The sequence below is a fragment of the Zootoca vivipara genome, chromosome 16 (genome assembly GCF_965207765.1).
Source record: "Zootoca vivipara chromosome 16, rZooViv2.hap1.1, whole genome shotgun sequence".
NCBI classification, from domain to species: Eukaryota; Metazoa; Chordata; class Lepidosauria; order Squamata; family Lacertidae; genus Zootoca; species Zootoca vivipara.
In genome coordinates, this window is record NC_142599.1 from 12,386,114 (window position 1) to 12,518,026 (window position 131,913).

General features: G+C 45.4%; 1 protein-coding gene across 23 annotated transcripts; it reads left to right on the top strand.

Annotated features, from left to right (window-relative positions):
- The first annotated feature begins 19,831 nt into the window (after positions 1-19,831).
- GNB1L (G protein subunit beta 1 like) lies at positions 19,832-100,503 on the top strand. Of its 23 annotated transcripts, none has more exons than XM_088660087.1 (10): positions 19,931-19,981; positions 22,801-22,883; positions 28,289-28,467; positions 29,258-29,311; positions 67,621-67,761; positions 69,752-69,880; positions 73,315-73,477; positions 79,872-79,970; positions 88,261-88,476; positions 99,751-100,503. In XM_088660087.1, the coding sequence occupies exons 5-10, from the start codon at positions 67,646-67,648 to the stop codon at positions 100,015-100,017; spliced, it is 990 nt and encodes a 329-aa protein (XP_088516213.1). In that variant the 5' UTR covers positions 19,931-19,981; positions 22,801-22,883; positions 28,289-28,467; positions 29,258-29,311; positions 67,621-67,645; the 3' UTR covers positions 100,018-100,503. The 23 variants fall into 23 exon arrangements, with proteins under 23 accessions (XP_088516221.1, XP_088516215.1, XP_060125259.1 ...); XM_088660085.1 differs by lacking the exon at positions 29,258-29,311 and adding an exon at positions 38,208-38,364; XM_088660082.1 differs by lacking the exon at positions 29,258-29,311 and adding an exon at positions 25,267-25,407 and having other exon boundaries at positions 19,956-19,981; positions 67,665-67,761.
- Positions 100,504-131,913: the final 31,410 nt, after the last annotated feature.

A 131,913-nucleotide genomic window follows, 5' to 3' on the forward strand; every position in this document is an offset into this window, starting at 1 on the left:
AGAAGATTTGCAATTCAAAAGGATCCCTCAAAGGCATCAAAGAGAATCTCCCCTTTGATGCAGGGTGAAAGGGGAGAGAGACTGTGGTTGTGAGTGCCCTGCAGCAAGAGGTAAAGACTAAGAAAAACCTTTCTTTTCCTCGGGAGCCGGCAGTCCAGACAACCCAGTGAGTTGATCAGGATTTATAAGTCAATTTTTATTTCACTTTGTATTTCTGGACTTTGTGGAATTTCTTTTTTGGTCTAAATGTTTGTGAAATGTGAGTTCGAACTTTATTGTTAATAAGACTTGAAGAATGCAGCCAGTTTGTTAAAATGGAGTCGAGAAAATAAACTGTGATCATATTCCACCCCACGTGACAAGTTTTGACCTTGGCAGGATTGAACTATGTCAACAAAAAAGTGTTCCCCTGAGTTCCAGCGGTCTGTTTTGACCTTAATGTGGGAAACAAGAATAGAATTATGTCAAGAGGAGACACGACGGCAAGAGTTACAGCAACAATTTCAGATGGTGATGGCAGAATATGATTTTTTAGAAGATGAAGCTTTTGACACTGAAAAAGATGAATGTGAGAATGACAATGATGGTGACTGTGATTTGGAAGGAAAAGAGGAAGATGAGGACTGTGATGATTCAACACAAAATGAAGCACACCACGAAAAAAATGATGACTTTACTCTACAAAAAGTTGGATGGAGTGCCCTGCTTTTGAGGGGGGCACGATTGGTATTACTGGAACTCCAGAACGCCCACAGGGAAGAAGGAAAAAATATGCAGAGAAGAGAAGAAATTCAGGGGTCCCGTATGGTGGCCTGGATGGCAAAAGACTGTAAACAGGGGGTGGGGTGAAGGGAAAGTGATGTTGTGATTATAAGGATGGATTAACAGGTTTATAACTGGTCTGCTGATTATGGAATTTGCTGGATTGGGGGGGTGGAGCCGGTAATCGGGGATGTAAGGTTAAATTGAGAATAGTTATAGTTTTAAAAGTGAATGGATTTTGGAAAAATGTGAAAATATGGAGGCTTATAGAGGGAGTAAAAATTAGGCACGGGAAGATAAAATGGGAGTTTGATTTTTCAGTGATTTGAATATTAGATGAAAATGTTAACAATTGATTTATAAGTTGTATAAGATACAAAGGTGTATTTTTATAAAGTAAGAAACTGTTGCAGATGATAAAAAAGGGATGAAAACCGGGGAAGGGGGGGGGAGGGGAAGCCCACAAAATATGGTTTTACAATTATGAATGTAAGAAATTTTTTCTGTTTTGTATTGTTTTTTTCTCTTTTTTTGCCCTTTCTTTTTTCTCTTTTTTCCTATTTCTATTTTTCTCTTTTTTTGGTATGACAATAGATGGTTGGATGGATGGCCTCCTGCGTACTGCCCTGGTTTGCTGGAGCTCCCTGGTGGCAGGGGGGGGGGCTTTGGGGTCAGGGGAGGGGGAGGAGGACAGAAATCCAAGCATAAAATGGACCATCTCTGACTGTTCACATACATGGGATACTTCTGTGGCAGGGGAGGACCCATGTGGGTGGGTAGGAAGGAGGTGGAAAAGGTGTTTATGTATGTACCGTGTTTTTTTTTTTTGTATTTTGTAAAATTAATAAAAAGTATGTTTTAAAAAAACAAAAACAAAATCCTTAGTCCGGACTCAAGCTCAGGCAAACACAGACCACTGAATACACAACAGCCTCTTCCAACTCTACATTTCTATGAATATGTCATCCTAGCCTGAGAATATCTCCTGGAGTATGTGAGTGTGTGTTTAAACTAGCCTATTATACAAAGGTGAAATTTTGCATTCATTCTTCCACCCCCTTTTCTCCTGGGACCCAGGCGCTTTTGCATGCGGCCCCTGAAAACTTGCCAAGCAGGGAATGTGGCCCTTGGGCTGAAGAGGTTTTCCCCGCCTAAATGGTTTCCAGAGCAAGGATGATAAGTGCAGGAGGGTAAAAGTACAAGAAACACTCTCGTCCTTCTCTAATGGCAAATAAAATAAAATAAAAATCACTCTCAGACAGACGGACGGGGATAGCCTTCCCCCACTTCGTTAGCACAGGAAGAAAAATAAGGAGAGTTTGGTTCCATTTCGGTATCCAAGTTTTGTTTCCCTGCCACTTCTCAGGAATCTTTTTCTTCCCCTGTCAGCTGTTTGCATGAAGGAACTGACTGCACAAGCGAAAACATTTCCACGGCCCTGACATTTCATTGTTCAAAAGGCAAGAGGGTCACTCAAAGCAAACTCCCTCCAGAGCTAGACCAAGGGTTTCTGAACGCTATCCTGTGCGGAATGTAGGAAGGTAATATATACCCGGTTGAGACCTGCTGTTACTCACATGGGAGGATCATGGCTCAATGATACAGCTTCTGCTTTGCATGCAGAAGGTCCGAGGTTCAATCCCTGGCGTCTCCAACAGACAATCCCTGCCTGAAACCCTGGAGAGCCTCTGCCAGTTTGGACTGGGAAACACTGGCCTGCGAACACTCCAATTGGAGAACAGCCTTTACCAAAGGTGTCATGGGCTTTGAAGACGCTCGAACTCAGGGTGAAAGGGAGAAACGTGCTAAGAGGAAGGCATGCTTGGCAAACCCTCACCGTGATCGACTCCCACCTGGAAACCAATGTCTCCACTGTGGAAGGACACGTGGATCCAGGATTGGCCTCCACAGTCACTTACGGACTCACTGTTAAGACCGTGTTCATGGAAGACAATCTTACTCGGCTACGAGTGGTCGCCAAAGAAGAAGAAGATGGACAAATGGTGTTGTCTCCACCAGGGGTGGCAAACATGGCACCCTCCAGATGTTGGACTACAATTCCCATCATTCCTGACCATCGACTCTGGGGCTGATGGGTCCTGTAGTCCAGCAACACCTGAAAAGACCATGTAGGCCACCCACAGTCTACATCAGGGGTGGCCAATTCCCAAGAGACTGCGATCTACTCACAGAGTTAAAAACTGGCAGTGATCTACCCCCCCTTTTTGGGGGTTCAGGTCAAAGTTGTTATGCTTCTTTAGGGAAGAGGAAAGCAACATTGAACTCTTTTTTTAGGAAGGAAAGCCCTGTTTTTGGTGGTTCAGGTCATTTTATGGGTGCAGGGCAAAGATGTTGAGCTTTTTTAGGAGAGCCAAACTTTTTTTGGCTTCTTTGTGGGGAGCCACTGATCTACCGGTGATCTACCACAGACGTCCAGTGATCTACCGGTAGATCACGATCTACCTGTTGGACATGCCTGGTCTACATCATTGGTTCTCAAAGGTGTCATCACCTTGGCACATCACCTTGGTATGGCAGAAAAGAGTGGCAAGTGTGGTGGGGAGATTAAAGGACAATCAAAGAAACATTTAAGCATTTCAGTGTCGTGTAGCATACTATAGTATGAAAATATTATTATTTTTATTTGCAGAATATGGATTGATTCCCCTCCCCCCCAATGAGAGCAAGAGCATCGAGTGATGCAGAATCGCTGTTCGGACAAAGGGCTAGGGAAGACTCGTTTACTAATTATATTTTGGGAATGAGTCCTGCTTTTATGCAGCTCCATTGTTTTATACTTTCCGGGTGTCCCGTGATCATATTATAAAGTGGTTGTGTTCTGTGTTATAAATCAAGCACCACTCGGAGTTGTTTCTTTTTGTTTTCCAACGCATTTTCTTATCAATAAAAAAAATTCGGTGTGGTGAGAGCAAATTCTTATTCCCGGTCCAGTATACCTGAAGGAGCGTCTCCACCCCATTCGTTCTGTCCAGACACTGAGGTCCAGCTCTGACGGCCTTCTGGCGGTTCCCTCATTGCGAGAATTGAAGTTACAGGGAACCAGGCAGAGGGCCTTCTCGGTGGTGGCGCCCGCCCTGTGGAACGCCCTCCCATCAGATGTCAAAGAGAAAAACAGCTACCAGATTTTTACATCTGGAGACATCTGAAGGCAGCCCTGTTTGGGGAGGCTTTTAATGTTTAATGGATTGTTTTATTTCGTTTTTCTGTTGGAAGCCGCCCAGAGTGGCTGGGGAGACCCAGCCAGATGGGTGGGGTATAAATTATTTATTTATTTATTTATTTATTTATTATTTATTTATTTATTATTCTAAACACGTGGCTCTGAGGGAAAAGTTTGAGTACTACTGGTCTACACACACTTAGCTAAAATGCTGCATTTTTCATGAGGACTTTTTTAAAAAAATAATAATTAAAAACCGATGTGGATATGCGGAGAACTGAACTTAAAATGGGAAAAATGAGAAACTGAAATTGAGCATGCACATCTCCATAGTTACTATCTAGCTGGGGGTGATGGGTGTTGCAATCTAACAATTCCTGGAGACCCAAGGTCGGAGCACACTGTTTTAGAACGCTTCTGTTAGCTTGCATGAAACCCAAGCAAGACATAGCTGAACACTCAAAAAGTAAACACTTTGATTTTATTTCCTAGTCAATCAAAGGCACCCCCCAGGGGAAGGGTGTCTGATTTTGGCAACTGATTTGAAGCCCAAAGCAGGTTTTTAATTGTTACATCAGAAAACGTGCCAAATAATAAAGAATGTTGCTTTTTTTAAGAGAGAGAGAGAGAGAAAAGGGGAGGCAAAAACAGCCCTTGGTTCTACAGAACTTCTCAACAACTTGACTAATACAGTAATTGCTGCACTGAGATTGCACTGCCTGGTGGCAAAGGTGTGTGTGTGTGTGTGAGCACACACACATCTTTTATTAAGAGCGTTTGTTCTCTCTACAAAATTAAGACCGAAAATCAGCAGTGCACTTTCCATTTTTTAATCATTATTACCAGCCGTCAGCAGCAAGGAAGGCGATCAACAATATCTAGACGGAGAAACAAAGCACGTGTTCTTTACTTTTCCCTACGACAAAGATCTACGAAACTAGGGGCTGTTAATCTTTATTTTAAGATTAAAACTAAGATGAGACATATACTAGGTTTAAGTTCAGTTCAGAGGCCCTGGTAAACATTTTGCTTAGATTTTGCTGATCTTGGCTAAATTTTAATAGTACTGTTTATTGGCCAATGGCCAAAGTATTTGTGTGCTTATATCATATGTTGGCAGCTTTTTTAACAGGCTGCAATTATGAAGGCTTTGTGTTACCTGCACCAGGACAAAATCTGGCAACTGGTGCCAAATTAGTCACCCTGAGAACACCAACGTTCTTTTATTCTCTTTTGAAATTGGCTTCCTAGTTCTCATGGTTGTTAACAAAATCTGGATGCATTGGGGCAATTGCTCAGATCCAGGGAACCCTCATCAAAGGCAGTGTGTTGCAATGGTTAGAATTTGGGAACTAAGGCTGCGTACACACTGCAAGCTTAAAATGCAGCTAAATTGTTTCCTCCCCCCACTCAGTTTGGATTCAAGCTGGTTTGGGGAAAACAGCACCAAAATACGGACAGCAATAAATTGTGACTTACCGTTTCCCCAACCGGCAGTGGGTGTGAACTCAAATGGGAGTGTTACATGATCTACGCGGGTGGCGCTGCGGGTTAAACCGCAGAGACTAGGGCTTGCTGATCAGAAGGTCGGCGGTTCGAATCCCTGCAATGGGGTGAGCTCCCGTTGCTCGGTCCCAGCTCCTGCCAACCTAGCAGTTCGAAAGCACATCAAAGTGCAAGTAGATAAATAGGGACCACTCTGGCGGGAAGGTAAACAGCGTTTCCGTGCGCTGCTCTGGTTCGCCAGAAGCAGCTTTGTCACATGACCCGGAAGCTGTCTGCGGACAAACGCCGGCTCCCTCGGCCTATAGAGCGAGATGAGCGCCGCAACCCCAGAGTCGGACACGACTGGACCTGATGGTCAGGGGGCCCTTTACCTTTTACAGCGGGAAGGTAAACGGCGTTTCCGTGTGCTGCTCTGGTTCACCAGAAGCGGCTTTGTCATGCTGGCCACATGACCTGGAAGCTGTACGCCGGATCCCTCTGGCCAATAAGGCAAGATGAGCGCCGCAACCCCAGAGTTGGTCACGACTGGACCTAATGGTCAGGGGTCCCTTTACCTTTACATGATCTAGGGTTGACATGAAGCTGGATGAAGACTGAAGTCACATGGAAGGTGCACAGCACATTGTACATAGCTAAACTCCCACAAGAAGCAGAGATGGCCAGCAACTTGGATGGCTTTGAAAGAGAATTAGACAAATTCATGGCCGACAAAACTATCAATGGCTGCTAGCCTCTGTATACCAATTGCTGATAACTGCAGGTACTCGTTTCCCCCCCCCATTCTTTTGTATCCGTGGAAGAAAGGATAAAAAAAACTTATGGAATATGCAGAAATAGCGAAACTTACCGGAAGAATGAGAAATCAAGATAACAAACTTTTTAAAAATAAAATAATGGAAATTGTTTATTGAATATTTACAAATAAATTGTAAACAGTTAGAACATTGGCAAGATTATTGTAATAACCTGCAGTTCCACAAGAGTATATATTTAAAGTAGATGAACCAATGAGCAAATTGGGTTAATTTGGATATGCAGAGGATATTAAAAATAAATTTAAGGAACCGCAGAAAGAGGGGGAAGGAAGTCAAGTTTTGAAATGTTAAAATTATTGTAAAATTAGTGAAATGCATTTTTTTTTAAAAAAAAGAGTTACAGATGCTGCTTATGGGCTTCCCATTGGCACCTGGTTGGCCACTGTGAGAACAGGATACTGGATAGGAAGGGCCTCTGGTCTGATCCAGCAGGCCTCCTCTCATGTTCTTAAATCCTTGGTCTGCAATTATGTTAACTCTGTGACGGCAGCGTGAGCAGCCACTGCGCCGCTGCAGCTGCATGTAGAAGACCCTCCATTCGCGGCTGCAGCCCCAAGCAGAGGATCCCGCCCCTCCCAGCTTCCCCGGCTCGCCGTAAGCGGCTCCTGCTTTGCCACTTTACAGCAAGCCAGGGAGGGGCAGACGGGAGCCATGGCTCCCCCTCCCTCCCTCCCTCCCTCCCCAGTTTGCTGTAAAGCGGCAAAGCGGGAGCCGCTTACGGCGAGCCAGGGCCCCCCTCCCAGCCTCCCTCCCACCCTGGCTCGCTGTAAGCGGCTCCTGCTTTGCTGCTTTACAGCAAGCCGGGGTGGGAGGGAGGGAGGGTGACGGACGGGAGCAGTGGCTCCCAAGAGGGCGCAGCTTTGCCAGCGCCCTGGCAAAGCGGCGTTGGGGGGGGGGGGTGCAAAAAAAATTCCGCACCGGGTACCACCTGGGCTTGCTACGCCTCTGCTTCCAGCCATCACAGATAATACCAAGCAACATGAACACACTGCCTTCCTTTGACATTTACATTTCTCTGAATTTTGCCATTCAGTTCTTCAGCAGTCTTTTTTTTTATTAAAAAAAATGTAGAGATGGGAGTCAGGCGGTGAAATTTTTTGGGGGTAAAGTGTGCATAAAAATGCACATATTAGTGAAAATAGCAGGGGGGGGATACATGGAAACAGCATGGAATGGTACATTGGGGTAAGAAATGTGCATAGCAGGCAAGATCGAATAATACAAACAGTTGTATATTGGGATAAATTTTCCATTAAAAGCTGGTGAATTTTCATGGGGACTTTCTTAAACTGTAAGGGAAATGTGTACAACTGAATTTACAAGAGACGAAGAAATAAGAAATGGAGAAAAACCAAAATGAACAGATTCACCTGCCCCTATCCTTGGATAAGGTCGCAGCCCATCCGTTGCGAAGATCCAGAATACAGAATCTAATAATTGTACATGAAGAGCAATGGGCTCTCTGTTCTGAGACTGATCTTGTCTAGATCTCGAGAAGGGACTTGGACTCAGAAAAATGATGTCAAGCAACTTGCACTCGGCACTTTAAAATGACATCTCCACAAGGGCACAGTGATTTACTAGGGGCAGAGATGGGTATACAGGACACCTGTGTATAAATAAACTACAATAAATACATCCCCTTGATTTTAGGCACGCAAACGACTCTCTGAGCCTCGAGAAGCTTTCTTACTCTGTCTCATCCGGCGTTCCTGAAGAAAAGGGACTCTCGTCTGTCTGTTGGGAACTGTTTTGGGAACAAATAAATAGGCGAGAGCGACAGGAGCATTAGCAAAATTTCTCAGAGGGTTGTGTTGCAGAACTTAATGAAGCTTACTCAAGTCACATGTATAGATTTTATGAGACCGTTAAATGGCATTAAGTAAAAAACGAGACTTCGATATAACGACAGCAACAGCCTGTGCTGAGAAAATATATGCTTCTTTGATACAGATCCTGCTTTTTGGAACCTGAGGTTGCAATTCAATATACAGTGGTACCTCTACTTACGAATTTAATGCGTTCCGAACGCACATTCGTAAGTCGAAAAAAATTGTAAGTCGAATCCCATAGGAATGCATTGGGAGAAAAAATTCGTAATTCGAAGCAACCCTATCTAAAAATTCGTAAGTAGAAAAAATCCTATCTAAACTGCATCCAAGATGGCGGATGGAGCTCCATTCGTAAGTAGAAACATTCATAAGTAGAGTTATTCATAAGTAGAGGTACCACTGTACTTTTATCCCGGGAGTAAGCATCCTTAGAAACAATGAAGCTTAATTCTGGGTAAGCATGTGTAGCAGGAGTGGTCCTTGAAATGTCATTGGGCTCCAACTGCCATCAACCTCCATTAGCCCAGCCAATGGGCAGGGATGATGAGAGCTGTAGTCCTGCAACATCTGGAGGTCACTTATCCTTGATGTCTCTCTACAGAGCTTGTCTACACCACCACCAGTGCCTTTGGAGATAGCTATCATACTCCCCAAAGGAAGCAGACTCTGCTGGACTTGCTAGCTTTGGGGCGATTGGATGTCTGCCTTTATTCAACTTCTTGATGTAATCGTAAACTCTGGTTTCATTAAACCAGGACCTTAAGTGCTAACAAAGGTAGGAGGCGTGGGGAGGGAGTGGGGAGATAAGGAGAGTGGGGAGATAAGGAGAACCTTGTTGGATCATGTCAGGGGTTGTTGTGGCTACTCTTGAGTAACGACCCTCCACATCTGCTTGTCTTTCAGATGTTTTTATTGGTCCATATTATTTACAGTGTAAAGCGTCCAAAAACATGTCTGCCTCAGTCTGAGTCAGAATCTCGCAATGCTGGCTTTCTGTTTCGCGCCCAACATAACAGCCTGGGAACTGTGAAGCGCCTCCCCTTTCTCCGACAGGGAGCCATCTGCCTCAATTCCGGCGTGGGGAGGGGGGGGGGGAATGGCCTTCCGACCGACTGTCGGCCCCTTCCCTTTCTCCCTCCCCTTGGAGCAAGGGCTGTCTGATGCTGCCAGAGACTTGGCTCTCCCTTTCTGTTTCCTGGCTCTTGTAATCTGATCCTGTGCTTGACTTACTGCTTGGGGAGGAACTCGCCCTGATGAGGGGGGGGGGTTGTTCCCTATAAGCCTTCCCCCTTACAGATCAGGCCAGAGGAGTTCCTCTAGCACTCCATTCTCACAGTGGCCAACTGGGCCTCTTTGGCTTGCCAATCGGAAGGTCAGCAGTTCGAATCCCCTTGACGGAGTGAGCTTCCATTGCTCTGTCCCAGCTCCTGCCAACCTAACAGTTCGAAAGCACGCCAGTGCAAGTAGATAAATAGGTACTGCTGCGGCGGGAAGGTAAACGGTGTTTCCATGCACCCTGGTTTCCGTCACAGTGTTCCATTGCACCAGAAGCAGTTTAGTCATGTTGGCCACATGACCTGGAAAGCTGCCTGCACACAAACACCAGCTTCCTCAGCCTGAAAGGGAGATGAGCGCCTCAACCCAATAGTTGCTTTTGACTGGACTTAACTGTCCAGGGGTCCTTTACCTTTACCTATAGGAAGCCCGCAACAGAGCTCTCCTCGCCTGTGATTCTCAGCATCTGTTATTATGAGGGAAACTGCCACCAACAGTGAAGGGAGAACAAAACCACATCATGGACTTTGATAGCCTTATCACCTACAGATTTGTCTGACGGACCTGCTTTATCCAAGTTGGCTTCCATCACTACCACTTGTGGGACTGAATCCCATAATTTAACCTTAGGCTGTGTGAAGAAATATTTTCTTTCGTCTGCCCTAGATGTCTCCGAGTAACGAGAATGGGGAAACAATTTTTCGCTATCCGCTTTCTCCACGCTCTCTGCTTTCTGCCTAACAGTAGGGCCGGCCCTGGATAGAACATAGTTTAGCAACTGGGAACGAACAATAAATTCAGAAAAAAAAGGCAAATCAGAGGTGGCATTATAGAGTAGAAAATTATGCATCCATGCCACCTCTGACTTGCCTTTTCTCTGAATTTATTGCTTGTTCCCAGCTGCTAAACTATGGTCTAGCCAGGGCCGGCCCTATCGTTAGGCAGAAGGAGGTTGTCCCCTGGCCTTAGATTTCCATTGAGGATACAGTTGCATGTGCCACAGAGCCTGTCCTGCGCCCCCATAACTAGCCTGCCGCCCTCCAGTGTCATGGAGGATACTGTTATTATTTAAATAATTTATAATGCCCCTCTATGCCAAAATGGGCTTCTTCACAATTAAAATGTGCAATGAAACAATCAATTTAAAACAACACAGCACTTAAAACAGCAGAGTCAGGTTCAGCAATCAAGGAAACACCTACGGTAACAGGTGTATACTCAAAAGCCGGCAGAAGGCCAATGCAGATGGGACTTCTTGTATTTCAGCAGTGGGGCAATTTTGTAATGCCAGTGCCATCAGTGAAAAAGCTCACCTCTGCATCGATACAAGTTGATTTTCAGTTGGTTGTCCAGAAATAAACAGAAAATTGCAAGAACTCGGGCCAGGAGGAAGATGAATTTCAAATATAGAGGGATTCTACGTCCAGAGTCAGTAAGCATGCTGATATCACTTTATTTTCAATTATTCTGATAAATGTCTTAGTGTCCTCTATGTAGGACAAGGTGTCACCTGCAAGAGGGTGAAGAAATTGTTCAATATATTTACCAAGGGGTTCCAATAATGAATCGTTACCTGAAACGATAGGTTTGCCTGGTGGTTTCTCTAAAGATTTCTGGATCTTAGGAAGTATGTATTATGTATTAAGTATTATGGTGCTGGAGGAGACTCTTGAGAGTTCCATGGACTGCAAGAAGATCAAACCTATCCATTCTGAAGGAAATCAGCCCTGAGTGTGCACTGGAAGGACAGATCAAGAAGCTGAGGCTCCAATACTTTGGCCACCGCATGAGAAGAGAAGACTCCCTGGAAAAGACCCTGATGTTGGGAAAGATGGAGGGCACAAGGAGAAGGGGACGACAGAGGACGAGATGGTTGAACAGTGTTCTCGAGGCTACGAACATGAGTTTGACCAAACTGTGGGAGGCAGTGCAAGACAGAAGTGTCTGGCGTGCTATGGTCCATGGGGTCATGAAGAGTCGGACACGACTAAACGACTAAACAACAACAAAGGAAGTATGTAAAATACTGGGGTGCGCGGAAAAGGATTGAGTAAGAACTTTGCCGTTTTCGAATCAATGTAATGCAGCGTGACAGCTTCGGATAAAACCATACGAATTATCCGTGATATGGCATCAGTTGGATCCTTGTTTAAAGGTTTGTAGAAAGAGGTATTGTGTAATTGTCCATCGATTTCATTTAAGTACCGGTAATCCTGTGAGTTAAGAATTACTATCGCGCCTCCTTTATCAGCGGGTTTTATGACAATGTTGGTGTCATTGCCCAGATTGTGTATTAATTTCAGTAGGTTGTGGCAAGACTAACCAGGTTTCATTTGTTGATCTTAATGGCCATACTGGGCAATATAAAAGTACTGACATAATTTTCAACTGTCCCTCCAGCTGAATAATGTATGTGAAATGGAGGGAACTACCGGTAGAATACTGTCCGCCATATGCAGCAAAAAGTCTTTGGCTGGCCTTGAGGTTAGCAAACTGAGAAGCGGAGTGTGGAAACCAAGCCACTGACTCCATTTGCAGGCTGGCCTCATATTAGATTGAAGGCGTATCCGTTGATGGATTTGCTCTTTAAGCTCCACCATTTAATTTCCAGTTCAGAGTGCTTGTTCTGTTTTCTTTTCATAAGCAGAACAGTCATGTATGAAAGGAAACTCCCACTTAGGCTCTCAAATATTTCCATCCTTTTATGAAGATGGCCTTGACTGGGTAGCTGATAGCATTGTCTGTGTTTTTCTTTGCCCACTAAGGGAGTAGGAAAATCCTCCTCTCCTTTTTTTTTTAAAAAAACCATTTGGACAAGTTCCACTATAATATCAAGTCACCTGCATCTCCTATGCTATAAATCAACTGTACTCTAGTTATCATATCTTGCAGTGTCCTTCTAATAGATCCTCCTAGCTCACATATTAAGGGGTTTTTTTTAAAGAAAAAAAGATCGTTAATGCATTTCAGCTGGCAACAATGATTAATTTCCCCCTCGCCCTCACTGCTCTACTCTTCTGCAAGATTTCCCACCAGTTCTTTTTTTAAAAAGCATTGTATTATTGAATTAATCAGCCATGTAATGCAGGGAGGGGGAACCTGTGCCCCCCAGATGTGTTGGACTCCCATCAGCCAATCGTCAGAGGTGCATATTTCGGCAACATCTGGAGGCCCAATTTCCCCACTCCATAGTAGTCTCATCCACATATCACAGAAAACCAGGCATGGCCAAACTTGGCCCTCCAGATGTTTTGGGACTACAACTCCCACCATTCCTAGCTAACAGGACCAGTGGTCAGGGATGATGGGAATTGTAGTCCCAAAACAGCTGGAGGGCCAAGTTTGGCATTTAGGGTGGGTCATAAAAAACTTTTTTGGAAAATGTTTCCTCCCTTAATTACTTAATGCCTAAGTAATTAAGTATAATGTGATGTTTTGATGCAACACATAATATGAGTGGTGTTTTATTGTTTAATGTTTATGTTTACTTGTTTAGTACACCGTTTGCTTAATTGTTCCATATAATTTGTTCAAAACCATTGGTTTTTCATGTAAATTATTAACATGTTTTATCTTAAATAAATAAATATTGCAGAAAATAATAGTATGCAACTATTATTGCGCTACATAAAGTCTAAAATTTTTGTTTATTCACAATTTAACATACTGAGAATAAATGAGTCAAATTCCTATGTTTTCATCACTCGTAGTGAGGCAAAATTTCAATCTGTAGGAGCAGGGTCTAAATATTAACCGATTTGTCCCAAATTTGAAATTTGACTATGTTTATAGCATACGCCTGATATAAGATCAAGGGAGGAAACATTTTCCAAAAAAAGTTTTTTTATGACCCACCCTATTGGCCATGCCTGCAGTAAACCATGAATGTGCTGGTCTTGGGCATGATTCTTGGCTTAGCGTTAGGTCCAAATCCAGGGTCCTGGCTTATTTCACTCCAAACAAACAATGATCTGTAGCTAAGGATTCCGTTTACGTTTAAAGATTAAAATACCCAATTTGCTCTTTCCGAAACAATATGCAAACTGGAATACAGACACCGTTCCAAATTTGCACTTCTCCCAATTCTGCAATGCCATCCTCCAGCTGGGGAATGTGTCAGTTCCAAAAGTCAGTTGGTTTATTGTGTTTAGCAAGCATTGTGTTTATACAACAACAACAACAACAACAACAACAACAACAACAACAACAACAGGAATACTGCTACTAATAATGGTTTACATTTCCACTTGCTGAGCCCTAGTGGATGAATTACTGTATTTTTCCGTGTATAAGACGCCCCCATGTATAAGACGACGCCTATTTTTGGAGCCCCAAATCAAGAAATACTGTAAATAATTGCAACATTCCGTGTATAAGATGACCCCCAATTTTAAACTTTAAAATTTTGGGGGGTGAAACATAGCCTAATGCATGGAAAAATACAGTATTTCCGGTCCCCACCTGAAGTTTTGTTACATGAATCTGTAAAGCCTTAACAAGAAATTTAGATGTTCTAAATCTAAACAATCTCTCTCTCTCTCTCTCTCTCTCTCTCTCTCTCTCTCTCTCTCTCTCTCTCTCAATTTATTTATTTGGTTTTTCAAATTAAAGTTTTACAATCATATATCCAACATCCATAATAAAAACAAGATTCCAAAGAATCTCCTGGGCTTCCCTCCTCCCCTTTGTGGGTCCTATTATTAATCATTTCCTCCTGCATCTTTTATAACAATCCAAATCTTTTGCATCTCCATTATATCCAAAATTCACCATGAAACTACAAGTGTAGGATATATATCTCTCAACATCGGACAGCGAAAGACAGGTCTTTGCAAGAGACGACCTTCCCTTCTGCGATCTTAGCAATGGGTGGATGTGATTGTTTCTGAGATTGTCACAGAAAGGGCACTCAAGGAGTACATGAGTTATGTCTTCTCCTGATAACAGAGCTGCAGCCACAAACTCTATCCTTCTTAGGAACTCCTTTATGTCGGCCCATCCAGTTGCTAATGGAAGGACGTTTAGTCTTGCCTGTGTAAAGGCTATCCTCATTTTAACCTTTGGTAAATCTACCCAGGTGGCGCTGTGGGTTAAACCCCAGAGTCTAGGGCTTGCTGATCAGAAGGTCGGCGGTTCGAATCCCTGCAATGGGATGAGCTCCCGTTGCCCGGTCCCAGCTCCTGCCCACCTAGCAGTTTGAAAGCACATCAAAGTGCAAGTAGATAAATAGGGACCACTCCGGCGGGAAGGTAAACGGCATTTCTGTGCGCTGCTCTGGTTCGCCAGAAGCAGCTTTGTCATGCTGGCCACATAACCCGGAAGCTGTCTGCGGACAAACGCCGGCTCCCTCGGCCTATAGAGCAAGATGAGCGCCGCAACCCCAGAGTCGGACACGACTGGACCTGATGGTCAGCTGTCTGCGGACAAACGCCGGCTCCCTCAGCCTATAGAGCGAGATGAGCGCCGCAACCCCAGAGTCGGGCACGACTGGACCTGATGATCAGGGGCCCCTTTACCTTTAAATCTACCAGATATCTTGGCAGGGAATGGATACAATGGGATAAAAGAAGCATACAATTTATTAGATTGACAGATTGCACCTGTGATTGCATCTTGGTGACTCTGTGGGTATCGTGTACAAAAAAGGCATAGGTAAAGGTAAAGGGATCCCTGACCATTAGGTCCAGTTGCGGACGACTCTGGGGTTGCGGCCCTCATCTCGCTTTATTGGCCGTGGGAGCCGGCGTACAGCTTCCGGGTAATGTGGCCAGCCATACATTTAAAGCGCTGTGAAAATACTTTAAACAGTTGTGGTTTCCCCTCAAATAATTCTGGGAGCTGCAGTTTGTTAAGCGTGCTAAGAGTTGCTAGGAGGCAACTAGTCAGAGCTACAATTCCCAGTGTACCCTATGAAGAGGGACTGATTGTTAGACCATTCTGGGAACTGTAGTTCTGGGAGGGGAATGGGGATTCTAACAACTCTCAGCACCCTTAAACCCACTATAAACCCACCACTAATGTGCTATTGTTGCGATGAATACCTGCAGAATACCTGCAAAAAAAAACCCAAACTCTTCAGAGTGCCTGCAGAATTCTCGGATGCCTCCTTTCCCTGCGAAGTTCTAACCCAACCTTATTTTTTTTAAAAAAGCACATTAAATTGCCTGTCAGCAGGGGTCCCCCTTTACTATTCTGCAAAACAATAGGTCCATATCGCCAATTACCAGCCCAATTGTGCTTCAATCTACTGCTTTTAGGGCAAGCTGCCAGGAACTCCCTTTCTGCTTGTTTAGTAGCCCTCGTATTTAGCATTATGAGGAATCAGGCTTAAAGGCTCAAATGTGGCGTTTTGGACAGATTGAACGATCTATAAAATAAGAAACCAGCTCAGGGTGGGTTTTTTTTTTTTTTGTAAGCTTGCAATGTCTAGACATGCTCCTTCTTTCGTTTTCTTCGACATGCCCAACCACCACACAGCGATATTACCACTTTTTCTTTCTTCTCTCGCTCTTCCCCCACCCACCCACCCACCCACCCACCCAAGCAATCAGACACGGCATAATAAACCGTCAGCGAGCCCACCACCCTGTTGTCTGCAAAATAAACATTCTTATTGTGGCCGCGGCCAAGCTCCTTAGGGAGAGCTTTAAGTCTGAAAATCCAAAAGACACACTGTGTCCCTTCTAATAATTTAATAGTCGGGTGCCCCTTTATTTGCTCATTCCGTGGTGTCATGGAAGTTTTCAAAGATGCTGGCTTAGGTTTCGGGATTAGGTGAAACCAGAGCGCTTTAAACCTCTTTAGAGGGCCGGGATTAGGCCTACATCAGGCCTAATGCAGCCTTTTCTGCGCAAAGCTAAATTAAACAGCAAGAATATTTGTTGCACTCTTCGCTGCACAGGTGTTTGGCAGCTTCCCAGAAAGACTAAAGGAACCACTGGGGGGAATCATGGAGAGGGAGGGGGGTGGGTGGGTGCTGTTGAAACCTGAGCGTTCGCTAAGTACTGCCATATCGCTTGCAAACGTGGGGTCCCTTCTCCTTGCCCCCCGAGGAACTTCTGAGTGGTTTAAAGCACGGGTATCGTTTTTATGACTCTCCCCCCACCCCACCCTCAACACGAACGCGAGTACATTGAATATCTACGGCACAAACGGACCAAGGGCTCGGTATGGCGTGTGGATAAAAAAAATATCACATATTGCTTTGCAGCAAATGAATACGCACCGGATGGCCAAACAGCTGCGCTGTGCTACAAGAACACAAGTGGGACCTATGTGACTAAAAAAGCAAAATGCGGCAGCGAGGACTCTTGATCAGAATCCGCCAGCCAGCCATGCCCATTTCTGGGACACTCCATTCCATCCCGATTTTCTGTGGGTGGTGTTGCACTCTAGGACAATTGAGACCCTATTAGTACAGTATTTATGGTGCCATTTGGCAGCTCATATTGGGCTGGAGAAGAAAAATGGTATGGAGGGTTTAGTTGTCATGGGCCGTAGTCCAAGTGATTTCTGTCAGATGCGGAATGGACCTCAGCCTCTGGTGCTCAGGTGACTGGCAACCCGGACTAGCCCTACACAAGCTACTTCCATAGGTGTGTATCAGGGATGGGTAACTTGGTGTTGGGACTTCAATTCCTATCATCCCTCTGACCTTTGGGCGCACACATCTCTGGTGTACCTAAACCTTCCAGACTTCTTGTTTGGAATAGTGGATTGATGATGAACATTGTTGGGCAGCGTGAATGTAGTGGTTAGGTTGGTGTCACTGGTCCTGAAAGCCCTGCACAGGTTGCCCGTGAGCTGCTGAGTCCAATTCAAGGTGTTAGTACTAGCATAAAGGTAAAGGGACCCCTGACCGTTAGGTCCAGTCGCGGACAACTCTGGGTTGCGGCGCTCATCTCGCTTTACTGGCCGAGGGAGCCGGTGTACAGCTTCCAGGTCATGTGGCCAGCATGACTAAGCCGCTTCTGGCGAACCAGAGCAGCGCATGGAAATGCTGTTTACCTCCCCGCTGTAGCGGTACCTATTTATCTACTTACACTTGACGTGCTTTCGAACTGCTAGGTTGGCAGGAGCTGGGATGGAGCAATGGGAGCTCACCCCGTCGCGGGGATTCAAACCACCGACCTTCTGATCGGCAAGCCCTAGACTCTGTGTTTAACCCACAGCGCCACCCACATCCCATAGCACCACCCGCGTCCCATAGTACTAGCATACAAAGCCCCAAATGGCTTGGGACCCAAGTACCTAACCTTCACAGGCCCTCTGATAGGCAGGGAAGACCCCATTACTGATGCCACCTCTGGCTGTTGCCCGTTTGGCACTGACCCATGACAGGGTCGTCATGGTGGTGGCTCCTCATCTGTGGAAAGCCCTCCCTAGTGAGACTCATCTCTCCCTCTGTCACGACTGGCCTACAGCAGAAATTTTTAAACATTCCCATTTACCCAGGCATTTGATGGCTGAAAGACCCTAGTCATGGCAACGATTAGTAACAGTGAGTTATGTGATTGCTTTTCAATGCTTTAAAAATGTTTTAATTCCTTTTTTTTAAGAAAAAAAGTTGTATATTAAATTGTACTGTTTTGCCATTTTAATGTTTGCTGCCCTGGGCTCCTTTGTGAGGAAGGGTGGGATAGAGTTAATTATTATTATTAATAATAATAATCAATGCTTTTTTTCTGGGGGTACCCCTGAACATTTTGTGAATCTAAGTTGGGCCTCATTGACGGACAGTATTTCAATATGAGTGGGAAAATGAGAGTACCCCTAAACCAGGCATCCCCAAACTTCGGCCCTCCAGATGTTTTGGACTACAATTCCCATCATCCCTGACCACTGGTCCTGTTAGCTAGGGATCATGGGAGTTGTAGGCCAAAACATCTGGAGGGCCGCAGTTTGGGGATGCCTGCCCTAAACATTTTTAAAGGGGGAAATAGCACTGATGATGATGATGATAATAATAATAATAATAATAATGGTAATTAGATTACTGGGAACAGATCTGCTCACCTCATATCAGAAAGAATCAAGAATCAAAGAGCTGGAGCAACTCTCCTATGAAGAAAGGTAACAACATTTTGGGACTTTTTAGGTTTAGAAAAGAAAGAATGGGATAGATAGATGATAGAGGTATGCAAAATAATGTACGGTGTGGAGAAAGTTGTTCAAGAGAACTCAGGGCCATCCAAAGAAGCTGAACATAGAAGATTCAGGAAATGCAAAAGGTCAGTCCTTCACACAGCCCATAGTTCAGTGTGAAATTTGTGACTACAGGATGTTGTGATGGTCGCTAACTTAAGATGGCTTGAAGGGGTTTAGATAACTTCAGGACTCATCTACACTATACATTTAAAGCAGTATTGTGCCACTTTAAACAGTCACGGCTTCCCCCAAAGAATCCTGGGAAGTGGTTTGTTAAAAGTGGTTAGGAGACTTTCCCCCCCTCTCCGAGCTTTCTAAGGGGCATTGTGGGAAATTAAATGGGCTCCCAACCACCAAGGATCACTGCCTGGTGAACCCACAGCCGGGGGGGGGGGGGGCAGGCAGCAGGCCTTCAGTAGCTATCTTAGGGTAGCCAAGGGCTCTGTAGACATTTTTGTCTTGCACCTTTCTTGGAGGAAAGGTGGAATGGAAACATAATCAATCAATCAATCAATCAAAAAACCAATCAATCAATCAATCAATCAATCGTGTACCCTTTTCTATGGCCTTTGACCTGATCCAACAGGGCTCATCTTAGATTTAACTATGGTCCTTCTCCTTAAAAAAGGTGTCTTCGACATTAGTCATTAGACCCACTGAAGTCAATGGATGTGACTTAATGTGTCAATGAATCCACTCACAACTCCGCTGGCTACAACCCCATGATTCCAGACATCGTGGTTTTTGCTGAAAGGGCTGATTCACATAGGAAGCTCTCTTCTAGAGTCAGACCAGTGGTCTCTATCTAGCTGAGATATGTACTGCAAACTGGCAGCGACGCCCTGGGTTTGAGACTTAAAAGAATGAACATTGAGCCCCTTTTTTTTGCGTGCAAAGTAGGACCTCTACCTTTTAGCGTGACCAAATGCAAAAGAATGCAAAGGCTACTGGACCTTTACCAGTTGTGCAAAACAGTGCGGAGAAGAGGGAGATTCTACAGGGGCAGGGGCAGCTTGTCCTCCAATCTACACCTGGTGATTGATTGATTGATTGATCGATCTAACACAACTATTAAAAGCGCAGTGTGCCCCCCTTTTCCTTTTTCAACCGGCCACCTCCACCAACCGCTAAATACCCCCCTCCCACACGCACCCCTTTGCTAGCGCCCCCATTAACACCTGCCCTCCCTCCATCCCAAACTCCCCGGGCGCCCAGATTTGCAACATTCCTCAACGTTCCACCGCGCCGGGCTGCAGCCCAGCCGAAGAATCAAGCCCGCGCATGCGCCGCGGAGCAGGGAAAGCCTTGCCGCAGAGGCGGTCGAGCCGCCTCGGAGTCCCTGTCACGTGACGGTGTTGTCGGCGCTCTCTCTCTCTGTGCTCCATGCTTAGCCCTGCGCTCTGCGTGCTATGCAGCCGGGCAGACATCGCCTGCAGATCGCCGATCGATCGTCTTCCTCATGGGTGAGGAATGTAATGTACAGTTAGCGGGTGAGGGGGAATATTTGTGGGGAGGGACGAATGGGGGCTCTGTGCTTCAGTTAATATGGGGGGGTGGCCTGTTGTAGAGGAGGCCACTCTCCTATCCAGTAAGGCCTTCTTTGGATTCCCCCCCCCACGCTCCCTAGTTATGGTTTTAACAGCTGCAGAGCAGGTTGAAATTCAACAGGTCTAAACTTGCCTGTGGTGATGGGGGTGGGTTTTGACACCTCCAATAATGCGACACTTTGAATTCTCCGCGCACCCCCCCGGGGGGGAGGCCTAAGTTAGCAGCTGTGAGGCAGGCAGGAACCCAACAGGTCAAGCCTTTAACCTTACTTGGTGAGGCATGCTTTGTGTTGCATGGTGGTCCTCTGTTTAGCCCCCCCCCCCTGGCGTGGCCTTTATTTTATTTATTTTTTATTAATTTTCCATTTAAACATAGAATCACATCGTTTTTATCCACTTTACTTCTTTGGCTGTTTAGAGCCTGTTGACTTCCCTTCCACCTCTTGGCTTTCAAAACTAACCTTTATATCATAGCATTTTATATATTTTCCAATTCTAATATAGGTAAAGGTAAAGGGGCCCCTGACCATCAGGTCCAGTCGTGTCCGACTCTGGGGTTGCGGTGCTCATCTCGCTCTATAGGCCGAGGGAGCCAGCGTTTGTCCGCAGACAGATTCCGGGTCATGTGGTCAGCATGGCAAAGCTGCTTCTGGCAAACCAGAGCAGCGCACGGAAACGCTGTTTACCTTCCCGCCGGAGCAGTCCCTATTTATCTACTTGCACTTTGATGTGCTTTCGAACTGCTAGGTTGGCAGGAGCTGGGACCGAGCAACGGGAGCTCACCCCATTGCAGGGATTCGAACCGCCGACCTTCTGATCAGCAAGCCCTAGACTCTGTGGTTTAACCCACAGCGCCACCTGGGCCCCTAATTCTAATATAAAGGTAAAGGTAAAGGGACCCCTGACCATTAGGTCCAGTCGTGACCGACTCTGGGGTTGCGCGCTCATCTCGCATTATTGGCCAAGGGAGCCGGCGTATAGCTTCCAGGTCATGTGGCCAGCATGACAAAGCCGCTTCTGGCAAACCAGAGCAGCACATGGAAACGCCGTTTACCTTCCCGCTGTAGTGGTTCCTATTTATCTACTTGCATTCTGACGTGCTTTCGAACTGCTAGGTTGGCAGGAGCTGGGACCAAGCAACGGGAGCTCACCCCGTCACAGGGATTCGAACCGCCGACCTTCTGATCAGCAAGCCCTAGGCTCAGTGGTTTAACCACAGCGCCACCTGGGTCCCTGGAATTCTAATATAACTCATTACTAAATACCTCAAAATTTAAATAAATATAGAAAGGTTAAAAAAATCCTCATTACAAGTCTTCAGGTAACCCTACTAGTGTTGTTAATTGCTTACAATGATCTTTCAAATATTGTATAAATTTACTCCAGTCTTTTTGGAATACTTGATCGTGCTGGTTTCGGATTTTTCCTGTCAACTTTGCCAGTTCCGCAAAGTCCATCATTTTCATCTGCCACTCTTCTTTCGTTGGTTCTTTGGTGTGGCCTTTAACAGCTGGAATGCAGGGAGAAATTCAACAGGTGCAACTTCCTATAGAAAGGTTGCAGTATTATAGGGTGGAAAGGGTCTTGATGCAGGGAATTCAACAGGTGTTACCTTGCCTGCAGGGGCAAGAGCTATTGAGCCTCTTGCAGCTGTGGATCAGGAATCCAACAGGTGTGGTCGTCCCTTTACTTAATATGGCACGGCGCTCTTTGGGCTGCATGCTGCCCCCTCCCCACCCGCCCAGTGATACAGGATGTGAATACCAGGGAATGGAATGGAATAGAAAAGGTAATAAAAGCAGCTAAGCAACTCATAACATAAGCAAAAACACATAACACAACACACCATCAAACAAACAGGACAGCTAAAAACAACAGAGCGGGTTGAACAATGATCAGCTTACAAAACTTAAAATGCCTGCGCAGATAAATATGTCTTAGCCTGGCATTGGAAAACTAACAATGGTGGCGCCAGGCATACCTGAAAAGGGAGGGGTGTTCAACAGATGGGACACCACAGTGGCTTTAACAACAGGTTAAAAACTCAACAGGCATTACTTCCCTTCTAGATATTCTGGGTAAGGGCTTTCCAGCATAAAATGAGACGGATTTCTCCATCTAAGTACAATAACATTAATACAATGATAAAGAAGCTTAAACCCAATAGTGAACTGGTGGTAACCTTCTGCACATTGATGCTTGTGACTCTCATGCTTTCACAGTGTCGGACAAAAGCCTTTTCATTTTCCCAGGCTTTTAAAATGTTAGATCATTTGTTGCATTGACCATTTTTAATATTTTTCTATTGTTTTGTTTTATTGCTGTCTAGTGTGTGTGTGTGTGTGTAAAGTAAGCTTATATGGTGGGTGGGGTATAAATTTTCTTAAATAGCGAATTAAAGATATGCCTTTTGAAGTTAAAGCTGTGTTTCTAACAGGAGTGAGCAAGGCAGGAATCCAAAAGGTGTGGTCTTTCCTTGTGAATATAGGGTATGAGGCAGGATTTGTTGCTGAACCTGTCCCTCCTCCCAGCATTTCCCCCTTGCCTTACCAACTGAACGCTGGGCAAAAATCCAACAGGTGTCATCTTCTTCATTGGCATACAGTGAATTTCTGCCTGTCCCTTGATGCCAGTTAAGAAACAGGAGCAGTTGCAGAAAGTGAATCTGGCAATCAGGAGTGATAGAGATTATAGTGAATGGTTCAATAGCTAATAGATAACTTTCCTTCTTTTAGACAATGCATGTTTTTTCAAGTGTGTGAGAGAAGGGAGGTTGCCTCTTCAAGGACTAGTACTGTACCTGCCAACTACAGTTTCTGTAAGTATTTGGGTTTAAAATAATGAACACATTTTAAAAAATATCTTCTAGTCTATAAGAACACAAGAGCCTGTTGAGCCAGGGGCCCATATAGTCCATCATCCTGTTCTCACAGTGGCCAAGTAGATGCTTCTGGGAAATTCTCAAGCAGGACCCAGGCACAAGAGCCCTCTCCCCTCCTGTCGTTTCCAGCAATACTTATTCACAACCATTACTGCCTCCAACCGTGGAGGCAGAGCATAGCCATTGTTAGCCTTGTCCCCCATGAATTTGTCTAATCCTCTGTTTAAGTAATTAAGTTGGTGGCCTTGTTTTAGGCCACTAAGAGATTGGTTGATTCGAAATATTGTTTATTTATAAAAATGTTGATAGCTTGCTATTTCATAAACTATTTCAAAGCAGCTCACAGCAAAAATACGTAAGACCATACAATAAAAACCACATAAGAAAGTCGAAAACAGGCATCAATTAACCATTCTGGGAATATTTATTTTTAATTTCTTGCGTAGGCCTGGCAGGACGGAAATGTTTTCAGCACGTGTAGAAAGAGAAGGTGCCGTACCACCCTTCATCAATATGATCAAGGATCAATAAAAAAATCTTTAAATTTTTATTAAAATATATAAATATATATCCAATGAAACAGAGAATTGAAATAGTAAAAATTATCTCAAATTCCATCTATAGCAGCCTCTTAAATTGTAACCTTAAGCTCGGTATTAATAACCAACAAATAAGTGCATGAGCAAATAAGTCTTGCTTGGGCACAAGTGAGGGGCCACCACTAAAAAGGCCTGTCCTTGTGTCGCAACCCTATGCAACTGCATCAGAATGGGACACACAGAGAAGGGGTTCAGATGAATGCAGGTTCTGTGTACTCTCTGATTTGCTACATGCACTTCCCTGCCTGGTCATGTAAAGATGATTTCTTACTTGCTCCAGGCGAGTGGTTGTTTTCAAGCTTACAAGTAGGGATGCAATAATATTCCTGTAGTTTTATCTGTTCATCAATTCTTGTAGTAGGCTTTAAAAAAAAAAGCAAATTGCCCATGACCTGGAGCATTTCCTTTGTAGGTCAATCAGTTTGCTGATTTTTTTGCCTCGCTTACCTGAGCTTATAATATTGCTCGGTGCACCTCATTTTAGGCAGCGAGCCAAGATAATAAGCGCATCCAAATGTGTAATTTTGCACAAAGCAGCCTCTGGTGCCTTTGGGTCCTTTGCAAATAAGCAGGAACAATTTTTAAGGGATGTATGGACATGCTGGGGACCAGCAAGGTAACTTAAATCAGGAGCAGTACATCAAAAGGACATCAGAATAGGCGTGCACACATGTGATCAGTAGTGGCTGGGGCCCATTTGGACAGGCAGGGAACCCAGACAGTAGGTGGAGCCAGAGGCAACGGCAGGCAGAGCCAACTAATTCTACTTTCAACACCACCCTCTTCCCTCCTGAGTTCTAGAAGGGCAACACTGAGACTTAGGAGGTGAAAGCTGACAGGCAGGGCCACCCCAAAGACCGTTTTTCAATTAAGAAGGTAGGCAGGTGGGGCATTCACCTTAATGGACCAGCCTCCACTGGGTGCAATGAAGATTTTCGTTTCAGGCAGCATTCTCGTACCAGTTCGGAATTATCATCTTAAGAGCACTCCAAACCCCTGTGCAGAGGGTCAGGGGAAGAAGGGGGGGGGAAACCTCCTCTTTTGCTATGCCAGCTTCCAGGTTAAAACGCCCTTTTCAGGGATTTCTGCTATTGCCATTGACAATGCTGCTGGCAGCACATGTACCGGGAAGATCCTCTGAACTCTGCATTTCTAAGCAAGCGTGCATGGGACCCGGCTGCTAATGTCACTTAGTTCTCAGTAGTCTTCACAGTAGGAGAGTTTGGGCAATTGTACCTTGACTGGTTTGTTCGCTTGCACTGCAAAGGGAGGAACAAAGAGTTTACTTGGGCAGGCAAAAGGCTCATTCATATTTCTGCTTATTAAGCCGAGATAAGGATCATTCGGATGTAGTTAACAGGTTACACTGATGCAAGCATTTTGTGCCAAGGGGAGAAAAAACCAGTGTTTTGGAGGGTAGTAGTGTAAGCAGGTACAGCGATGATTTTTTTTTGGGGGGGGGGGGTAGCAGAGCCCAATCGTATGTCCATTTTAGTTGGAGGTAAGTCCCACTGGGTTCAACGAGGCCTTATCCTCTGTAAGATGTACCCCTGCACTTCCACTGTGCAAATATCCTGTGCATGTTTTTAAATGTTTTGCTCAATGCAGTTTACTCCCTAGTCAGTGTACTTGGGTTTTAGTTTAAATATCTTTGATCAATAGGGTCAAAAGTCTATGAAATGCTGATGGATATGCAAATCAATTTTATTCCTGATTAAAAGCAGCTGCTTTTGACTATTACAAATGCAATTTTTGGAGACGTCTTGAACTGGCATCATTAGGGCTCCAGAGGGCAACATGCTCTGCTAGCAGCTGGTGCTTGGGATCTTTGTACCATGAGAGCATATCAAACCACCTCCCAGGTATTTAATCTCAGTGACCTATAAATGCCCAAACAGGTGACCCACACCTTATAATTTTGTGCAGTTTGAATTTGATGGTCTCTCTCTCTCTCTCTTTTATGACACTTGAATGCTAACCACGAACCCTGTGATTCAAGATCTTGCTGAAAAGGGTGGAGTTAAAGAGCAATATCCAGGCAAGAAAGGCCCTTCTAAATTCCATTGATCTCAATGGGAGGATTAAATATGGGCTTTGAAATTGGTGGGACTCAAAAGGCTTGGTTCTCAGTATGTGTTTTCATGGTGAAATGGTCAAATACTTAAAGAGTATTGTAGTTTAGGAGGAGATGAGAACTAGAGCAGGGGTTCCCAACAAAATTTTCTTGAGGACCCCTCATCGAGCCGCTATTGTGACAAGGACCCCCATTAATTCCTAATCCTAAATCTAATTCCTAATTCCTAATCTAATTTTTCCAGTAAGCTTAACACTGATCTTGGAAGGGTTAGGTTCAAGGGACGCCGACGATTTAGGTTTAGTGGACACTTACAAGATCGGTTCGAGAGTCACTGACTTACTTGCTTGAACATCAAATGCATTATCTTCCTCTTCACCTGTAGGCCTTTGTCGTTTTAACGAACCACTTTTTAACCAACGGTCCATTTTTAACTACGCGAACTGTAGCTTCCGCGAAAAACAATGCTTTGTTTACAAACACTACTGTTTTGCAAAGAGGCAGCGCGCGCCAGGGAGGAGGGAGGGGAATGGAGAAGACAGGGTACAAATGAAGCAGACGTGCGCAAAGCATCTTGGGGAGGTGAGCGTTAGTAGAATGCGTGCGCTGCCTCTTTGCAAAACAGTAGTGTTTGTAAAGCGCCACCTAACGGCATACGGCAGAACTTCTGCCTCTATCTAATTCTAGTTTTGCGCTAGACTCTGCTCATGCAGGAAGCGGCCAAAACAAAAAAATCTGTTATCATACGAAATATATTTAATCTATTTTTTATTCTAATAGCATCTTGCGGATCCCTCTGGCATAGCTTGCAGACCCCTGGGGGTCCGCGGACCACCTGTTGGGAACCACTGAACTAGAGTATCGCTGCTGTAGTAAGCAATTAATTTATTGGTGATTTAGAGAACAAACTTCAGATTACGTTTTTGAACCTAAGAAGAGCCTGCTGGATCAGACCAATAGCCGTGTAGTCTAAAATCCTGTTCCCAGAAGCCTGCGGGAAGCCTGCAAGCTGGACATGAGTGCAACAGCACTCTGCCCACCTGCGATTCCCGGGAACTGACATTCAGAGGCGTGCTGCCTCTGACAGATGCAGGTAGAACCTTGCTTCCCGCTGACCAGAGACCTTGGTCTGGAACCCCCGAGAGCTGCTGCTGAGAACTATAGGCCAAAACATCTTAAAGGTACCAGATTGTGGGATCTAATTCTAAGTAGACTTGTCTAGGTAAAGGTAAAGGGTAAAGGGACCCCTGACCATTAGGTCCAGTCGTGACCGACTCTGGGGTTGCGGCGCTCATCTCGCATTATTGGCCGAGGGAGCCGGCGTATAGCTTCCAGGTCATGTGGCCAGCATGACAAAGCCGCTTCTGGCAAACCAGAGCAGCACATGGAAACGCCGTTTACCTTCCCGCTGTAGCGGTTCCTATTTATCTACTTGCATTTTGACGTGCTTTCGAACTGCTAGGTGGGCAGGAGCTGGGACCGAGCAACGGGAGCTCACCCCGTCACAGGGATTCGAACCGCCGACCTTCTGATCAGCAAGCCCTAGGCTCAGTGGTTTAACCACAGCGCCACCTGGGTCCCTAGACTTGTCTAGGATAGTGCTGTAAATACTGCAGCCTGCCTTTGTGATTTGGTGTTCAAAATTTTGTAGGCTGGCCATAGCTCACAAACCTTATCAATTGCTTTTCATCTTTGGACAATCTCTCTCTCTCTCTCTTTTTATCTTTTAATGTTTAGGTTTAAGCAATGAAAACAGCATAGCTTGTTCTTGCTAATACAGTAGTTGAATGGGTTGCTGAACATACAGAAAGACTGGCTCTGTTTATTATCTAGGAACATACCATACTTTTCCGTGTATAAGACTTACGTTTTTTCCTTTAAAAATCATGCTATAAAGTGGGGGTCGTCTTGATTGTTTGCTGCCGCGGCTATCAGCAGCTGTTGTGCATGTTATTGGTTGCTGCATCAATGGGTGGTGTTGACTGGCTGACGCTCCGGCAGTTGGGTGGGCGATTGGCAGCTTCTGCCGGCGATGGGACAGATGGGAGGCGGATTTTGCGACTCGTGCGGGTGAGCGATTTTCGGCAATCCCCCCTGAAAAAAAGCTCAACAACCCTGGGTAATCCCCCCCAATAAAAGCTCAACAACTCTGTGCCATCTTCCTCCATTTTCTTAAATTTGAGTCCCCCAGAATATACATGGGGGCGTCTTATAGATGGAAAAGTATGGTGTGTATATATATACCGAGTCAGATTGCGGCTTCATCTTGCTCAGTATTGCCTACCTACTCTAACTAGGATTTTCAACAGGGGTTGCTTCCAGCCTTACCTGAAGATGCCAGGTATTGAACCTGGGACCTTCTGCATGCCCTCCCACCGAGCTATGGCCCCTTCCCTACAAAGTCTATAAAGTTATTGTACTCCTCACACACACACACTCAGCATTTGCGGGCATTTGTCTGAACACAGTTTTTTTATTTATTTAAACGTAACAGCATTATTCAGTCTCTGTAATATTTTCTTCATAACCTTAAATCATTGTCCCTCACATGTTGTTAAGGTTCCTAGCCAGACATTTTCCTGTTCTTTCTGTATAAACCATGAATTGCAGACACTATTGTATTGTGTATTCTCGCGTCTTTTTATAGAATTTTTTTTTTTGTCCCACAGGGTGAAGATTTTCCATAAGCTTATCCATAAAAAACAGACATAGATCTGTTTAATTGGCAACCTAAAAACTGTGAACCAGTCAGCTGTAACGAGTTGGCTTTTGTCAAGAAAAAACAACTAATTCTCAGGATTCCCTTTTCCAAGATAGATGAATGTGCTCTGCCCCTATTGGAGGAGGGGTAAGTTCTGAGTGGTGAAAAAGTCAACACTCAAACTTTCCCCCTTTCTCTCTTTTTTGCTTATATACCGTATATATATAAAAGGCACCATCGAGTGGAAATTTGCATAAATGTCCAATCTAACCCAAGTCTTGTGTGTGTTTGTGTGTGTGTGTGTGTGTAGGATCTGAAAAGGAGGGAATATTACTTTGATCCAACACACCCAGGTGGATGGATTTACTGCTTCTTTAATATTAAAACGTTGACGTATCAAGAAAAAAAAAGAGGTTGGCAGGATGAGCCAAGGGTTTCGAATTAACACAGGCTCAACATCCATTGTTTAAACTCCTGAGCCGTTACAAAATTATGAGCCCCTCTGGAGCAGTTAAAGTGATCCCCCTAAAATGAGAATAAAATGAACCTATGAAAACACTTTTTAGCTCTCGATCTTCCTGAGACTTGAGGACAAATTTCTCTCCCAGGAACTTTGTTTAAACATGCACAAAAGTGGGGTCTGAGGGCTTTGGTTTGGCCGTACACAGTGGCTGCATTTTGATGGTTCTTAACGCTGGCTCTGTTAGTATTGATGTTGCGGAGGTAGTTGGGGAATGTTCCTCAGGGGTAGAAGGGTTGGCGCACCCATAGGTGTTAGAGGGAAGCACACAGCAAAGTGGGAGAGTACAGATAGTGGGACTAGAGGCAAAGGTGGATGGGGCAACATGTGCAATTCTTAGCTGCTGTATTGCAGATACAAAAAAAACCTGCCAGATGTTTCTACACCATTGTCCCCCATCTCTCTGTTCTCATCCAGGCAAGCAAGAGTCAGAAGGGTTATGATGCCAAGACTAGTCAGAAGTGCAAGATGGTAAGGCCCAAGGCTAATCCAGTTGCAGGTAGTTCCAAGCGTGGAACGGGTGATACAGAGGTATACTGTGTGTATGACATCTGTATGTTTGTTGCAGTTACAGTGATGACTGCAACACGGTTCATGAATCAGGGGAGGTGGTTGGAGATTCATTCCCCGTGTCTGATGTCATGGGATTGTTGTCTATCACATGATGGTATATGTTTTCATTCCACAGTGGGAAGTGACGGAAACAGGATGTTTGTGTTACTGTACTGTGTTTCCTGCAGTGGGACTATTGTTCATTCTCTCTGCTGCTTGATGCTAGAGAGAGAGGGAGCCATGTTGCAGTGCTCTGTGTGTGTTTATATGCAAATAAACGTAGATTAGCGAAATGCTGAGGTCTGTTACGCAGTTGTGCAAACTCTGCAGATCCCTGAGTGTGCTGATGTCAGTTGGCAGCAGTCACTGTGATGTTTGGGCTAAAGAAAGCTTTTGAAGCTCCTGAACGATCGTCTGGAGGGAGGGAACATCCCAATCGAGCATGTGTTCTGCCCGGGTCCTACTTGAGAGTAGGAGATCTTAACAGTTATCACAATTCAAAGACACACTCAAGCCTGGCAAAAGCACTTGAGGCAGGCTTCCACAACCTCGGCTCTCCAGATGTTTTGACCTACAAGTCCCATGATCCCTAGCTAGCAGGACCAGTGGTCAGGGATGATGGGAATTGTAGTCTCAAAACATCCGGAGGGTCGAGGTTGAAGAAGCCTGACTTAAGGAGAGCATGGAACAGGTTCACTAAGGGGAGTTTTGTGGGGATAGGAAGCATCGCCTGAGGTGAATCCCAAGGCCCAGGAGGGCCACATCTCTATTCTAGACAGAGCAGGTTTAAGGTAGCTTGGTGGACCCGGGACTGGGCATAAAGATCTCTGGATGAATCGCATGATGATGTTTGAATGGGTGGTGTTGAGGGCTGTCAGTCATTCCCTGTCTCCTCCAGAAGGGTGAATTACCCAGCCTCTGCTGGCTCCTTTCCAGACATCCGCCCCCACCAAAGTCAGGCAGTCCCGACCTGACTGCCTTCTTTCTTAGAACTAGTCCAGAAGGTGGCACTTGGCTGTCAACTTACTGCTGCTTAGCCTCAGTGTTAAATAACTCAGCAGGGAGGAAGATGGTGACAGAACTAGAATTGACTCTGCCTGTCATTTGTTATTATGGCTTCCCCTGTTGTTGGCTTTTCACCCAACCAGTCCCAATGAATACCAACAACCGCGACTCACAGGTTTTCTGTCCCAGGCCAAACGTTTTCTGGGAAGATTGAGCACCCTCCCTGTTGCATCTTGTTCGGTACTTCAAGTGAAGGATACTGCCTTTAAAAATTAGGCAAGACTTTCCAAACCCACACAGCTGGAGCAGTTTCCCCAGGGAAGCAGTCTGTTCTGCAAGGCTGATAGTAGAAAGAGTAACCAGAGTATTAAGTGGAAGGCCAAAGTTTGGCTCTGTGTTGATTAGAAAGAAAATCCTGGTTGTAAAACTAAATGAGTTTGATGCATTATTTTCCTAAAAATTCTTTCCCCCAACCTGGGCCATAAATCTATTTTATGGTTCGCATGAGAGAGGGTGGAGAAACTCCTTTTTTATGTAATCTTCCCAGAAATTAAAAGGCACATGAGTTGAAATGCTCATCCAAAAATGCACAGCCAGATTAGGCTTTTCATTATTTTCCTTAGCCCAACAATATTTCACTTCATTTAGCCACTGGCTGACAAAGCTTGAGCTTGCTCCATGTTTTTCTATATCACAGTTGGGGGACCCATAAGCCTTCCAGATGTTGTCGGCCTCCATCTCCCATCAGTCGTTGGCTCCACATGCAGTTGGACTTCATCTGTTCTGGTCATCATGGTTGGGGATGTGGGGAGTTTCAGTCCCGCAACATCTGGAGAACCACAGGTCCCCCATCCTTGGTCTTCCATTGATTCTCAGCCAGTGAGTCACAAGCTACACTGGGGTTGCAGGCTGACTTAAGGTGACTGACACCAGTGGAACTCGCTCCCACAGGAGACAGTAATTCCCACCAGCCTAGGTGGCTTTAAAAGAGGATTAGATGAATTCATGGAGGAAAAGGCTTTCAATGGCTACTAGCCATGATGGAGGCAACATTTTTTTTCCGAATACCAGTTGCTGGAAACTGCAGACAGGGAGAGTGCTCTTGTACCCAGGTCCTGCTTGTGAATTTTTCATTGGCATCTGGTTGGCCTCTGAAAACAGGATGCTGGACTAGATGGGCCATTGATCTTCTTACATTATGTAACCTTAGTTATTTCTTTCTTAAATAACTTTTGGTGAGGAGGACGAGGAGGAGGAGACAGTGAGAGAGGGGACATATGCACTAAAATGCTTAAAAGGGGGTCCCATGATGAAGATGGACCCCTGGTCTTAGAAAGTCAAAAGCTATTCATCCAAGCTTGTTGCTTTCAGAGTTTGAAGTAGCTGCTGGATGGAAACACGAGGCCTTTCCTAATCGCTCTTTGAATGTGTGCATTCATTAATACAAGTGTCTCCTTGTCCTAATGAATCATCCTGATGCTGTGTGTTGTGATGGATTGTCTTGGGATAATCGCCTACTTCTTAATATTATAGGTGTTTCGTTACACTTTGGGCCCAAGTGACTGCCAGTTTTTACACCTGGGCGAAGGTGTTGCCAGCTGAGCGGTTCATCCTTGTCATGCCATTAATTATCCTTGGAGAAGCTCAGGAGTGTGCTTCTCCCCTCACCCTTTTCACTTTGGGAACTTTTTTGGGACAACTTTTGAGAAGCCAGGCTCATTGCTCTTTTTCAGGTGTCTCTGCTTGCTTTATCAGATGTTCAGAAATCAGAAATCCAACCATAGAATTTACAATGCCAGCATAAGTTGGTTGAGTATAGAGGCGGGAAGGCTTAAAAAGACCTTGTTCGGTGATTGGAACAACTTTTGCAACTACTTTGAAGTAACTGAGTATTTCAGCTACATATACAGTGGTACCTCTGGTTGTGGACAGGATCTGTTCCAGAGCTCCGGTCGGATCCCGAGGTTTCCGCAACCGAAGGTGCTTGTTCTGCGCATGCGCACGACGAAACCCGGAAATATACTTCCGGGTTTGCCGCATGCGTATGCCAAAGGATATGTAACAAGAGGGGCACATAAGTAGAGGTACCACTGTATGTCACTGAGTGCCTTGGTGGCAGGCTGGCTTAAACAAATGAATAAAGCACATGTTACGAGGCAAACACAGGTTTCCTTATGTAAGGGCCTGGGAAGGCTGGACCAAGAGATTTTGCTGTCTGAGGCAGAAGAACAAATGTCACAACTCCCCGCAAAAGTGCATAGTAAGTCCCCAGGTTTTGGCACCTGAGGCCACCCACCCCTACCCTCAGAAGTAAAAACATAGTGGTAATAAATTTGCCCTTTCAGGATGCCAAAAACCAGTTGCCCAAGGCGGCCTCTTGACTCTGTCTAATAGTTGGGCCGGCTCAAGCCAAGGCATTTGAAAGAGATAATTGGTAGAGAGGAAGAGGATATTTAGTCTTCTTCCCCCACCCCTAGCCACCAAGTCTCCCCTGCAGATTTGCTCTCCTGCCCCTGCCCAATTTAGCCTGTTCTTCCTATGGCGGCTTGGCGATCAGAAGTAAGCCCAGTTGAGGGGAAAGTGTGTTTGAGGCTGGAGCATATGTGCCCACCCGCCCGTTCTCACTGACAAATGCCCCGCCCCCACATGGGCGCTCCCTTGGCAAGTGCAGGTTTGGAAATGCAAGCCGTTCCGCCTGAAGAGCTTAAGCCAAAGGCTTATTACATGCATATTTCCCAAGATCATCCTTTCAGATACTTGAAGCAATTTATTTTTATGAGTCAAGAGATGTGATGATGAGGGATCCGGTCTCTGCATAGGACAAACCTTCCAACATCTTGAATTGCGTCCGAACAACATCAGATGGATGTATTTCAGAATCCCTTTTGTTTTTTTTAAAACATATATGATACCCATCAAGTTGTACAATTAATGGAAATCGAAAGCAATGGACCAATAACAAAACAGGGTTGTAAACTGGTGATATGTTTACCATCTCCAAATATCTGAAGGGCTGTCACATGGAAGATGGAAAAAAACTTGGGTATTCTTGTTGCTTCAGAGCAGGGGTCAGCAAACGTTTTCAGCACCTTGTGGGGGGCCGGACTGTATTTTTTTTTGGGGGGGGGGAATGAACGAATTCCTATGCCCCACAAATAACCCAGAGATGCATTTTAAATAAAAGGACACATTCTACTCATGTAAAAACATTCTGATTCCCGGACCGTCCACGGGCCGGATTTAGGAGGTGATTGGGCCGGATTCGGCCCCCAGGCCTTAGTTTGTGCCTACCCTTGCTTCAGAGGATAGAAACTATAACAATGGATACTTATTGCAAGAAAGGAGATTCCGACTTAACATTAGGAAGACAATACTGACAGTGAGAGCTGTGGGGTGGTTTACCTGGGAAGATGGTGGACTTACCTTCATGGGGGTTTTTAAACAGAGGTTAGAAGGCCACCTGCCAGGGATTCTTAAGCTGTGATTCCTGCATGGCAAGTGGTTGGACTAGACTCCCAACTCTTCACTTAGATGAGTCTTTAAATATAGTTATTATATATTCTGCTTCTTGGGAGAAAAGCAATGACAAACCTAGACAGCATCTTAAAAAGCAGAGACATCACCTTGCCTACAAAGGTCCGTATAGTTAAAGCTATGGTTTTCCCAGTAGTGATGTATGGAAGTGAGAGCTGGACCATATAGAAGGCTGATTGTCGAAGAATGGATGCTTTTGAATTATGGTGCTGGAGGAGACTCTTGAGAGTCCCATGGACTGCAAGAAGATCAAACCTATCCATTCTTAAGGAAATCAGCCCTGAGTGCTCACTGGAAGGACAGATCTTGAAGCTGAGGCTCCAATACTTTGGCCACCTCATGAGAAGAGAAGAATCCTTGGAAAAGACCTTGATGTTGGGAAAGATGGAGGGCACAAGGAGAAGGGGACGACAGAGGACGAGATGGTTGGACAGTGTTCTCGAAGCTACGAACATGAGCTTGACCAAACTGTGGGAGGCAGTGGAAGACAGGAGTGCCTGGCGTGCTATGGTCCATGGGGTCACGAAGAGTCGGACACGACTAAACAACAACATATTCTGCTAGAAAACAGAGGTTAGGTGTCAGGGTGGAGAAGCATCTCCAGCCAACAAGGTAGAACATGTAAACGGATCAATAAATCATCAATCAACACCCAAGCCTCCATCCTGCCTGCGGAATTGAATGAAGCGAGGAAGAATGGAAAACTTGGGCAAAATGCAAATGCTGACATTGTGGACGTACACGAGCATTTGAAATCTTGTTTCTCCCAACTAGTTTTTGGTGCTGTTCCAATAGCGGGTGTAGGCAGAATTAATTGTTCTTTAATTGCAGTGGGGTGATAGGGCTTGGCTTCTTATGCACACCCTGCCATGCTTATCCCGCGGCTAACCTCTCTGAGGATTGAAGATAAGCTTCCGAGTTTGTTCCTAAGAAAGGAACATATGCAAGGCCTGTGCCACAAAGCAGTCAATCAGGACTAGTTGGATTTGGTCCTGCTCTGCTGCCTCCAGTGGAGCTAAGTCCAGGGCCTAATATGTCCTACTTTTGTATTCAAATCCATCTTTGTTCTATGCTGGCACTCAACCCTTGATGGCACAGGAACCTAACATATCCCAGGTCAGATGGGCTATCTAGCCCAGCAGTGTTGACCCTGGATGGCTGCTGCTCTCCAGGGTTTCTGGCAGAAGCCTTTCCCATTTCCTGCTACTGGGTCCTCCTTTTTTTTTAACTGTAGAAGTCTGTGATTGAACCTGGGACTTTCTTCCGGCTTCTCGCCACATAGATCTGTTGGCTCTTAGCAATCTTCTCCTTTTTGTTTTCATTTAAGAAGTGTTGGATAGGATGAAAGCATTCTCTGCAAATCCAAGTGAATCCCTTAGACACATTTTATTTTCTCATGACCGTATAACAAGCTTCCCAGGATAACAAATCATTTTGTTTTAAGTGAGAAAAATAATCCTTTTTTGAAAGAGAGAGGGAGAGAGGGAATCCAGGAATTGGCATGTCTATGGAACATCCAGGTTGGCTGTTCATCCAAGATTAAAAGGAAATGGCTGGGTTTGTTATCTCAGAAGGCTTTCATTCATCCTTCTAATTGTCTTCCTCCTTGGCATATGACACCTCCTTCGCTCTTGCGTTTGGCAGTGAGTTCATGGATTTGGACTCTAAAACTTCAAAATGTCAGGGGGGCATTGTGGAAAAAGTGGCCTACTTCGGGCCGATTTGTGCTTTTCTTTTGTATGTGTTCTCTGTTTTCGTTTCTTTATAAAGTTGACATTGGAGAAGCCTCTTTTCTCAATTTAACAATTAAAGGACTCGGTTGTTTCCTCTTCCATTCATGGAAGAAAAGCTTTTTATAGCAAGTTTTTCCATTTGCGATCACACTTCCTTGCAAGACCTCCATCCTCCCCAAACAAAACGATCGGAATCAAAACTCTCTTGCATTCCTAAATGTTGGGTCTCCTCATAAAAATGACTCCCTTTCCAGCTTGGAGACTTATCTTCTGGTGTGTTACTTGTTGCTTATTTCCCTGTAGCTGATCCCCCCCCCAAATGTAGAGGTTTAATGAGTTTACAGATTGGAATGGGAAGACTTGTACAAACCCATGTTCAGTTGATCTTCTGAATATCCAAGATTTATTAGCAGAGTGGGTGGGGGTGAAAATTAATTGGTTTGCCTTTCAAAAAAAAAAGGTACCGGTATTTGTCTTACATAACCCCATTAAATTTACTGTAATTAGTAATTATTAAAATTAGTTGATAGGTTAATTAGGATTCTCCCTGTAGGGATGAACAGCTAGGCACGTTGCCTTGGCACCCATGAGCGAGTTCAGTTAAAAGGCAGCACTTAAATCACATAATTTGTAGGCTCTTCTCCCATCTGTGAACCAGGGAAGTGCCAGATGCAACAAGGCAGGGATGTGGGCACCTGTGATCCTCCAGATGTTGTTGGACTCCCAACTCCCATCAGCCTCAGCCAACATTGCAGCAACGTCTGTGTTGGGAAACCAGGCAAGGGATGATGGGAGCTGTAGTCCAGGAACATTTGGAGCAGGGTCTCCAGCTGGTTTTTGGACTGCAGCGCCCATCATCCTGAGCTAGCAGGACCAGTGGTCAGGGATGATGGGAATTGTAGTCCGAAAACAGCTGGAGACCCAGGTTTGGGAAACCCTGATCTAGAGGGCCACAGGTGTCCATCTCTGCCATAAGGGTTTGAGTGAGAAGTCAGGGCCTGGCTCTATACATGTAGCAGAATGAGGTGTGGCATACATTGCACCATGGCAAGTGAGAGACCTTGATGGACTTCCTGATCCCTTGTGTCCCTGCCTGATCCCAGATAAATAAGAGCAAAGCATTTTCCACTTGCATAATGGAGATGTTTCTGCTGAGGCTCCATAAAACTGCTGTTGGGAAGGTTACTTAGGTAGCGCCCTTAATTGCAAGTAGCAAAACCGCGGTGGAAACTTTGAATCTATCATTAAGAGTTTAATCGCGCTTCCTCCTGCTCCAGATCCAGGAGATCAAATGTTTACATCTTCATCTGTCAGCTAGCTGCATGGCGAGTTATTGCAGCATGTTTCTTAACTGTCACTTTCTTTTAAGTAACATTTCAGTTTGGTTCACCAGTTGTTTGTAGCTCTGGCGTAGCTATGTGGTGGGTGTGGAACCTTTAACACAACCTAGGTTGAAATTTTGTGTTTCTGCATAGAGGGGTGTTGGTCTGGCACTGGGGCAGGATTTCTGGCAGAGGGAGCTAGCAGTCTAATCTGTGCTGCAGTGCCTCCCCTAGGGTGGCCAGAAGTGGTACTGCGGCTCATCTCCCTTGACTCACCTCCCCTTGTTTGCCAGCCTGCCTTTGCACTAGGGTGGCCACTCAATGCATCGCCCAAAAAAGAGGAGAAAAGCGGGTGCAGATTTGCATATGCAAATTGGTATATGCAGGTGCAAACAGAGAAGCTTAAAAAGAGAAGTGAGAAGTTGAAAAAGAAATCTCACCATAGTGGGAAAAGACAGTGATCGGGTGAGCTACAGGCTTGCTTAGTCTGTTGCCCGGGGCTGCTCACTGTTGATGAACAACTTTATTTATTAAATTTAAATACAACACATAAAAAGTGCTTTTGAAAGAAAGTGAAGAAAGAGGAGGGAGGAAGTGTTGATAAAGACCGCTGCTCTCCCTTTGTAGAGTTCTTCATCTTTAAGCCGGTGGAGACAGCTCTTCAAATGAAAGACTCCTTCAGAGTCTTCATAATTTAGGTCAGATAGCCACCAGGAATGAATGGCCAACGTGCCAAGATGGGGTGGCACAGGGGTCAGCAAACTTTTTCAGCAGGGGGCCGGTCCACTGTCCCTCAGACTTTGTGGGGGGCCGGAGTATATTTTGGAAAAAATATATGAATGAATTCCTATGCCCAAAAATAAGCCAGAGATGCATTTTAAATAAAAGGACACATTCTACTCATGTAAAAACACCAGGCAGGCCCCACAAATAACCCAGAGATGCATTTTAAATTAAAGAACACATTCTACTCATGTAAAAACATGCTGATTCACGGACCGTCCGTGGGCTGGATTTAGAAGGCGATTGGGCCGCATCTGGCCCCCGGGCCTTAGTTTGGGGACCCCTGTGGCATTTCTTGCCTGGCTTCCCAACACAGACGTTGCTGCAAATAACAGAGAAGGGCAGGCTGGGCGAGAGTGTCACATTGGCTTTGCCACTGCACCATTGCCCATTCTAGCCTCTCCACTGCCTCACCCTCTCTCTCTTGGTTACCAGCAGGAACGTTGGGAAACCAGCTAAACAACACCCCTCCACCCCCCACTCTGCCCTGCTGGTCTCTACTAATGACCGAAATTCTGCTTTGACCATGTCATTGTCTCCAATCCTGCTGTGTCCTCCGTGTTGGGTCTGCACCAGTGCCGGATTTACGTATAAGGTAGGCAAGCTATAGCTTAGGGCCTCACTCTCTTGGCCCCCCTCTTGGCCCCCCCAAAAACCTGGATGTACATTTCCAAAATATAAGATAAAAAACAAATAAAATAAAACCTACATTCAGCAACAGTGTTTTGTGTTGTGTTGGCTTCTGAGATGTAAGTAATGGGACCCGTCTGCTCCCTAAAATATCACTGGTTTGCTCATTTCTATATATAGGGTGCCTACATTCTGCATAGACTGGTTGCATGGCAACAGGTGCAAATGGCTTTAGATACCTATTAGGTCCATAAATTACCTTATAGCATATATTCAACACAAAAAACATTGACCATTTGTTGTTGACAAAGGACAGCTGGATATATAAAGGGCCCCTTGCCTTCAGTAGCTTAGGGGCTCATCAAATCTAAATCCAGCCCTGGTCTGCACGGCCATTCCTTTTTTCCCTCCCAGAGTAACAACAAAACAAGTGATTGCTAGATTTTTCTTAATGGACTGACTAATCAAGGCGCGAACAAGGCACATTTTGTGGCTTCCGCATTTGCACCTTTTCCTGGAGCTCTGTGCAGCTGCATGCTGCCGCATTGCCCCTCTACGCCTTAAAGCAGAGGTCAGTAAAGTTTTTCAGCAGGAGGCCAGTCCACTGTCCCTCAGACCTTGTGGGGGAGCGGACTATATTTAGAAAAGGAAAAAAAAAATGAACGAATTCCTACGCCCCACAAATAACCCAGAGATGCATTTTAAATAGAATCACACATTCTGCTCATGTAAAAACACCAGGCAGGCCCCACAAATAACCCAGAGATGCATTTTAAATAAAATCACACATTAAATAAAAAACACTCATGTAAAAACATGCTGATTCCCGGACCATCCACTGGCCGGATTTAGAAGGTGATTGGGCCGGATCCAGTCCCCGGGCCTTTGTTTGCCTGCTCATGCCTTTAAGTCTTGATCTAGGGCTAGGCCAATCACATTTTTTTCCAGAGAAAATCATGCTTTCTGATGATCATTACTTTTTAAATAAATTTAATAGGGCATTTAGAAGGATCTTCTCGAAAGTGGCGTCCTCCCTGTGGAAGTGCTCCCATCAGATATCAAGGAGATAAAACAACTACAAAGTTTTAGATGACCTTGGAAGGCAGCCCTGTATTGGGAGGTTTTTAATGCTTGATGTTTTATTATGTTTCTATACATGCTGGAAGCTGCTCGGAGTGGCTGGGGAAACCCAGCCACATGGGCGGGGTATACATATTATTATTATTATTATTATTATTATTATTATTATTATTATTATTATATCCTGTTGCTCAGTCCATTGCCTCTTGTAGCAGTTTCAGGAAACGGTGTTCTCACAAACAGAGGGTGGGATGATTGTTGCTTCTTTGTATACAAAGGAGGTTGCAATTAGTGAGCTTGAAGTTGGTTTGCCTGTCGCTGAAATGTTTTTGGTACCACTGCGGCTTAATGAATTACAGAGAATGTTTCATTTTTCTTTTATCGTGCCAAAAAGCATAACAAATCCAAGAGCCCCAAACGCATCTAGGAGCACTAGCTGCAAACTTTGGGGTGTTTGAGTAGGTGTAATAAGATCACACAGACACATTCCATACCAAGACCCTCCAGGACTAGCAAAATACCTAAAAGGTTCAGCCCCCATAAACCAGCCAAGTTCCATAAAGATTATATAAGTGTGTGTGTGTGTGTGTGTGTGTGTGTGTGTGTGTGTGTGTGTGTAGTGGTGGCTTCTACAAAGGCAATTAAATGCATAGTTTATAGCTAATGCCCAAAATATCCAATTTACTTTTATAAAGGAGTCGTGTTGCCAAATCATAAATGTAGACCAATAAGCAAACAGAGCCAAAGTTTGCTTTATCTCTAATCATCCCCCCAAACCCTATAAGACAGAGAGGTCTATAGAAGAAACCGATAGGGCAGGAGTGGGGGAACCTATGGCCCTCCAGATGTTTTGCGGGAGAATATTCAGACTGATGATTGAGAGTGCCAGCATGCGCTACATCAGCCTTCCTCAATGTGGTGCCCTCTAGAGGCTGTTGAATTATAAATCCCTTCATCCCTGATCATTGGCCATGCTGTCTGGGACTGATAAAGAGTTTGGTACTCTGTCCACAGGGTACCAAATTGGGGAAAGACTGATGTAGAAGAGCACTTTGAACTAGGGCATGGCAGGCTTGGGTTCCGCACTCAACCATGAAATGCAACGAGAGTTGCCTTAGGACAGTCACACACACACACACACACACACACACACACACACACACACACACACACACAGCCTAACCTTCCTCACAGGGTTGTTGTGAGAATAAAACAGGGTGGTATATATACACTGATATAAAATTCATGAAGGAAGCTTAGGATATACAGCTGTACCTCAGAAGTCGAACGGAATCCGTTCGACTTCCAAAACGTTCAGAAACCAAAGCGCGGCTTCTGATTGGCTGCAGGAAGCTCCTGCAACCAATCGGAAGCCCCGCCAGACATTCGGCTTCCAAAAATATTTTGTAAAACTGGAACAGTCACTTCTGGGTTTGCGACTTTGGGAGCCAAAACGTTCGAGAACTAAGCTGTTCGAAAACCAAGGTATGACTGTAAATGCAGACAATAAATAAATATAGGTAAAAATAAGTAAAGGTAAAGGATCCCTGGAGAGTTAAGTCCAGTCAAAGGCGACTATGGGGTTGCGTCGCTCATCTCACTTTCAGGCTGAGGGAACCGGCGTTTGTCCACAGACAGCTTTCTGGGTCATGTGGCCAGCAGGACTAAACCGCTTCTGGCGCAACAGAACATCGTGACGGAAAACAGAGCGCATGGAAACACCATTTTACCTTCCTGACACAGGGGTACCTATTTATCTACGTGCACTGACGTGCTTTCAAACTGCTAGGTTGGCAGGAGCTGGGACAGAAGAAAGGGAGTTCATCCTGTCGTGGGGATTCGAACCACCGACCTTCTGATCAGCAAGCCCAAGAGGCTCAGTGGTTTAGACCACAGCGCCACCCACATCCATGAATTACCTATAAATAAATATAGCCTGCACTGTCAGGTTTTCCGTTTCATTCTTTAGTCTGGTCAGGTTAAAAGCAAATACTTGCCTAATTATTAGTTTTAGGGGGTTATCTGCATATCTGTCTTTTTACCTGTGCATTTTGCTGGTATAATTATTGAGCATTATTTTTTGGGGGAGGTGGGAAAATCTCTTATCATTGTTAAATGCATTTTTGTTTCAGAATTATTATTATTATTCATCCTCCCTTCACCCTAAGATCACAGGGCAGGTTACAACATAAGAACACAATATTAAATTATGTCTCATGTAATTTAATGGGAATAGTGTTGGAGTCAGACCAGGTAAATGAGCATAGGGTTGCAGCCTCAGATCTCATTGAAAAATCAGTGAGGCTTAAGTCATGACTAGTTTTTTGCGCTGATTTGAAATGGCAAGAAAGCATAAGTAACGTAGACTGAGTTCAGTCCATTCATAGGGTGGGGTGGCGTGGGGGAGCAGTTTGCAGCATAAACTCCATACATTGATGTGTGGGGAAAACTTCCCCTAACCTCACTCAGAAAGAATGTATTACAATAACTAATGTGCTTGGCACAAAGTACAACCATAAACCCTGTACATGAAGAATTTACATGTCCATAAGATTTTGCAAGAGAGCTCCAGTTATTCAGTATATAATTATTTGTCTCAAGACTTTTTAATATTTGAGGGCACTAAACATTTTTTAAAAGGCCTCTCCTGCAAAGCACGTGAATAACTTAATCACACATAGTTCCAGTTCTGCAGTAGCAGGAGTCCATTTATGCACTACATTTATATTTTACCTACAAGGAAATAGCCGTTATGTAGAAAAATACACAGGTCATAATGTAAGAAGGGTGGTATTGTTCTGTGAATGAGCTTTGCGCTCATCCCCTCTGCCCTCCCCTCTTTGCAGAGGAGTTTGGAGGCTTTTGCTTCTGTTTTAAACTACGGTAACTGTAGTTGGGCGTGATGTCTGAACCCAGACAAGCTGCGGGTCAGTCTTCATTAAGATTTTCTGTAACAAACCAACTTCAAACCTGAGTTAGTTAGGCTGGCTTGTTTCAATAAAACTATACAGTCATAATTTGGTTTTCAAACAGCTTAGTTCTCAAACGTTTTGGCTTCCAAACGCTGCAAACCAGAAGTGAGTGTTCCAGTTTGTGAACTATTTCTGGACGCCAAACGTTCAGCAGGGCTTCTGCGGCTTCTGATTGGCTGCAGGAGCTTCCTGTAGCCAATCAGAAGCTGCACTTTGGTTTCCAAATGTTTTGGAAGTCAAATGGACTTCCGAGGTACGATTGTAGTTGAGTTCAATCATAATTTAGGGTGTGAGCATAACAGTAAACTATGGTTAATCAAAAATGGAAGTGAAAACCTCCAATCCCCTCCACGCTCATAAGGAGGAGGGAGTTTGTGAATTAGAGGCATTTAATGATATTTTATTCTTATGTTTGAATGCAGCCAGTGGTGGGCTAATCTATGGGCGTGGGGCAGAAGGAAAACAAACCCAGAAAACACTTCCTCCTAGACAGGAAGAGCCATAAAGAGTTTCCTGTTTGTTCCTCGGGCAAACATCCCATCGCAGGGTGGTACTCATGCCTCTGGTATGTTTCACTGTGGCATCAGCTCTGGCTCCTGGCTTCTTTTCTTGGATTGGACCTCCCCCCACCCCCTGGAATACCTTCTGGATTTTGACACCCTTGACTGATGCCTACAGCTCAGCTTGGGTGATTCAAAACTCCTGCCTAAGAGCCTGGCTCTCCACTGCCAGTCAGATTGGACAATACTGGGCTGGATGGACAAATTAATCTAACTTTTGTAAGGCAACTGTGCTGTAGGATTCAGATTCTGCACACGATTTGTTCTGCCTGTTGCTGTCAAAAGGCTCCTTTGCTCTCATCCAGCTGGTTTCTCTCATCTAGAGCAGAGCCATGTCCTTACCTGGTGTCTTTCAAGGGAGTTCCAGCCTTGCCGACTCTAGGGGAGTTCTGCAAACTTTTTTGTAATGGACCTTTTGGGGAGGACAGAAAGATAAGCAGAGGGAAAGGGAAAGGACAGTAATATCACTGGAGAAGGGAGAACATCAGAAAAGGGTTTTCTCATATCTTCCATGGGTCCACACCTGGCTTTAAGGGGGTAAAAGAAGGCAATGACTCACATCTGGCCTGCAGCAATTTGGCTTTAATGAAGACAACATTAAAATGTGTTATGAAAAATTGTTTGTCAAAAGCAGGTACGCTAGGCAAATTTGAGTACCAAATGTATATATCGGTTAAGAAATGCACACTGAAATGCTGATTGGTTTTCATAAGGGCTTTGTTTTGTTTTTTAATGCAAACAGGCAGCGAAATGCATGGAACTGAACTTATAATTTGCAGAATGAGAAACTTGACGACGAGCCCATTCCCAGTAATCATGCTACTTATTGCCTTTTGAAGGACACATTTGCTTTTTGCTTACTGGTTTTATTTGCCAGCAGTTGACATGGAGTTTATTTATTTATTTATTTATTTATTTATTTTATTGCCTTTAGATCCTATCTCTTATCCAAAGAGCTCAAGATAGTTCTCCCTGCTCCTCATTTAATCCTCACAACAACCCTGTGAGGTAGTTAAGGCTGAGAGGCAGTGACCACAGCCAAAGGTCACCCAGTGAGCTACATAGCCAAGTAGGGATTCGAACCCTGATCTCCCAGGCCCCCTAGTCCAAGACTTTAACCCCTGCGCCACACTGGCTGTGAAGGAGTTGCAATTTACTTCAATTTTGTGGTGAAAATATTGGCTACGGTCCAGCGTGCAGTTAAGCACGCTTTAGCTTATAGATTTAAATAGGCTGAAGAAGACCTAGCCTCTTGCTGAATTATGCTTCTCACACTGCCTTAAAGTTTTCGCCTGCGTGCTCCAAGCCCCGCTTGAAGGTATTTTGATTAAGTGTGTATCATACAATAACCACAGCAAAAATTCTTCTCAGTTGTTCTTTAAAAAAAACAAACTTCAGCCTCTTTGCCAGCTCCTAATCAGTTGTCTGATCATCTCTTCCTGCACATGAATGTCTAATTTACATGAGATGGTGAAATATGAAAGACAAAAGTTCTAAGAGCTACAAAGCCACCTTTATGCATTCTAAGCAGACACATCCAGGCCCCTTCTTAAGAAAGGAAGAGGGGTGTGTGTGTGTGTGTGTGCCGGGGTTGGAGGAGAGAGGAAATAGGACTCTGGTTGTATGCAGCATCATAAAAAAAAACCCAGAAAGATTAAATTTCTGGCCTTCCATTGTCTTCTGCCATAACTTTCATGCTGATGGGAATATTTGAACCCCCATGGGGAAAAAAATGCTTCTTGCAAAAAATGAAGGGTTTTGGGTTGTGTGTTTCTGGGCAGAGCACAATGCAAAGGTCAGGTTGTGATACTTTTTGCCTTTCCTTTTCGCATGAAGTTTGTGTGTACATGAATGCATCCCTGGAATTCCACCGTGGGATCTGCCATCTTTTGAAGCCGCTGCTAAAATTACGGCCTCGGTTCTTCCAAAGGCGGATACTGATAGAAGATTCAATGAAATCGAAGGCCACTGGTCTGGGCAGTGTTGAAAGATACCTGGCTATGATACTATTTCTGATTTAATAATGCGGAGGAGAGGCTAGCCCTTTGTAATAATTAGGACTAATTACTGAAGAGGTGTTGACAGATGGGCTAAGAGGAAACAAACTGCCTTTATCCAGTAGCTTAGAGTCGGATTACTAGGCTTGTGTTATCTGTTTCTCAGAAAGTAGACGGTTCAATCATTCACTAAGTCTTCAAAGGGGGGGAAAGGGATCCTAACAATATACAGGATTTGGGGTGAAGCTATGAAATAAGTCTTTGATTCAAAAATGGCTAAATTAATCCCCTTTCCGTAAATTGTCGTAGGGTTTGTTTTTTTTTTTAAGTTTGAATTACAGATGGAGAATCTGATTCGGAGTACTTGGAATGAAGTCAACCAAGTATCAATGCCTTGTCTTAGTAGCAACTGTGGCAGTATGTGGATTAAGCAGTGGCTCCCCCCTCTCCCTTTCCTGTTATGGTGACAATAGCAATTCCCCTCCCCAAGTCCTGCTCACTGTCGCCTTTGAAAAATCAAAGCTACTTTTAGAATTTTCGGCTCTTCCTTTGGCATTCTGGCAAGTAACAATTTGGGTGCTGACAATGGAATTGGCAAAGAAATAAGGAAAGTGTCCTAAAGAGCCACATACCAAAATAAACAATTTAGAAAGGGGGGGGGGTGTAATCCCAGTGCAGAGAGAATAAATTTTAGCAATAATGATAATTATCTATATACTAGTCTCATTCAGCCCGTTAAGAAAACGGGCGCTAGAGGTGCGACGGGGCTGCGGCCTTCCCTACCTTTCTGCGCTCGGCCGTGGGGCGCGCCGGGAACGCAATTAAACAAAGCACTTAATTAAACATTTAAAAACATTAGACAACCTGGGCACTGCTCTTTCAGATCTAGGAGCCATATGGTTTATTTCACAATCCAATGTCAAGGCTGGGGAAATTCTGATCTGGAGATACCATGATCACAAAAAGTGATGTTCCCAGGGTGAAACTCATCCATTGTATTCCAGGTGTGCTGACCCTTGCGATTTCCCCAAATGCAGGAAACTTGACTGCATAATTTGTCATAGTTGCTGGACTACAACTCCCATCATTCCTGACTGAACTCCATGCTGGCTGGGGCTGATGGGAGTTGGAGTCCAGCAACTATGACAAATTATGCAGTCGAGTTTCCTGCATTTGGGGAAATCGCAAGGGTCAGCACACCTGGAATACAATGGATGAGTCTCATACTGGGAAAACCACTGGAGGGCCACTATGGCTATACTGTATGTGTTTACTTGGAAAAGTACCTCCAGATTGCTTCTGGACCACTCTAGTGACACTGCTTTTGTCCCACCTTCTCAGTATTTGTCCATATAACAATAATTGTCTTAATCATATAGAAAATAGTTCAGTAAGATACCTACAGGTTAAAGGTAAAGGGGCCCCTGACCATCAGGTCCAGTCGTGTCCGACTCTGGGGTTGCGGCGCTCATATCACTCTATAGGCCGAGGGAGCTGGCGTTTGTCCACAGACAGCTTCCAGGTCATGTGGCCAGCATGACAAAGCTGCTTCTGGCGAACCAGAGCAGCGCACGGAACGGAAACGCCGTTTACCTTCCCGCCGGAGCGGCCCCTATTTATCTACTTGCACCTTGATGTGCTTTCGAACTGCTAGGTTGGCAGGAGCTAGGACTGAGCAATACCTACAGGTTACCAGTTGACAGAAGGAACGCAAACTTCCACGTATTATTTCAGATAAATGTCTTGGGCTACAATCCTATGCCCACTTACCTAGGAGTAAGCCCCTTAGAACTCAAAAGGGACTTCCATTTGAGAAGGCATGTATAAACTGGTAAGCAGCTCTCCAGGATTTCAAATGATGACCCTCTTAACAGATGCCATTTTCCAGCCGCCAACCAATCTTGACCCCGTTAGCTGCAGATAAATCCCCTCATGTTGGATATTAGAGACGTGGATTTCAATTATTAATATCTTGAAACAATGGAGGCATTTAAACTAGCTTTTTAAACATTTATAGCTGTTTCATTGTGCGGTAAACTTGGTCATACTTTGATCTAGATGTTCTGGGTTTGAGCTTATAGCGCTGGTAAAAGTCCTTAATAAATTTGGTTGGAACACAACATGATCTGATTATCTGATGAAAGATTGACACTTCAGTTCCTGCCAGCTTGACAGTGCAGTACAATAAGGGGGCTATTCAGAATGCATTTGGAGGCTGTTGGTTCAAGTTCAGGTACCGGAGGAGGATTTGAAATTCAGGTGATGCAAACACTTTTAATTTCACAGTGACTTTTTGTACCCGGTGTAGAACTAACATTTCCCAGTCTCTTAATGATGGTTTGGAGAACTCTGGAACTTACAGGCTTCCTCCTTCTCCTCCCCTCCCCTCTTCTCCAATGCAAATGTTTCCCATCCCTTTCAAACTCAACCATGGTGCAGCGATTGCTCTCTGCCTTGGTGTCTCAGTCAGTAGAGCAGGAGACACTTAGAGTAGTGGGTTCGAGCCCCATGTTGAGCAAACGATTCCTGCATTGCAGGGGGTTGGACTGGAAGACCCATGTATTCCCATCCAACTCTGATTCTATTATTCTAACACTAACCATGGTTCACTTGAAACCAGGGTCATAACCCACTGATGAAAACTGGTCTTCCTTGTAATTTTGTTTTGCCTTGGTTTTATCATATCTGCATCCTTCTATATACCATCAGTTGAAGGTGGATACCCCTCTCTGTTGCAATAGTGTGCACTAGAAGCAAGATGCATTTAGTAAACATACCAAGACAGGAGGCGTGTTTTTTATATATAAAAAAAAATCCTTGGGGGGGGGTGTTCATTATATTTCTAAGCAAATACCTTAACAGATCTCAAGGCACTTTTTAAAAAATTGTGTGTGCAGGTGTATTTGTGTTGGTGTTTACACACACACACACACACACACACACACACACACACACCTGCACACACAGTAATTCCTTAAAGGAAAGGCAGAAACAGTGAAATGCGTGTAACCTATAAATAGCTCAGCAAATAGCAGGAAGCTTCCTTGTACAAAACCAGAACACTGGTCCATCTAACAGTATTGCCCACTCTGGCTGGTAGCTGCAGTCCAGGATTTTTGGCAGGAGCTTTTCCCTTGCCCTATCTGCAGGTGTCAAAGATTGAACCTACCGTATGCATTCAAGGATTTGTAAAGAATGGCCATACGGTAGCTCAGTCGGATCTCAATTTTATCTTGTATGCAGAAGGTCCCAGGTATCTAGGGACTATCCCTTCTTTGCCGGAGTTCTGATAATACTAAGCGAGATGGACCCAGTGGTCTGCCTCTGTGTGAGGCAAAGTTCCCATGTACCTTATCAATCCTTACGTTCCTAAGGAAGGTTTGGTGTGGTCTTTTTGGCCAAGACACAATTACATTGAAACGTTGCAAACAAGCAGTATAAGGTCTTCATGTCCGAACCTCCTGCCTCATTAAAAGTGGAAGAGGACATGACAAAGTCAGTCACAGTAAAATGTACGGCACTGTGTGCCTTTTGGAATAAATAAAAAGTGTTTGAAACCTTTCGTTTATTTATCTTAAGTGCAAAATCATCACAGAGACAGGTATGACAATGACAAAAAAAGCGGCTAGAAACATTCCAGACTTTTGATATTAAAGAAATTATAATAAAAATAAAAATAAACCCGTTTAACATGTTACAGGTAGGTAGCCGTGTTGGTCTGACGTATACCAATGACAAACATAGTTGGTCTCTAATGTGCTACTGGAAGGAATTTTTTTATTTTGTTCTGTTTAACATGGATACCCCCTTTTTCCCAAGGGGATTAGCTTCATTTCTAGCACACTTTAATCTCTGAAGTACCTCGGAAGTCAAATGGAATCCGTTCCGGAAGTCCGTTCGACTTCCAAAACCTTTGGAAACCAAAGTGCAGCTTCTGATTGGCTGCAGGAAGCTCCCGCAGCCAATTGGAAGCCCCTCCAGATGCAAACCAGAACAGTCACTTCTGGGTTTGCAGCATTCGGGAGCCAAAACATTCGAGGGCTAAGCTCTTCGAAAACCAAGGTACGACTATAAATCCACAGCATAGGTTCCAACTTGAACAAAATATTGGGGGACCTAGCTGCCCCCGCTTGTCCCAACTCCCCCCACCTTTTGCACAGCCCAACTTCTTCCACTGGGCACAGGCCTCACCCACCCACCCGCCTCTTGCCTGCAAGAAGTTTCTGTTCGCTCGCCCACCTCCCCCCTCACCTGCCCGCCTCTCCTACTGGCCTTCCTGCCTCTCCCCAGCTGGCATGGCTCAGACATGCTCTGAAATGTTGCCGAAAACCAGGAGCCAAGGTGGGAAAAGAGGGTGGAACCAGTGATGTGCGGTGCAGTTTTTCGTAAGGGAACAGTTAGGGTCCGAGGCACCAGCTTGCGAGGGCGATTCTGGGGAGGGGGGGGCGGGGACGTCCTGGCGTCCCTTTTGTGAGCATCGTGCCTCCCTCCCTAAAATGGGCAGAGGCTTCTCCGGCTTTGGGAAGAAGGCACCATGGTTTAATACTCTTTATTTACCAGGAACATTTAGGGGACTAGCCTCATCCACCTATTCCACTGACTGCACACCACTGGGCGGCACCCGGCTGGAGTGGAGACAGCTGCCCAAGGGAGAGAGGGAGGCGCCAACTTGCAGAAAATGTTGGAGGGAGTGGCCTTCCTAAATACTTTATTGGGGATGCCAAAGGGGCCAGCACCCCAATAGAGTTTGGTGCCTGTGATCCACAGCCATTTATAGGCTGGGTATTGGGGGGAGAGCGGACGCGGGTGGCGCTGTGGGTTAAACCATAGAGCCTAGGCCTGCCAGTCAGAAGGTCGGCGGTTCAAATCCCTGTGACAGGGTGAGCTCCCATTGTTTGGTCCCTGCTACTGCTAACCTAGTGGTTCGAAAGCACGTCAAAGTAGATAAATAGGTACTGCTACAGCGGGAAGGTAAACAGTGTTTCCGTGTGCTGCTCTGGTTTGCCAGAAGCGGCTTTGTCTTGCTGGCCACATGACCTGGAAGCTATACACCGGCTCCCTTGGCCAATAACGCGAGATGAGCGCCGCAACCCCAGAATCGGTCACGACTGGACCTAATGGTCAGGGGTTGCTTTATTTGGGGAGAGAGATTGGTTATGTTCAGCATAGATGTTTGGGACTACAATTCCCATCATCCCTGACCATTGGTCCTGTTAGCTAGGGATGGTGGGAATTGTAGTCCCAAACATCTGGAGGGCTGGAGTTTGCCTATGCCCGACGTAAACAATAACCTCATGCTGAGCAGAAAGCAATTTCTCCTTACTTTTTGGACTTTTAGAGATTCCAAAACCTTTCCTTGCTTATAAGAAAATGTTGCCTACATCCTTGCTTGAGCCAAAGCTGGCGCTAGTAAGACCCATTAAGCACCTATTAAAAGGATTTGTGTTTTTCCCCCCTGCCTGGATTGCAAATAGGCAGCTTAGGTAAGTGGTGTGCATTGTTAAAGGAGTTAGGATTTTGGTACGGGGCCCATTGTTCTCCTTCAGGTTAGAAATGTGTTTTCTTTCTTTAAGGATGTGCTTCACCGTTTTGAGAGGAAGAGAGCGGTGCGAGGTTGTCTATCATGTCTCATGTTCTTATGCCCCGTGGGTGGGAAAGCAAAGTAACAGAACAGACAAATAAATAAATGGGGTGTTGAAAGTGGCGTTCTGTGAATCGAGGGGTGTTGCGCAACCGCATTGCAATCAGCTTAACGTCTTCCACTGGTGTAGTGCCAAAAGTTACGATAATGTTATACCAAGGCTGGATTAATTAAAAGGTAATTAGAAGGGAATAAATCGGGCGTTCGTAAAAAAAAGTTTGTCATGGGAAAAATATTTGTCTAGGATTAATTAGGTTGCAAACGAAATGTAGCTTTAAATTGCTGAAAATTATAGTGTCCTTAATTGCAGTGCAGGCTCGATTAATTTCAGATATTGTAACAACATGATATACTACTTTTGCTGTCATTTCTCCCTCTTTTTATTGTTTTTCATTGTGTGCGTGTGTGTTTTTTAAAAAAAATCCTGCTCTCTCAAATGAGATTATTTCAGGAAACGTCTGCTAAAATGACTGGAAGGTGTTTAATTAAACCTGTGCTGTCTAAGGACATTCTTAGCTAGATCTTGCTGTTGGATACATGAGGCTTTGTGCTTGCTGCTGCTGCACCCCTAATTAAGGGGGCTGGGCCGACTGATCGCTAGCTGACAGATGACTCTGCGTGGCTGAACGGGAAAGCCTCTCAAAAATAACCTTTGCAGTGGTCCTTGGCTTATCAATTTTCTGCTAGATTGCCATGGTTTATCAAGTGTGCAGGGCCCAAATGCACTTCTAAGCTGTGAACGCCAAGGGACAGATCCACCCGCAACCATTCCCCCCCCCCCCACTTAACATTGCACATTTTTGCATTCTTTTGATTTTCCAAGGAGATTGGCCATTTTCCTGTGAACTTCTTTTAGCTCCCATCCACACGGTTCTCATTTAAGGGATTAGATGTGCTTGTTTTGGGCAGTTCTGATCCCCACAGGTTGGTTCTGTGAATGAGTGTGGGGGAGGCATCCTTTTCTATTATTATTATTATTATTAATAATAATAATAATAATAGCTTTTTAAAAAATGAATTTTCCACAAAGAAGCAAAAACAAAAATTGTTGTTGTCATTATTTATTATTTGTATCCTGCCTATCTGACTGGGTTGCCCCACATGTGGGAAACCGTTTGTAGACTCCCAAGGGCTCCAAAATGGCGCACAGGAGCTCTCATTGCTGCCACGCTACCCCACTCAACAGCTGTTGGGTGGGAAGCTGCAGCGGGCTCCCTATGTATGCACATTTCGCTCATGCGAACATAAAACCCATGTAATTGAGGCGCCGCCTGTATAAAAATACAAGGAAACTAAAATATAGCCAAAACAATACATTCTATGCATACATTTAAGGGGAGGAAACAACTGGAGGTCGAGACCAGACTAGCGCTCAAACATTCAGGCAAATAAATCTGTATATGGCGTATACATAGCTGAGAACTTCCCATCTTCATTGTATTTAAGGACGTCCGCCATCTCATAAGCTGCCAGCTGAGTTTTGTCTTTTGTCCATTGAGCATTGGGCGGGAAAGAGTGGGACAGACATCTCCTTCCATTATTAAGGTGCTTGAGTGCCCTTAATAACCAGTTAAATTGCCCCACTCTCAGGCTCCAGAGGAACAGTACATAATGCGGTAGAACAGTGCAGAGGGCACCATAGAATCATAGAGTTGGAAGAGACCACAAGGGCCACCCAGTCCAACCCCCTGCCAAGCAGGAAACGCCATCAAAGCATTCTTGACATATGCCTGTCAAGCCTCTGCTTAAAGACCTCCAAAGAAGGAGACTCCACCACACTTCCTGGCAGCAAATTCCACTGCCGAACAGCTCTTACTGCCAGGAAGATCTTCCTAATGTTTAAGTGGAATCTTCTTTCTTGTAGTTTGAATCCATTGCTCCGTGTCCGCTTCTTTTCACACATTTGTACATTGGATTTACTTGCCTAGTTTTATATGCTAAAGCTTAGAGGCACCAAGCATGAAATCAGCTGAGAAGATAGAAGGTAATTTCAATGGGGAAAGTATTTTTAAAAACCCACAAAAAGCAATCAAATGTCCTTAAAGACTCATGGAACCGGGGCAGATTTTGCCAAGTGCCTGAAAAAAGTTTGAGGGTTCCAGGTGGAGTTCCACGCTTCAGGTTAGGAGTTGGGAGTGAGGGGAGCCAATAGCCTTCAAAATGTTCCTGGACTGCGACTGCCATCATCCCAGGCCATTGGCAACATTGCCAGGAGCTGCTGGGTGTTGGGAGCTGAGCAACATCTGGAGGTCCAGAGGTTCTCCGGCTTTGCTTTGGGGGGCTACCTCGTCATGGTGGTTCCATAATGAACGTGATGTAGCCACTGATAGACTTCTCCATAAATTTTGTCAAGTCCAGGCATCCCCAAACTGTGGCCCTCCAGATGTTTTGGACTACAATTCCCATCTTCCCCGACCACTGGTCCTGTTAACTAGGGATCATGGGAGTTGTAGGCCAAAACATCTGGAGGGCCACAGTTTGGGGATGCCTGGTCTAGTCTGCTTTGAGCCATGCAAGCTAGGGGCCATCCCACTTCTTTACATGCACTTTGTGAAGAAGTACTTTTATTTTTTCACCTGCTCTGAACCTCCCACCAGTCAATTTCATGGAGAACCCCAACTTCTTAGAGAGGAGAAACCATCCAATTACAAGCGCAGGACCCAGCGGCTAATGCATTGTTTTTCTGCCTTGCTTGTGTTTGACTCCCGTCTGCTGGACCATTTCCCAGCTGCGGCTTGTGAAGCTATGCCTTTACATGCGTTAACATTCACATTAAATAGAGATCCATCCTTGGGAAGAAAGTGGTGCAAAAGCAAGCCCTGTGCCTTTTGGAATTAAATTATGGTGGGGTTTGTTTTAGTCTTTCTTCAATTTCATCCTTGCATTTTATCAGGGAATTTATGGCTTCGTAAAACAGAACAGCTGCATTTCTCTCTCTCTCTCTCCTTCCCTTGCCCCCCCCCCAAATAAGCTAATCTACAAAGTTGAACCTGTGTAGGAAAAATAAAGTCTCCTTAACTTCAGCTGTTTTTCATGCTGCATTTTAATGTTACGTATTTCAAAGCATACGCCAAATGTGAAACTCTACTATGTTTCAATCTCTCCCTCCTCCCCACCCCCACCCCCGCCACAGTTTTTTTGGGGGACATTTCCATCTTGCTGTGCTATTTGGCTGTCTTAGAAGACTTTGCTTTCAGTGCCCAAAATGTTTTACTGTGTTCGGAAAGGTCAACCAGCTGATAGCTGAAGGCAAATGTGTCAGAATGAAAGACTGGAAAAAAATTATCACTGTGACACACCGGGAGTATTAGAATGATGAATGTTTATGTTAATATATGGGGTGTACATATTGATTAATAGCACTTTTTTGTTTCACTGACTAAAATATATAAATGGCAATGAGATCCATATGCTAACTCGGTGTCCTAAAAATAATTACCATCACTCTTAGTTTTGCTCCCATGCTGAATACGTGTTTTCATATGGAAAATAGTTATAGTTGAAATTTCACAACACACAGATGGAAGCATTTGGAAGTGATCCTCAAGGCACCAGCTCAGATTCCAATTTTTCTGAAAGTCACATTTGATACAGCGTGATTTTCCTTATAGGACATTAGTTACCCAAAGTAAAATACTCTATTTTTTATTTTATTTTTTTTTATTTGCCTGTTTGTGGTCAGTGAGAGAGGTGACTGAAAAAAGTAACTTGGTCTCATATCTTGCTGTTTTAAACTCATAGTTTATTTGATGTCTTAGGTTAATGCAGACAATCCTTCAAACCATGGTTTAGAGGAGGCTTCCTTCAGATGTTTTGGATTACAGCTCCCATCATGCCTGACTGTTAGCCATGCTGACTGGGGCTGATGGAAACATCTGCAGGGCACCAAGTGAAGTAGGATCAGGCATGTGATATAGGTTCATATACATCCTCTAGCATGTCGATTTCTCATTTCCTTTAACCATAGTTTGCTGTGGCATACTAATTTGGCAAACAATGGTTAACACTCAGCATGGTTTGGAAGCAACGCCAGTTAGTGCTAACCATGGTTTCCCCAGATTGGCCCTGCTGAAGTGGGGTGTGGTTTTAACTTTTACTCTGGTTTGCATAAATAAATGTGTTTAATTGCTTCCTGCCCCTGGTCTTCCATATAGGGTGGAGCTGCTGATGGATGTTTAAATGAACAGAAGATGTGGTCATTACAGCCTGTCTAGTGTCTGTTTTAAAATGCAGGGTGCTGGCAGCATTTATTGTTTCTAGGCTGTTTAGAAAAATACATTTGGTCAATCAAGACAGAGGTGATGACAAGTACAGAGTAGCAGCTATTATCGTACAGACGGATGATAAAAATCGGCAATCTCTTGATGACATTCTTAATGTCTGCTTAAAACTTCCAAAGGCAACAGTGTCATGTCCTTTCATATGACTCCTGAACCAAGACTAGTAGTGTTTATAAAACAAAGTAATCCTTATCGCAGCATGTTTTCCAATTACAGACTTTTTAATGGGCTAAGGTAACTTCACCGAGTCTCGTTTGATGCATAGTAGGCATCATTACCTGCAAAGGAGTCAGGTGTTGGGTTAGAACAAGGGTGGGTGAACATCTGTGACCCTCTGGAAGTTATTGGACTCCAACTCCCATCAGTCCCTGCCAGCATGGGGCAACAGTCAAGGGTGATGGGAATGGGAGTCCAACAACATCCAGAGGGCCACAGGTTTCCCAGCCCTGGGCTAAAACATAGACAATCTATTTGATGCTGCAAACTTTCTGGAACAAAGGAGAACTGAGTTTGGTCTGTGCCTGGAAGGGGAGACTTCCTTGAAACACTCACTCATGTGTGCCGGAAAGGTAAGGCATAATTGTAATGCACTGGAGCTCGCAAACAAGTCCCACTGCTGTAAATAATGGTTTTTAAGAATACACATCATTTTTGGAATGTGTGTGTGTGTGTCTTCTTAGGAGCTGAATCATTCCCACTGTACTGTGCCATCAGAATTGTGTGTGTGTATGTGTGTGTTTGTCAGGCTTAAGTTAAGAATATTATTTCCGCAGCGAGACTAATGTGGCCAATGTCCTTCTCTTATGCCAAATGCCATTCACAAACAGTTTTTACATGTTTCTGGAGTGTGTGTGTTGTTGGGTTTTTTTTGGGGGGGGGGAGAGAATACAAGTTAGAATTTGAATTAAAAGAAGCTTGGTCAGCAGAATTCAAAGCAGAAATGTCTACAGTAGGTGTATGGTGGGATTTCTGTATTGATCATTGAAAAGCTGCCTGTGGACAAACGCTGCCTCCCTCGGCCTGAAACCAGAGATGAGCACTGCACCCCATATTGAATTCAACTGGACTTAACCGTTCAGGGGTCCTGTAGCCAGTGTGGTGTAGTGGTTAAGAGCAGTGGACTCGTAATCTGGTGAATCGGTTTCGCGTCCCCGCTCCTCCACATGCAGCTGCTGGGTGACCTTGGGCTAGTCACACTTCTCTGAAGTCTCTCAGCCTCACTCATCTCACAGAGTGTTTGTCGTGGGAGAGGAAGGGAAAGGAGAATGTTAGCCGCTTGGAGACTCCTTAGGGTAGTGATAAAGTGGGATATCAAATCCAAACTCTTCTTCTTCTTCTTTATCTTATTTTAAAATACCTTCACAAAAATTTAGTTTGCAGACATTTTAAAAATGCAATGCATTTTATGAATGATGTGGCAGATTAAAATGATGTGGCATCATTTAAAAAAAAACCACAGTTCAGCAATTTTAAAACATGGGATTAATCATTTTTATCCTGCCTTTCAATTTTCTGAATACTAGGTTATGGGTACATGCAAAAAGATAGAGGCCATAAGTTTAACTCACTCTCTGGCCACTCATGAGTGAAGGTTGCCGGACTTGGTGGTTTCTGCATTTATTTGAAAGGGTTGGCCATGTTTAGCCTGGAGAAGGGACTTTCACGGGGAGATGGGGCAGAAGCCTTTGAATATCTGGATGCCTGTAGTGCAGAAGGTGGAGCAGACTTCACCTGGGTTGCTGCACTAGAGCCAGTGGGTGGAAATTTCAATTTCCTAATCTTTAGATTTCAGCTAAAGATTACAAGGAACTTCCTTATGGGAAGAGCTGTTTTGACAATGGAATACGCTGCCTTGAAAGGCTTGCCCACACTGGAGATAAACTCATTGTGAATGGCCACCTGTTTGGGGATGTTGTGGATCCTAAATCCTGCATTGAGCAGTGGGTTGTAGATGACCTCCAGGATCCTGTCCAACTCAGATTAAATGGATTGTGTACATTTACATCCTATTTAGAGTGGACCCACTGAAATTAAGGAACCAAAGCTAGTCATGGCCATTAACCAGTGGATCTAAGTACAGTGGTACCTTGGTTCTCAAACTTAATCCGTTCCAGAACTCCGTTCCAAAACCAAGGCGTTCCAAAACCAAGGCGCACTTTCCCATAGAAACTAATGTATTAATCCATTCCAGACTTTTAAAAACAACCCCTAAAACAGCAATTTAATATGAATGTTACTATCTAACGAGGCCATTGATCCATAAAATGAAAGCAATAATCAACGTACTGTACTATAAAATAAATAAGACAATTTTGTAGACGATAAAAATAAATTTATTTATTTTTTTCTCACCTGCACCGATGATTGTCATTGTTTGGATTTCCGCCGTCACACAATCAATCAATCAATCAATCAGTAGCTGAACTGAGTTCCACACGGTCACAAAAACAAATTAAACTAAAAGGCCTCAAAAACAAAAATGCAAAATAAATAATAAATAATAAAATAAATAATAGGCGCCAAACTTAATCCGTTCCGGAAGTCCATTTGACTTCCGAAATGTTCAAGAAACAAGGCACAGCTTCTGATTGGTGCAGGTGCCCCAGAAACAATAGCTGACAGCTGCATCAGATGTTCGGCTTCCAATTTCCCCCCGAAAACCAGAACATTTACTTCCGGGTTTTCGGCGTTTGAGAACCAAGGCGTTTGAGGACCAAGGTACCACTGTAGAGCCATTGGAGACACCCCTATGATTCATTTGTAGCCCACCTTCCATCATGGGATGCCAGGTTTAGGGTTCTCAGGCACCCATCCAGCCACTGGCCGGATCTGGACCTGCTGAGTAGTCAGCAAAACTGCTGTACCATATGCCTTCAGAGCAGGCACATTTTTACATCCAGAAACACAAGTCGGAGCAGGGAAGAAAAAAGATCTAATTGCCGTACCTTGGTTGCTGTTCTTCAAATCCCAGACCAACCCAGAAACTACCATTTGTTATTGTATTTATGGAACTCCAAAGCTCTCATTTCGCCACGTAATCACAAAATTTCCTAATTGTTAATAGTTTTTTAAAATAAAAAAATATGCAAATGTTAGAAAGATTATCTTTGGGCGGGTGGGGTCAGACCAGAAAAAAAGAACAACTTAAAAAACATCAACCCACATTAACTGTTTCCCACAGGAAAAATTCCAGCAGAATTCAGCAACTCTCCTGCTCCCACTCCTGTCACTTGCATTTCCATCGCACATTCAAGCAAAAACAAAATTGCTGGTAAAATATCATGCGATCCCCTCCGTCTTGGCTGCCTCCAGCCCAATAATCCCGATGTCTAGAGCCAAGACCCAAAAGTATGGTTTTTCTAATCACTTTTAGAATAGTCATGAGATGGTGCCCAAGGAAAAACAAACAAACCGATTGTCAGGTATACCAGAAATAAATCTCTCCAAGGTACATCTGGCAAACCAATTGGGGGGACTCAAACCAGCAGGTGTGCAGCCATAATTATGGCCGCAAAAGTATTTGAAACATCCAGGTGTGCTACTGATCAAATATATGAAATCCCTGTTATTCTCTGGAAATTCCAAGCCCACCAGGTGCCCCTCCTTACAAAGGAAAGCAAGATTAAAGAATTAGCAGGCTGATCTTCAAAGTGCTGGCACAACACACACACACACAATATCTCTTTTATAGTGCAATCCTGTACCCATCTACTCAAAAGTAAGACCTGTTGAGTTCAATACTGCCAGGTTAGGTGGACACAGGATTGTGTGTAGCATGGATGTTTCTCGACAGATACAGAACAGATTGTCTCAAGGAATCCACAAAAGTGGGTGGAGAAGGGAGGAGAATGACAGCTCCAGCCTCCAGCCTTCTGGAGCAAGTCTTATTAAACCTAACCTCACTTCTGTCCAGGTCTTTGCACTCTCTGAATGGTCCTTATCTTTGAATTTCTCTTCCTCCTGAAATTGGTTCCACTGGTATGCAGACCATTTCTGAAGACTCTTTGCTTAGACTCTTATTTTCCTTTCCGTTGATCTTGGAAGAGCTTTTTAAAAGAAATATGCCCACCCCTACGAATTTTAGACATTGGCATAGTTTGATTGCCATGCTGAGCCATGTACTCCTAAGTACTCTCTCTCTCTCTCTCTCTCTCTCTCTCTCTCTCTCTCTCTCTCTGTGTGTGTGTGTGTGTGTGTGTGTGTAGGCTTGCTACCAAAGCACCTATTTCCCCCCCACCTCACCCAACTCCCCTGCTTTTTTGCTATTTTTCAAGTTACGCAAACCATTTCTAGCAGAATGGGAATGAAGAATGGGTCGTTTCGAGGCACAGATGTTGAGCATTAAGGAGAACAGTCATTAAACAGCACCAGTGTGAATTTTGAGGTTCTTGGTTTTGCAATAATCCTTTTCTGTGCAAATCCCGGGTGTTTAGTTAGCCCATTACAGTATCTTACAAAGGGGGGGGGAAGGTTTTAGCTTACTTTCAAGTCTGCCTGATGGAGGGGTTCAGTGCCACCAGAAAAATGACGTGTTCCTACACTACCCGAGGCTTAAGAAGCTACTCAGTATGTAGTGCTTTGCCGGTTTTGTATATCCAGGACTTGCATGACTCCTTAAAGAGTCATCTCCAATGACAATGGGTAGATCACTGCTAGTTTTTTTATACTGGGAGTAAATCTCAGTCTCTTGGGAGTTGTACATGCCTGCTGCATACTGAAGGTGCCAGATACAAATATGCGAGGAGCAGAGGCTCCAAGTTCCATGCAACATTGGGGGGGGGGGGCTCGCCGCATGTGTGTGTTGAGAGGAGGCCATGAGGCTTGGGGAGGCCCTCTGCCGCTGTGGGGAGCCCCAGTGACGACCTCTGCTGGTGCGGGTAGTCTTGGCAGAGTCCAGCCCCTCAAGATTACGGGGGCTCAGCCTCATCCCCACATACGCTGTGGGGGCTGAGCTGTCCTCAACCCGATAGAGTTGGTGCCAATGGCAGGGAGGGAGTTCAACAGCTATGGGGCTGCCACAGAAAATAGCTAAATAGAAATTCAGCCCATCTCACCACAGTGAGGAAGTCTGTGGCCAGTTGACCTGTTGATGGGAAACTGTGAGGCCTCTGCTGCCTTTCTCGGCTTACCTTTATCTTTAAACCAAACTTGGCGAGACAGCACATCGTGTAGAGGGCTTCTTCCAGGAAAAGGCTGTCATCTGTGAGTTAAAGCACATGGCGCCCAGAATTCAGTTGCCCAGAGCCTAATCCTGCCAAGGCTTGAAATGTACACCATTTCCTGGTGCGTATATGGTGTGTGCCCTATTTCACTTAGGGGCAGAGACTGGCTTCTGAACAACAATGGGAAGGTTGCAAATAAAATGAAACAATGGAAAACAAGGCTTTCACAACACACCTTAGTAGCTCTTTGCATCGGTAAGAGCTCTCTGGCAAGAAAAAGGAAATTCAGCTTTATTTATGAATGGATTTGGCGTATGTTTGAGATTAACTCCCCACTCCCTCCCTCCCCATGTGCTGTGTGTCTAAGAATCTTCCATGATGCTCCCCGTGTAGAGACATGCATTTGGAGCGCCAGCTTCATGCCAGCTTAATAACCCTCCCCAGATTCACACACACAAACCTTACTTCTGTCAGCAAAACGCTTGTGTGTCGGTAATTAGAAGTGTGAAAAAGAAAAAAGAAAAACCTGGTATTAAATCCTTCCTCGTAATTCCAGATAGCCTCTGGGGTGACTCTCTCCTCCATTCTGCCTCCGTCTTCCTCCTGTAAAACTTCAGAGCTGTGTGTTTTTGCTTCAAGGACAACACCCTTTTGGGTGTGTTTTTGCAAAGTTGCCGTCTTTCGAGCAAACAGAACACTGCATGCACGTGCCCCTGTTTTGAAGGTGTTCGCGAGGGTATTGACGCGACTGTGGAAGAAATCACAACATGGTTCCTTTTGGAAAGGCATCCGAATAAAGAGAAAGTTTGCTATAAGCATTGAGGGAAGCGATCTTGTTCAAACGGTGTCGTTTTGTGCCGGTCGTTTCGGACCTGGAAGAGGGAGCAATGGTCTCTCCACTGACGCACGTGAGGGCCAGGAGCAAAACCCCTGCGCAAAATGGTCGCCGCCTGTATATAAAAATAATACAATACAGTGGTACCTTGGTTCTCAAACGTAATCCATTCCATAAGTCTGTTCCAAAACCAAAAAGGTTCTAAAACCAAGGCGTGCTTTCCCATAGAAAGTAATGCAGAGCAGATTAATCCGTTCCAGACTTTTAAAAACAACACCTAAAACAGCAGTTTAACATGAATTTTGCTATCTTACAAGACCATTGATCCATAAAATGAAAGCAATAAACAATGTACTGTACTATAAATAAAACAGTATTGTAGATGATAAAAAAAATAAAATTAATTATTTTCTTACCTGTACTAATGATAGTCACTGTTTGGATGGGGGGGGGGGCTTTTATCCATTTCTGAAGTCACACAATCAGTCAGTCAGTCAATCAATCAATCAATCAATCAGTAGCTGAACTGGGATCAACACAGTCACAAAAACAAATTAACCGAAAAAGCCTCAAAACAATAAACGCAAAATAAATAGCAAAAACAAAAGCTCCAAATATCACCTCAGAACACTGCAATCGGAAACGGAAGGCTTGATTTACAATGGGGGGTACACAAGTTAACAGCAGAACAGGAAACATAGGGGCAACTCAAAACGGAGCACGTTCGGCTTCCAAAAAAAAGTTCGAAAACCGGAACACCTATTTCTGGTTTTGCAGGGTTTGGGTTCCAAGTTGTTCACGAACTAAGCTGTTCGAAAACCGAGGTACCACTGCACAGATTCTGTATCCAAAACTAAACCGCTACGACTAGAGAACAGCAATAATAATAATTCCACATTTTAAGGGACATAATGAAGCAACAATAAATATCTCAGAGCAATGTACCGAAGTAAAATAAACAAGAACCACAAAAGCAAATAATTCTATGATTCTATGAAATCTTACACGAAACACATCAAGATACAGCATCCAAGCTGCCAGGATTTATGCCACATAAAAACCCCTGACAGAAATCGATCTTTTCCCTTCAAATGTAACTCAATGCAGCAATGAAACGACGAAAGAGAGAGAGAGAGAAAATCCAAACTCTAAACTAGGATTTGGGATGAAAATCACCTTAATTTCCCATGACACACTAAAGTCGTGATCCTAAGCATGCTTATCTTCAAATAAATCCTGCCGCAATCAGCGGGACTCGCATCTCGGTTGACATGTTTCTGTTGGGTTGAAAGTTTCGTCGGTGTGATATGGTTCTTTTTGGGGATACTTGATTGCAACTGGCAGAGAGAGAAAAGGAACCCTTGGCTGCTTTCTTCTTCTTTTTTAAAGAAGTCTCCATCTCAGGGAACATTAAAAACAAACTCTTTTGACAGATTCATAGTAGTTGACATCCATCATGATGATATCTCCTACCTTTTATTTTTTAAAGGAAAGCAGTATACAGGAAATAAAAACACATGATGCTATGAGGTTGTTGTTTTTTTCATACGAAAAGCAATATCTGTCTTAAGTCCTTGAGAATGCTCAGAAAATATAATTTTGAAATACCCAGAGGAAAAAAACATCCCAGATCAAATCATGGATATATGGATACAGTGGTACCTCTACTTACGAATTTAATGCGTTCCGAACGCACATTTGTAAGTCGAACAAATTTGTAAGTCGAATCCCATAGGAATGCATTGGGAGAAAAAATTCGTAAGTCGAAGCAACCCTATCTAAAAATCCGTAACTAGAAAAAATCCTATCTAAACCGCATCCAAGATGGCGGACGGAGCTCCATTCGTAAGTAGAAACATTCGTAAGTAGAGTTATTCGTAAGTAGAGGTACCAGTGTATATTTATTTTAAATGAAACATACTCCGCAGCAAAACCTTAGGCATGTCTTCTCAAAAGTCAAGCCCACTGAGGCTTGAGGGCAGAGGAATCCTACTGGTGGGTTGTGGGGATCCAAAACAGGGGTGCCAATTTTAATAAAATATGGGGGGAGAGGCAAGTGACCTCCGACCCATATAATTGATCACGTGATTTCTTGCACACTTAATACAGTCATACCTCGGTTTAAGTCCGCTGCGGTTTGAGTACTTTCAGTTTAAGTACTCCGCGGACTCGCGCTATCGTCGCTCGGATTAAGTACTTTTCGGGGAGCGAATGGCACCTGGAACCAATTAAGTACTTAAACCGAGGTACCACTGTATTTGAATGGCAATGCCCAACATCTTGGGGGGGCCTAGCCCCCTCAAATATTTTATGGGGGCAGAAAGGGACCTCAGCTCCTCGGAGCTGGCTCATATGATCCGAAATTTCGAAAGCTCTTCTGGGCAAGCATAGCGAAAAAGAAGGAGTGGCCTTTTCCCCAATCCCTTGGAGGAGGGCACTTTTTAAACTTCATATTTCCTTCCCATTGTCCCTCCCTTATAAAGAACAGAAAGGCTTTAGCATGGAAAGATGTTGGGCCCTTTGGTTCAAAGCCTACACCCAGTCAGCCCCAAGCATACCCTTCTTCTTTTTTTGCCTCTATTAATATTGGAGCTCCAATGTCGGTAATGTAAGGGCAGTGGAGGGTTCTGCAAGAAGCGTTCTGAGGTCAGATCTGTGGAATCTACCGTGTTTCCCCTTTTTTAAGACACCGTCTTATAACTTTTTTTCCTCAAAAAACCACACGGTGGCTTATTTTCAGGTGGTGTCTTATTTTTTTATTACCACATAAGTACCGGTATGGTAAAGCAATCTACAGCACATTTATCCAGGGCTGTCTTAAGGGTGCTGCCGGCGGGGCTGGAGCTGTTGCTCGGAGGCGCAGTGTCCAGCCTCGCCTCTTCCTTGGTGCCCTCCAGAACTGCGCCTATCACTATATCTTATTGCCAAGTCTTGCGGGGGGCGGTGCGGAAGTGACACCACCCGCTTGGCCACCTCCTGTGATGCCAGAATGTTCCCAATCGGAGGGGAGGCAAAGCGTGGTGTCCAAAAGCCCCCCCCCCAAGAGCTGGGTCTCTGAAGGTTTGTAAGTCCTACACACCAGATCCTCCTCCAGGAGAAAGGGAGAGAGAGATTATTCAGAGCCCGCCAAAGCCACTCCTCCTCCAGATTTGCAGTGGGTCTCTTGGCAAAACTAGACGGGGAGGGGACGTCAGTTTTTTAAAAAGCCAGACGGTGCTTTTTAGATATGAAAACAAGCAGAAAATGAAATGAAGCTATTCTGAACCACCCTATGGCCATAGAACATCTGTAAGCAGCATTGCCCAGGAAGATACCATTACCTTCCCCATTGGGCAAATGTACACCCGACTGGAGCCACTTTATGCTTCCAAAAGCATCAGATTACATGCCATGACAGTTCACAGAAGAGTTTGCCAAGTCTGCCTCTACAATCTTCACATTTGAACTGTCAGTTCCTTTACTACTTTATTGGAAGTTTCATGTTGTGTATGTCACACCACCTGCCCTGCCTACTCTAGCCCTCAGCTGCAGTGCAGGATACTACGGTATATTGTAAACATCAGTGTTGAAGCAAGATTCAACTGTGAATTCACTCAGCTCCTGAACAGGGAATTGTGGAGTGGGGGGGGGGGGAAGAGAGAGACGCATGCACACAGAGAGAGATGTGCACACGGGGGGGAGAGAGAGACGCGCGCGCAAACACAGAGAGACAGACGTGCACACGGGGGGGGGGAGACAGACGCGCACACACACAGAGAGAGACAGAGACAGACACGCACGGGGAGAGAGAGACGCGCATTCACTCAGCTCCTGAACAGGGAATTGTGGAGTGGGGGGGGGGAGAGAGAGAGAGACGCATGCACACAGAGAGAGATATGCACACGGGGGGGGAGAGAGAGGGACGCGCGCGCAAACACAGAGAGACAGACGTGCACACGGGGGGGAAGACAGACGCGCGCACACACAGAGAGAGACAGAGACAGACACGCACGGGGAGAGAGAGACGCGCATTCACTCAGCTCCTGAACAGGGAATTGTGGAGTGGGGGGGGGGAGAGAGAGAGACGCATGCACACAGAGAGAGATGTGCACACGGGGGGGGGAGAGAGAGACGCGCGCGCAAACACAGAGAGACAGACGTGCACACGGGGGGGGGAAGACAGACGCGCGCACACACAGAGAGAGACAGAGACAGACACGCACGGGGAGAGAGAGACACGCATTCACTCAGCTCCTGAACAGGGAATTGTGGAGTGGGGGGGGGGAGAGAGAGACGCGCATTCACTCAGCTCCTGAACAGGGAATTGTGGAGTGGGGGGGGGAGAGAGAGAGACGCATGCACACAGAGAGAGATGTGCACACGGGGGGGGAGAGAGAGACGCGCGCGCAAACACAGAGAGACAGACGTGCACACGGGGGGGAAGACAGACGCGCGCACACACAGAGAGAGACAGAGACAGACACGCACGGGGAGAGAGAGACGCGCATTCACTCAGCTCCTGAACAGGGAATTGTGGAGTGGGGGGGGGAGAGAGAGAGACGCATGCACACAGAGAGAGATGTGCACACGGGGGGGGGGGAGAGACGCGCGCGCAAACACAGAGAGACAGGCGTGCACACGGGGGGGAGACAGACGCGCACACAGAGAGAGACAGGCACGCACGGGGAGAGACGCACGCGCACACACAGAGACGGACGGACGCGCACACACAGAGAGAGTGCGGCGCTGCTTTGCGCTTTGTTGGAAGCGGCGGTTGCTGCAGCGTTGACAAAGCACGAAGCAGCACCGCACTTAGGGGAAGATGGCCAGGGAGGGGTCTGTGGGGCCGAGGCAACATTTGAAAGGGAGGGATGGCGATGAGGAAGCGGGGAGTGAACCGACTGGGGCTTTAACACGCATGCACGCGCAAAAGGGAAGCTCGGAATGTGGAGATCGTTTCTCTTAAAGTGCCGCAAGTAACGAGCCTCTCTTTCCTCCTGCCGCTCGTGCCCTTGGTGCTCCGTGCGGCGCTGCTTCGCGCTTTGTTAGCGCTGCAGTCGCCGCCGCTTCCGGGCGCCGACCCGACCCGGCAGGCTTCCTCCTCCTGCCGCAGCCGGCATTGCAGGAACTGGGTCCTGCTGGCTTGTGCCCTCGGTGCTCCGTGCGGCTGCTGCATGCTTTATCGGCTGCTGCGCAGCCGCTTCCGGGCACTGTCCCAACCCGGCAGGCTTCCTCCTCCTGTAGCGGCCGGCGTGCTGGGTCCCACTAGCTGGCTGGGGCACTTGGTGGTCTTGCGCCGCGCGGCACTTAAGTATGGCTTATTTTCAGGGTATGTCTTATATGTCTCAAATGCTTAAAAACCCTGCCCTGGCTTACTTTTTGACTATGTATTAAAAAAGGGGAAACACGGTATAAAATGCAGTCAAAGCAGCCTAAAACTAGCCTGTATGAGCTCCTCTTTAAGCTGCAAAGGGGTAGCACTCTGCTGAACTCACAAACATGGGGAAGGAGGCATAATGTCTAATAAATATATCCACTCCTAGCATCTATTCACATCCCAACAAGATCTCGCCCTCTGCCCTCCATGAAGGAGACCTAAAACACCCTGTGACCTCTGGGATGCCATACGATTGTACCCTTAATTATTCTCACAAAGATCTACCGTGTTTTCCCGAAAATAAGGCACTGTCTTATATTTATTTTCCTCAAGAAGACACACTATGGCTTATTTTCGGGGGGTGTCTTATTCCAGTGGGAAGGGCTCCGGGCGCGGGGCGGCATGACAGAGGGCAGCGAGCTGTTGTCTTATTGTCTTATTTTCGGGGTATGGCTTACATTTGCGGAAATGCTTAGAAATCTTGCTACGGCTTATTTTATGGGTCTTATTTTCGGGGAAACACGGTAGTTGGCCTGTGTTTTGAATATACCGTACAGCGGTTTGTGGGCCACAGTTTGACAATTTTCTCATGAAATGGTGCTGTACCAACAGTGAGCCCCGGAAACATCGTGGTGGTGGTGGGGTGTTTCAACATTTAGCAATAGGTGTTGGGGCGTAATTTGGCTAGGAGTATTCATTCTCCTATCCCCGAGCCCAAATATCAGTTTTGGTTTATTACTTCTGTTAAACTGAGGTGTTTGAATTCACCAAAGCTTTGGGGATGTAGTAAAAGTATGGGTATCAGAGTTTTCCATCTATGGCAGGGGTGGGGGACCTCTGACCCATGGGCAAGATGTGCCAGGCAGGGGTTCAAATTTGGTCTGCGGGGCCATTTCCCACAAGCCACGTCCATCTGCCCCACATCCCGACACCTGGAGCAGGTAGAGACCCATGTGCGAATGCAGGCTTTGGGAAAGCAGGCTTTGGCTTTCAGCTGATGGGCACCAGAGATGCTTTATTTTAAAGCACTGCACAGGGCTGTTTGGAAATCGATGAGGCTCTTTGAATTCCCAGCTTTGGGACTTGGGAGCATGAAATCATGCTCTCAATCATGAAAGCATGATTGACAGGTGGCTGGCCCCACCCACCCATCAGATTTTGCCCGCCAGGCTAGGATCTTCTCAGGATCTGACCCATGGAGCCAAGAAAGGTTCCACGCCCCTGATCAATGACATATGTATGATGATGTATGTCAATAGCTGGTTGTTTCTCCATTCAGTAACTGTGTGTGTGTGTGTGCCTTGTGCTTCCTGTTGACTCCCCCCCCCCCTCTTACAGGAGCTTCTAATACATTATTGCCTTAATGGCTCTGCCGTCTCCAGATCCGCAGTACGTTCTGCGGGGAACAACTGATGCAGTCAATGCTCTGTGCTTTCACTGTTCATATCCAGAACCGGAAGTTCCCATTCTTTTCTCTGGGTGAGTATGGGAGTGTCAGGATCAGAGATCAAATTATATTAGAAAAAAAGTCTTAAACAAGCATAGTCTTACGATCTGCTTGGCAGTTTGTTTGCTTTTAATGTACCGTACTTTTCCGTATACAGTGGTACCTCGCAAGATGAATGCCTCACGCAGCGAAAAACTCGCAAGACGAAAGGGTTTTGCGATTTTTTTTTGTGCCTCGCAAGACGATTTTTTCTATGGCCGTGCTTCGCAATACGACCTTTTTCATTTTTCATTTTTATTTTTTCTGTTTCGGTTTCCTTGGTTTTCGTCACGCTTTGCAAGACGACATTTTTGCAATGCGAAGCGACTTGCGGAACGAATTAATTTCGTCTTGCGAGACACCACTGTATAAGGTTAGGGTTTTTTACTTTAAAATTATGTGGGAAAACTCTGGGTCGTCTTACACACGGGGCAAACTTCCCCCTACTTTCTTAAATTGGAGTCCCTAAAAATAGGGGATGTCTTATACATGGGGGCGTCTTATACACGGAAAAATACAGTATTTTATGAGCCATGAATGTATGCATTGAACTCTGTTTGTTGGGTCTTTGGACCGCAATGAAGAATTGAATTGAAATTGGATGTTTGGTATTAAGCTCTGTATTCTTTTTCAAACTTTTTTAAAAAAAATGGTTAAAATTTCAGATATACATTTTCCGCCATTAAATATACAACAGTACTTACAACGACTTCCCTTCTTCTCCTTTCATGGTTCCTTGTACTTCGAAAATTAGCTGCATATTTTATTCCTGCCATGTAGTTTCCCCCTTTCCATTATATCTTAATCAGGCAGAGGGCCTTCTCGGTAGTGGCGCCCTCCCTGCAGAACGCCCTCCCATCAGATGTCAAGGAAATAAAACAACTATCTGACTTTAGAAGACATCTAGGGAAATTTTTAATGTCTGACATTTTATTGTTTTCATTACTATTATTAGCATTAATTCTGTTGGGCGCTGACCAGAGTGGCTGTGGAAACGTAGCCAGATGGGCGGGGTATAAATTATTATTATTATTATTATTATTATTATTATTATTATTATTATTACTGTTGTTGTTGTTGAATTTACAAGAATCCTGCTAGCGTTTTCATTTGCTTGCAATTGTTTTCCAGTTACTCCAAAAACATTTTCCATTCCTCTTTATATACCCAGTCTTCTTGCTCTCTTACCGTGCTGGCTAGACCTGCTAACTCTGCGTATTCCATTATTTTTAGCTGCCATTCCTCCTTCTTTGAAACCTGTATTCTTTTTAATAATAATAATAATAATAATAATAATAATAATAATAATAATAATAATAATTTATTATTTATACCCCGCCCATCTGGCTGGGTTTCCCCAGCCACTTTGGGCGGCTTCCAACAGAAAAATAAAACACAGTAATCTATTAAACATTTAAAGCCTCCCTGAACAGGGCTGCCTTCAGATGTCTTCTAAAAGTCTGGTAGTTATTTTCCTCTTTGACCTTGGGTGGGAGGGCGTTCCACAGGGCAGGCGCCACCACCGAGAAGACCCTCTGCCTAGTTCCCTGCAACTTGGCTTCTCGCAACGAGAGAACCGCCAGAAGGCCCTCGGTGTTGGACCTCAGTGTCCGGGCAGAACTTTCTAATTTTAATAACATCTTTTTAAAAAAGCAAAATGTGTGTGACTGTGTAAGACAAGCAAAGCAAGCATATTCAGATTCTCTCTGTATGCAGAAGTTTTTTGGGGGTGTGCGACTGCTTAGGCATCCCTGCCATAAAATTTAACTTTTCAAGAAACATCCCGACATTTTACTGATGTGTCCCCCCCCCCCCCAAGGGAAAGTAATGATCAAATCAACAAGCTGGTAGTGATTTCTGCAGTGTAGAAAGTCTGTAGGCAACTTAGATAAGTCTGGAAGTACCACCACACTGCTCATACTTTGAAACGTTTGCTTATGAAATTAGCATTTGTCTCCCACCCACCTTTTTTTTCTTGTTTAGATCTTCTAATGGGCTGGTCCATATCTGGAATCTGAAAACCCGCAGGGTGGATAGGACACTGGATGGCCATGGTGGGAAATCAGTGTACTGGGTGAAAGCTTTACGCAACAGGAAAAATGCACTTCTTAGGTGAGTGATGCAATTCAGAAGGAGCACACTTAGAAGGTTGCGGAATTAACGATGTCTCTATAAAACGGCATCAGATTAAAAAGCTAAAGCAGTGGAGCGGGGAATTCTGTTTCAGCCCAGGAGCCCACATTCCCTTCTGGGCAACCCTTTTGGGGAAACATGGTAGCGGGGGGGGGGGGGCGCAGAGGTCAATGTGGGCGGAGCAACAGTTTGCATGCCATCTTTCTATGGTAGGCCAGTCTCTGCAACATCTGGAGGGGGGCCCGGGCTCCCCATCTCTGGACTTCCTTGACTGGCAACAGCTCTGCAGGGTTTGAGACAGGAGTCTTTCCCAGCTGCAACCTGGAGGTGCCGCCAAGAATTAAAGCTGGGACAATTTGCACGCAATTTGCACGCTCTGCCACTAAGTTATGGCCCTTGTTTGTTATTTTGCCCTGCCCCAGAGCCTTATGGATGCTATAAGGCAGTCTTTGCTACCCTGCTGCATATTCAGGCTTCCTCTGTCCATGTAAGCGGAGAAGCTGTCTGCATGGACTTGTATATGTGTGCATGTGCCCATGCCTCTTCCAGTGTGGAGTAGTGGTTAGAGTGGTAGACTTCGACCCAGGAGACCAGGGTTCAAATCCCCGCTTGACCATTGAAGCCCACTGGGTGGAGAAGTGGGTATAAAACCTTGAACTTTGGGGGTAAAAGGCTGGATATGAATGAAATAATAAAATAATATTTTTTAAATGTCCTGTTCCCCTCACAGAGATACAATTCCCAGAGTTCCCTGGGAAGAAGGATTGGCTGTCAAACCGCTTATGAGCATTATAGCTCTGTGTGGGGAATTGGGGTTGCCTCTCAGCACCCTTAACCAAATACAGTTCCCAGGATTCTTTGGGAGAAACCGCGACTGTTCAAAGCACTATGATACTGCTTTAATGTATAGTGCAGGTGGGACCTGTGTCTAATGTGCTATCCCCTGAAACTGACAATGACATCAGGCGACCCATTTTTGCCCAAAGTGTTTGAGAGTCAAATTGCGTTGGCAAAGGTGCTGAAGTTCCAAACTCCGACAGTCAACTGGTCTTCACATTTGCACATAGGATTGTGAAGGATTGTTACAAGACCCTGTTCCCTTCACAGAACTACGATTCCCAGAGTTCTTTAACAATCAGTCCCTCTGCTGGGGAATTCTGGGAACTGAAGCTCTGTGAAGGGAATAGGGGTTTCCTAACAACTCTCACTATCCTTAGCATACTACGGTTCCCAAGATTATTTTTTGGGTGGGAGGAAGCCATGCCTTTTTAAAGCGGTATGATACTGGTTTAAAGGTATAGTGCAAATGGGGCCTTAGTATAATTAACGTTGGATACAGGCCATTTAATACACACACGCTGAACTTTTCCTGCGTCTGGATGAACAGGCTGTCGTCCACACAAGCTTCTGCCACAATAAATCTGCTAGGTGCCACAAGGCCTTCGGTTGTTTTGACTGACAGAACGCTCCACCTTCTGCTGGAGCGGATTGCCAAAGCGTCAGGGTAATTTGGAGATGTTTTGACATGTTTATCAAGAAAAGACATCTTCCGTAGCAGACCTTATTAGCATTTATATTTGTTGTCGTCTGCATAACCACAATTAACAACCCAGAATTAAATCTGAGCTGTTAACATAATTACATGGTTTTCATTTCGCATGCACTCTGTGCTCAGAAGCATCGACACAGAAATATTTCAGGGCTACAGTTATTTCTGGGTAGTGTTACTTAATTCTCAATCTCCATAAGAGAATGTCTGTATAGGTTGGTCTCTGCAACTAGCTGGGGTTGATTGAAGAAGCAATTCGGTCAGGATACCAAGGGAAACCTCACTTGTGTTGATGGACTTCTGAATCCATCTTAACACCCAGATTTCAAAGTGTCTATTACTGTACTTAATATGAGGTTTGGTTCTCATAATTTTAAGTATCTCAACTTAAGTATCTCTTCTGTAATGTTAATTGTACTGCAGATCAATATAGTTGTTTTGTTTATTTTTCAAATTCATTGTAGCAACACAATGCAAATGTTTTGTTTGTTGCAGTTATTAATACTATCTTTGTCTGTGGCATGCCATTGTTGTCGTTTACTAGCAGCCTCATACCTGACGTGGCTCTGGAATTCTAAGAAACAAAACAAAACAAATCAGTGCTATTGTGAAAGGTTTAATCTTGATGCAAAACAGTGTCCAGTTGTATCCAGACGTGGTCAAAACGTGCTTGTTGATCTCAGATATCATCGTGCAAAACCTAGTTGCAATATCTTAAGAGGTGCCCCAATGCACAGCAAATAACTTTCCAAAATGTATATATTAGATTTTTGTAAGTGGGGGGAGTTGGTGCATTTTATGTACTTCCACCTTTCGTCCAAAACTGACAGGCGGCAATGTTCTTTTGGCTGGAATAGGGGAAAGCCATCCAGACTTCTTGCAAACTTGTTTCCCCGTGGCCTGAAGCAAGGGTGGCTCGTCCCGTTTCAAAGCTTGAGGCGATATGGAAAGTGCCGACCTGCTCTGCCACTGCTGCACTTCCTTCTCCACGGCCACTGGCATCCATGCTGATTTCTGGCAAGATCTCGCCAAAATCTCACGAGATTTTGTGTACCATATCTCTCGAGATTTCAGCGAATCTCACTGGAAATGGGCACCAATGCTTCAGCTGCTTCATCGTGGATGGACTGGGCCATACCTGCCAAGTTCCTGCCGGAAAAATAAGGGATCGGCAGACCGGAAGTAGCACTGCCGCCATTTTGGAACTGGGCAGAGCAGCATCAAAAGTCGCTGTTCCTCTCGGCCCACTGGGCCCCTTCCCAGGATCCAGTTCTTCCAGTTCCCAACTCTCATTCCTTTCCTCCTCCCACTCTAGCAATTCCCACCATGATTTCTTCATGGGACTCATGGCTCCATAGAGCTAAACCCAAGGATGTTTGGCGCCTTCTATATCCGAAGGGCCTTGTATTGCAGATTAGATATTTGATGAGTACTACCACGTTCATCGCCATCCCAGCCTGGTCTCCCCTTCTCCAGACCGAACATACCCAACTGCTTCCTTTAACATTAGACTAGTTAGACCTAGGCCTGATTCAGGATAAAACAGCTTCATACATGCATGGCTCCTGAGCCTGGAGGCTTGAGCACAAAACACGCAAGATTAGTAGTGAGAGCATTCAACAATGATATTAATGTGCTGTGTATTGTTTTCTTTAATTTGATGGGCAAATAAAGGAAACAGAGACCAGCTTCCCTCCTCTCGGTAGCCAGGAAGTTGACAGCTCAGGGTGGCTTATGCGAGGGCTGAGTATACAGGAGTGTTAGATACATATTGTTGAGGATCCATGTTGAAGCTGCTTGGCAAAGAGACGCTCAGAATCTGCAAATTCTGCCGTATGACAAAGAATGTTTCTGATTGTAAAAGCCAGGGCCGTGACCAAAACATCTGCCTGTGGGACTTGGCCGAAGGAAGGAGTGCTGTCACAGACTCTGTTTCCACGGAGAATATTGGGTTCTGCAAATGCTCCCTCTTGGAGGTTGAAGAGAGACGGTGGCTACTAGCCATGCCATGGAAAGGCCTGGAAGAGGTAGGTAATGTCTTTTTGCCACCCTCCATCATAAGGTTCTGGAACAGATTACCATAATATAAAACAACATTAAAATCCAATAAAAGACTGTACTTCGGAATAGGCCCTAAAAAGTATACATCCTGGCTGGGAAAGGCCAATGGCAATGTCCATAGAGTGAAGGAGCCAGTTGCATCTCTCTGGGGAGGGACTTCTGCATCGTAGAGACTGCCCAGATCATCTCCCACTAAAATGTCCAAGGCCAGCAGAACAATCGAGAGTGCTCCCTTGGTCTATATCTTAACACCCAAGAGGGTCTGTAGGCAAGGAGGTGGTCTTTGAGATGCTAGTTGGAGCATGAACAATATTTGGCATGCTCTAGTTCGGTGTTTCTCAACCTTTTTTGGGCCACGGCACACTTGTTCCGTGAAAAAAATCACGAGGCACACCACCATTAAAAAAGTTTAAAAAATTAACTCTGTGCCGCCCTATATTATAATTATGACTGTAAGAAACACTTGCCAAATATTGCTTTCCGGCGGGTCAGCGCTGCCGAGTTCTTAAAAGATCCGGGTTTCTGATCCACCCCACCCGACCCCGCCGTCCCGTATCTTACCCTGTGCGTGTTCTCGGACTTGTGAGAGGACGATTTGGTCTTCATGCCTCCGTGAATTAGCAACAAACTACCTTTTGAATGATGGAGATTGAATATTTTAAAAGTAGCTACTTGAAGTCCGCTCGATTTTCCAAAAAAGAGACACACGTGCGGCACTATTAGCTGCTGGGGGCTGCCATCTTGGCTAAAGGATTCTGGGATGATCCTGTCATGTGAGGCATGGGGAAAATGGAAGTAATGAAAGCTGATTGGTCTGTGGAAACTAGAAGGGGCAAAGAAATAGGACGCCCAGGGAGGTGGAGTTTGCAGCTGCAAAATCGCCCTTCTCGTCGCGTGCCGCGGAACAGCGGTTGAGAAACGCTGCTCTAGTTTTTCACGAGTTGGATGATCCAAAATGTGGAGATGCACATTATCTATGTAAAATAACTTTTCTCAGAAGGTGGCGCAATGAATTCTTTGTGTTGGTTAATGAGATTTGCTAAGAACACAATGGTGCTTGAATGCCACTAATGGAATATTCCAAGCTTGACTTTAGCTGATGTTTGAAAATGTGTGGCTGATGACCTTCTTTATGTGTGCTCTGTGGGATCTGGGATGGGGATCCTGACTGGCAGTAAATTCCCCTCATTCTCATCCTTCTATCTGGAAATTCCAAGGCCACCTTCTACATTCAAAGCAGTTGTTCTGTTTTGAGCTTGGCTTGGCTTTGCTGTTTGCAGTCACGGTCTTGCCAGATTTTTTTTTTTAAGTGTCCAAGTCAAAAATTCCACAAAATTCATATGTAAGCGCTCTCTCTCTCTCTCTCTCTCTCTCTCTCTCTCTCTCTCTCCTATCCTCAAACAGGTAACACCATGAGCCAAAGTACTTTTGAGGCTTATGATTAACATGAAGACTTAATATGTGTTTATGCTTGGCTGGGACCCAAAGGGGGTAATTTTGTCTTGAAGCAGATTCCATCTATGAATAATAAGACCTGAACAGACATTTATTTGTTCCTGATTGCATTTAAATCACCAATTATGAGTTACATGCACTTCTCTTGCCAATTTGCCAGAAACATGCTAAAAAGCATTATAAATGTGCAAAAGGAGAAGGGTGTGTTTTCTCGTGGCCACCTATAGCCACCCAGGAACACTATTAGCCTCAGGCAAAGACAAAACTCTCCTAGTAAGCACAAAAAAGAAGGAGAGAAGATCTTCTGGTTTAAGCTGCAGTCGACAAAATACACGAGACCCAGGATTTATTTCTGAGGCTCGGTGGCAACCATTGCAGGCTTCTTGTTGGGCCTTCCATTCTAGCAGACCTAACCCTTTTGCATGCTGCAGGAAGTGCCCCAAACTCGCTACCTTTTGGTCTTCAGCAATAGCAGCCAACAACCCACAGGTCTTCCCTTGTCTTTCCTGAGCCACGATGAATGCAACAGATATTCAGATGCAGAAATATTTCCTTCCCTGCCTAGATTGTGGATGGGGAAGCATGTGGCTAACCGTATGTTGTTGGACTCTCAGTCCCTTCAGCTCCAACCACCATGGGCAATGGGCAGAGATGAGGGGAGTTGGAGCTCAACAGAATCTGGAAGATTCACCATCCATATTCTAGGCCAGGAGTCAGCAAACTTTTTCAGCAGGGGGCCGGTCCACTGTCCCTCAGACCTTATGGGGGGCCAGACTATATTTGGGGGGGGGGGAATGAACGAATTCCTATGCCCCACAAATAACCCAGAGGTGCATTTTTAATAACAGGGCACATTCTACTCATATAAAAACACGCTGATTCCCGGACTGTTCACGGGCCGGATTTAGAAGGCGATTGGGCCTGATCCAGCCCCCGGGCCTTAGTTTACCTACCCACGTTCTAGGCTTTTCCACTCCTTTGCAGATTTAGCGACAAAGTAGACCTGACGGGGGTGATCTGATCACGGGTTTCCTCTTTTTTTAAAAAAGGCAGTTATGGAGTTGAAGTGGGGGAAGTGTGCACTGGGGGGAGGTTAACACACCATTTAAATTGCCCTCCTGAATCTGCTCCATGCCTCATGGGGAGGAAACCTACAAGTAGCACTTTTGGAAGCATGTGCTTTTGAGTCGGCGGTGGGGGGGAAAGGGCCATTGCCCCAATCCAAATTATCTCAGATACACACACATGTCTGTAGCTGTTTTTAACTGAAGGAAGTTGGGAAATCTGATGGAGGCTCTTTCACAACTTGTTTAACCTTGGCACTGGGACGGCAATCCTGAACACACTTCCTATGGATCTCAGAGGGACTTCTTTCTGAGTAAATGTGCATGGTTCTGCTCTATGCTGAGAAATGCAAAGAATCTTTAGGAACGCAAGCGCTCCTAGCTCTTTGCTGTCCTTTAAAATGAGAATAGAGGCTCAAGCTGCTTTTCCTCCACACACTTTCCTGGGAAGCTACCATGGCAGGTGATAAGAGCAAATAGCAAACTTGTGGCCTCCTAGGTATTTGGTGAGACACAAGAGAGGGCCTTCTTGGTGGCTGCTCCCAAATAATGGTATTTACTCCCACTCAAGGCTCGCCTGGTCCCCCATTCTGCTTTCCTTTTGCTAGCAGGCAAAGAGATTTTTTTTTGTTCCAACAGGCCTCTGGCCAGTCACTGGCTGTTATGAAGGTTTAAAGTGATTCCAATGCTATTTTAAACAAGGTTGCTTATTTAACGGGTGTGTGTGAATTTTTAGCTGTGTTGGTTTGTGTTGGGAGATGCATTGAGTTTTCACTGGGAGAAAGGTGGCATATAAAAGAAATAGACAGTGCTGGCCTATAGAGATCAATGATTCAGTATAATACTGCTTTGTGTACAATGAAGGAACCAAAACTCAGCTGTAAAGCATGTGTTTTGCATGCAGAAGCTGCCCAGCATGGCCAAAGCCAACATATGGAGGACCACGGGTTCCCCACCCATTTTGAGGACAATGCAGAGCTCAATGGACAGACTACAAGGCACCTTCCTACATTTCTTGGTGGGATTTACTTCCAAGTCAACGTGAATAGGATTGGGCAGCAAGTTAGATAGCTGGCTTCCCCTAGTTAGAGCACTAGCAGTACCTTCTCCTCCCTCAGCAAACGCCCTGATGTTCTCAGCACTATGCACGCTCCTGAGATGGTTTAATAAATTGGAGGCACAATTCATTGGGTACTTTATTGAAATTGTAGGTGCTTAGCAAGAGCCTTGAGCAAGTCCTGTTCATTTCAGTGCAACTTGGCGAGCTGAGCTTCCTACTGGATCACAGGGGCGAAACTAGGCTTCGTTTCACCTGGGTCAGACCCAGTTTGGCACACACCGCAACGCGCATTTGCGTACAAATGGACAGTCTGGGAGCCTCATTGGTGCCCCTCTGGAGGTTTTACCTGGGGCAAAAAACCTGGCTAGACCCCCCCCCCCAAGCAGCTACAGCTCTTCTGGATTGTGTCCTTCAAACCCGCCATGCTCTCTCTCTCGTTCATCAGCAGTCAGTCATTGACGTCGTTGTGCCTTCCACCTCTTGGGCACTTGCGATTTAAACCACAGACTGCGCAAAGCAGAGCACATGCTCTCAAAGCAGCTTGGCCCCCTTTGATTTTTGCTCCCAGGTCTAAAGCAAGTTTTCAGCATGAGAGTGCCAGTAAATTGTAAGTGCTGTGTACTGAATTCAACTCGTCATGCTGGTAAGGCTGCCTTCCGGCCCTTCTGCATGCCGAGAGTCTTAATGTGCACTGAATGAGTTTCATGCAAATGGTTTGCCATGGAAATGATTCATACAGGAAGAGGGAAGAAGATCAAGGGGAGAGAAGGGGTAGGAGGAACATCTAAAGAAGTTGGCTCCATGGAGCACTTCATGCTCTTGGGGCTCCTGCTATTGGCCCAGGATGCTACATAGAAAGCTGCCTTATACCATTGCTCCATCTAACTCGGTGTTGCCTACACGAGGGATAGACTACATGAGTCCTCTAGATCTGGTTGGACTGCATCAACCCAAGCCAACACGGCCAGCAGTCAAGGATGGAGGGAATTGTAATCCAGAAACATCTGGAGGGCACTGCATTGACTGCCTTTGATCTAGACCGGACAGCAGGTTGCTGAGATATCAGGACAATGACCTTTCCCAGTCTTAGCTGGACATGCCAGGGTTTGAATCTGGGACTTTCTGCATGCAATCCCTGTGTTCCACTACTGAGCTACGATCTCTTCTCTTTTGCCATTGGGGAAATTCTACTAGTGTGGGCTCTATTGCTGGATTGTGGTAGAGGCTACAATCCCATGTCCTGCCTTTGGGAGTCACCCCACCGAGTAGAGCGAGAATTGTTTCTGCGCTGCACGCCCATGGGATCAGGCTGCCCCACTCTTAATTTTGATGCAGCTATTACTGCAAAAGGGGAATGCAAGCAGGTACGAAACTGTACAGATCTAAATGACATAGGGCAGCAGTTCAGTTGGCTAGAGCATGGTGCTGATAATGCCAAGGTTGCAGGGTCGAGCCCCGTATGGAACGGCTGCATATTCCTTTTTTATTATTTTTATTTTTATTCACTTTTGAATTTAACAGTTAGCTTCACAAATAAGTCATACACATAGGATTCTCTGAATCCCTGGACTTCCCTCCACCCTTCCATGGTTTCCATAATTATTCTTTTCCAACTGCATCATATAATACTCTCCATATTTTCTTAACACTCAATTCTCACCATAGTTCTCGTTAATTGCAAGTGGTGTTTTTTTTAAAATAAAAATAAAAATCCTGCCAATGTTTTTACTTTTTTACAGTGTTCTTTTAAGTAACTTGTAAATTTTCTCCATTCTTTATTAAATTTGTTCTCTTCTTGATTTCTCATCTTCTTGGTCATTTTCGCCATTTCGGCATAGCCCATCATCTTTATCAGCCATTCTTCTATTTTGGGTACTTTATCTTCCATCTTTGGGCTAACAGTGGGACAGCTGCGTATTCCTGCATTGCAGGGGGTTGGACTAAATAATCCTCCCTTCCAGCTCTACAATTCTATGATTCAGCAATGAAGCTCAGATACCTTTCTCTGAGGTTCAGAGAAAACTTTTTATCCAAGTACCCGACAGCCAATAACTTTTCAAAAGCTCATGCAAAAACACCGTCGCTCTGTGAAACCGCATGTGTTCAGAATACAGAAGGACCCAAGTTGGACATTCCCCCCCCCCAACATCTCCTGGAACCCTGGAGAACTACTGCCAGCCAGTGGCAGAGGAAGGGGGTGCGGGGGTTGCGGTCCGTCCCGGGTGTCATCACTGGGGTGTGTGTGTGACAAAATGAGAGGGTTTTTTTGTTTTATATTGGGCTCACAAAACTTTTTAGGAGTGATGTGGTGGCTTAGGTGCCTGCAGGTTCCGTGCTGCCTGAAATGGCAGCGTGGGACTTACACCTGCCTACCGCCTCTCCCTCAGCTGCCCTACAGCTGAGGGGAAGACTATGGAAAGGCTGCAAGCTTCGGAGAGGCTCACCCTGCCCCCACGGCCGGATCGCCCTGCCCCCACAGGCACAGATCGCCCCATCCCGGCTGCAGGACACGCCCCCGCGCCAGGCACCCGAGCGGCTAGCTACGCCGCTGCTGCCAGCCCGTGTAGGCAGTACTGAACTAGATGGGCCGCTGTTCTGACTCAATATAAGGCAGCTTCCTTTGCCCTTTCTTAGCAGTTATGATTTCTGAGTCTTCCTCTGGGTTGATTTCTTTTCTCCCACCATCCCCGAGCTTGCACCACCTTCTTTTTGCAAATCACCTTAGGAGACTCATCTTTGTGCCTGGCGCCGGGCCAACTAAACTTGTTTTCCTGATGTCAGGTTCGGGTTTTGGAGCTGCCATCCAAGATTTCAGTCTGTACCTTGAAGCCAGAGGCCAATGCCAAGTTGGGCATGCCCATGTGTCTGAAGATATGGCAGGTAAGCCAACGGGAGCTTGCTAATTACAAAACGCTTCCCTCGCTGTGATTCATTTTTCTATATACGGAGCCCATGAATCATTCTTCACTCTGAGGTTTTTATATTTATTTATTTTTGATTGATTGTCAAAAGCAAATCAACTAATTATGCTATTAAAGGTGGGAGGGAAACAGAAACATCCTTCACATAACCGCTGGAGCTTTCCACACTTCACCAGATGATGTGGGTTGTGAGTTTTGTAAATACTCCCTGCAAAGTTTAGCTGGGGAAGTTGGGTTGTTGTTGTTTTTTGAAGTATCCAGTTTGGGGGGGCAGGGGGGTGATCATGGAACTTGGATTTGGCAAGACATTTGGTAGCCTGGCATTAATAAAACACTTGAGCTTTAATCAACATGCCTGTATTTTGATTTGCTTGTCTCTAGTCTGGTGTGAAGCAGGGACCCATGTGGTACTGTGGGTTAAACCACTGAGCCTAGGGCTTGCTGATCAGAAGGTCAGCGGTTCGAATCCCTGTGACGGGGTGAGCTCCCGTTGCTCGGTCCTAGCTCCTGCCAACCTAGCAGTTCGAAAGCATGTCAAAATGCAAGTAGATAAATAGGAACCGCTACAGCGGGAAGGTAAACGGCATTTCCATGTGCTGCTCTGGTTTTCCAGAAGCGGCTTTGTCATGCTGGCCACATGACCTGGAAGCTACACGCCGGCTCCCTTGGCCAATAATGCAAGATGAGCGTGCAACCCCAGAGTCGCTCACGACGGGACCTAATGGTCAGGGGTCCCTTTACCTTTACCTTTAGTCTGGTGTGAACCAACCATGTTACTACCTACTTTGCCTCTTCAGATTTGGAGAGGTTAATGCCTCATACTCAGCATTGCTTGGGGATTCTGAGAAACAACCAACGACAAAATTGGCGTGGTTTTTAAATCGGTGGTTCAAATCGGTTTTGAAAGGTCCACTGCACCATCTTGATTCAAAGTGGTGTCCAGTATCCAAACGCAAGATGAAAACCTGCTCTTGGATCTTGGGGGCCATCACGCAAAAATTGGCTGAAATCGTGGCGTTTTGAAAGGTTCGGCGCGCCATCTTGACTCAAAGTGGCATCCGGCATCCAAAACCTATACGAAATGGGTCCACACATGGAGGCAAACCTGCTCCTTAGTCTTGGGAAACATCATGCAAAATGTAATTGCTATATGTCAAGAGGTGTCGAAATGCATAGCAAATAACTTTCCAAAATATTTAATATATGTTTGGAATGGACTTTCGTCTTTGCAATTAAAGAAAGGGGTTCGAGCCAGGGTAGCCATCTGTGTTGGGTGCTCCTCAGCCCCTGCAATAAGCAAGAGGGACTATGATTCTGAGGGTTCAAACATAATTATAAGCACTGGGCCTTATTTAGAGAAGTCTTAAGGTTCATGCACTTTGTCATATCCACAGAAGACATGAGGGCCCAGTTCATACTTTTAGCATAGCACCTATATCCAAGTGGTTGCATCAGTAGTATTTAATGGAGGATCTACTTGGGTGGCTCAGCTGATGGTTGTCTAAACTAATAGTTTAGATGATTGGGAATTAGTTGCAGAGGGCTCTCTCCCTCTCTCCTCTTTTGCACACAAGAGGAGGAGAGTGAAACCTTCATGCTTTCCATTTTGCCTCAACCAATAGTGCCCTGGTGGTTTACAAACTTGAGGAACTGTGATTCCTTCTATCGCTCTCTGATTTAATAAACCAGAATATCAAAATACAGATGGACCCTGCTTTAACCAACTAGCATTAGGGGGGTGGGGAATGTTTCCTCTGACCACAGTTTGGTCAAAAACGAAAGTGGGAGTGGGCCTTGCAAGATTTTCATAGAATCAAAGAATTGTAAAGTTGGAAGGGACCCCTTTCATCTAGTCCAACCCCCTGCAATGCAGGAATAATAAGATTTTGCTAGACTCCCAACTCCCAGCAGCTCCAGTTAGCATGACCTTTGGTCAAGGATGATAGAAGTTGCAGTCCAACAACATCTGGAAGACTTCAGATGCCCTGTCCATGTTTTACTTACTTTCCCCAGAGGGCAAGAGTGGTAGGGAAGCATATAACAATTATAACATTTAGTCTTCTAGAGAGACAGAAACATTTACACACCAGAAAAGTTGTCAAAGCTTTTATATTGCACTTCATACACGCTTGTGCTAGATCCTGGTAGAATACAGTTAATCACAAAAATCGTAAATGAATTACAGCGACTAAAAAAAAACAGATTGATTTTATTTTTTTATATAGCAAAGCATTTCAGCTTCTGCCTTCATCGACTACTCAGTGTGAATCAAAAGGTGCTGTAGTCAAGGTGGTAGTTATAGAACATTAGAATATTCAGAAGTGTTACACTTAACTGCACAGACAGACAGAGGTTTGTTGCTATTTCATTTGGAAGCCTGTTCAGGAAGGAAGGAAGGAAGCAAAGGAGAATCACTGTCAACTTGTCAGGAATATGCATTAATGGAGTTTATATAATAAAGTACTTATTGCATTTCCAGTTTCTACATGCATTCTTGTTAGTTAGTTTTTTTAAAAAAAATGCTCACCATTGCACAACATAGCACCTTTCCTGCTGGGAAAATTAAGGGAAGGCAATCCTTGGGTTTGCAGATTCAACCCTTTCCAGTTGGCTATGATTTGTGTGAGCCCAGTGGATACATATCGGATTACAGTTGTACCTCTGGTTACGAACTTAATTCGTTCCGGAGGTTCGTTCTTAACCAGAAATCGTTCTTAACCTGAGGTACCACTTTAGCTAATGGGGCCTCTTGCCGCCGCCGCGCTGCTAGTTCGTGATTTCTGTTCTCATCCTGAGGTAAAGTTCTTAACCCGAGGTACTACTTTCGGGTTAGCGGATTCTGTAACCCGAAGTGTTTGTAACCCGAGGTGTTTGTAACCCGAGGTACCACTGTATAAGACATATTCCTTCACAGGAGGGAGGAATGTTCCATCCGACCTCAAGCTGCTGTTTGGACCTTCCTTTCTACTCTTCCAAAGATTACAGCACTTTTAATTTATGAAACATACGGCTCACATTCTCCATTAAAAAAAAATATGGCACCCAGGTTGCTGCACAATTCATCAACCATCATGAAAAGACACCAAAACAGACTGATAAATAGCATTAAAACAAACCAACAATCAAGTAATGGCACGTAAATTAAAATAGGCCAGGGAATGCCTTCCAAAACAAGCTAACCAGTATACTTATGAATACCCATCACCGGGGAACAGCAAGAGAGAACTGTTGCCGTCATGTACTACCTGTGAGAGTCCCACAAGTATCTGGTTGGAATACAGGATTCTAGATCAGGCAGGCCTTTGGCCACCCTCCCCATATGAACAAGCCAAGACCCTGCAGTTTTCGGCAGAGGCCCAGCCAAAGGAGATGCGAGATGCAGAGGGTGGCTACATCAGAACGGGCCTTTTCAGTGGTGGTTCCCCATCTATGGAATGCTCTCCCCAGGGTGACCTGCCTGGCCCCCGTCAGTCTTTAGGCACCAGGCTAAGACCTTTTCCTTTACTCAGACTTGATAAGAAAGTTGCCTCCATCGGTGGACCTCATCTTTTAGTGGGGCAGGTTGGGACCTGTCCTTAATCATACGTTACAGAATCACCCTTTTATCTATTTTGTATTGCCCCTTGCTTTGATCATAGAATCATAGAATCATAGAGTTGGAAGAGACCACAAGGGTCATCCAGTCCAACCCCCTGCCAAGCAGGAAACACCATCAAAGAATTCTTGACATATGCCTGTCAAGCCTCTGCTTAAAGACCTCCAAAGAAGGAGACTCCACCACACTCCTTGGTAGCAAATTCCACTGCCGAACAGCTCTTACTGTCAGGAAGTTCTTCCTAATGTTTAGGTGGAATCTTCTTTCTTGTAGTTTGAATCCATTGCTTCGTGTCCGCTTCTCTGGAGCAGCAGAAAACAATCTTTCTCCCTCCTCCATATGACATCCTTTCATATATTTGAACATGGTTATCATATCACCCCTTAACCTTCTCTTCTCCAGGCTAAACATACCCAGCTCCCTAAGCCGTTCCTCATAAGGCATTGTTTCCAGGCCTTTGACCATTTTGGTTGCCCTCCTCTGGACACGTTCCAGCTTGTCAGTATCCTTCTTGAACTGAGGTGCCCAGAACTGGACACAGTACTCCAGGTGAGGTCTGACCAGAGCAGAATATAGTGGTACTATTACTTCCCTTGATCTAGATGCTATACTCCTATTGATGCAGCCCAGAATTGCATTGGCTTTTTTAGCTGCTGCATCACACTGCTGACTCATGTCAAGTTTGTGGTCTACCAAGACTCCTAGATCCTTTTCACATGTACTGCTCTCAAGCCAGGTGTCACCCATCCTGTATTTGTGCCTTTCATTTTTTCTGCCCAAGTGTAGTACCTTACATTTCTCCTTGTTAAAATTCATCTTGTTTGCTTTGGCCCAGTTGTCTAATCTGTTAAGGTCATTTTGAAGTGTGATCCTGTCCTCTGGGGTATTAGCCACCGCTCCCAATTTGGTGTCGTCTGCAAACTTGCTCAGGATGCCCTCAAGCCCATCATCCAAGTCATTGATAAAGATGTTGAATAAGACTGGGCCCAAGACAGAACCCTGTGGCACCCCACAGGGTTGATTCCCCCCCCCCCCCGGTTCTGAATTGCTTTTATTCATTGCATTTTACCTTGTCAAGTCACCCCGAAACCTTTTCCCTCTGTGCAAAGCGACGGACAAAGGTAACTCATGACCTTCGCCATTATCATCCAACCCGGATTCTTACGGCATTCTTAAAAATCTTCCCCTTACAATGAAGAATGGAGGAGGGATCGATCACAGAGCAGGCTTTAACAGGAAGGACTGCTGCGAGGCTATTTTCACTAGCAGGATTATCCATTGTAGCTAGCCTAGTGATTCTTAAAACAATTTTAGTATTATAACATGGTTCTTGATACCGGTCTGAAGGGGTAATGGGGGAGGGGGAGGGTCAATGCACGGTTGTCTTGAGCATTTAAAGCTTCAAAAGTGACTTCTAAATGGCCTCGGTCCAGTATACCTGAAGGAGCGTCTCCTCCCCCATCGTTCTGCCCGGACACTGAGGTCCAGCGCCGAGGGCCTTCTGGCGGTTCCCTCGCTACGAGAAGCCAAGTTACAGGGAACCAGGCAGAGGGCCTTCTCGGTAGTGGCACCCACCCTGTGTAATGCCCTCCCACCAGAGGTCAAAGAGAATAACAATTACCAGACCTTTAGAAGGCATCTCAAGGCAGCCCTGTTTAGCTTTTAATGTTTGATGGATTTCTGTAATTTAATATTTTGTTGGAAGCCGCCCACAGTGGCTGGGGGAACCCGGCCAGATGGGCGGGGTATAAATAATAAATTATTATTATTATTATTATTATTATTATTATTATTATTATTATTATTATTAATTAACATAAACACCTGGGTAGGAGGGTGTGGCATCTTTGCGTTCTGTCGGAAAGTATTTGGGCCTTTGTGCGTGTGTGTGTTTTTCTCCTTTAAAATCTATAGCTGCCGTTAACAGGCATTTGTGTTTTTGTTTTTTTAAATTTGCTTTGATTACGACTTTTGAACCTTTTTTGCTCACATGGTGAGTCTTCCGATTTGCAGGGGCCATCCGTCAACCGGCCGGTGCAATGATGAATATTTTCCTTAAGTGTGACACGTAATCCAGTAACGTTCCTTTCTTTGAGTTATTTCAGAGACTTAAATAAATTGGGTGGCTGGCCAGGGTGCCATGCCCTTTGACCTGTAACATCATTAATCAAAATATCTCTCAATTGGTTACAGCGGGATTCAGACCTGTTAACTCTTTGGGTTCAGGGGATTATTGTTTTTTTCCTTTTGGGGGAGGGGGGGAGAAAGAAAATAGTTTCCCTTGGTATTGGAGATCCATGGACAGCAGTTTACTTGAACTTTTTTTAAAAAAACCACACATATATATTCTTTATTCAGTACTTATACAAACTCATATATGAAAACATGCACAAATTTAATATTAAGCAGCCATGTTATCTGCTCTTTTTCCAAGGCCTGCTCAAAACTCTTTTGTGCAGGCAAGCCTACCAACATGCAATTCCATTGTGTTTATTTTTAAAAAAACAACAACTGTTGATTATATATATATCAATATATATATTGAAGATTTTATTACATCTGATTGCTTGTTTTAATATGTTTAAAATATAACAGGAAAATAAGGATGCCAGCTCATATTAGCAGCTTGAACATCCCCTCAATCCTAATTCAAATGTATCTATTATTATGAAACCATTCATATGTCCAAATAGATATCCAAATGAGATTGCCCTACCTATATAATCTATACATTCAAAGGTTGAAAGGGCAGTGGATCTTGCAAAGCCCTTATGGTGGCCAAGAGACTTATAGGTTCAAGGTTGGAAGGATATAAACACCCGCCTTCCATTGCGCAGTGTTCTGAAATGTCTACTTGTTTTTAAAGCCTGTTGGTGTTACTGGTATGAATATTTTAGGTCATTTTGTGGACACCTTAGAACGATTTTTCAGAAATATATGAGGCGGTATGTAAATCGGGTTACGTTACAATGCAAACACTCTAGTTTAAATGTTCTGTTGCAAGAGCAAAACTTCCACTTGGACCATCGGACTCCCCATTCCTCTACTCCCCTGCATCTCTAAAACACCCTCAAAATCTACACAGGACCTTCCAGATAAAACTTTTGAGGTACATGGAGCGTAGCTGCCAAGTCTCCCGTATTCCCTGGGAAACCCCCGTTTTTCCAGCTGTTCCCAGCCGAAAAAACTGTTTTTTTTGTTTTTTCACGGTTTATTCTGGTGCGGTGGCCATTTTGGAACCGGGCGGAGCATGCTCAGAAGTGACTTTTGATGCTGCTTTGCCCAGTTCCAAAATGGCTGCAGTGCGACTTCTGGTGCGGCGGCCATTTTGGAACAGGGCAGAGCAGCATCAAAAGTAGCTGCTGAGCATGCTCCGCCCAGTTCCAAAATGGCGGCAGCGCTACTTCCGGTCTGCTACTTCCGGTCCAGTCCCTTATTTCTCAGAAATTATCTTACAGATTGGGGGTCGTCTTATACACTGATAGTGTTTAGGGGGAACGTGGGATTGGTTGCTGCTGCGAGCCGGAGATTGTCCTTGGCTATTGATGACTGCGGCAAGGGCTGGTGTTGATTGGCTGTCGCTGCGGCAACTGGGCAGGCGATTGGCTGTTTCTGCCGGCGAGGGGACAGACGATAGGTGGCAGCGTGTGAGTGGCAGCATAGGCCAGGCGGGTGAGCGATTTTCGGCAATCCCTCTTAAATATGCTCAACAACTCTGGGCCATCACCACCCCCCAAAAAGCTCAGCAACTCCCCCACATTTTCTTAATTTGGGGTCCTCAGCAATAGGGGGCGTCTTATACACGGGGGCATGTTATACATGGAATAATACGGTAACTAAAGACCGTGAGATTAGCTCACAACACATTCTTTAATTGTTCCTTAAATTAACCCAACCCTAAAACAGAATCCTTCCTATAATACCGAGGGGGAAATACGTTTTGACATTTTAACGCCTTTTTCTTCTCTCTCCCTTATTCTTCTTCCAACATTATAATTTTAACAGCCTTAAATTAAAGTCCCAGCATTTGAGTTCCAGCTCCTTCGCCTGCTTTTCTGTTGTTGCCATTGATGACTAATGTCATAAATCCAATTCTTTGCATATACAACCAATAAAATTCAAATTATAAGGAGCTTTTCGATAGTGGGGTGGGGAACCACCAACAGAACTTGCTGTGAATTGAGTGGGAAATAATTGGGGTCCATGCGGAACGCAAGTGTCGCTAGAAGCATTTTGGGGCGTTGAAGTGTTGAGAAGATGTTTGACATCACTTTTCGGCAAGAGGAGAGAGGAATTTGGCTCTGCCAATTTGCATTCCAACCAGGATTTCTTTATTAGGGCCCAACCCAAGATTAAACTAAATCGTCATATTAAGCTTTTGAAATAATCAGCATTATGAGATTTTAATTAAGGGTAGGGATAACTGCGTTCCAATTTCCCTTCCCCTCTTTTAAAAAAATCAGTTGCCTACACATGCCAGGTTATGATAGTTAGTCCCGGTGGGTACTCAAAGTTTAGGGTATTGTAGCTTGTTTTATAACACTGCCTTTTGGATTTCTCTGCCCTGCCTGCATTTACTCGCCGGGTTTGGGTCTAATAACCGGTGGGGAGTTCGCCAGGCCACTTCACTCATCTGTTCTGTGTTTCCTATCAGCCCAAGGTCAGCTTGCATCCTTCCCTTCTGGTCGGCTATGAGGATGGATCAGTGGTTCTGTGGAATTTGTCAATGGGGAGAATGCAGAGCCGGCTCACATGTCATCAGGAGCCAATCATGGGCCTTGACTTTGACTCTGAGAAGGCCAAGGGGGTCTCAGCCTCGTCTGAGAAGATGCTTTGCTGCTGGAGCTGCAATGAGCAGCAGAGCCTAGAGGTCAGTGCGTTTCCCCTCTCCGCGCCATTTGTTCTGTTTTTTCGCTAATAGACTGAAAAAATATTTAGTCATGAAGTGGGGCTGTTGCCAATCCCTAGCTAATTAATCACAGGCTGGTTATGATTTTGGGGGGGGGGAAGCTGGGTGAAGATGGAGGTGCTTCTTCATCTTCCGTTCGTTGGTTCTTCTCCGTCCTTCTCCTTTTTATGCAGACCCTACTAAGGTCTTAACACAAGTGTGGGGAAGCTTTTTTAGCCCGGGGGGGCCCACATTCCTTTCTGCACAGCATTTCGGGGGCCACGTGTTGATGGTGGGCGGAGGCAGAGGCAGAGCAGTTGAAGCTATTAAAGTAATATTTTACTCTGCTGAAATAAGATGGTTTCCTTGCGCACACATCCCCTTCTCTAACCTCCAGTTAGACCAGTGTTTCCCAAACTTGGGTCTCCAGCTGTTTTTTGGGGACTACAATTCCCATCATCCCGCACCACTGGCCCTGCTAGCTAGGGATGGTGGGAGTTGTGGTCCAAAAACGGCTGGAGACCCAAGTTTGGGAAACGCTGGCCTAGAGCAAGGAAGAGGCATTGTCAGAGGACACCTTACAGGCATAAAACGCTCTAAGATGTGGAGCAGGTGGGTAGTGAGGGGAGTGGCCTAGGGGAAGTGGGTGTGGCCTGAAAGGGGTTCTGAAGGCCACATTCTGCCCACAGAACTGAAGTTCCTTGCCCTTGGTCTTCTCAGGCTGATTTAACAACCTCACAGGGAACTCTGGGGATTGTAACCCTGGGAATCAGGGAAGAGAGGCTTCCTAAAAAAAATCTCAGCACCCTTAACAGACTCCACTTCCCAGGATTCTTTGGGAGAAACCATGACTTTTTAGAGTGGTATAATACTTCCAATGTGTAGTCCAGACAGCACCTTAAATGCTTTCAGCCACCAGCTAAGGCTGATTTGGGGTGGGGAGGCATTTACTTGGGGTGAGCGAGATGTTGCTCAAGGTACTGATGTGTTGCTCATTTTTAGCTTTCTATTCTTTAAAGTGTAAGGTTTATTGCATATTTTTTAAAAAGTATTCATTATTACTTTTCTTGGGTTTTTATTACTTGAGAGTTGCCTCTAGCAAGAATGGCAACTAAAAAGAGTTATAAATAAAATACAGAACATATGCGCAATGCTACATTTATGCACATGAGTAATGTGTTTGTTTTTCAAGGTAGAATTTCCTTCTGCACTTTATAGGATGGAACGGGTATTGAATATCTTCCCCAAGCTCTCTCGTTCTCTGCTTCTCTCTGTCCCTGTGTCCCGCATCCCAGAAATCTGCCACAGATATCAAGAGGCCATTGGTCTTCCATTGATGGAACATTAGTATTCCACTTTGGACAATATACCTGCAATCAGCTTAACAAAGAAAGAAAGAAAAAGGTCCACAACTGAGATATTACATTGCACCGTAAACTTACTGACAGCAATTGAGCATTCATCCTAACCCACCTTGTTGTCCCTTTAGATATTTGAAGATGACTATCATATCTCCTTTTAGTCTCCTGTTTACCAGGCTGTTGTTGTTTAGTCGTTTATTCGTGTCCGACTCTTCGTGACCCCATGGACAAGAGCACGCCAGGCACTCCTGTCTTCCACTGCCTCCCGCAGTTTGGTCAAACTCATGTTCGTAGCTTCGAGACACTGTCCAACCATCTCGTCCTTTGTCGTCCCCTTCTCCTTGTGCCCCCAATCTTTCCCAACATCAGGGTCTTTTCCAGGGAGTCTTCTCTTCTCATGAGGTGGCCAAAGTACTGGAGCCTCAGCTTCAGGATCTGACCTTCCAGTGAGCACTCAGGGCTGATTTCCTTCAGAATGGATAGGTTTGATCTTCTAGCAGTCCATGGGACTCTCAAGAGTCTCCTCCAGCACCATAATTCAAAAGCATCAATTCTTCGGCGATCAGCCTTCTTTATGGTCCAGCTCTCACTTCCATACATCACTACCGGGAAAACCATAGCTTTAACTATACGGGCCTTTGTCGGCAAGGTGATGTCTCTGCTTTTTAAGATGCTGTCTAGGTTTGTCATTGCTTTTCTCCCAAGAAGCAGGCATCTTTTAATTTCGTGACTGCTGTCACCATCTGCAGTGATCATGGAGCCCAAGAAAGTAAAACATACCCAATTCTTTCAACCATTTCTCATAAGACTTGGTTTCCGGACCCTTGATCATCAGGGTCACCCTACAGCTGGTCAACATCCTTCTTAAATTGTGGTGCCCAGAATTGGACACAGTATTCCAGGTGTGATCTGGCCTAGGCAGTATAGAGTCATACTATTACTTCCCTTGATTTGGACACTATACTTCTGCCAATGCAGCCTAGAATAGCATGAGCCTTTTTTGTTGCTGCATCACCCAGTTGAGTCGTGTTAGGCTTGTGGTCTACTAAGATCCCTAGATCCTTCTCACATGCATTGCTGGCAATCCAGGTGTCCCCCCCCCCATCTTATATTTGTGCAGCTGGTTCTTCCTGTCTAAGTGCAGAACCTTACCTTCGTCCCCATTGAAACACATCTTGTTAGTTTTGGCCCAGTTCTCCAACCTGTTAAGGTCATCTTGAATCCCAATTCTGTCTTTTGAGGCATTGGCTACCCCTCCCAGTTTGGTGCCATTTGCAAATTTGATGGGTTTGTCAGAAGTTGCGATAAACAGAGCCTTGAGGGGTCCTTCCACCCTTGTGCTATGACTGATAGTGCAGCCGCTGGCAAGTGGATGATTGAAGATTTGCTATGAAGGTCTAATAGGATTTTGATTGTAGCGTTCTGAAATTAAGTCTCTGTTCTTTGGACATTCCAGTCTTTAATGGGAAAGGGAGTTTATTATTACAGAAGGGCAGGGTGTACAGTGTTCCACTCCAATGAAGCAGCTGCCTTCATTAAAGACATCTCCCGGAGTAGCCAAGGTCGCCTAATGACAGCAAATGGTAATGGCCACAGAGTAGTCTGTACATTGACAAAAGAGACGGTCAATGCCAAGAGGTTAAGTCGTACTTAATTAGGGGCAGGACTCTCAAGGCCCCTGTTGCTGGATGGGCAAAGTCCGGATGCTTAGAAGTAGAACATGTGAAAAGCTGAGATGAGTCATTTGCATAGTCGGCAGAGTCCTCAGAGTTATCTCCGTTGTTGGTTTTAATCCAAATTAAGTTCTAATCCTGTGCATTAAGGGATCAATTCCCACTGACGTTCAGCGGCCTCAGACCTCATTTAACCCTTAAAAAATTGCAGATGGGGGGGGGGTTGTGCCTGCCATGTGATGCCTCCCTGCAAGTGGAAAGATAGCATGCAGAAAGCCTGATCCTTTGCCCATTTAAAATGTGGGTTGTTAGTTTTTTTGGGGGGGGGGTGTTATTGGGTTGTTTTTATTTTTATTTTATATTTTGTGGTTTTATATTTTGATTTTGTTCTGTGAACCACCCTGGGACCTCTGGGTATAGGGCGGTATAATAATAATAATAATAATAATAATAATAATAATAATAATAATAATGTGCTCGCTTCCCACATGCAAAGCTTTTTCGATGCAGAGTTAACATTTGGATATGCAGTTTCCCCTCCCATGCATGCACACATTCACCAGCCATTCTGTGATGGGGGAGTCCATCGTTTCTCAAGGTTGGTTCTCCAGCTGTTGTTGGACTACAACTCCCATCACCCCAACCACTGGTCCTGCTAGCTAGGGGTGATGGGAGTTGTAGTCCGACAACATCTGGAGACCCAGTCGGCGTAGACAGTGCTGCGCTAGATGGGCCAATGGTCTGACACAGCAATCAATCTTTATTATGGTCAAAGACCAGACCACAGAAATTGCAATAACAACACGTATATCTACACAGCATAAGGCGGCTGCCTCTAACTTCTTATTGCAGGCCCCACTAGTCACACGGCATCAGCAACTATAGAATGGGCTTGTTGTCATCAGTATTATAATAGAATTAGCTATTGTTACTTGGAGCAAACTCTGGGGTTTGGGCGTTTTTGCCAAGGCTGGTTCTGAAGCATTCCCTACTTAGACCGAGGGACAGCTCAGTCAGTAGAGCATGAGACTCTTAATCTTAGGGTTTGGGGTTCGAGCCCCATGTTGGGAAAAAGTTTCCTGCCATGGCAGGGGGTTGGGCTGGATGACCCTCATGGTCCCTTCCACCTCTACGATTCTACAATTCGTTGATTCAAGGCCACTCCCCCATCTTTACTTGCTGTCTCTCCAACGAAAGCATTAAGAGCCCCACATCAGGTCATTTCCACCTATCTCCTCCCCTCTCTCTCTCTCTTTCCTATTGGATTAATAATAGGAACCAGATGGTTTTTTTCCCCCTCGACATTCCACATCCCTGAGGTAATGGTGGTGCTTGGAAAGCCACTCAGTGGCACATTATTTTTACTCCCGGTGCATTTTGGCAACTCCTCGCTCGGTAACCGGCTGTCCAAAGACGTGACGCAAGAGCGGCCCCGTTTGGGATGGCTCCAGTCCAGTGTGCTGGTGAAGAGTTGGTGAAATGAGGCTCTCTTGTCTCCAGGAGGCTGTCCAAAATCTATGCTGGGGAAGCTGCAAAGGAAAGTGGTTAGGCCGAGATAGTGTAACGAAGGGATAATGGGTTTGAGACTGTTCTTTTCTTGTGGGGAGGAATCTCGGAGGCTTCCTCAGAAGGCCAAGCATAGACCTGGAGGAGAAAACGGATTCATTTCACATTTGAAGGCAGACCTCCTCGCCTCTTAATTTCCAGCTTCCGAAATAATGCGCACATCCTTTGAAATTTGCACTTCTCCAAATTGCGCAAAGCAGATCTCCAGCCAAGTTACGTGTAGGAAACTTTGCATATGCTCGGCAAAAGCGTGTATTGGAGAAAATCGCTTTGCAAAAATGTGTCCGCTAGGACAGATTCGCTCTGATACGCCGACAAGTTTTCACGATGGCATTGTTGCTTATAGAAAAATTGCAAACTGATGTGGAAATGTGGAGAGCTGAATTTAAGAGTGGAAAAATCGAGAAACTGAAAGGTCCGTCTATCCCTAGCCAAACATCCATAGCTCAGAATAAACTAGGGGCACGGAAGTTAGTGCATATGACCTAATACCCTGAAATTTAGCATTTTAAAACAGTACATCTGTTTCTGTTATTTATTCGCTTTTTTTACTGCATGTATGTCTGGTTATTTTAGACTTTATATTATTATGCATTGGCACTATACATATAGTGTATGTACATAAACATATTTAGACCTCTTTTAAAAAGTACTAAAACTCTGTTTATATAATAAAACCTATGAATGATCAGAATTGCCTTATCCACCAGATAAATAATTGACATTAAATTAAATGCCAGGTAAGTAAAAACCAACACCCCTAATAATAGGGCTTTTAAATAATGCTTAAAATATCTTACTTTTTCATATTCAATTCATTAGTCTCTTGCTATGTAAAGAGTCTCTAAGCGACTTACAGCATTTTTAAAAAAACTTTAAAGCGTTACATAAAATTGAGGGAACAGTGCTTTGCAATAAAAACTGTACAAAAATCTATACAAAACAGCCCCAGTAAAACACCACCAAAAAAACAAAACAAAAACCTGAGCAGCAAAACATATGATCATAATCCGTCTAATGCCTAGGGAAAGAGAGAGGTTTTTGCCTGGCACCAAAAATGCATTAACAATAGCACTATGTGGACCTATGAACTTATGTCCTTCCTCAGCTTCTAATTCATTAACTTTTGAGTGAATGAAATTATCCCAAATTTTCTGACGCAAGAGGAGAGACATATCCCGCCTCCCACCCTAAGAAAATGGAGTGGATGTTGTAGCTGTTATCGAGAAATAAGTGTGTGGAACCTGTAACTAAACATTGCGGCATGTTCCTCTTCAAGGTTCCAGCCAGCTAGCCGTACCTTCTTTGAATGTAGTGGGACTTAATTCTGAATTAACATATCTGCTGGCAATAAAGTACCTGTATAGGATCTTAAATAAAATTCCGGTTCATGGTGATATTTTGGAGTAGCCAGTCATTGACCGAAATCATCCTGTTCTTTTTATTTGATTGCTAAAAGTGTCGTGAAAAGGTTCAGGGCAAGTAGCTACTATAAACAAACAAACAAACAAACACCTCAAGGGTACCTACAGGCTCTTAACAGTTTTGCACAAGGGATTCAAGTGCCTTTTTAAAAAAAAAAAAAAAGGTTTGTGCAACCGAAGCAGATTAAAGCAGTGCTTCCCAACCTTTGGTCTCCAGCTGTTTCAAGACTACAATTCCCATCATCCCTGACTACTGATCTTGCTAGCTAGGGATCATGGGAGTTGTAGTCCAAAAAGAGCTGGAGATCCAAGGTTGGGAAACACTGGATTAAAGCACCACAAACTCACTTTGCAAAATGGGGGGCTTTGTGGTTAGGAGACTGATGAGGAAATGCACTGAAAAGTGTGACAGGATAAAATGACTAACGGGAAGACATAGAAGGCACCCAGCAAGCAAATCAAGATGACAGCCCATTGTCACATAACCACTCTGCAATCAAATCCAAATGAATGCTCAGTAAAGAGCATTCATTGCCTGGTCCAACCTGCACAGGTAAATCAGGGCGAATGCTCAAGAATCAAGTCGTCCGAGGAGCAGGTAGAGCTGAGCAGCTGCGACTTTCTTTTTCAAATCATCGCTGCACATGTTAAGCCTTACAGCTCATCCCCTCGTAGCCCAAATCATCTCCCATCATGTTTGTAACGCTTCGACCTGTCAGGCCGGACGTGACTGCCGCGGTTTGCGGAGTCAGAATTACTTTGCCATCTGTGCAGAAATGGAAGCGAAAAGGGTGTGCCTCTCTTCCTTCTCTAGGCGGGTCCAATAGGTCAGTGGTCTTCGACTGGCTGGTCAGGACTCACTTCTGGACCGTGGCAGCAACACGATGGCCCTGCTCCTTTTCAGCTTTTTCTTGGTATCTGTCTGTCTCGAGAGGCAATGGAGTGCACCTCCGGGGGTGAAGTCAAACGGCTGCATTAGCGGCCCTGAAGTGACCTCCCTGGGGCGCAAACCTAGGCAGTGTGTGTGGAGGTCCAAAGGAAAGCAGAGCAATACATTTGGCACCAGCTTGTCTGCAGGAGTTGCTGGAAGGAGGCCTACAAGGCGCCATCCAACCGTCTAAGGGACTCCATTCCAGATTTGGCAGGGTTTACTCCTTAGCCTCTTCAACTATGCTAAAAAATACACCTAACAGGATAAATCCAATGTTAGCCATACAGGTGTGGGGAACCTTTGGCCCTCCGTCGTCACTGGCCATGCTTGCCGGGGCTGATGGGAGTTGTAGTTCAGCAACATCTGGAGGTGCCTAAGGTCTCCTACACCTGGTACATACAGAGAATTGGAAATCGCCCGTGGTGCCTGGAAGCTGATGAGTGACATTTGGGAGCTGCTTAATTATGACAAAGTTATCAGCTTATCGGAAGCCCAGTAGCAAAGGCAGAGGAAAGGGGAGATAACACGCACTCCTCTTGTCATTTATGTCCAGAATTCCTGTAGCCTGGTGTACTGATTTCATTCAGTTTTCCTTACGATGTTTTAATAATGCTGTTTTATGTATTTTAAAAGAAAAATGTCACACTAAGTTCTTAACCCTCCCGATTTCAGGCAACAGGGGAATAGCCTCCAAAATAGCAATTATGTTCCATTTTTCATTTATGTAAGCATTTTCACCCCACCTTTTAAAATCCACAAAGAATTTATGATGAAGTCTTAAGTTACAGCAATAAGACGATCGCCAAGCCACACTAAAAAAAAAAAAAAAATACTCAGTCAATAAACAGCAGGACACAACAAAATGGAGAGGGAGGGGAGAAAAGTGAAAGTTACAGGCAACAGAACTAAATTCTCCAAATTCCAGTTCATGGAAAGCATGAGCTGGGGGGGGAACCTTGTGTGTAAGCTTGTGGGGCCTACCCCCCCAAGGTTTGCAGAAATTCAAAAAAATCTTTAAGGGGGGCGGGTCCCAAAGAGGGCACACAACCTTTAAAAATAGCCCAATGCAGACTGAGCATGCTCAGCGGTCACAGAAGGGTGATGGGAAATGGAATTTTCCAGAGGAGGGCATGGCTGGCTGGCTGGCTGCACCCTAAACAAGAGTGTGGCATACTGCAATGTCCTGTTTCAGGCCCCATTTGTTTTTATTTCAGCTTTGCACAAGAAAACAACCAATTTCTTTTCTTTTCTTTTTTATAACAATTTATTGATTTTCCGAGAATAACAAAACAAAACAGAAAAGAAAAGAGAAAAATTTCATAACCAAATTAAACCGTAAATTTTTGGTCCACTTCCCTCCACTCCCCCTCTTGGTTCCATTATAATATACTTGTTTATGCATGTCCATAAAACCTTATATAATTAACAATCCAATTTTAAAACCTCCAACCAGTTTCAAAGCAACTCTTCTCTCCCTACCCCTTGCCTAGCTCAAATTCGTTTTCTTCCCATGATACGAAGACCCTCTTTACTCCACATCAGGAAAGGGGTGCTCTGTGAAAGAAGGAAAAGCATCGGCAAACGGGGAGGAAGAGAGGCGATGGGATAGAAGCATGCAGAAAGTGGGTGGGGAAAAAAGTTCTTCTCCTCTCATAACACTACAACTCGTAGGCATCTGAGGAAGCTGAATGCTCGACAGTTCAAGACAGATAAAAGAAAGTATTGAAGCCATGCAGCATATAGTTAAACTTCCAAAATTCCTCCAGCAAGAGGAAGATGACTACCAACTAGATGGACCATTGGCCTGATCCAGCAGGCTCTTCTTGTGTGGCGATACCCCAAACCCTCTCCGGAATAAAGAAAGACACAGGACACATTGCATAAGGTTAATGGGCGTAGAAGGCCACAACTTTATTGATTACGGATGTAGAGAGGTATTGGCTTAGGCATTGGATCTAACCGTCTGTATCCGACTCCAGCCCACTCCGCTGGCAGTCTGTGAAGGGTTAACCACCATTGGGTGAGCCCCGCGATGCAGATCAACTAGGAACTCACCCCGGGGCCACCACTAGGGGCGTGCCTTAGGCCCTCACCTACCACGGCTTCGGACATGGCCACACCCCGGACTCCTTAAGGGAGTACCTTTCAGCATTTTGGGGGAGGTGATGGCAGTAACCTTCCCCCCCCCCACACACACACACCTGTAACCTTTCAGAGATAATCCAATGCCTACCGCCAAAACCAAAGTTGTGACAAATTGCTACGAGGTAGGCATGGACAGTGTTCTCGAAGCTACGAACATGAGTTTGACCAAACTGCGGGAGGCAGTGGAAGACAGGAGTGCCTGGCGTGCTATGGTCCATGGGGTCACGAAGAGTCGGACACGACTAAACAACAACAGGCGTAAACCACCAGGCCAGAGCCAATTTGCCAAGTGGGAAAATTCCTACAAGGCCCCTCAACGGCGACCGACCGAAGTCCATAGCAATGTCGGAAGGAGAGACCTGCCTAGTGGGAGGGTGGGCGGGAAAGCGCAGCAGCTGGGGGTCCTGCAAGAGAAAAGAGGCCGGTTCCTTGCCGCGCGCTCGCTTAAATCAGCGAGCCACACACCCCTGGTGCGTCCTGATTGGATGCGCCAAGGGAGCGCCGCAGCCGGGAGCCGGCCAATGGGCTGGGGCGGGTGGCAACCATTCCCCCACCACGTGTAGGCTTCGTGGTGCCCACAATCGCCCCTCCTCCTACGGCGGAAGGGACTTTATATTCTTACGAGAATGGTGGTGGGAGACACCTCTTGTGCAGCTTTCTCACATTTGGCTGGAGCCAAAGGGTGTCAGATTTTTCAGAGCTGCTTCTATATTTGTTGCAGAGAAGGGCGACCAAGACGACCAAGGGTCTGGGAAACCAAACCATATGAGGAATGGTTGAGGGAGTAGGGTATGTTTCGCTTGGTAAAGAGGAGACTGGGAGGAGATGCCATAGCCATCTTCAAATATCTAAAGGGCTGTCACTTGGAAGAGGGAGCAAGCTTGTTTTATGCTGTGCCGGAGGGTAGGACCTGAACCAATGGCTTTGAGTTATGAGGAAGTAGGAAGGATTTCTTGACAGTAAGAGCTGTTTGACAGTGGAATGGACCACCTTGATATATATCTTTATTTTTTTTAAAAAAGAACGAACAGAACAACAATCGATCATACCTACCAAGTTGCTGTGGGAGAAATAAGGGACCGGGCCGGAAGTAGAAGACCGGAAGTAGCGCTGCCGCCATTTTGGAACTGGGCGGAGCATGCTCAGAAGCGAGTTTTGATGCTGCTTTGCACAGTTCCAAAATGGCCGCCGCACCAGAAGTTGCACTGCAGCCATTTTGGAACTGGACAGAGCTGCATCAAAAGTCGCTTCTGAGCATGCTCCGCCCAGTTCCAAAATGGCCGCCGCGCCAGAATAAACCGGGAAAAAACAAAAAAACCCATTTTTTTCAGCTGAGAACAGCTAGAAAAACGGGAGTTTCCCAGAGAATACGGGAGACTTGGCAGCTATGCAATCGATAAATTGTTAAATTGACAAACATATTCGCAACTTCACATTTACAGACACAAAAATCACATCACTCTAACATTTAACTAACTCATACATACCTACATAAATTCCCCCCACCTAAACACATGACACATACGGTAACAAAACACATATGTAAACCCACACTAATCTTAAAAACACATTGTTCTGTTATTTTCACCGTTTCACTTTCTTTGCCAGAATCTGAACAGGCTTCCAATTAAACTTGCTGATTTATTATCTATTTCCTTTGTGTTTTTGCACAGTTGTATATGTATTATTTGTCTTAATTCCATCATATATCTAGCAATTTATTTTACAAGGTACAGTCTAATTCTGCCAGCGGGGTTTCCTTTAATTTGTTATTTTTTCAGATATTCTTCAAAAATTTCCCATTCCTTGTTAACTTTTTCTTTCATTTGACCTTTTATTCTACCTGTTGTTTTTTGCCAATTGCATATATTCTACCATTAAGGCTTGCCAGTCTGTTATGCTTGGTGTTACATTGTTCTTCCAATTCCTCGCTATCACCTTGGAAGGTGGTAGACTCTCCTTCCTTGGAGGCTTTTAAATAGGCTGGGCGGCCATTTGTCAGGGATTCTATTTCTGTGATTCCTGCATCGTAGGGGGTGGGAGTAGAAGACCCTTAGGGTCCCTTTCAACCCTACCTTACAGTTTTATGGTACTTTGAGTGCAGTAACAAATCATTCTCCAGGGCCCTCGGCTTATTTCCCCCCTTCTTTTCTCAGCTCCAACAAACGTATGAACTCACCAATCCCGGGATCGCCGAGGTGACCCTCCGCCAAGACAAGAAAATCCTGGCGACTGCCGGCTGGGATCACCGCGTCCGCCTCTTCGGCTGGAAGAAGATGAAGCCTTTGGCCGTCCTGGACTACCACACGGCAGCAGTCCATTGCGTGGCCTTTTCAGACCACAGCCAGCCCAAGGAGAGGCTGATGGCGGCCGGCTCCAAAGATCGCCGCATCAGCGTCTGGTCAATATATAATCAAACGTGAAACGGCGTTGGAGCTGAAGAAGGAAGAAAGGGCAGAAGTTTGCGATTTAGAGTTAAAGGGCAACTCAGAGCAAGGCGAGACAGAGAATAGAAGTACTATCTCACCAGGACTGCAGGACTCACAACCCCACTTAGCAGAAGGAGACAACAGGGTTGCTTTCAGGGTGGAGAAAAATCAATGATTATTATTTACTTTTTTAAATCAGATTTTTTTGATTTGAATTGATTTTTTTATTATTCAAATTGGATTTTTAAAATAAAATGCTTTCTAAAATCTTTCTAAAGATAGTTTTCTATTTAAGTTACATGCTAGTCCAAAGGCTATTCATCAGGAAATAAGGATTTGTTTTAAGTTTTTCATGTGTGCTGAAACTCAGTCTAAGCTGTGTGTGTGGTTTTTTTAATAAAAAAATGAACAGTTTAACCACATCAGTTACATATGCTATAATGTTATTTTTTTCAGTTAAATAAATTGTTTACATTGTTATTAAGGAAATGATTATTTTTCTCCTTCCAATAAAGTACAGGAGAAAAGTTGTCCAAATATAAACAGTTAACTTATTAAACCTCACAATAATTTCATAATTATCTGTCTATGTATTTCTAATAGTATAACCAAATCAGTAATTTTTGATATAACTGTAAAAACTACTCTGACAATTTATTATTCCAAAAATGAAACCTTCATCTGGTTGTAAATATTAAGATTATACCAGCAAGAATGAGTCTTTCGGTAAAAAAATATGATTTAAATCAAGTCTTACTGACTAGTGGTTTAAATCGATTTGATTTAAATCAAATCCACCCCGGTTGCTTTGCCACATTTTAAAGTAAGTGATCTGAGCTATCCAACTGTCACTGGTGGTTCTTCCATTGAGGTCCTCCTTGACACCTGACTGCTCATCTACACTTCGGTTTCTCCTGTTTTTCCTTTTTTCCTGCTATTTTTTTCTGAGAAACCCCCCTGTTTACCTTGGGTTTTGTGTGGATTGGCACTTGATCCAATTCAGCAGCAAACAGCAGGGGTTTTTTTGAGGGGGGGGGAATTGGATGTGGCAAATGAAAAACCTCTCAAACCCACGCTTAGAAATTACGGGACAAAAAGAAATAGTTGATGAGTCTTGTTGATGGTTTCTCCCTGACTTGACAACATGCCTATTCTTGAAGTCTCTTGTAACAGAGTGGGGGAAAGAACTGGATAATATTTTACTGGTTAAGGTGTAGGAGGGCAGAACAGTGAGTGTACTAATGTCCATGAGAGCTATGTCCGAGAAATTCATACTTCGTCATGTTATCTTTATTCCTATATTTTGTTTCTGAATATGATTCTTTAAATAATAATAATGATAATAATAATAATAATAATAATAATAATAATAATAATAATAATACACGTTAAATTGTACTGGACATATTGGTTCCAGCTCAAACTGCAGCCTGACTGAAGTTTTGCATTACTGGCACTAGGTTTTGAGGATCCTTTGGCAATATGTCCTCTGACTGCCCTCCTTCTCCTCACTACCTTCCCCACCACTTGGGTAGACTCTAGGTAAAGGTAAAGGGACCCCTGACCATTAGGTACAGTCGTGACTGACTGGGGTTGCGGCCCATCTCGCCTTATTGGCTGAGGGAGCCGGCGTACAGCTTCCAGGTCATGTGGCCAGCATGACAAAGCCACTTCTGGCGAACCAGAGCAGCACACAGAAACGCCATTTACCTTCCCGCCAGAGCGGTACCTATTTATCTACTTGCACTTTGACGTGCTTTTGAACTGCTAGGTTGGCAGGAGCTGGGACCAAGCAACGGGAGCTCACCCCGTCGTGAGGATTCAAACCGCCGACCTTCTGATCGGCAAGCCCTAGGCTCTGTGGTTTAACCCACAGCGCCACCCGCGTCCCTCGGGTAGAATCTAGACACTTACAAAAAACCGTTGTAAAAGTGGGGTTTTTTTAATGTTTTGAAAAATATATTGAATTTGCCATAGCTCACCAGCACCATCTGGTGTCAGCTTTGTATAATGCACTTTACAACATTAAACTCTTAAAATGTTTTATTTGCAGCTGAGTCCTTGCTCTCTGCTATACAGAGGGAAAGGGCAAGCCGAGCTGGTGCCTGTTGCTCCTTCTACTCTAGAGCAGGGGCCAGTAGTGGAGGGCCCTGTCTAGGCCTGGGGCCTCAGCAGGGGCCCAACAACACAAGCTTCCGTGCCGGCCAGCCTACATTCCTGTGAGTAAGCCCAAATTGAACGAAATGGGGACTTCCCTCTGAATAAGCATGTACCTGTACTGTTAACCAGGAAAGGGAGGTTCTTGCCATAGTTTGTGATTGCTCTGCCCACCCGCACCAATATATAGCAGTTTGAAGGAGTGGGGGACTGCAGGCAATGTCTTGGAAGGTGGGAGGTAGATATCGTAGATAGATAGATAGATAGATAGATAGATAGATAGATAGATAGATAGAGGGCCGGATTTAGGTTTGAAGGTAATGGGGCCCTTTATATGTCCAGCTGTCCATTGTCAACAACAAATTGCCGCTAGTTTTTGTGTTGAATATATGCTATATGGTAATTTATGGACCTAATGGGTATCTAGAGCATTGGCACATAACAAATAGGAGCCTACACGACACAACACACTGTTGCTGTATGTAGGTTTTATTTTATTTGTTTTTTAATCTCATATTTTGGAAATGTACATCCAGTTTGTTTTTTCCTTTAAATTTTTTTGGGGGGGGGGCAAGAGAGTGGGAACCTAAGCTATAGCTTGTTTAGCTTATACGTAAATTTAAAACCGGCACTGGATAGATAGATAGATAGATAGATAGATAGATAGATAGATAGATAGATAGATAGATGATAAGATATGGATGTATTATATAATAGAAATATGTGCGGCAAGACCCAACCCAATGGATTCAAATTACAGGAAAGGAGATTCCAGTGAAGGATTAGGAAGAACTTTGTGATGGTAAGAGCTGTTCAAAGGTGAAACAGACTCCCTCGGATGGCGGTGGGGGTTGTTTCGGCAGAGGTTGGATGGCCATCTGTCAGGGATTTTCTAGGTCTGATTTCTGCATTGCACGGGGTTGGACTAGATGACCCTTGGGGTCCCTCCCAGCTCTACAACTCTATGATTCTTTCTCTCTTATATGCAGAATGTCCTTTTGCAACGTTCAATCCCACTTATGATCATTCCTCTTCCCCCCCCTTTTGCCTCTCCCTTTACAGTCTTATTAGGGCCGCCTTTAATTTGTTCACACTCCTGTCAGGTTTTCAAACTTTTAAATCGGCCAAGAATGTGGCAAGGGACAGCCTCTGGCATTTGTGGATTGCATGGTCTCCTGTCACCCTGAGCTTTGCAATTAATCAAGAGAAGGGGGGGAGAGGGGGAGAGAGAGAGAAGCTTTTGCCCAGGCCACAGTCTCTGCTTGTAAAGCTGTGTTTAAGAACCGTTTCAGAGCCGGTTTTAAATCCTTCCCCCTGTAGACCAGCTCTAGCAGGAGGATTTAACTTGCCAATCCAATTAATGCCTTTCTCCTTGGAGACTTTGGCATACTTTTTCAGTGTGGAGAATCAGGCAAGTTTGGGGCGCATAATTTCCATTCCGCGATCACGGAAGCAAGAAGAAAAGATCCTCCTGCCTCTGATTTCTGCCGTTGCTTAATGATTTGCCTTTTAACCCAGTTGGTGGATTCGGCTTTCGTTAAATTTGTGTGCTTCCACACGCCCTCAGTGTTGGCACCTTTTTTGAGAGACTGGACACAGTTTTGAGATGGCACCTTCAGAAGCATAGCCCTGCTGTGCGTTGGTAGAAGGAAAGCGCCATCTTTTGGGGCAGAGAGTGGGGCATCCTGTGGCCACCCAGATTTCTTGGACTACAACTCCCATCATCCCTAGCACTTAACCATGCTGGCTAGGGCTGATAAGCATTGGAATCTAGCCGTGACTAGAGGGCCAAACCTCTCCAGCCTTGTTCAAATTGTATGTCACTCCTTATCGCAATACCTAATCTCAAAATAATAATAATAATAATAATGACAAAAACTGTTCCCTTAATTCTCAAAACCTCCCATTAAAACTGCCCCTAGTGGCTAAAGCTGTTGGATGATCTTCTTTTTCACCTGGTCAAATCTTACAGCCCAAAGATATGCTTATTCCTAGACACCCCTCTGTCTATCCTCTAGAGCAGGCATCCCCAAACTTCGTCCCTCCAGATGTTTTGGACTACAATTCCCATCTTCCCCCAAACACTGGTCCTGTTAGCTAGGGATCGTGGGAGTTGTAGGCCAAAACATCTGGAGGGCCGCAGTTTGGGGATGCCTGCTCTAGAGAGAAGGAACGTTTTGATTTGTTTTTAAGCCTTTTCTGCTGAGCTTTCTTGCAGAGGAGAAGTGATAGCTTCCCCCTAGAAAACAATTCAGGTATCCAGGATTTCCATGCAGCTGTGATGGGAGAGTCGTGTTTCAACTAAAAAACAACAACCCAGAAGGTCGCAGCAGAGATAGGGCTTATTTCATACCCCCCAAAGAGGTGATCCTCCTCCCTCAAGTTTCTAAACATTCTTTAAAAAATTACTCTGCTAATTCCTACGTACATAAAGTCCCTCATTATTGTGCTTATGTTTCAAGGAGGTGGGGTGTGGCGAAAAGCTCTTCACCCCGTGGGTCAGAACCTCAAAGCCATCCCAGGTGGGTCATGGCAAAGCTTTTGCCACCATGTTGATCTCTGGCTAAGGCTCACCAGGCCAAGGAACCACTGTATGGCCTGTCCGGGGAATCTCTGTTGAAATAGGGTCCATGTTGCAAGTTGGGAGTTGGTGGTGGGTCTTGGGCCTGGACCAATTGAAGACCACCTATGGATGGACCAAGCTGGCCTTTGCCATGGCCCTGCGCTCTAGCTGCGAGGCAGGCAATGCAGCCACCTGGAGTCCTTGGTCCCCCAGCCAATTACAGACGTGATTTCCAGCAACTCGTATTCAAGGTCTTCCTGGAAGTAGGTGTGGAGCCTGCCTTGGCTCACCTGCCCAATGGCAGAAGCCAGAGTATGCTGCCCTTCAGTTAAATCTATCCCTATATCCAATCTGTGAACTGGTCTGGCTGGGGATTGTCTGTAGCTCTCGGGACCTGCGTTTCCACATCTCCTGCCGACATTGCAAGTGATGCCGCAGTTGGTTCATATGGTGCAGCTGCTTGCAAAGGCATTTTGTTTTTCGCTTGACTCCCCTCCCCACCCCCAGATGGGAAATTAAAGGAGAGAGAGAGAGAGAGAGAGAGAGCATGAGCCGCCGGGGGCCATTGGAGTCATTTATTTCAATTACTTCACAGTTTCCAACCTGCCTTTGCTCCTCGTGCTTAGTTTGAGTAGCATCTTGAAGCAGATTAAGATTTTTAAATTAGTACACACACACACACACACACACACACACACACACACACACACGGGAAGAATTAAAGACTGAAAGATTTTGGGGACAGGTTTTAAAAAGGACTTCTTCTTTTTCTGTAAATTTATTTCTTTGGGTTTTTCAAATTAGAATTTTACAATAACATACCAACATACAATATAGAAACAAGGTTCCACAGAATCTCCTGGACGTCCCTCCTCCCCTTTGTGGGTCCTATTGTTAGTCCTTTTCTCCTGCATCTTTTATAACAATCCAAATCTTTTGGATCTCCCTTGTGTCCAAAATCCACCATTAAACTACAAGTGTTATTCCAATCCCACTAATCTGTTTACAATGGTTTTTAAGACAGATTATACATTTTCCCCATTCCTTATTAAAATGTTGGTCTTCCTAATTTCTTATTCTTCCTGTCATTCCCCCCCCCCATTTCGGCAAAGTCCATCAACTTGATCTGCCATTCTTCTCTGGTCGGGACTTTTATCTTCTTCCCATAAAAAATGACTTCTTCATGCAGTGCAAAATTAAACTGTGGAACTCTCTCCCACAGGAGGCAGTGAAGACCACCAGCTAGGATGGCTTTAAAAGAGGATTCGTAGTCTATTGATGGACTATTCGTAGTCTGTTCTCTGCCTCCACAGATGGAGACAAGAACGCTTCTGAATCCCAGTTGCTGGGAACCACAGGAAGGGAGAGGGCCCTTGTGTTCGAATCCTGCTTTCAGGTTTCCCAACCAGTGGGCCAATGTGAGAACAGGATGCTGGACAAATTCAGCAGGACTCTTCTCGCATTCTTCGGACTAAAAGTGATTGTGGTGCATTTAATATAAATTTAAACATGGGCACACTTCTCAAGACGAAGCACAGTAAAACAGCCACTTTCTGAAACGTCAACTCTGGCGAAATTAAAGGACTGGTTTGTACCCGAAGCCAGGAGGGCGATGACAGCAACATGCTGGCTCTGCAGAGGTTGCCCTCCCAGCAAGTGGGTGGCTGCGGTCCTGCAGTTTTACGGGAAGGGGGTGAGAACAGGCAACATTCCAAAATTAATTGATATAAATCTCGAGCACTCGCATTTGTCCACCAATTACATGGGATATTTATCACAGCCGAAAGGGACGCTGACCTCTGACCCCCAGACATTTCCTGCAAATGAATCAATTAGTTCCAAAGTCCCTTTCCTTATGCACTCCGGCGAGAAGTTCCCATTCCGTCTCAGCCAGCGGAGAGAGGACCGTGAACTAGCCTTTGGAGCTGGGGGAACGAATGAGACTCGGAGCCACATCCTGGAGGAGCACGACTGGACTCAGCCTCCTTTCTGGAGCACTGGAGTGGCCTAGCAGCCTCAGCCAGAACGGTCCTCAGTGAGAGATGACATACATATAGTCTATCTCATATAGAATAATACCTCTTAATATAGAAAAAATAGGTCTTAAGTAGCATAAAGGAAACCCAAAGGCAGCAATGCTTAATAAAACCATCAATCGCCACCCGCCTTTCTGTTTTAGCCTCTAAATACCCACTGAAAACTTTCCCATGCCGCCAAGCTTAATGCTGGCAATTGAGAAATGTACTGTATATTTTTTTTTTGCATTGACAGACCCATCTTTTTTTCTACAAGGAGCCTGACGTGGTGTACATAATAATAATAATAATAATAATAATAATAATAATAATAATAATAATAATAATTTATTATTTATACCCCACCCATCTGGCCGGGTTCCCCCAGCCACTCTGGGTGGCTTCCAACAAAATATTAAATTACAGAAATCCATCAAACATTAAAAGCTTCCCTAAACAGGGCTGCCTTAAGATGCCTTCTAAAGGTCTGGTAGTTGTTTTTCTCTTTGACATCTGGTGGGAGGGTGTTCCACAGGGTGGGTGCCACTACCGAGAAGGCCCTCTGTCTGGTTCCCTGTAACTTGGCTTCTCGTAGCGAGGGAACCGCCAGAAGGCCCTCGGTGCTGGACCTCAGTGTCCGGGCAGAATGATGGACCATTGGCCTGATCCAGCAGGCTCTTCTTGTGTGGCGATACCCCAAACCCTCTCTGGAATAAATAAAGACACAGGACACATTGCATAAGGTTACATAAGGCCCTCAGCGCTGGACCTCAGTGTCTGGGCAGAACGATGGGGGTGGAGGCGCTCCTTCAGGTTCTACATGGTTCTCCCCCTCTCGTTTAATCCCCACAAGAACCCTGCGAGGTAGGCTTAGGCTGAAAGAGGCAGCGACTAGCCCAAGGTCACCACCACTCCCAATGAGCAGTGTGGCTTAAGGAGGGCTTTGTGTTAATTTCTGTAAGAGAGCATGGGAGGATTAAAAGGAACGGGATTTCAGCGGGTCAATTATGGAACATGCACCGGTTGCTAACGATGAGGTGTGTCTGCCCTGAATTTTTTGTCGGCACAAACGCTATGGAAAGCTGGGTTGTGTCTAAGCGCCCCTGTTTGACTACTTCATGGGGGAGTGGGCTATTGATGGCTGTTAGTGGGCTATTGATGGCTGAGGCTCCCTGGAAAAGACCCTGATGTTGGGAAAGATGGAGGGCACAAGGAGAAGGGGACGACAGAGGACGAGATGGTTGGACAGTGTTCTCGAAGCTACGAACATGAGTTTGACCAAACTGCGGGAGGCAGTGGAAGACAGGAGTGCCTGGCGTGCTCTGGTCCATGGGGTCACGAAGAGTCGGACACAACTGAACGACTAAACAACAACAACAAGCCATGACAACTATGCTCTGCCTCCACAGATGGAGGCAAAAATGCTTCTCAATCCCAGTTGCTGGGAACCACAGGAGGAAAGAGTGCTCATGTGCTTCATGTGCTCAAATCCCATTTGTGGGCTTTCCATGGGCACCTGGTTCGCCACTGCAAGAACAGGATGCTGGACTACATCCTGTTCTTATAACAGGTGGTCGTTTTATTGGCTATCTCTGTTTCACACACACACACACACACTTAATTAAATTTTCTATTATGCAATTTAAAAGTACTCATTTTCTCATCCTTCAAATATCATTGACTTCCCTTCTTCTCTTTCCATGGTTCATTTTGCATACCATAAATCCCTGCATATTTTACAAGCAACTAAACCATTCAGTAGGGATGCAGGTGGCGCTGTGGTCTAAACCACAGAGCCTAGAGCTCGTCAATCAGAAGGTCGGTGGTTCGAATCCCCGCGACAGGGTGAGCTCCCTTTGCTCGGTCCCTGCTCCTGCCAACCTAGCAGTTTGAAAGCACGTCAAAGTGCAAGTAGATAAATAGGTACCGCTCCGGCGGGAAGGTAAACAGCGTTTCCATGCGCTGCTCTGGTTCGCCAGAAGCAGCTTAGTCATGCTAGCCACATGACCCAGAAGCTGTCTGTGGACAAACACTGGCTCCCTCGGCCTGTAGAGCAAGATGAGTGCCACAACCCCAGAGTCTTCCGCGACTGGACCTAATGGTCAGGGGTACCTTTACCTTAAACCATTCAGTATTCCATTATGACATCCATCAAAACTTAGTTACACCATTGAATTTATCTTAATGCCAACATTTTCAAATGTACACAATTCCCCCCCCCCATATATTCAATAAACGTTTTCCAATCTTCTCTAAACATATGTTCTTCTTGTTCTCTTATTCCCTATGTTAAGTCTGCAAGCTGCGCATATTCTGTCAACTTAAGTTGCCATTCTTCTTTGGTTGGGACCTCGCTGCTTTTCCATTTTGCGCCTAACAAAACACGGGCCGCAGTAGTAGCATACATAAATAACCTTTTTTTGACACCCGGAAATTTCAGTCTGAATTATCCCCAGCAGAAAGGACTCTGGGATTTTTTGGGGAAAGTACTTTTAAACATTTTTTTCAATTCATTGTGGATTATTTCCCAATATTATTTTACCCTTTTACAAGTCCACTACATGTGAAAGAACGTACCCTCCGCCCAGGGCCGGATTTAGGTTTGATGAGGCCCTAAACTACTGAAGGTAACGGGGCCCTTTATATGTCCAGCTGTCCTTTGTCAACAACAAATTGTCGCTGTTTTTTGTGTTTAATATAAGCTATATGGTAATTTATGTACCTAATAGGGTATCTAAAGCCATTTGCACATATATATAGGTATATATATATATATATATATATATATATATATATATATATATGTAAAGGTAAAGGGGCTCCTGACCATCAGGTCCAGTCGTGTCCGACTCTGGGGTTGCGGCGCTCATCTCGCTCTATGGGCCGAGGGAGCCAGCATTTGTCCGCAGACAGCTTCCGGGTCATGTGGCCAGCATGACAAAGCTGCTTCTGGCAAACCAGAGCAGCGCACGGAAACACCGTTTACCTTCCCGCCGGAGCGGTCCCTATTTATCTACTTGCACTTTGATGTGCTTTCGAACTGCTAGGTGGGCAGGATCTTGGACCGAGCAACGGGAGCTCACCCCGTTGCAGGGATTCGAACCGCCAACCTTCTGATCAGCAAGCCCTAGACTCTGTGGTTTAACCCACTGCGCCACCTGGGTCCCTATATATAGAAATGAGCAAACCAATGATACTTTTGGGAGCAGACTAGCAGGCAGGGGCCCATTACTTACATCATAGGAGCCTACACAACACAAAACGCTGCTGCTGTATGTAGGTTTTATTTTATTTGTTCTTTATCTTAATGTACATCCAGTTTTTTTCCTTTAATTTTTTGGGGGACCCCCGAGAGAGTGGGCTCTAAGCTATAACTTGTTTATCTTATACGTAAATCCGGCACTGCATGCGCCGTTCTTCAAGTTTTCAGTAAAGGAAAAACAACGACAATGCCCAATTGTTTTCAACAACAACAAAATCCCTAACACGCAACACGGGCGACACTGAGGTATGTGGTCAGCGGAGCATGTTGCTAACCGTTACATCAAATGTGTGCGCAAACAAAAACACAAAAACCTGCTTGGGCCTTTCCAGACTTGTCTGCATTTTGAGATTTGCTTGAAACGCTGGAGTTATGAAGCTGTTTTCATTTACATTTTTTAAAAAACGTAATATACTTTTACACTTGCGATCCAATTAAAGATTTCCTGCATTCCAACTTGCCCTTGGCAAAAAAAAATTTTTTTTAATGAATACCAATTGCACAAACAGTGTTTTGCTCCAGCTATTAAAAAAAAAAAGTCAGACATGAAGGGTAATTGACCCCTTTCAGGCAGGAGTGTAATGACTTGTGGTTGAACAGATCCAGCTACCTTTATAGCAATCTGCAGGGTTCAGGCTCTCTTCATGTGATCTTGCTCTGTGGTATTGGACCTACCACTGCCATTTACCACATATTCCTTCTCGCTGCCAGCTTCTTAGGACCGAGGAACTGAAAGCCACATTGCCAGAGATGGGCGAGGCAAGAGGCAAAATGTGGGTGGAGCAATGAATGCAACTTTTTACCTTTGTAAATATTGCATCCCCTTCATGGATCACTGCCTTGCCGTGGCGAAGGGGCTTGAATAACTCCAAGAAGCTATGAGCTAGGCCGTGCAGGGCCACCAAGACGAACAGGTCATAGCGGAGAGTTTAGACTAAATGCGATCCACCTGGAGAAGGAACTGGCAATCCACACCAGTATTTTGCCAAGAAAACTCCATGGACATAAAAAAGGAGAAGCTTTGAGAATCATAGAATCGTAGAGTTGGAAGAGACCACAAGGGCCATCCAGTCCAACCCCCTGCCGAGCAGGAAACACCATCAAAGCATTCTTGACATATGCCTGTCAAGCCTCTGCTTAAAGACCTCCAAAGAAGGAGACTCCACCACACTCCTTGGTAGCAAATTCCACTGCCGAACAGCTCTTACTGTCAGGAAGTTCTTTCTAATGCTTAGGTAGAATCTTCTTTCTTGTACAGTAGTTTGAATCCATTGCTCCGTGTCCGCTTCTCTGGAGCAGCAGAACAACCTTTCTCCCTCCTCTATATGACATCCTTTTATATATTTGAACATGGCTATCATATCACCCCTTAACCCTCTCTTCTCCAGGCTAAACATACCCAGCTCCCTAAGCCGTTCCTCATAAGGCATCGTTTCCAGGCCTTTGACCATTTTCGTTGCCCTCTTCTGGACACGTTCCAGCTTGTCAGTATCCTTCTTGAAGAATGTGAGTTTCCAAGGCATGCTCTGGTTGATGGGGTAACGGAGAGTCGAACACGACTGAGACGACTAAACAACAAAAATATTGCATACCCTCCAACATTTCTCAGATGAACATAGGGACGTCCCATTCCATAATGATAATTTTACTATTTATACCCCACACATCTTACTGGGTTGCCCCAGCCACTCTGGGCAGCTTCCAACATATATAAAAGCATAATAAAACATTCATAAACCTTCCCTATACAGGATTGCCTTCAGACGGCTCGGGGGTTGGATAACTCCATACCTTCCAAAATTTATCCAATGAAAATAGGGGCATCCTAAGGAAAAGCGGGACATTCCGGGATCAAATCAGGAACCGTGACGGCTTCTCTAAATCAGGGACATCCCTGGAGGGTCTTCTATTGGCTGGTGTGGCTCAATGACGCCTCTATATTCAGAGGCACAGCCCAAGGACCACAGCCCCACATGAGCAGCATGCCAGGGCCAGGCAGGGCACAATCTTAGATACCTGTATCATGTGTCCCCCTTGCTCGCTTCCCCCACCAAAAAATCACTATTAAGAAGTACTTAAGAGGAGCCCGTCTTTACTTTAAAGCCCTATGCTGCTTGGGACCCTCGTATCTATGGGACCGCCTCTCCTGGTATGCCCCGCGGAGGACCTTAAGGTCCACAATCAACAATATTCTGGAGATCCCGAGCCATAAGGTGGCTTGATTGGCCTCTACTAGGGCCAGGGCCTTTTCAGTATTGGCCCCAACTTGGTGGAACGCTCTTTCACAGGAGACCAGGGCCCTGCGGGATTTGTCATCTTTCCGCAGGGCCTGCAAGACAGAGCTGTTCCGCCTGGCCTTTGGGTTGGACTTAGTTTTTCCTCCCTCATGGCTTGAATTTGACTACTCAAAATGAGGCTGCATTTTAAATTTTAATACTGTATTTTAATCTGTATTTTAATTAATTGCTTTTTATGTTTTATTGTAATTTTATTGGTGTGAGCCGCCCTGAGCCCGGTTCTGACTGGGGAGGGCGGGGTATAAATAAAAATTTATTCTTATTATTACTATTATTATTATTATTAGTCCTAAGGCCCAGCTATTTTCACAGTGGCCAGCCAGATATCTTTGGAAAGCCCGAAAGCCACTTGCGATTGCCAGCACAACTGGGATTCAGAATCATGCTACCTCCAGCAGCAGAGTTAGAAGCATAAGCATCCTTTCCAGTCGCCGTCTCCTCCCTGAACATGCCTTCGAGGTGGGAGGCAACAAAAGGCCTAATAACTTTAGACGGGTGCTACGATTTCTGCAAAAGATGGAATTGCAAGCCACCGCGAGAGCGACACTCAGCCTGCTTGATACCTAATAGATCTGCTCTCTCTCTCTCTTTTTTTCCCACAGAGCTGAGCTCTACATCACAGCTGGAATAAAGCGGCGTGCAGGCCTGGCAGTAAGAACATGGCCAGATATGTTTCACGCCATTAATCACATGGGCAAAACCCTTCACCGCGCAGGAATTAGGTTGCTACAATCCCAACTGCGGGCTTTTCGTACATTAAAGTGCCAGAGGCTCCGTGATGAATGGCGCCGGGAGGGAATCGACCCCCAACCGCTAAAAGCCGAGAAGGCAAACCCCACGCAGATAGGCACGCTGGAAGCACACGGCTCGTTTCTCAGGGGTTCGTTTGCAGAGGTTACCAGGAAAGCGGGCAAAAAAATATCCCAGGCGGAGGAAACGGAGGGGGTGTAAAATCTAAGGCAGATTTGGATCTTGTACAAGCATTATACTCGGTGTTGGTTGGCGCCCATTAGGACTGGCGGGGTGGAAGGCAGGGAGGCCCAACAGTAGGTGGCGCTAGAGCCAATGACAGGCAGAACCAGCTGGCAGCCAGAGGCATCCTCTGGACTGCTTATAAGTAGTGCACACTTTACCTGGCAAATGCACCTTTGTACGCATTACTTTGGACGCGGATGGCGCTGTGGTCTAAACCGCAGAGCCTAGGGCTTGCCGATCGGGTGGTTGGCGGTTACAATCCCTGCGACGGGGTGAGCTCCCGTTGCTCAGTCTCTGCTCCTGCCCACCTAGCAGTTCGAAAGCATGTCAAAGTGCAAGTAGATAAATAGGTACCGCTCCGGTGGGAAAGTTAAGGCACTTCCATGCGCTGCTCTGGTTTTGACAGATGTGGCTTAGTCATGCTGGCCACATGACCCAGGAAAACTGTCTGCAGACAAACGTCGGCTCCCTCGGCCAGTAAAGTGAGATGAGCGCCGAATCCCCAGAATCATTCGCCACTGAACTTAACTGTCAGGGGTCCTTTACCTTTTTGCGCATTACTTTGGTGGAGAACTTGCATTGCAAAATTAAGAGGAGTGTGAATTCTGATGGGTTGCTGTGTTTCGGCTTGCTTAACTGGTGCAAATTAGGCAGGTTTGCCTTTAAATGCAAACCGACTCTTGTGCCTCCTGCATCGCTGATGAGAAGAGGGGCATCCCTTGCTTGGCTTCCCAGCCCTCTTATTTCCACACAGGTGGTGCAGCCTTCAGGGCTCTGGACTTGGGCCACCTGCAAACCTCTCTCTATCGTGTTCCCATGCCTCCGCAGCACGTTCTCAAACTAGACATGCAGCAAAGCAGGTTCCCTGACCTGACTGTGATCCCAACCCCCCCCCCAAACCCCAAGGGTTACATGTGTTGTGGGGTGGAGATAATCCCGGGGTGCGCAGTTCTGGCGCTGCCCCAGTTCATTCTGCCTCGCTCCTCCTGGGTGATGTGGGGCTTTGAATCTCTGCTGGGCACAGGCAGGCCAGCTGATCTGGGCCGCCGCGGCCTCGTTTGCTCTCATTTGTAACAACTGCGCTCTCTTCCGAGCTCTTAACCACAATCTCCTTCATCATCGCAGCAGAGACTAATTTGTGCGAGGAGTGATTACGGATGCCTTACCGCAACTGAGCCCATCGGCATGGGCGGATACTCGCTGGAAGAACCTTTTCCGGACAGGGAGTGGGAACTTTCCCCTAGGCCAGGGGTGGGGAGTCTGTGGCCCCTGCAGGTGTTGTTTGACTGCAACTCCCATCAGCCTGAGCCAGCAGACGCAATAGAAACACCTGAAGGATCACAGGTTCTTCCACCTCTGCTGGAGGTCCCTCAAGGTATCTTCTGGGAATCCTTCTACAAACACTTGACTTTGCAGCAGCAATGGAGTCTCAGAACAGAAGAACGTGGGGCGGCTTTACTGAGATACGGATTTATTTCTGGGCTTGATTTAAACTAGATGCTGAACGTAAGGGAAGCCTGCTGGATTAGGCCAATGGCTCCTTCTGTCCAGCATCCTGTTCTCACGAAGGTCCAACCAGATGCTTGTGGGAAGCCCGCGAGCAGGATCTGAGCACAAGGGCCCTCTCCCAACCTGCGGTTTCCAGCAGCTGGTAGTTGGTTATTGGTTGGATCCAGACTGGATCACGGTGAGTTCCACTAGATCTCACTTCCCTCCATGCATGGAAGCAGCCCTGCCGTCCGTGGAGGGGCACCTACAAATACATCCCCTGATTTTGAAACCCTGCAGAATTTGGGGTGTGGGTCTCTAGAGCAGGAGTTGCCAACCTTTTAAAGTCCGTGTATGTTTAGAGTTTTTAAGCGAGTGCTGCGCACAACACCTCTTCTGGTCACTTTCTCCCGCGCCCCTCGGATCAGCCCCCACAGCAAGATAGAAAGAAAAAACCCCACATACACTCACGCTTCACTTTTTCGAGGCATCTGGTAAAAGTCAGACCCAGTAGATTTAATCTGAGCAGTAAAAAAAAAGCAAGTGGAGCTGAAGGAGATGGGAAAGGGCATCACTCTTTCAACCTCCTCTTCCAGCTCTGTGTCATTTTGAAGGGAGAAAAAGGCAATTGCCCTCACCACCTCGTGGCCAAGAGAGTAGTGAGAGGGGTGGGGAAGGCTCAAAGGGCTTTGAAGCAGACTTCAAGGGTACCATTTCAACCCAAGGGCACTATGTTGGCAACCAATCGAGCAGGTCATTTCCTCTGGTCATCCATGCAGTTCCCCTTTTCAACAGCAGGGAGGGGGCGTGCATTTTCTAGAACAAAACATACAGGTGAAACTCGGAAAATTAGAATAACGTCGAAAAGTGCATTTATTTCAGTAACACAACTTAAAAGGTGAAACCAATATATGAGGTAGATCCATGACATGCAAAGCAAGATATGTCAAGCCTTTATTTGTTGTAATTATTTGTCATTGGGCGGGTCAATGCAATTAATGAAATGTAATAGCGGGTGGCGCTGTGGGTTAAACCACTGAGCCTAGGGCTTGCCGATCAGAAAGTCGGTGGTTCGAATCCTCGCGACGGGGTGAGCTCCCGTTGCTCGGTCCCAGCTCCTGCCAACCTAGCAGTTCGAAAGCACATCAAAGTGCAAGTAGATAAATAGGTACCGCTCCGGCGGGAAGGTAAATGGCGTTTCCGTGTGCTGCTCTGGTTTGCCAGAAGCGGCTTTGTCATGCTGGCCACATGACCTGGAAGCTGTACGCCGGCCAGTAAAGTGGCTCCTTCGGCCAGTAAAGTGAGATGAGCGCCGCAACCCCAGAGTCGGTCACGACTGGACCTAATGGTCAGGGGTCCCTTTACCTTTACCTTTAATAGCGATGTTTATTTTTGTTTATTTTTGTATTATTCTAACTATTTGTTTTATTACTGTGGAATTTCCAAAAGAAAGCATTAAAAGAGAAAAAACTAATAAGTTGCATTACTGAAATAAATGCACTTTTCGACGATATTCTGATTTTCCAAGTTTCACCTGTAATAAAGTACCTTATTGCTTAATAATGTCTACACAACAGTAGCTCTTCAGGGTAGCAGACAGGAAGCTGAAGAGGAGTCAGGGCTTAGTGAGAAGGGAGAGTCTGTGACAGAGAGAAGTCCAGAAGCAGAGGCTGGAGAGGAGGGGGCCTAAGAGTCAGAGACGAGTCTCGCTGGGGGAAAGTCTCTCCCACTCCTGTTGTGACAACCTCCTCTCCCCACTTGTCTCCCAGAACTGGAAGAGACATGAAAAGGGTGGAGGAGAGACTGCCTGCATGCAGGCGCAGCCTCCGATTGCTTGGGAAAAGGCCCTGGAGACAAGGGAACCTAGATGGCTGTTGTGAAGCGGGGACTTCCAGTCTTGGCAACTGATCCATGGGGCAAGACTTGGGGATGAGCACTCTGCCTGACACTCTGCCAAGTCTGTGTGGTTTGCGTTCTTGCTAACAAAGAGTTAACTCCAACTTTAACAGTGTGACTTACTGCCGGCTTGCTTCTGACACCTACACAATTTATGCTCTCTGAAACAATGCACCAGCCCGAAACACATCTAACGTTTGAAATTTGCACTAGGTTGGACCTTGGAATGAAACTCTCCTGCCAAGTAATGGGTGCGCAGAATGCATGAAGGAATGTACTGGGGTAAAGTGTGCATAAGAATGCATATATTAGGAAAATATCACACACATATTAAGTTAAAATTGCTCTATATGCAGAGTTGCATAGATACAGGCGTATCTCGGGATAAATTCTCACAGAAATGCTGATGAATTTTCTTGAGGGTGTCACATATATATATAATTGCATACTAATGGGGAAAGGTGGAGATCTGAAGACTGGAAAAAGCAAAAACCGAAACTGATGGATTCATTCAATCCCTGCAAGGCTCGGTGCTCAATGAAATAGAGACATTGAAATATTTCAGAGGGGTGGTTTTTTTTTTATCTCATCAACTCATCTGGTTTGAAGCAGCACACACAGGAAAGGGAATGGAATCAAAGGCACTCGCTGTGGTTGCTGAAAGAGGAGAAATATGCGAGGTGATGTTTAAAGGACTCCAAGAAAGTGTCTCTCTCCCCTCCTCCCTCCACCCCTCAAAAATATTCTCAGCCTCCTTTATCTGGCAGTTATGAAAATCTCTGAACGTGCCTCTCTTAGCACATCCAAACGAAGTGCTTTGAGCCCTGGCTGTCGGTTTGGGGGCCCTCCAGAAATCCTCCTCCTTGTTGCATCCAGGATGGTCTGTGCTCAGGATGGTATCCGGGCAGTTATTACATGACCTCGCTTTCAATACTTTCTGAGACTGCAAAAGCTCCCTGACAGGCACTGTGGCTTCTTTTGCAATTGCTGCAAGTCCCAGAACATCCTGCCGCGAACCTGTGATTTTTCGTACCACAGGTGGTCCAGGGTTTCCTCCCTGGCCTGTCTCATTTTCTGTTGTGGCAGACCTATCAAGCAAAACCACTCTGCAGAACTGAACACCCAAGAGCATCTGTAGGGATGGAGGTGGCATTTCGGATACTTGAGGCCTAAGTCACGAAGGGCTTAAGATCACTTATATCATATCATATCACTTATATCATAGTGTTGTTTAGTCGTTTAGTCGTGTCCAACTCTTCGTGACCCCATGGACCAGAGCACGCCAGGCACTCCTGTCTTCCACTGCCTCCTGCAGTTTGGTCAAACTCATGTTTGTAGCTTCAAGAACACGGTCCAGCCATCTCGTCCTCTGTCGTCCCCTTCTCCTAGTGCCCTCCATCTTTCCCAACATCAGGGTCTTTTCCAGGGAGTCTTCTATTCTCATGAGGTGGCCAAAGTATTGGAGCCTCAGCTTCACGATCTGTCCTTCCAGTGAGCACTCGGGGCTGATTTCCTTCAGAATGGATAGGTTTGATCTTCTTGCAGTCCATGGGACTCTCAAGAGTCTCCTCCAGCACCAAAATTCAAAAGCATCAATTCTTTGGCGATCAGCCTTCTTTATGGTCCAGCTCTCACTTCCATTCATCACTACTGGGAAAACCATAGCTTTAACTATACGGACCTTTGTTGGCAAGGTGATGTCTCTGCTTTTTAAGATGTCAAGGTTTGTCATTGCTTTTCTCCCAAGAAGCAGGCGTCTTTTAATTTCGTGACTGCTGTCACCATCTGCAGTGATCAAGGAGCCCAGGAAAGTAAAATCTCTCACTGCCTCCATTTCTTCCCCTTCTATTCGCCAGGAGGTGATGGGACCAGTGGCCATGATCTTAGTTTTTTTGATGTTGAGCTTCAGACCATATTTTGCGCTCTCCTCTTTCACCCTCATTAAAACACCATATCATAGTGTTGTGTTTTTATTTCCCTTTTGACTCTGAATAGATGCTAACCTTACTATATGCTTCTGAAACATGGACCACTTATAAATGCCATCTCCAACTCCTCAAAAGATTCCATCAACGGTGTCTCTGAAAAAATGTACACATCACTTGGGAAGACAGGCGAACTAATATCAGTGTACTGGAAGAAGCAAACATCACCATTGTCAAAGCAATGATTCTTCAACATCAACTTCGTTGGACTGGTCATGTTGTGCAGATGCCTGATGATCGTCTTCCAAAGCAACTACTCTATTCCAAACTTAAAAATGGAAAGTGTAATGCTGATGGTCAACAAAAGAGGTTTAAAGACTGTCTCAAGGCAAAAATTTTTTTAAAAAACTATTAAAAAACCCAACAATTGGGAAACACTTGCCTGCAAGCCCTCCAATTGGAGAACAGCCTTTACCAAAGGTGTTGTGGGCTTTGAAGACACATGAACTCAGGACACAAGGGAGAAACGTGCTAAGAGGAAGGCACGCTTGGCAAATTCACACCATGATCAACTCGCACCCGGAAACCAATGTCCCCACTGTGGAAGGACGTGTGGATCCAGAATTGGCCTCCACAGTCGCTTACGGACCCATAGTTAAAACTGTGTTTATAAAAGCCAATCTTACTCGGCTACGAGTGATCACCAAAGAAGAAGAAGAGAAGAAAACACAACTGCCTAATTAGATTGCCGGGAAGGTTCAAGGACAATCAATAGGATATTCTGGAAATGATTGTGTTCTTATGTAGCTGCACCGTTTTATACATTCTGGATGCCCCATGATCATATTATAAAGTAGTTGTGTTCTGTGTTATAAATCAACCCCTGCTTCTTGCTTCTTCTTTTCTCCCAATGTATTTCTAATCAGTGCGGTGCAAGCAAATTTTTATTCTGAAAGTGTGACCCAGGGGAAAAAGTTTGAGAGCCACTGGGTTAAAGTGTCACACTAGGACCTGGGTGACAATGATCAAATCCCCACTCAGCCATGAAACTCACCGGGTGACCTTGAGGGTCAGTCACACACACTCTCACTGACTAACCCAGAGTTGTTGTGAGGACAAAGTAAGGAAAGGGAAGGTGGGATATATAAGTGCTATAAGTGGGATATATAAGTGCTATAAGTGGGATATATAAGTGCTATAAGGTGGGATATATAGAGGGAAGGTGGGATATATAAGTGCTATAATAAACAAACAACAATAATAAATAAACAACAAACAACTGTGACCACCCTGATTTTTTAAGGAAGTGTTTCCCCAAACTTACAATAATCATGGACCCCTTTCTGAGTTTCCTTCCATTCTCAGATGAAGATAGTTTGGAGAGTAGTTTCAATAATGCTATTTAATCTAGACCAGAGCAAATTATGCCATGAACTTTTTGAATCCCCTTTGTGTACACTGCCTTAAGGGATCCCCACCTTGGAAAAGGATCCTCATCCGATCTAACCAAAGAACTTCATTCTTTGAATTTAGTATTTCACAAAGCACTTTTCCCTCATGTAAGGCCGTTTCTGCTTATAATGTGAAAATCCTGAACTTGAGATTCATGTGTGACTCAAACATCAAGTTTGTGGACTCTCTTCCTTTTCACCTTCCTTCCTTCCTTCCTTCCTTCCTTCCTTCCTTCCTTCCTTCCTTCCTTCCTTCCTTCCTTCCTTCCTTCCTTCCTTCCTTCCTTCCCTCCCTCCCTCCCTCCCTCTCTCCCTCTCTCCCTCTCTCCCTCTCTCCCTCTCTCTATTTCTCTCTCCCTTTCATACCTAATGGAAATAAATGTGAACAATGTATTGTAATTACTTTGATATAGGCTGTTCTCAATACTTTTCCCTTCACAGAAATCTGGAAACACATTCAATTCCCCATATGGAAAGGGGGAAAGCCCACATTTATCTTAATTTAGCCATAGACGGGTCAGCCAAATCTGTTGTCCGTATATGCAAAACAGATGTGACATATACAAACTGTTTGAGTGTCATAGGCTATGAAAGGGAATATAATAGCTATGTTACACAAACATGTGTGCCTCGTTTGCAAGCCTATCGTGGGCGGAATTCGAGCTCCGAATGAGGCAAAACCAACGTTAGCCAGAATCGAAACAGATCATTGGGAGAATTGTGGCATCTGCGTTCGTGCTGGGCTGCTCCATTTCAGGGAGCAGGTGGGGAACGGCACGTTTAAATGTTTCCTCAAATTGAAAAGAAAAGAAAAGCACAGCAGGAAGAATGACAATATATCATTTCTTTGGTGATAGTTTCTGTCTGTCTGTCTCCCTCTCTCTGTGTGTGCATGCCTGTATTTTTATGCAAAAGATCGAGTGTGTGGAATGTGGCCCCCGACCGGTTTCCATAGGGGCAATGTGGCCCTTGTTCTTGGAAAAAAACTTCCACGCCTCTGCACAGCAGCTTGAACCAAAGCAACTTCCAGCCCCTTTTGTCTCCCTTCTCAGCAGCTTTCCAGAGAAGCTGTGGCAACTGGACCCTCTTACTTCCTGCGATACAAGCATTGTTCTCTAGAGGGCACTTGTTATTAAGCTGCTAGCTGAATTCTCAATGGCTGGCACTGCAATCCTATACTTTTAGAAGTCAACGCTCTTTCAATCCAGTGGAACTTACAGGTAGGGACGGGCAAATACAGGGGTAGGCAACCTAAGGCCCGGGGGGGGCCCAGATGCGGCCCAATCGCCTTCTCAATCCGGCCCGTGGACAGTCCTGGAATCAGCATATTTTTACATGAGTCGAATGTGCCCTTTTATTTAAAATGCATCTCTGGGTTATTTGTGGGGCATAGGAATTCGTTCATTTCCCCTCCAAAAAATATAGTCTGGCCCACCACATGGTCTGAGGGATGGTGGACCGACTGAAAAAGGTTGCTCACCCCTGGGCAAATATATCAAATTCAGTTCTTCGCTTTTCCAACCTTATGTTCAGTTTAACAGTTGGGTTTTTAAAAAAAAAAAAAAAAGTTGTTAAAATTCACCAGGATTTTTGGTGCGAAATACTCGCGGTGCACACATTTCTGCATGCCATTGTCCCCGCTATGCACCTTTTCACAAAGCAATTTCCTGAATATAATGCGTTTTTGGTGTTATTCTCACTACTGAATGCTTTTCTACGTCCACCTCACCTTAGCATCTGCAGTTTTGCACAGCTGTGCCACAAAATTCGGAGAAGCGTGCATTCCAAAAGATCGCTGTGTTTCAGTTTGCACTTTATTTTGCAAAGTGTGGCTTTAGGTAGATTTGCCTTTAAATGTTGCGTTTCATCCCCCCATCCCTTATATAAGTGTGTATAAAACAACAGGCTTGTTCCTTTCCCTTGGTGGCATGTAAAATCACACTGCTTTAATGCAGGAAAGGTAACAAAGGCAGCCACAGCAGGCTTTGCCACCTCACCTGTAAACCAAAAGGAAGCACAAGAGAGCATTGCTGCTTTCTTCCCATGTGACAGGCAAATGCTCCCAAACCAATGGTCCGAGCAGAGCTGGCAGCTGCTACATACGAACATAGGACACAGGTGGCGCTGTGGTCTAAACCACTGAGCCTCTTGGGTTTGCTAATCAGAAGGTTGGCGGTTCGAATCCCCGTGACGGAGTGAGCTGCCGTTGCTCTGTCCCAGCTCCTGCCAATGTAGCAATTCGAAAGCATGCCAGCATAAAGTAGATAAATAGGTACCACTGTGGCGGGAAGGTAAACAGCGTTTCCATGCGCTCTGGCTTCCGTCATGGTGTCCCATTGCGCCAGAATCAGTTTAGCCCTGCTGGCCACAAGACCTGGAAAGCTGTCTGTGGACAAACGCCAGCTCCCTTGGCCTGAAAGTGAGATGAGCACCACGACCCCATAGTCTCCTTTGACTGGACTTAACCATCCAGGGGTCCTTGACCTTTCCCCCCTACATAGGAACATAAGAGGAGTCCTGCAGGATCAGACCACTGGGATCAGGCCACTGGGAAGCTCAGAAGGAGGATGTGAGTGAATCACATTAACTCTCCCCACTTGGAGTTCCCACAACTGGTACTCGGGAACATGCTGCGTCCTTTGTCACCGAGATAGAACACAACCGTAATGACTAGCAGCAATTGATAGTCTTGGGCTCCCGGAATTTGTCTACTCTTCTTCTACAGCCATCCCAGCTGGTGGCCATTGTGATTTCTTGGGAGAGCAAATGCCATAGATATTTTCCATCTGTCCCAAACCTTCCAACACTCATTTTTGTTGGGTGGCCCTGAGTTCCAGAGTTTTGAGAGAGGGAGAAACACTTTTGTGTATCCACCAGGCAGAATTCTATACACCTCATCATGTCCACTCTAACTTGCATTTTCAGAGTTTGTCTGAAACCCTGGCATGATTCAGGTGCAGCATGAACCTGGGAAAAATGAGCCACACAACCGGAGTCATTACATATTACAGCTCTTTCTGAATTGTTCCACTTCAAGCTGCTACTGGAGCATGGCATGCCTAAATGCTCTCCCATACGTAATTAGAAGAACAGCAACAACCTTCCACCCAGAACGCTAGGAAGATGGAAACGTCACTTGCAGAGGGACCGGGCAGTCATGAAAAGGCACTCGTCCATTTAATGTTACCTCTTTGGCCCTTTTATCGGCTCATATGGGACCAGCATGGATACCTGGCCCTGATGAATACTTGAGGTTCCCGACCCCTATGGTTGTAATTCGTGGGCAGTCATTTAATTTTATCCTGATTCTAATTTTTAAGCTGTATTTTAATCAATTGTTTGATTGTGTTTTAATGTATTTGATATTTGGTGAAAGCTGCCCTGAGCCCGGTCTTGGCCAGGGAGGGTGGGGTATAAATAAAAATTTACTTACTTACTTACTTACTTACTTACTTACTTACTTACTTACTTACACTGTGCAGAAAATCTCATAATGAATACTTGCTCCCATCTAGCCCCACTCAGGAATTATCATCAGAGTCTGCCTTGCTCTTGGTTTCAATTTTGGAAGGTTTTGTCTGTGAACACAAGACATGAGAGCTTTTCTGTGACAGCACCACAGCCCTGGGTTTCTTTGCTGTTCAAACACCACACGTTTCTTCTGACTGAAAATAAATACACTTTTAAATTTCAGTGGGCTTTTAATGGCTTAGCACCGCATTTTATTGCCTCTCTCTTTCACATACAGTGGTGCCTTCAGGATGTTAACGCGGCAAACCCGGAAGTATTTTCCCGGGTTTTGCCATGTGTGCCTGCACAGAAGTGCTCTACTGCGCCGTGCGCATGCGCAGAAGCAACAGCTCCGGTTGCGAATTCCTCAGGATCCGACCGGAGCTCTGGAACGGATCCCGTGCGCAACCGGAGGTACCGCAGTATAACATCTTTGAACCTCGTTAATGTGAGGTTTTTGTTTTTTGTTTAAAGCGCTGCTTGCTTTATTTGGGCGTCTGGTCGTTTTGGGTAATCTGTGGTGAAGCCAAACAGGACAATTTTGATGCACATTGGCCTCCATTTTTTGCTATTATAAATAGGGAGAGTCATAGAAGTGCTCCTCCCTTGACTTACTCCTTCTTGTGGTTGGACTATATAGAATCATATTACAATCTCGGCTATATGTAACTGCATCTCTATGATTAGGGATTTTCTCTCTCCTGGATATGCCTCGAATATGGTTCTGTTATTGTCCGCATGGTTATTTGTTATTTTGTACATGGGTTCATGATAAATCAATTTTTTAAAAAGTTGCTTGTGTTATATTCTTCGTTTATCGGTTCTTGCATTTGTACAACTGTGCTCCAATTGGGGTTATATCCGCTAAGTAAATGGTTGGGACATCATTGGAAGTTGGAGCTGCAACAAAAAGTTGCAGTGGCAAGTGCTTTGGATCAGGGTTCCACCTGCTTCGTTCTGTTCCTGTCTTCCCTGCTCCCAAAAGCCAGTCTCCATTCCAAGCCCATTGAGTGTACCCAATCCCTGTTGGACTGTCTAGGAGTTCCTTCCTCCAACATCTTCCTCCAACATCTGGAGGGCCAAAGGTTCTCTGCACCTGCTCTAGATTCCAGACAAGTAGCTTGGGAAAAGTTCTGCAAACCAGATGGAGAGCCCCTGAGGGCCACACCCGGACCCTAGACCTGAGCCTCCCCACCCCCTGAGGTTTGTGCTACAACCCGGGCTTTTAGTGTTGCAGCTCCAGCCGTCTGGAATCAGGCTGTGTGAAGAGCTCTGTTTTGCTTTCGTAACATGAAATGAACACACACAGCACCCCAAGCATGTGATTTCGAAGGGGAGTTGGGAAAAAAGACAGGAGATTGAGAAAGGAGGAAGACGAAAACCTTTTATAAATGTTACTGTCTGTCATTTCTCACCCCACCCCACCCCCGCCTCAGTGTAACCACGGTATGTTTATCTACAGTTATCTACAAATATCTACAGATTATCTACACGCTTTGCAGATATGACTCTTTGGTTGAGTTGAATATTCCGCCCACCCCACCCCACCGCCCTTCACTTTACACTGCAACTATCAAGAAGAGAAGAGAAAAAGAACACACACACCACAAATTGCATAACTGCTGAAAGGAAGAAAATAATATTAATAATAATAACAATAAATATACCAATGTCATGAAAGACTTGACCCAAAGCTTTGGCACTAATCCACGTAATGGGGAAGAAAACCCTTCCAATTATTTGGAAACAAGAGTGACAAAAGCAAAAACTCTCATGGGGGGGGGAGGTTCTCTGGTGCTGGGCGGGTGATACACAGAACTGTAGAATGCTAGGGTCATAAGGGACACCCCCAAGGGTTATCTAGTCCAACCCCCTGCAACACAGGACTCACACAAAGTAAACCTGCAGCCTTGGCCAGCCTGGCTTCCTCCATCTGTTTCAGACTACAACTCCCATCAGCAGAACTGTGCTGTCTGGGGCTGATGAGAGTTGTAGCCTGAAGCCGATAGAGGCGGTCAGGGGGGGCGATGATTGCAACAGTCCACCAGCCGCCTTCTTAAGGGCTGTGCTTGACAACATGGTTTAGTCCAGCCCTTGAAAGAATGCACAATTCCATTACACGTTTTTAAAGGATCCCTTCTTGCGCAATGTGTTGTGATTGAACCAGAGGTGTTGTTTTTTTGCAACAGGAAAAAAATAATATATAATTAACTAGAACACATCTGCTTTCGACCGTGACTCTTCCTAGCGCTGCTAAAGCCTTCCGAAAGCAGAGTTCTCACTGCTGAATGTGGGGGAAGACCTGCAGTGGTAACACTGTATACCCGGGGAAGGAGGGAGGAGGCAGGAGAAGCTCTCTTGAAGGAGGTCGAGGAGCAAACTGCAGAATCTGGGGTGCAGAGGCACAAAGGAGCTTGGGTATGTTTACGCTAGATGTGGGTCATGATTGCCGATATGCATACGATATAGATAGATTTGCCAAGTTGAAGATTGATAAGCCTGTATCAGGGATGATCAGAGCACCAGGGAGAACAGTGTTAGAACATCTGCTTGGCATGCAGAAGGTCCCAGGTTCAAACCCCGGTATGTCCTGGTAAGGCTGGGAGAGAACCCTGCCTGAAACCCTGGAGAGACACTGCCAGTCGGGGGTAGACAAACTCCAGAGAACTGTTGCCTGAGTCCCTTCCAGGAAGCCCACACTTATGGCATTAATTGCCCCCATTCTGTTGCCCCTGTCCACCCCCACCCCCACCCCAGCCACTGGTATACTAAGCGATAGACACCCACTGAACATAGGAGATCTATTTAGCTGTGCTGGCAAAGCATTTCTGGGGAAGGCATAACTCAACGGTAGAGCCTGGGATACAGGAACTTCCATTCCCTGCATCTCCAGGCAGGGCTGGCAGAGAAGCCCTGGAAAGCTGCTGCCAGCCTGTGCAGGCAATACTGAGTCCGGTAGACTAAGAGTCCAACTTGGTATAAAGTAGTGCCCTATGTTATCAAGAGTCATGAACAGACCTTCCTGCAATGATTCCCCATCTCCCAACCCCCTTTAAAGCCCATCTAAGTCAGACGAGCCACCTCCGCTTCTTACACAGGGCCGGCTCTAGGGGTAGGCTGGGTGGTGCCAGGGCGCTGGGCCGGCAGGGGGGCGCTGTGCTGCGCCCACCAGGGCGGGGGCGCCGGAGCGATCTCTGCTCCAGGGCGTCCGACATGCTTGAGACGGCCCTGTTCTTACATCAAGTTTAAAGAGTACGCCTAAGAAAGTAATAAGCAAAGGCTGGTGCCCAATGGGGTTGATAGAGGAGAGGGCAGGGAGGCCAACAGTAAATATCGCCAGAGCCGGCAATAGGAGGAGCAAACTCATTCTGGTTTTCGAAACAAATTTTTTTAAAAAATTCTTTCCAGTAGCACCTTAGAGGCCAACTAAGTTTGTCATTGGTATGAGCTTTCGTGTGCATGCACACTTCTTCAGAGCTAGGGGACTTGACGCAAAGCAGCTTCTAGGAAGGCCAGGGAGTCCGACTCCTCTTTCAAGGAAGAGTAAGTGCATGGGGACAGAAGCATTTGTGGACTAAACCAGAGGCCGATTTAGGTGACCACAACCAGTTCGGCTGCACTGCACCGGGCGCCACAACAGACCACTGCTGAACTCTGAAAGCCAAAATTCCGCCGCTGAATAAAGCACACTTTGTCAGAGATAGTGGAATGGAAGCAGTGCAGCCCCGGCTCAATGAAGCAATACATTTATTCGCCTTTAAGGCGTTGCAAGTCTTGGCTCTGTTTGTGCTGCAATGAATGCTCCTCCTCCTCCTCCGGAAGGGGTAGTAACGCAGTGGCAGAGGGAGTGGGGCATGCGGGGCGGGCAGGCTCAACCCCTGGCATCTCCAGGTAGGACCAAGAGAGACTTCTGCCTGATGCTCCGGAGAGCCACTACCAGTCAGTGTAGGAAATACTTTGCCCTGTGGACCAATAGTCCGACTCGGTAAAAAGGCAATTTCGTATTACTGTGCCAAAGCTGAGCCAGAGGCACAGTGGTACAATGCATACTCTTCCTGCAAGGGGTTACAGGATCAACCCCCAGTATCTCTAGGTAGAGCCGGGAATGGTTCCTCTCTAAATCCCTGGAGAGCAGCTGCCAGTCAGGGCAGACAGTACTAAGCATGATGAGCCAATGGTTGGACAGCATAAGGGAACAAGGGTCATTGTCCCATGGGAGAGCATCTCCTGTGGATGCGGAAAGCCCCAGGTTCAATCCCAGGTGTCTCCAGGCAGGGCTGGGACAGAGCCCTGGCTGAATCCCTGGAGAGCCACTGCCAGCCAGTGTAGGCAATACTGAGCTAGATAGACCAATGGCATGGCTCCTTATAAGGCAGCTTCTTGTTGGGGTTAGGGACATAATTCAGTGGTTGAGTATCTGCCTTGCATGCAGAGCATCTCGGGCCCAATCCGAATTGGAGAGCTGCTGCTGCCAGCCAGTGTGGACCAGCATCCCCAACCTGGTTCCTTCCAGCCGTTTTGGACCACACTTCCTGCCAGCATGTGAGACAAGAAATAAATAAAATATAACGGCCAGCGTGCAAGGACCTCCAGTTAGGATCCCAGAAATGGTTCCATCATTTTTGTTGGACAGGACAGCTGCTTCAGAACAGGCTGGTACCATCAAGGTCTACTAGTCAGGGTGGCTATGATCTGCTTCTGCTGTTAGAAGCAGCATGGCTCTGAATACCAGCTTCCGAGACTCGGAAGTGGGGAGTGCCCTGTTGCACCCAGGTCCTTCTCTGGGGCTTCCAAGAGGGATCTGGTTGGCCTCAGAAAGATGCTGATCTAGTTGGCCATTAGCCTGATCCCATGTTTGTACCGGAACCCACCGGGGGGACCCTCTTGGTCATTCTTAAGGTCAGACACAGCTCCGGTCAAGTCTGCGGAGACTCCTTTGTTGTTGCAGCTGGGCAGGGAGATTGCCACTTCCTTTCCCTGCTCTCTGCTATGTAATAGGGGGAGAGGACCCGACAGCAGCCCATGAACCAAAGTGTTATGTTTTGATTCTGCTCGAAGTCTTCACTACAGCTTCCTTGTCTAAAAATTGCCTTTGGGGAAAGAAGCATAGCCTGGGCTATTCAGTCATGTGAGTACCCCTTTAATGGGGTGGGAAGGTTCAATGAATTGCATTTATAAGCTGCCGTTCCTCCCAAACTAGCCCACATGCTGCAGGAAGATCAAACGTGTGCATGTGTGTAATTTCTCCAGTTCATGTGATAAGTGTGTCAAAATAAAATATCTAGACAACCCAGCGATAGCCTCTGGTGTCAAGCAGTAGGGGGTTAAGCTCCAAACCTCAGGACAAGCCCGACCACCACTACACACAAATGGTAACAAAGGAGATGTTGGCATTTGTGTGATTTAGCCCAACTCCCTCTCTCTCTCTCTCTGTCCCCCAGCAAAAATGAGCTTACACCCATTTGCATGAGCGCAATACCCTTACATTATTCATGATGTGGCCGGCACATGTACCTGCTCTCTGCCATTGAAAGGAAGCTCTCTAGCTAGGTCCATCTATGCCACTTATCTTCAGCTTGTCGGTGAGGACCCACTATTGGGTGCCAGCCTGATCCCATGTGGGTCACAATGGGAGCACTACCACCAACTGCACATTTGGGTTACAAGTGGGTCCTGGATCGGAAAAGGTTGGTGATACCTGGTCTAGACAATTAGTATTGCCTCGGACTCAAGACAGCTTCCCATGGTCTCAGGAAAAGAAGATATTCCCTATCACTTTCTACCTGACCCTCTTCAAACGGAGATTGCCAGAGATTGAACCTGGGACCTTTACATGGCTCCTTGCTTCTCCGGGACGGCCTGCCAAAGGTTGGAGGGAAGAGATGGAGGCAGGAATCGGTGTCCATAAGGTGCACCAAGACTTTGAAAAGTGCTGGGCCCAGGGGAGCACGATATAGGCTCCTTGTTCGGCCTCTGGTCAGCACCGTCCCTTGTAAGGATCCTCCCAGCAACTGCAATTAATCCAGAATGCGGCAGCCAGACTGGTGACTGGGAGCAGCCGCCGCGACCACATAACACTGCTCCTGAGAGATCTACATTGGCTCCCAGTACGCTTCCGAGCACAATTCAAAGTGTTGGTGCTGACCTTTAAAGCCCTAAACGGCCTCGGTCCTGTATACCTGAAGGAGCGTCTCCACCCCCATCGTTCTGCCCGGACATTGAGATCCAGCGCCGAGGGCCTTCTGGCGGTTCCCTCACTGCAAGAAGCAAAGCTACAGGGAACCAGGCAGAGGGCCTTCTCGGTAGTGACACCCGCCCTGTGGAATGTCCTCCCATCAGAGGTCAGAGAGATAAACAACTACCTAACATTTAGAAAATACCTAAAGGCAGCCCTGTTTAAGGAAGCTTTTAATCTGTGATATCTTAATGTATTTTAATGTGTGTTGGAAGCCGCCCAGAGTGGCGGGGGGGACCCGGCCAGATGGGCGGGGTATAAAGAATAAATTTATTATTATTATTATTATTATTATTATTATTATTATTATTATTATTATAAATGCCTAAGCCAGGCTTATGGAAAATGCCGTTTTGGAGGCCTCATTCTCTGTTTGATGAAGTTGAATGGTTTATCATAGCTCCTGCAAGGGAGGCTGTGCATCCTCCTTTGTACAGAGGACAAGTTTGGTGTGAAGATAAAATAACCCCAAGAAAGCAAAACAGGAGAGGCCTTGACATTGCCTGTCAACCATGAGCACCTTGGCAACAGACGGGGCAGGCAACCAGATCACCTGGCCACAGTTTTTCCCACTATGGCAAGTGGTATAGTGTTCCTATTTAAGTGATAGGAACTCTTCCTAAATCCACATACATTCACACATGCAAACCTCTCCTCTCTGTTTTTGGCCACCCTAACTTCAACTGATGCGCATCAGACCTTCAAAATAGGAAGGTGGAAAGTCATCAGGTCCATCTAGCTCAGTATTGTCTACACTGACCGGCAGGGACTCTCTGAGGTTTCAAGCAGAGGACATAGCCAGCCTTACCCGGAGATGCTGAGGGCCTTTTCTATGCAAAGACAGGTGCTCTGCCACTGAGCCCAAAACCTTTAACTGCAGGCAACTTCAAAGGATACTCCCACATGGACAAAATCAGAACCAGTAGCTACTGCAATTTCACATCATCTTGGTACATAATCACCAGTGGTTGGCCAGCGGTGCCCTAAGCCTGGCAAAACATTGTGTACATAATTCAAAAATACTTGCAGTTCTGAAAGTCTCTCCCAACATAGCACCTTTTGCGTAGGTATGCAATGATTCTGATGGACCTTAGAGAAGAAACCCACCTTTGCATACACTGGAAACTCTGCATCATAGCTGCCAAGTTATCCCTTTTTTTAAGGGAAATTCCCTTATGCTGAATAGGCTTCCTCGTGAGAAAAGGGAAAACTTGGCAGCTATGCTCTGCATGTATCACAGAACTGGTTCTGGTGGTTTCAGCTGTGCCATTCCAGGGGCTCCCTGAGCTTTATCCAATGCTGGTCCTACTCAGAGAAGACCCACTGGAATTAATGGGCCCAAGTTAGCCATGCCCAATAATTTCAGCGCGTTTACTCTCACTAGGACTGGAGCTGGACACAAGCTTATGTATGGTTTGGGACTAGGGTTGAAAGGGTTGAGATGCAAGCACATAAGAAGAAGCCCTGCTGAAGCCAGCCAAATGCCCACCCAGTCCTGCTTCCTGTTCTCACCGTGTCCAACCAGATGCCCGTGAGAAACTCGCAAGCAGGATCCGAGCACAAGAGAGCTCTCCCCCCCCTTCAGGTCTCCAACAAATGGTACCTTTCAGCATGCAGGGCCCGTGCAACAGACGACAAATAGAGGCCACTCTTGGTGTTGAAACTAGACACATGCCAGAACACTGCCATGCCAGCCGCAAGGGGCCTGATTCAGCTACATTGTTGCACTAGTGGTAGCCAGCACAATGAGTCCCACTAGTGCAATGGGACTTTCCCCATCCTCTCCTGCCCGCTCTCCTCAATCAGATCTGCTCTGGAGGATTGGGAGAACACCCCAGAGCACGATGCGAGGGGAGGAGAGGGGGGGGATTGCTCCATCCAGCAAAAGCAGAAGTTATTGCACTGACGGAACGATCGTCTTAGTGTGACACTGAATTCCACCCAAGGTCTACAGATGCTCAGCTCACCTGTAGGACATGCAGGCACACTAGTACTCTGCCTGCATTAGAAAGGACCTGGACCAGAACAGACTATTTGCCCATCTATCCCAGCATTGTCTACACCAGCCATGGCCAAACTTGGCCCTCCAGCTGTTTTGGGACTACACCTCCCATCA

Bases quoted from the DNA above. Each gene is read 5' to 3' on its own strand.
- GNB1L (XM_088660078.1), top strand. From the start codon at position 19,902: ATGCTTAGCCCTGCGCTCTGCGTGCTATGCAGCCGGGCAGACATCGCC. The intron at 67,762-69,751 runs GTGAGTATGGGA...TTTCTTGTTTAG, and splicing joins GTTCCCATTCTTTTCTCTGG to ATCTTCTAATGGGCTGGTCC. The intron at 79,971-88,260 runs GTAAGCCAACGG...GTTTCCTATCAG, and splicing joins TGTGTCTGAAGATATGGCAG to CCCAAGGTCAGCTTGCATCC.